This window comes from Cryptomeria japonica, chromosome 10, assembly GCF_030272615.1.
Source record: "Cryptomeria japonica chromosome 10, Sugi_1.0, whole genome shotgun sequence".
Taxonomy (NCBI): domain Eukaryota; kingdom Viridiplantae; phylum Streptophyta; class Pinopsida; order Cupressales; family Cupressaceae; genus Cryptomeria; species Cryptomeria japonica.
The window spans coordinates 330,557,714-330,701,892 of record NC_081414.1 but is presented as its reverse complement, the minus strand read 5'-3'; the positions used below and the strand labels follow the sequence as shown (position 1 = coordinate 330,701,892).

General features: G+C 37.4%; 1 protein-coding gene across 5 annotated transcripts; it reads right to left on the bottom strand.

Annotated features, from left to right (window-relative positions):
- Window positions 1-29,058: 29,058 nt before the first annotated feature.
- LOC131076127 (DNA topoisomerase 6 subunit A) lies at window positions 29,059-107,717 on the bottom strand. Of its 5 annotated transcripts, none has more exons than XM_059212108.1 (3): window positions 106,662-107,717; window positions 64,466-64,884; window positions 29,059-29,076 (listed from the first exon to the last, which is right to left on the bottom strand). In XM_059212108.1, the coding sequence occupies exons 1-2, from the start codon at window positions 107,528-107,530 to the stop codon at window positions 64,467-64,469; spliced, it is 1,287 nt and encodes a 428-aa protein (XP_059068091.1). In that variant the 5' UTR covers window positions 107,531-107,717; the 3' UTR covers window positions 29,059-29,076; window position 64,466. The 5 variants fall into 5 exon arrangements, with proteins under 5 accessions (XP_059068091.1, XP_057869168.1, XP_057869169.1 ...); XM_058013185.2 differs by lacking the exon at window positions 29,059-29,076 and adding an exon at window positions 36,013-36,822; XM_058013186.2 differs by lacking the exon at window positions 29,059-29,076 and adding an exon at window positions 36,013-36,662.
- Window positions 107,718-144,179: the final 36,462 nt, after the last annotated feature.

Here is a 144,179-nt window from a genome sequence, read left to right as displayed (position 1 = left end):
ATCCCAACATGTGGATGCAGGAAGATTAAGGGTGTTGCCTATTAGCAAATTATAGAACTAGATTTTATGGTTCTAAAACCATGCTTTTAAACTAAACACGTAAGTATTATAAGTATGAGTATTATTAAAATTAAACACATAATATTATAAGAAAGAATATCACTAAATTTATTTCTGTCTTTGGTCGTTTATTGAGCGAAAAAAAAAAGAATATCACTGAATTTAAAAGCATAAATTTGTCAATGGGCAACCACTTTTGCAATCTTCTCATTCTAAATCCAAGCATGTGGTTGCAAGGAAATTTATAATGACACCTATTGGCAAACCATTAGAACTGATGGTTCTAGTTTAGTTAATTGCACCTTTAAACCTTACAAACAAGCAACCGAGTCTCTGACTAAACATTATTATTTTCATACCCAAGTTTAATGTTTTGAATATTTAAAAGCCTTGCAATAGCTCTAAGAATATTTTCCAAAACAAATATACATCTAATTTTGATTAAGAAACATGTAATTTACATCAGGCAATGAGTAAGAAAAATATTATAGTGGTGCCCATAAATGATTTTGTAAATAGGAGATTTGGGGGGAAGAGGTAGGATTGCTAATGAGAAACCTATTTGGAACTTTTGTCCGCATGCTTTTTGGGCAGTTCACTTAATCATTTGTAATACCAAATGCCATTTCTGATCCATCATGACCTGATGATTTTCTCTTCATTTCAAGCACTAAAGTATGGAGTATATTTGCTAATAATTATGGGACCCATACTATCTGAAGCATGTGGTAACTTAGTTTAATATTAGTGTTGTCATCAAGAATAACCCTTGTTAGGACAAAATTACATCTTCAGATAATAGTTGAACTCGAGCAGTTACTCTAGACCAAAAGTCATTGTTGTGAAGATTTCTAGTAAATGACAAAGACATTAGGAAATTTTGAATTTGGTTTGGTGTATATATTAAGTGAAATTATATCATGATAGGAGGAGGATATAGAGAGAGAATGGGGTTGCAGGTCAGGGATAAATAGTGACGACATATAAAGTTAATGGATAGAGGATTTTTTAGAGTGAAAGGAGACATAGAAGGTAAATGACATGACAATGTATGTATGTATGTATGTATGTATGTAAACTTGGAATGCATGATAGTCCATTAAGCATACTTCAAAAGGAACACAAACAAATGAAGAACATTGTCAAATGAGAACAAAGGACAAATACAAAAGACAATTAAAACTTTACTATACTAGCGTAATATTATGAAAAAGATTGTGTTGTTATAGTTTTGTGATCGTTTGTCAATTAGCCTGTAAGCCTTATAAGGTGAAAACAAAGGACATACGCAATTCACAAAGGTAAACGAGTGTTCAAAACAATCTTGCCTTTCCCAATCTTATTGTAGAACACTTCACCAAGAAGGATGAAAATATACCAAAATCGCATCATTTTGAATGACAAGACCGTTTTTAATGATTCCCACAAAAGACATATGAAATCAAAACTGAAAGGAAAAAATAAGGATTGTATAGTCCTAAATAATTCCAATTGAAAATTGATAAACTTATAAGGCACTGAGAGGGGGGTGAATCAGTGCAAGCAAAAACAATATAAATCTGATTACCACTTTAACCAACTTGAAACTTAAGAAGCATGCAAGGAAAATAGCCACATAAACCAACACCCAATAAAGCATGCAACTCATAACACAAATTTTTCAAAGTGGAAACCCAAGTGGGAAAAACCACGGTGGGAATTAGTACCCACAAGATCAACTATCTGCAGAATAGGGATCTGACCGGTTAAGGTCTTACAATTGCTCTGTTAGGAGTACACCTGGTTAGGAGTGTCTTAGCCCAGTTAAGAGCTATTACAATAAGGCCTATTAGGACCCAACCCTATTAGGAGCTACCCAGCTATGGGATTTCAAATACAAGTTAATGTGTCACTGGTTAGAGGATTTAAACCTTCGGACCTATGAGGATCCTACCGCACCTTGTTAGGAGTGACCTTGTTAGAGGATTTTATCTTGTTGCAACTGTTAGGGAACAACAAGTGACTGATCTACATGTAGCACCTTTGTGCCTGATTAGATCCACTTTAGTTCTTCTTCTAACACCGACTAAACATCAATACAGAGCTTCACCTTTCACCGCACAATCAAATTCACACTACGGATTTGATATCTAATACATCATCACACAATATACTCCTTTTTATAAACAACTCTGCGAAGTCGACTAAACCCCTTGGAACAATTTCCTAGGTTCAATGTATCTAGTCAATCTTGCTCAACACGCTTTACTCATGTCGTCCACATAATTTACAACTCGAAAATAAAACATTGTCTACAAGTTTACTGATCTAAGTAATTTTTTCTCTATCGGTTTAACTGTTCTTCTTGATTGACTGCTCAGTACATCATAACTCGCTCCAAACTTTGAATATGTTGATACGATTCTAGCCATAGACTCATACCAATGTCAAGAACATACATACCAAACCACAACACTTAACTCTTCACCGATCTTTTGTATCAGTCGCTTGAACATAGCTTTGTCATTGTTTAACTGCTTCCTCTACCAGTTAGGCTTTATCGGTTGGACTAAATGACTTATATGACTGACAAAACATGGTTTCCATCAATGACAACACAATACAAGTCATCACTCAACCTATTACATCAATATCAGCATCATCAAGCCAACAATATCCCCATTTGGCATTGATGGCAGCACTTAGGAAATTTTTTTGTCTAAGTGTCACTTTAGAAAAATTATGACTCGTGTCTCAAATACATACAAAAATCCCCCTTAGCAATTGCATGCTATTACAAAATTTTAATTGACCAATACTACTCCCCCTTTGACGACAATGACAAAGGTAAGTAAATACATGAAAAGATAAATGCAATATATATCAAAATTTGCATTACCAAAATATATAGGAGTTCAAAATGTTTTACAATGTCATCTTATGAAATACATCTGCAAAACTAGACTTCAAAAGTGTCAAATCATTGTTCCAAGTCTCCAAAAGTGTCCCTGTTATCTCAGTATGTGTATGGATCTTAGATGCAAGCTCTTCCATGGCATCAAGTGTGCTCATCTCCAATGTAGCCAAAATTGCTTGAGTCTCCTTGTAGCCTCTCTGCAAAATCTTTATCTTAGGGACTAATAATGTTTGCAACTCCTGCAGTGAAGTTGTCATTTTCACCTGTTCAGCCTCATAAACCTTAAGCCATTGCTGTAATGCAATTACTGATCTACCAAAATTGATTTTTGAATTATTTAAGGGGTTAAATGATTCACTCAAAACTTTTAGCTCTCGTTGAGCTTCCTGCCTCTTCTTCTCAAGATCATCACAAAATAATGAAAAGTTTGCAACAGTGGAAAGAATTTTACCTTCAGTCTGTAAAGCTTCCTTTATTAGGTCCATGTTGACAGTAAGACATACCCTATCTCTGTCAATAGCCTTCATCAATTGTTCAATTCTTCTCTTCTCATATTCCTTTTCCACATTCTTAATTGCAACTTCCTCCAAGCTTTTCATTTGATCTCTTGTTGTTGTGACCAGTTGCTCCAGTTTGTCAATAGGATTAGGAAGACTGTCTATATCAGTCTTTGGTAATATACTGGATAGAATATCAACAAGACTTTGAATAGTTTGTCCTTCTTTTCTCTGAGCCTTCGTAATCTTCTTTTGTGCCTTAGATTGCATGGCAGATGCAATCTCCATCAGCTCAGTTGGACTCAACATGTCCATGTTAATCAGTCCTTGTATATATACAGTGTCATCCTCCTCATCATCATCAACAATTTTCTTTGATGTAAGTAACCAGGGAGTCACTTTTTGGTCTTTCTCTTCCTTCTGTTTTTCTTCCTCCTTTTGATTGTCTGCATCCTTCTCATGCTCATCTTCTTTATCTTCAACTTTCTCCTCTTCCTTCTTCTTGTCCTTCACCAGTGGTGCAGTAGTTTGTACATCTTCTGATTGTGTGATCCCTAGTGGCTCTGGTGCTTATGTCTTGTCTGGTTTCTCAGCAGGTTGTACATTTTTTGTTTGCTCATTCACCAGTTGCTTTGTCATTTCTTTATCTTGTTGTTGTGCCTTCTCTACATCTTCTTTACCTGTACCGGTTAGATTCACTTCCGGTAATATTGTCTCGTCATCAAGGATAATGATTGGATCTTGCTTAGTGCTTGTATCAACTGATGTGTCAGCAAAGACGATCTCATCTGGTATAATATCATCAATCTCCAAATCATCAAGGAGATCTTCTCCCTTTAATCTCTCTGGTTCCTCTTCTGCTTCAGGAATAAGGCCCAAAAACTTATTTAAAATTTGCTCAGTCTCAACATGTACCAACTGAGATTCACCAACTAATAATCTTGTCAACCTTTTCTTTGTAAGAAATAATGGCCTTGTCTTAGAAATAATTTCTTGAATGTCTTCCCTAGAGGTTTCCGGTTGCAAGTGCATCAATATAAATTCAATCAATTTGTTGTCCTTCTTTATAGCAGTCTTCCATCTTGCTTCCAATTTACAATACAAAGAATCAGGAATCAAACCTTGCAACTCAATCAATGCTTTACAATACTTGTTCATATACTGAACAATAGTATCTTCAATTTGCATTTGCTCATCTTCACTAAAATTGTTATAAAGTCTCTTTACATCAGTCAAAATACCATACTTTCTTATTTTCTCCAAAATCCTTTCAAGTAAAGTGAGTTTACTTACCGATGGTTTCACAGATTTCACAGTAGGAGATCCAAATACTTTGGATTTCTTCCCACTAGCTCTTAATTCTTTCTTCTCACCTTCAGAATCTGTATCTTCTTCCTCAACAGTTTCAAGTGTCCTTTGTGCTTGTTGTTTCTTCCTTTTCATGTACTTCTTTCACCTTATTTGATGCAGAGGAACAAAGACTTCTTCCCTATCTGCATATTCAAATATCAATATCCATTTAAACTCATTCTTTAGAGGCAAAATAACAACTTCTTTCAATCATCTCTTCATTTATATCAACTTAATGCAATAACCCATATTCATGGTTCACACTTCAATCTTTAAAGTTCCCAGTCATAGACCTGTATTCTGTCATTCATAACTTTTGACCCAGATATTATTTCAAAGATCCCTTTGGTGAAAATGTAGATAACTATACTTATTAAAACATATCCAAAACTTAGGAGAATCCAATGGTTAGATTAAAATTTATGTCCTTTGTAATGAGACCCAATACTGTTGTTCCCAAACAAAGCATGTGCATGCCCAGTCCGTCTAGGGCATCAAATATCTTTCACAAAAAATAACCAAAAGACACAAAACCAATTTAATATAAAATATATATGAATATAGATTCAGAATATGTAATCCATTAAATTTTCCAATGGTTAAATCCTGAGATAATATCAAACCATTGCCTGCAACTCCATTGAAGATAGTTTAAAACCAGTTTTCACCACAATATTCATAACTTCCATAAATCTAAATAAAAATGACTCAAACCAAATGGAAATGAGAGAGGATTCACATATCTATCCAATGAATCTATTTATAGGTCATAATAATTCCATATGAATCTGTACCATATGTTGCAACATGACTGTTCTCAGAAAACCTCAAATCTGCAATCAACAACTTTCACCAAAAATTTCATAACTTCTTCATTTCTAAACATAATCACTCCAAATAAACAGGAAAAGAAAGGTACTTCACATATCTAACCATCCATTATATATTTTACAAAGGTTCCTAGGCCATACATGGTCGTACAAGGCCTGGAACCAACATAAAAACTGGAAAGCCAATCAAAATAACAATAGTAGAATGCACCAAAATGTATCAAAATGTTCTCCTTTCTTTCCTTTCTTTTCTTTATGATTTTGAACGACCATAAAATGAATTTTTATAGACTCTTGGTCAGTTTTGACCTTACAACTACCTCTCATAACCAACTTTTAACCCCTTTTCAACTTTTGTTGCATTTTTGCAACTTTGCTTGACAACATTTTATTGTCAAGTTGACAACTTTTACACTTTTGAATAAATGACTTCATGGCTTTACAAAACACATCACATGACTCTTAAAATGACAACTAAATGACAATTTTACAATTTTGTTTGCCCTTAGGCATTACATTTGATTTTATTACATTGAATATCATATCCAAACATATGGATTAAAATATCTCTCAAGATCTCCTCCAATGTCTTGATGTCTAGGTGCTTCTGCACCATACTACCGACCTTGAAAACTTTCCAAGTCTCTTGGAAACATAGGGATAATAACCTGCAAGAAAATAAAATTTGTGCTTTGGATTAAAATTATCATCTTCATATTTGTCTTTGCCTCTTCATCTTATCACCATTATCATGCCTTTGCTGCAATCAACATCTCCAAAAGGACACAGGACTGTCCTTATATCTGCCTCCTCAATAACTCCTATTAATGGAGTATGTAATGGCTGCCATCCAAGTGCTTTTACCAACCATAAGTCCACCTCTCCATGCTGCATCACCTCACCAAAAAAAAACTCACCTTTGCCTCACATAGGAGTCCTCTCCTTGCCTCTCTCCCTAGTCTCTTGGCAACCAATGGACCATCCCTTTGGCCCTTGACAGACCTTCCTTGTCTACCCACACACAACACCAACTTCCTCTTGCAACTATATGGACAAGCACCTGCAACCAAAACTCATCAAATTGGTATCAGAGCTCAGCAAAAGATCTGGGCTGAGCAAGTTGTTTGTGTTTTTTTTTTTTTTTTTTTTTTTTTTTTAATCAAAATGTTCTCCTTTTTCTCTATTCTCTCCAATATGATTTGGTTCGACCAATACATCATATTTATACATATTTAGGTAGTTAGAAACCACTTAACCACCCTTATGACCTTTCATCTTCCTTTTGACAACTTTTAATGCCTTTTTGCATTGTTTCATGCTTTACAATTTTTATGCATTTTGACAACTTTTATGACACTTAATAAAAATGACTCCACACTTTGTAAAATCACCCTAGACATGTCCAAATAACCTATTTAAGACCTTTTACATGATTTTTATCCTTTATTAGACATTCTTTCATATTTTTGTCTTCTTGATCAAACTAGGACCTTAACATAACAATATTAACAATGTCATATAAATGGCTTCACATAGCCTTACATTTAGACTCAAATACATCACAAATGAATCAAATATATTTTAATACATGATATAAGGACTCTTAAACTCATTTATCTCTTGTACTTTAGGTGCCTCTGCACCATACTGCCAACCTTGAAAATTTTCCAAGTCTCTTGGAAAGGTGTGCCATAACCTGCAAAAAAAATTGTGACAAAAATCTTCATCTTTACCTTCATTTGCCTTTGCCTCTTCATGCCTTTATCACCATCATCTTCTCCCTTTAGGACACAGGACTGTCCTCAAAATTATCTTCTCAAATACTCCTATCAGTGGAGTATTAATGGCTGCAACTCCATGGTGCCTTATCAGTCAAAGATCCACCTTTTCAATTGCCGCTTCAAACTCACCACAAACAACTCTCCCAAATGCCTCACCTAGGAGTCCTTCTCTATGCCTCTCTCCCTAGTCTCTTGGCAATCAACTGGACAAGGTTCCAAAGACCTTGGTGAATCAAGTCAAGGAAATGAACAAGGGGAAGGCAGCTCTAGAGGATCTTTCAGAGGAAAGAGAGGAAGCTTTAGAGGAAGAGGTAGTGGAAGAGGCCTAGAAGGCATAAAATGCTATAGGTGTCATCAAATGGGGCATGTTGCATCCAAATGTCCAGAGAAGGCAAACAAACAAGGTGAAAGGAGAGCAAATTTGGTGAGAGATGAAGACACACATAGTGCTCACTCTCATGGATCCTTTGTGCAGCCTGAACAAGGAGAGATCATGATGATGAGGAGGACATTGATCAAAGCACCTAGTCCACTAGAGCCACCCCAAAGGAAGGCACTTTTTAGAACTACTTGTAGAAGTGGTGACAAAGTATGTAGTGTGATGATTGATTCAGGTTCTACTGATAATTTGCTGTCCATTGAGGCAGTAGAGAAACTAAAATTGAAGAGGATTAAGCATCCAAGACCCTACAAGGTCTCATGGCTTACAAAGGGGCAGCAAACCATCATTGAAGAACAAGCATGGGTGGAGTTTTCTATTGGCAAGTACAAGGACAAGGTACTTTGTGACATTGTACCCATGGATGCATGCCATTTGCTGCTTGGCAGGCCATGGCAATATGACATGAAGTCAAGGCATGATGGTGAGAAGAACACATACACCATTTGGTATAAAGGTGAGAAGGTAACTTTACTACCCCTACCTGATAATGGTGAAGAAGCAAAGGACTCTAAAATCATGTTTGTAGGTGAGAAAGAGTTTTTAGAATGCTTGAAAGAGGAGGATACTCCTTGTTATGCTTTGGTTGTGTTGCCAAAACAGGAAGAAAAGAAGGTGCACAAAAAGAAGGAAGAATCTAGGAGGATAGGACCAAAGGAGGTGGCTGATTTGCTTGAGACCTACAAAGACATTGTAACCAAGGAGTTACCTGATTCCTTACCTCCTATTAGAGAGATTAGCCATAACATTGATCTGATTCCAGGGGCTACACTTCCCAATAAGGCTGCCTATAAGTTAACACCCCAACAAAATGAGGAAATGGTAAGACAAATCCAGGAACTCTTAGATAAGGGTTTGATTTCTAAAAGTATGAGTCCATGTGTTGTTCCAGCTGTGCTAGCACCTAAGAAAGAAGGTACATGGAGGTTATGTATAGACTCAAGGGCCATTAACAGGATCACTATCAGGTATAGGTTCCCTATGCCTAGGATTGAGGACTTGTTGGATCATCTAGGGGGTGCAAGGTGGTATTCAAAGGTGGATTTGAAGAGTGGATACCATCAAATCAGAATAAGGGCTGGAGATGAATGGAAGACAGCATTCAAGACTAATGAAGGCCTCTATGAATGGAGGGTTATGCCCTTTGGTTTGTCCAATGCACCTAGTACATTCATGAGACTCATGAATGAGGTCTTGAAACCTTTTCTTGGTAAATTTGTCATTGTTTACTTGGATGATATTCTCATATTCAGTAAGAATAGAGATGAACATGTGCAGCATTTGAATTTGGTCCTTAAAAGATTGCAAGAGGCTAAGCTCCTAATCAATATAGACAAGTGTCTTTTCATGCAGGAAGAGTTGGTGTATCTTGGTTTCATTGTTTCAGGTGGAAGTGTCAAGATGGATCCTGAGAAGGTGGAGAGCATCTTGAATTGGCCTTCTCCAAGGTCAATGACTGAAGTTAGAAGCTTCCATGGCTTGGCTTCCTTTTACAGGAAGTTTATAAGAGGCTTTAGCCAAGTTTGTGCACCTATCCTAGATACAATCAAGGGAGGACAAAAGTGCAAGTTTGTATGGACCAAGGAGGCTGAGGAGGCTTTTCAAAGTCTCAAACAAAAGGTAGCAAAGCAGCCTATACTTGCTTTTCCAGATTTTCAAAAGGTTTTTACTATTGAATGTGATGCATCTAATGTTGCAATAGGGGCTGTTTTGAGTCAAGAGGGTAGGCCCATTGCATTCTTTAGTGAGAAAATTAATGAGGCAAAGAGAAAGTATTCCTCATATGATTTGGAAATGTATGCACTTGTACAAGCTTTGAAAAAGTGGAGGCATTACTTCCTTCCAAAAGAGTTTGTTGTTTTTTACAGACAATCAGGCACTTAGCTTCTTGAATAGCCAAGAGAAGTTGAGTCACAAGCATATGAAATGGGTAGAATCAATCCAAGCATATACCTTTACAATCAAACACAAAAAGGGAGTTGCAAACAAGGTGGCAGATGCCTTGAGTAGAAGATCCTTGACAGTGCAAGAGGTGAAGTTGCAAAGTGTGGGGATTGACTCCTTGAAAGGTATGTATGAAGGTGATGAAGACTTTCATGAAATTTATAAAGTTTGTTTTGATTTTTCTGAAGCATACCATGTTGAATATGCTGATTACTTGATCCAAGATGGTTTATTGTTCAAAGGACATCAACTATGCATTCCTAGGTGTTCAATGAGGGAGAACATTGTGAAAGAAAAACATTGTGGAAGCATGAGTGGACATTTTGGTTTGGATAAAACTCTTGAGCAGGTACGAAGACATTATTATTGGTCTAAAATGCAGGTTGATGTGAGAAGATTTGTAGAGACTTGCAGCATTTGTCAAAAGGCTAAGGGTACTTCCACCAATGCTGGTTTGTATCAACCATTACCCATACCTACAAGGCCTTGGGAAAGTTGTAGTATGGATTTTGTAATGGGGCTGCCTAGGACTCAAAAGGGATTTGATAGCATCTTTGTTGTTGTTGATAGGTTCAGTAAGATGGCACATTTCTTGCCATGTAAGAGCACAAGTGATGCAACCTATGTAGCAAATTTGTTTTTCAAAGAGATTGTGAGGATTCACGGACTTCCTCTAACAATTGTGTCTGACAGAGATGTGAAATTCATTGGCCACTTTTGGAGAACCTTATGGAAGAGGTTGGGAACAAACTTGAACTTTAGTTCAGCCTACCATCCACAAACAGATGGGAAAACTGAAGTTGTGAATAGGTCCTTGGAAAACCTATTAAGATGTTTGACAAAGCAATATGGAGAGAAGTGGGATGTTGTACTTCCACAAGCTGAATTTGCATTCAATGACTCTGTGAATAGGAGTACAGGAAGGAGTCCATTTCAGATTGTGTATGGGCAAAATCCAAGAGGCATCTTGGAGTTGAGAGACCTTCCACATGATGGGCAAATAAGTGCTCATGGAGAGCAATTTGCTGATAGCATGAAGGAGATCCATGATCAAGTACGGTTGGCACTTGAAAAGAGCTCTCAAAAGTACAAGGAGATTGCTGATAAGAAGAGGAGAGATGTACAATTTCAGATTGGTGATATGGTGTGGGTGTATTTGAGGAAGGAAAGATTACCAAAGGGGAAGCATACTAAGTTACTCATGAAGAAAGTGGGTCCTTGCAAAGTGTTGAAGAAGCATGGGTTGAATGCCTATGAGATTGCTCTTCCTCCTAATCTTGGTATTTCTCCTATTTTCAATGTATGTGATCTAACACCATATAAAGGTAATGTTGTTGCAGGTATGGACTTTCAGATTGAAGAAGTTCAAGAGGATATGGCTGCCATACCTCATCATACACCAAAGAAACTTGAGAAAATCATTGATGAGAAAGTCATCAAGAAGACCAGAAACAAAGAGTACAAACAATACCTTGTGAAATGGGTAGGAAAACCTATTGAAGAGGTTGTATGGATGGATGAGGCAGAGATTCTGAAGCATGGTACTTCATTGGACCAACTTATCTCATGTGGAAATGAGATCAGCCCACCCTGGGAGTATGGTGCAGGGGCACAAGACTAAAATTAATCATTTCTTCTTCAATGAATTTAATTTTTTGTTTCAAGGTGTTGTAAGGGACCTTAGAATCCCATTTTCATGTTTATTTTGGACAATAAAGTCCTCATAGTCCATTTTTGTAAGGCCTAGTGGCCTAGGGTGCTTTATAAACTCTATGGTCAACTATGGTCAAAAGGACTTAGGATGTGTGGATTTAGTGATTCAAGTGTATTTTGGTCCAATTAGGTCCAAAATAATATGTTTAGGCTCCTAGGTCTATGTTTGAAGATAGTTTGTTGGTAAAATACAAAATTGTCAAAAAATTGACAAATGTTGTCAATATTGGTGAACAACTTTTTGAAAAGTTGTTAAAATCAGTTCCTAACATTCACAACCACCTGATTTCGGTTGGAACATGTTGGGATAGCTATATTATGCCTCAACAAACCAATTTGGAGGTTGGTTGAAGAATAATGTGAAAGTTGATAATTTGAAGCAATAAAAATTCTGTATTTTCCTGCAAATTTGCTGCTATTTTGGTTGGTACGGGCTTGTACGATCTGAAAACTGAAAAATTATTCCATGATGAGTTAGAGGGGTGAAATACCTTTCATTTGAGTCCAACTAGAGCATTTGAAGTGGAGAAATAAGCGAGATATCGAAGTTTTAGTGAAGACAGCCCGTGAAAGGGCATAAACCTAGGGTTTCACATTTCTTTTCCCTTTTCTTCCATTTTAACCATGAAAAAAATCTAAAACTCGGTTGGATGGAAGATTTGGGACTGTATTTTAATATTTTCTTTGTTTCAAATCTGGAGGAAGTGTTTGGAAAGAGCAGAAATTAAAAGAAGCCAGACATCTCTATGTGGCTGGCAATGCAAAAGTAGTAAAAAGACACAAAAAAACCCCATAACTATTGGTGAATTGTAAACCAGTGTATAAAACCTTGGAATTGGCATTATTTTGGATTCCCATAAATTCTCAAAGTCATACTTTTCTGATATGGTGTGTAAAAATGGTACTTCCTTCATTAAGTGCTTGAATTAGTCCTCCTTGTCATCATTGAGGGTTTGGTAGAAATGTGGTTTGTTGAAGCCTTCAAGCCCTTTCCTTTTGGGAAAAGTGCTGCCCAGGGGAGTGTATTTGATGTGTGCACTAAAATCTAGGTGTCCTTTGGAGATTTTGTGTTGTAAGCCAAAAAGTTGTTTTTGGAGACTAGTGGGCCTAGAGAGCCAAATTGGGCTTGGATACCTTGGGGACTTGGAGGAGAAAACCAGAGGGTGGATTTGGATATTTTATGATCCATTAGACCTATCAAACCTGTACAAGGCTTTGGGAAACATATAAACCTTACTTGGAGGGGAGTGAGCCATTTGAGCACTTTTTGAGCATTTTGCCTGTGGGGTTGTTAATCCATTAATGGTGACTTTTGTGAAATGTCTCAATGGGGGGGTTATGGGGAAGGAAAAATATGTGTTGAGATGTTATATTTGTTCTTGTAAGGTGTGAGGTCTGGTTGGGAGAACCTCTTTTCCCAAAGGGGTAGTGTTGCCTATTGAGCAAGTGAGCAATTTGGGTTTTTCCAAGTTGTGTAGACCATACCTCTACATCAGGAGGGGGCTTCTCCTTCACCATAGTACTCCTTGTTTCTCTATAGGTGCTGGTACTAGTTGGAGCACTAGAGGATTCAGCTTTCCTTGCTTCAAACTTAGCTCTAGCCTATGCAATTGTCTCTTTAGTAAAACCTTGTTCAACTACAAATTGTTCCACTTCTTTTTTTACCTTCCTTGCAATGACTGGTTTTGCTAACTCGGAATGTACCTCAATATATTTCTCCTTATATGTTCCAAACCTTGTTGCATTTGGATCTACCGGTGTAGATAGAAGATAATTAGCATAAGCAATCAAAAGATCAGCTTCTACCTCATAACCCATGGGCATCACCCATGATGTCCTAGGTTCTACTACCTCCATCTGACAAGTGTCAGTATCAACCATGAAACAGATATAAATCTTCATACCTTTTAACAACATGTTCTGGTATCTTTTCTCTTTCATGCATCCTCTTTTGAAAAATCTTTAAAATATCCCCAAATTACCTTTGTAAACTCATTACCGATCATCTTCATGTTGTTCTTGATTTGTAACATTGTCGGTGTACCTTTTGACCATTGTATATCACTGATATCGGGAAAGGAGTTCTGAAAGTAGAAAAACAAGCCTATGATCGGTTGTCCAAACTTGAATTTTTGTCTCTTATCTTTCTTAATAGATTCCAAATTCAATATCAACTAGGTTCTCAGGGCTTCAGCAAGATCATAATCCGCATTTTCTTTTATCATATGGTAGGCAATGTGAATTGTAGCTCCAGGAATACTATTTGTTCTGCTTGAATGATAAACCCTATATCCAATGACCATAGATGCAAATTTCACCTCAGGGTCTTCAATCTCATTTATAGTCATTGCTCGACCATCCCATTTAGAATTTGTTAATCGGGCGACTTCATCCTTCGGGATTGATCTCAGCACAGGAACTTCACTGATGGCAGACAATCTGGTGATAGCATGAATCACCTCCTTAGTAATCTTTAGTGGTCTATCCAACCATATAAACTAGTCATGAACTCTGCTCAAAACATATCTAGCATGCTCCTCTTCAAAATCATCAAGAAAGTTCAAAGCATGATGAAAACCTTTATTGATAACCCTCATAAATTGATCTTCCAACAATCCTTGCTTATCACACAGTTTTTGGTATTGATCGTAAATAGAAAATGTCCCCAAATCCTCCAATTTATAGTGAATGTAAGATCTGATATCTTCAACATGCAAAACATCGTAGGGTACGCTGGATAGGGCTCCAGCAAGATCGGTTTTTGTTGAATTCTATGGATGCCTCTAAAACTCTGGTTGAGGCCTTACATATACATCAGCAATATGTGGTGTATCCATTGCGAAAAATCAAACACAGATTGGATCTTTAGATAAATACCTTTCAACTTCTTTGCAGCTAGGGTTTCCTGTCTGAACGCTCTTTCACTGATTCACTTATTTCCAAATGTTCACAATCAGCTACCAAATTTCACCAAGGCAATAGTCAAATGCTCTTCTCTGCCTTAGTCACTCTGCAAATGTGCTCTTGAGAATGCAAGGTGAGAAATGAAACTCTAAAAACACCTTTTATTTGCCTTTACAAACTGCATTAAATGCAATACCGGTTGAACTTACCCTAATCATTGTTCAACCCTAAAACTTGTTACCGGTTCATAACACATCCAACTTATTGGTTTCAACTCAAAATCATTACTCAACATCAAATTACATCTGAATATGCATATTTGAGTTACCGCGCACCACATAGGGGGTTCGGAAATGGATCTGACAATAAGCTCCCCCTACGCTTTCTAGCTAGCTTAGTTTATCAGTGAAGGGTTATCCACACTAGGTGAAGAATTAGGATCTTCTAAAGGTTTCTCCTCACTTTTCTTTCTCCAGATCTTGTTCATCTCTTCTCTGGTTTCCTCCACATCAACCTTATTCTTACCTTTCTGGTCAGCAGATTGATTAACCGATTGGTTCATTCTTGCTCTACAAAAATTTGCAAGGTGTCTCGGTTTGTGACAATGAAAACAAGCCATTCCCAATGCTCTCCAAGGTCCAACATTGCCTCCACCAGTTCTTCTCCGACAATTCATAGCAACATGTCCAAAGTTGTGACAAACTAAACAAGTCACATTCTGTCTATACTCCATCTCATAAGGACTAGACCGGTTCACATAAGGTCTCTGCCAATTAGGGTTTCTCCGGTTATTGAAAGATCTCTTTCATTCACCATTAGGTCTCTGATTCATGTAGGTCTCTGAATGTTTGCTCCAGACCTACACTCAACAGCTCTATGCCCATACTTGTTGCAAGTGTAACAATGGCCACCAAAAGTTCTAGGCTTATATCCTTCATAAGTATTAGACCTATAACCATCAAAAGAACTAGCTTCTACAAACATTAGCAGTATGACCTGGCTTATGACAGTTAAAGCATATTGGTTTTTAGGGTTTCTTACCGGTGTTCTCTTTGTCTTAGGTGCATATTTGCCTTCATGCATGATGCCTTTAGTATCGAAAGGCTCTCCTTTCTCAAAGGTAGTGTATCCCAAGCCATGTGTATCTCCATTCTGCCTTTGTGACTGAATCTACTCATCAAAAATAGTAGATTTTTTATTGTATTTAGCTAATATCTCATTAGCATTAGCCAACTCCTTAGTAAGATCTTTACTCTTTTTCATAAGACTCTCTCTAAGAGACATAGCCATGTCTAGATCAGCCTGTATTTCTTCTTTTCTTCTTTTTCCTCATGAAGATGTGCATGCACAGTAGCAATCTCCTGATTTAGTTTAGAGATCTCATGATCCTTCTCTCTGATCTTGTTTTCAACAACCCTCCTAGCTTCCAGCTCTTGACTCATCCTGATAGTTAGGGATTCCAACTCTCTCCTCGGATTTGACTTATCATCATTCAACTTTTCCACCTCATTAGCCAATGCATCAATGTTGGCTCCTTCAGATGAACTATTTTCACTAATTTCATACAACTGCTCAGCTAGCTCTCTCCTCTTACCCAATGAAGCTTTATACTTTATCCTTAACTCACCTAGGGCTTCTTCGGATTCTACAGGTTAGTTAGAAAGCTCTCTATAACTCATATCCCGCATGATAGTGTTAAGGATCCTTCCCAAGCGGTTAAGCCTTAAGGGAATTAGGCTCTGTTACCAATTGATAAACTTATAAGGCACTGAGAGGGGGGGTGAGTCAATGCAAGCAAAAACAATATAAATTTGATCACCACTTTAACCAACTTGAAACTTAACAAGCATGCAAGGAAAATAACCACATAAACCAACACCCAATAAAGTATGCAACTCATAACACAAAGTTTTCCACGTGGAAACCCAAATGGGAAAAACCATGGTGGGAATTAGTACCCACAAGATTAACTATCTACAAAATAGGGATCTGACTGGTTAAGGTCTTACAATTTCTCTATTAGGAGCACACCCAATTAGGAGTGTCTTAGCCTCGTGAAGAGCTATTACAATAAGGCCTATTAGGACCCAGCCTTGTTAGGAGCTACCCAGCTATGGGATTTCAAACACAATCTAATGTGTCACTTGGTTAGAGGATTTAAACCTTCGAACTTGTGAGGATCCTACCGCACCCTGTTAGGAGTGACCTTGTTAGAGGATTATCTTGTTGGAACTGTTAGGGAACAACAAGTGACTGATCTACATGTAGCACCTTTGTGCCTGATTAGATCTGCTTCATTTTTGCTTCTAACACCGACTAAACATCAATATAGATCTTCAACTTTCATCGCACAATCGAATTCGCACTGCGGATTTCATATCTAATAGATCATCACACAATATACTCTTTTTTATAAACAACTCTGCTAAGTCGTCTAAACCCCTTGGAACAATTTCCTAGGTTCAATGTATCTATTCAATCTTTCTCAACACGTTTTACTCATGTCGGCCACATAATTCATAACTCAAAAACAAAACATTAAGTCTACCGGTTTACTGATCTAAATAATTATGCTCTACTGGTTTAACTATTCTTCTTGATTGACTACTCAATACATCATAAATCGCTCCAAACTTTGAATATGTTGATGCGGTTCTAGTCATAGACTCATACCAATGTCATGAACATACATACCAAACCACAACACTTAACTCTTCATCGATCTTCCGTACCGGTCACTTGAACATAGCTCTATCACTGTTTACCGATTCACTGTTTAACTGCTTCCTCTACCGGTTAGGCTTTATCGGTTGGACTAAATGACTTGGATGACTGAAAAAACATAGTCGCCATCAATGACAACAAAATACAAGTCATCACTCAACCTATTACATCAATATCATCATCATCAAGCCAACATTTTTTTGTCATATGAAATAAATTCAGGAAAATTTATACGCTAATTATCAATAATCATGCATCATAACTCACACAGTTATAAAACACAACACAACAAATTTATCAAAACATTGAAGAAATAAATAAACTAGGGTAAAACCCCATTTCACAAAGATACTATTAGCTATCTCCTGTGTGTGGCTAACATAGCACCCCTTCTAATGCTTGTTGAAAGTAAATCAAACAAAGTATGGTTACATGCAAAAGTGGACAACACAAAACTAATTTCTACAAAGAAACATATTATTGGAAGTAGAGAAATAGTGTTCTAAATGGTTCAATGTGGAGAAGATTGTCTCTTACTTATATTACTCAAATTATATTTTAAGCACTTGAAAACCAACAATGTAAAGCACAAAAAAATGATAAATTGTCATACAAATTGGATTAGTGGAAAAAAAAACATGGAGTGAAAGCAGTTTAGATCAAACCTTTTTTTTCACTTAAATCTCTATCCAATGGTAGATTTCATTGTGTGATGGAAGCTCTAGCCTCTCCCATATTAAAACAACATATATCATCTCCTAAATTTCAACTTGCTAAAACTTTTTAAATTTTTTTTTAATAAGATACTCTCACAAAATTAAAAACAATTTTTTGTTTTTTGTTTCTGTAATTAGCATTCAAATTGAAACATTGGAGTAACCTTATCACCGTACGATGTAAAAGATTACGGTAGATGGACGATTTGGTTTTAATCTTGTTTTTATTGTTTGTTTTATTCTAAAGGTCAAGATTGTCATCGAACTATGTGGTTAACATAAAAAGTGGGATACTATTATCTCAAACATGGATACTCCACTGATAAATCTTTCATAATCACAACTAGTGGATGAAAAAAATGAGAAAAGTTTTGCAAGATACCTATAAACAAATATTTTTACATGTGGATAGTGTAAAATAATTTGTTTTGGCCTTATATCAATCTTCTAGTTAGCAGCATTCATTAGATGATGGGATAATCTTTAGTGACAAGGAAATTGGGTTCTATTAAAATTTGTGGATAGAATATTGAAGGTCAAAAAGTGTTTAATCATCTTGCATCAACTTTTAGAGGATGTGAATTGTTGATCGTCAAACTTAATTCATTCACTTCAAATAGGGTATGCCTTCGGCGTAAAAATATAATGGGTAAAAAATTATGGGGCCAAAAAAAATCCATAAAGGACCAAAAAAAGCTTTGAGGGATCCCACCCTTAAACCCCTAATGAGGGGTAGTTAGTATATAACAAATATCCAACAATAGACTAAACCTTCTTGAATAGAAAAGAGTGATCAATAATGATTTCCTCTAGTTTAAGATAAAAAGCATGTAGTGCCCCTCCATCGATTAGACTCCGAATAACTTAGTTTGACTATGCTTGATTTCTTGGAGGTATATGTGACTGGATGTTACTCTCTTATTGGATGGTTTTTATTATGTCGATAATGCATTTTATCTTGAACGATAGTTAGATGTTAGATTATATGTGTATTTATTGATCTTAGTCTAACACTTCTTCTATGTATGAAATATTTCTTGTGTTCATCTTCTTGTATGAGTATGAGTCTGCATGGGATGCGAGGGGATGATCTTTCGTCACCCACTTCGGATGGACACAGATTGTCACGAATCTCCTCCACCGGTGTGCATGTTCATGTTGGATATCTATATGTATGTTTCTCGGTGACGTAGGTTTGCAGGTACCGAGCATCAACTCCACCTGAATCTTTAGGTCTGAGCGTGCTCTACAACCCAATGGTAAAGTGGAAAAGGGAGATATCAGTCAAACCCCGTCGTACCATCGTTCCTATTGTCCAGTCATGTCAATCGTTAGCCTTGTTGGTCCTATTGATATTTTTAGTTGTCAGTCTCAGCCCCTACCCTTATGTTGGTGTAATATTTTGTTGGCGAAAAATAATAAAATTGATATAGAAAATTAAATATTAATGGTTAATTAATAAATATAGTTGAAATTTCATATTATTATATTCAGTTAATTACATTAGTAAATGAATTAATCTAATCTATTGTTTGGGAAACAATTTATTAAAGAGGAAAATTAAATATTAATTATGGAGTTTTGTTAGGTTGTTAATAGAAATTAATTTTAAAAGAAAAACTTACAATTAATTGTTTCAATTTTAAAAAGTGCATATGTGGGAGTTACAAAAAGATAATAAATAAATCATTAATGAAAGGATTCTTGCATGCATTTGGGAGTTAAAATTTTGTAAAAAGCTTATGTTTGGAAAATTCCTGGGGAAGGAGGATGCTTCTTTTTGCTTCCCATGAGTTTTCTCTACATTTTTCTTCTTTTTCCTGGTTATGGGGTTTTTGGGAGAAGAAATATTTGGGTGAAAATAATCTGGATTTGGAAGAAGAAGTTTGGGAAAAGAGGAATGTGGGCTTGGAATGCATTGGAAGGTTGAATTTTTCTGTATCTTGTGCATTATGTTTCATTTGTGGATTTCCTTGGGAGTTTCTGGTTTCATCTCTGTGTGATTTGAAAATAGCGAAAAGAGGTAGGGTTTTCAGATTTTTTTTTCTTTTTGTAAGTAAAATTTTCTTTCTATTTGATTGAAATCAATCTGGTTTCAGTTATGGAAAAGAGAATATGTAAAAGAATTGTCCTTTTGTATGAGGTTTTGGGATTTTATAGAGTTTTGTATTTAAAATTCAGGTTCAATATTGATATGAAAGATTTCTTCTGAAGTTGTATTTTGTAAATTTAAAATGGGTTTGGTTTGGGAATAATTGGGAGTAGACCATATTTGAAAGGGGAAATTTGTGCTTTTCGAATCTGGAATTTTTGTTTATGAGTAGCAATCTGTGATTTTCTATTGTTGATTTTGTTTTTGAGAATCTTTTTGTATTCATATTTTTTTGTTGTTGTTCTTGGCTTTTCATTGTGGGGAGGCTCTACCCACATGTCGTGTGGAGCCTCCACCCACAACAGTGAGGTGGCTCTGCCACGATTGTGGGGGAGTCATTGCCCACGAAGTGGGATAGCTCTCCCCATAGCCATGGGGGAGTCGGCTCCCACCATGGTGGGTGGCATGTATACTCCCCCCCCCAACTCCTCTCTGAGTCGCTGTAGTTTGGCTGTGGAGGATTTATGTGGTTTTGCGAAATTGTTAATGTTTTGGCTTTAGTTATCCTTATATATATATATATGCGAATTAACATTTGTGTATAGTTAAATATAGTTATATTTGGAAATTGTTCATATTTGTGAGAAGAGTAAATGAATCTAGATTTACCCATATGTTATCCCATTTAATTAATTAATCTGGTGGTTAAGTTCTATTTAGAATTAATTTTATCTTTCGAACTCAAAATCCCTTCTTGTGCTCGTTTTTTATTAAAACGGGATTGCATTTTGATTGTAATATGTTAGGCTTTCGTTATTGGATTGAATTGAAATGTTAGTATTATCATGCTATGTATAGCAATAGAATGAATTAAAATGATTAAATGGGTTATTGGGAAATAATGTAATTTGAATTAATGGTTGAATAGAAGTTTAAATGGTCTATTGGTACTATTTTAAGATTGAATTCTTTTACGCTTGGCATCATGAGATCTTGTTATTGCTTGATTCTTGTCTATTAGTATGGTTTCGTGGTCATGTTGTTTAATGCATTTAGCTTCCAAGGGCTAGGATAATGTTTTGTATTCTCACTTGTACATGATTCTCATTGTCCTTGAATGTTATGAGATTAGTGTCTTGCATGGCTTCCATGATAGCCAAGCTTTCATTGTTGATCATTGATGTAATTCTTCTCCTGATATTTTGGATCAATGGATTCTTTTTGTGCTAGATGGTCATTCCTAGCCTACTGTTGTTACTCCTTTTAGGGATCTTGTTCTAGCAAGTGAGATAAGCCTTGCTATGGTTGGAACCTTATCACCTTGTGTTTGGGTGTCATGGCCTTGTGTTTTATTTTGATTCCTAGGTGCAAGTTAAGGGGGAGTGTCTTTCATTGGGGGTCGGGACCCAAAGTGATCGTCAGGGTAACTCAATGAGATTTTTGTAATCAAGTGATAATATAAAAAAATGAACTTGGGTGGGAAGCTAGATAACAATAATAAAGATTAATCCTTGTTGTCTCTCTTACGCTCAGGTTCTTGTATAGGGCTGAGGTAAGTAGAGAAGGGCCTGGAATGGCTTCCACCAATCTTGTCCCTTCGAAAGGTTGGTGTGGTCCACTAGTGTTTGTATGGGGGCTGGGGGTCGGGAGAGGTTATCAGGGTAACCCAAGATTGGGGTCGGGACCTAATGAAGACCTACCAGGGTAACTCATGACAACCTAGTGATGACACTCTTCCCTATTGCTACCTAGTGGTAACTTGTGTCTTTTGATTCCTTTCGTGGATTGTTTTTGGGAACTCTGGAAAGGGTTGGTTAACTTATGTTGGTTTATCCTTATGTTGATTGCTTTGGGCCTCTCGAAGTTGGTTGTCTTACTCTTGTGTTTCCTGTTATGTTAATTCCTATGAGCCTCATATGTGTTCTATCTTGTTGATTCTCTTATGAGTCACTTGTGAGTTTTGTCTTGATGGTGCTCCTGTGAGTCATGTTTGGTACCCTTGTATGTTTGTTTTTGCCTTGTGGGTTTGGCTGATACCTCCTAGCATGGGGGGTGGACCATATGGTACCACATGGTTGGGTGGAGTGCTATTCGCACCCATTGGGTTTGGCTCCTTCAGCTTCTTGTTCGTGATGGCTCATGGATGATTGGATATTTTTTTATTGATGCAGATTTATGTACTATATATTTTAATGTACTCTTGGAGATGGAATCATTATGGATCCTTTGTAATGTATTTTGAAGTTCATATGTAAATTCTAAAGCTATGTAATATGTATCGTGTACCTATGTAATCAAACTATGTTGTAATTTGTAAAGCAGTTATTGTTAGGTTTATTGGATGATGTTCAACCAAGAGTTACATTGTTATGGGGCCTTGAGGACGGTTGCTAGTTGTTAATTTTGTATCACTTTTTATCTTGATGGATGTATCTCTCTTGCTTATGTAATGTAATCCTTTATTTTAAAAAAAATTATTCGTATTTTCATTGTTTTTGTTGTGTAAGTCCCCTTGGCCTCATAGCAGGGCATGACAAAGCATCTTACAAAAAAATATATGTGGAATGGGATTACACAATACAAAACAAACTTGCATGGCTCTATGTGCTAAAAAATGGCTATATAATGTCTAATAATCTCAGTGATGCTTGGAGAATAGATGTTATAGGGAAAATACTTCAATAATAAGAAGTTATATAGTTTTGCATCCTACCCTCCCTAATGGATTTGTAATACGGAATAACGTGTTCTTGCTCTCTCATTCAATAAGCCTTGTTTTAGGAATTGGGAACTGACAAAACAAAAATTGGGAGCATATTGACATAAAAACTCCTTGTTGATTCATCAATATACAATGGACAACTTGAAGTATGAAGCTATCTTAAAATTTGGGCCCAAGTTGAGTCATTATTTAGAGGAAATTGATGTAAACACTAGAAATTGCACCTTTAGGGGATGCAATAGATGAATTAATAGAGAATTTAAGCTCTTAAAATTGACAAATGTACTCATATAAATTGAGCATTCATGCCCAAGACAAGTGTGCAACATAACTACTTCTTATACAACTCAGATTATTAAATTTTGAAACTTTCTAACTATTGATTCCCTAACCTAAGGTTGCCCTATTATATTAGATCATTAGCCCAAGACATCATTATAAAACATATTATTCTTATTTGAATCTATCCTTGTGACATTGATGTTGTTGGATAGAAGTCCCATCACTACCAAAAACAAATGTGCATAGATTTAAGTATACACAAGAATAAAGGAAAAAAGAGTTAGAAATGAGTGATGGCGAGATGTTGGTGCACAAAAATGCTACTGAAGTTGCATGGAACTTTGTTAGGGAGGTGAACAAAGGTCAAAATCTCTAATCAAAGCTAGTGTCTCCATTACCATCAATCCCTAGTATCTTACAAATGAAAACAAATTAATAATAGAAAAACAATAAAATTACTTTAAAATTTGAAAATCGTGAAAATTAATTATTGTTGGCTCTAGTGGTTGACCCCTGTGTTGTTGACGCTCCTCTAACGGTTGCAAATCCTCCTTGGCATCATCTTGTTGCTAGTGCATAGCCTAGTGCTTCGATGCGGGGCCTCATATTTGTTGTTGTCAGTTGTTCTTCCCTTGGCTTCCATTTTACTGTTGATATTGGCTCTTGCTATCTCGGTTGGTGTTTTTCTGACTATTGGAGCTACAAAGTTTGCAATTATGAACTCAAGTTGTCAACAATCTTTTCAAAATATTTTGGATGTTAGGAATGTTGCTCATCCTTTGTAGGTTAAACTAAAAACCCTCCTCTATGCACAAATTAACCTGATGCTGGTTTGTAAACAAGATGTGCTTAAAATGAAATCTTTTATTTGTGCAGTTATTTAGTTTGCAAATTCAATATTTTTTTACATAAGGATTTGGTGCTTGATGATAAGTAATGGATGTGAAGAGAACTCTCTCTTCATCTAGCTTTGAATTGCCTCCTTCAACCCTCTCACTAAACCTTTCAATGTTAATCATTAGGGTTTGCCTTTTGACTTTTCTTCTCTAGTTTTTTAAAGAATCTTGCTATGAGACCATTACCAATGCTATTAGAGTAGGTCCCCATGTGGTTGTTTAGCTTATTTTGAAAAATAGTCGTTGCTCAACTTATTTAAAAATTATTTTTGGAGTTGATGGCCCTATAAATGCCTCAAACTAACAAGGTCACATAACAAGAAGCTTTAGTGAGGATCTCAAATTATTTGCCTCGAGTGGCATTCTATATTGGAAGTTGAAGGGGATTCAAAATAATTGCCTAAGGCATGAAGAAAGGTGGGTGATAAAAATAGAAATTAATTAACATGTATGTTGTAGAGGCACAACTTTTAACAAAATGTTTTAAGGGGTTAATATTTGTGCATTACTATCAAAAAGAAAATGAAGTGGTTGATTAGATTATGACCCTAGTTGTTTCTAATCCCTATGTTGATCTAATAGAAAACTAAATTCTAGAAAGAAGAGAAGATAATGTTAAAATATCTATATGTTGGACACAAAAAATAAATAATGTAAATAATATACTGTTAATCAATGTTCTAGGGCCATTGTTAGTGTGAATAAGATTAAGTAGCTAATTCTTTAGTGTGGACTTATTTACATGTTCAATTAACTTAGGTGCTTGGTGTCTTTCTAGAAGTCTTAGTTGTTAATGGAGTCATGTATCTCATTTACTTTGTATCCTAGCTCATTTAATTTTTGTTTGAGTTAGGTGTCTCGTGTCATAGGATTAAGACACATGTCAACGTCTTATTTATTCCTATTACTCACTTTGCCTATATAAGCCAAGCTAACATACGCTTTGTAACATATCTCATAGATTTTAATATCAAGCAAGCTCATATCGTGCATACTATGTAATGTCCCTAGTTTATCAATACCTAGGTTCTGCTCCAGATCACAATTTTTAGTTAAGAAAAGGGTCTAGAGAGTACCTTAAACTCGGGTAAAGTCCTGCAAGCAAGTTAGAGATTGTTCCATAGTTGTAAGTGGTCAAAATAGAAGATAATTTCATTTAGGAAATGACAACATATATACATATATAGAAAGCACGGCATAATGGAAACATAAATTTGGCTAGTGGGAAGCTAAGACAAGGTGAGTTGATAGGGTACCCTAGAGACCCTCTAACCCAAACCCAAGGGAAAACCTTGTCCCCCTTGGCCTCATGTGGCCCTTGCCAAGATGAGGTGGCATACTTGGTGAGGTATCCTATCATTGTTCCCCTTAATCGTGTCACCAATATCTTACTTCATAAGACTAGATATTAGACATTCGCCCTAATAGTGAGGGCAGTTTACCACAGGGTGTCCAGAAAGTCTACCCCTTCACATACCCAAGGGTAATATCCTTCATACCCCTTTGGCCTCATGGGCCCTTGCCAAATTAGGTGGCATATGTGGAAGGTAACCCCATCATTGTTCCCCTACTAGCAATCTTTCCTCCCCTATCATGGCTACAATACATTCATATTACAAGCAAGTATTCATATTAATTTTAGTCAACTACAAAATTCATAATCACATCATAATTTAGCATATATATAGACAATATTATCAACCACATATAATTCGAACAGTATTTGATATGAACAACATTATCAACACCATAAGATATACTAACAACAATATGTAATATAAACTATGTTCTCAGCATTATACAATATATTTTCAGCATCATATATTATGAACAGTGGTAATGACACCATACCAATGCAATGTGTAATAGCAAATTTGAAATGAGTGTTGTTATTTTCCTTTTTTCTTAGCCTTTTGTGCCCTCCTTGGATGTTTGCACATCCTTATTTATACCCATCCACGGGCTAGGAAAGGTGGCATCTTCCCACTAGGGATGTGACTGTTTGGACCAATGCACCCCTTGAACATTATATTACTTCCTTAATTATTTTAATTAGGATTAGTTATCCTTGATCGATGGGAGGGAGACTTAGAGAAATTCTTAAGAGATACTAAAGATTATATGTTATATGATGCACCGACCATAAAGAGGAAATCCACGATACACCTATGTGTTGCTTGTTGTGAAGGAAGTCCACGATTTTTATAGTGTGTGTATATGATGTGGGGGGGATATGACAATCCTCCCCTCCCGAATTTTCTTTCCCTCAAGCAACTTTAGATTTGGATGCTCAAATATTTCAACCCGCTCCCAAGTTGAATCTTTAGTGGGTAAGCCTTTTCCATTTGATAAGGTACTCCTCTATAGTCTTGTTCCTTAGCCTTTTCTCCCACATGTTAAGGATAGTCTCTAGTTCCAAGATTTGTTTGCCTTCATCATCTAATGGTAGCAACTCTGCACAAGGGGTAACATGTTGTCTCAATGCTTTCTTAAGCCAAGATATGTGAAACACGTCGTGAATTTTGCAAATGGTGGGGAGTTCCAACTCGTAGGCCACTTCTCCCACTTCCCTTAATATTTTATAAGGTCCATAGAGTCACCATAGAGTCACCATAGAGTCTAGGCTTTAACTTCTCTGCTCCACTAACTTTGAGTGATGTTTGTTTATAGGGTTGCAACCTTAGTAAGACCAAATCTCCAAACTTCAAATGTCCATGTTGTCCCCCTCCTATCTGCGTACATCTTTTATTGGTTTTGTGCTTGATGAAGGTTGTCCTTGAGTGAGTTCATAATATCCATATTCTATTGTATAAATTCCTTAGCTCCTAGCACCCAACTTTCTGAATGGATCGAATCCTCAAAGGATGTTGTTGTATACTCATATAATGCTTGAGAGGGGCTTATTCCTATAGACATATGGAGAGTGGTATTATAGCAATATTCCCCCAAATGAAGCCACTTAATCCATGCATTACGTAGTCTCGTGACAATGTTTCGTAGATATCCTTCCAACCATTTGTTAACAATTTCGGTTTGGTCATCGATTTGTGGATGGTAGCTAGTGTTGGGAGTCAACTTCGCTCCAACTAGCTTAAATATTTATTGCCAAAATAAGCTAAGGAACCAACTGTCTCGGTCACTCACAATGTTTTGAGGTAGTCCATGTAGTCTAAAAACTTATTTAAAGAAGACTTCGGGTATTTGTGGGGTTCTGAACTCAGAAGTGGGCATACTTGGTTAGGCAATCAACCACGACATAAATGCAATATTTCTCCTGTACCTTCGATAATTCTGTAATGAAATCCATAGATATGCTTTCCCACTTCTAATTGGGTATGGGCAAAGGTTGGAGTAGTCCTATTGGATATGTGTGTTCCTCTTTGTTCCTTTGGCAAACCATACATTCTCTAACCTGTTTTAACACATCTCCTTTAAGGCCCTTCCATGAGAACCTTTCTCTTATCTACCTATAAGTCTTGTAATACCCTCGATGCCCGATTGATGGATTGTCATGATAGTTTTTCAAAATCTAATTCTCAATCCTTGACCCTGACGTAATTTATACTCGATCTTTATAAAGAATGAGGTCATCCTTGACTTGATTACCTCTCATCTTGTATCTTCCCTTCTATTATATCATTTGAAAAGGAGTCTTTAGCATACTTTGTGAGTATAGACGTTTTCTAATATGTGGATATTGTTGTAATTAAACCCAGGTGGGGTCTTCGTGATAGGGCATCAACCACTACATTGTTTTTCCTTTCATGTATTCAATATCAAAGTCATATGCTTGCAACTTACTCACCCATTTTTGTTGTCTATCATTCAAATCTTTTTGGCTTAGAAAGAATCTTAGACTATTGTGGTTGGTCTTCACAATGAATCTCCCACAAATCAAGTATTGTTTGAACTTTGCAAGAGAATGCATAATTGCTAGCATCTCATTGTCATAGACTAAGCGTGTCCTCTCTATTTCCTTGAGTTTCTGACTCTGAAAAGCTATGGGATGTTTATTTTGCATTAGTACGGCCCAATTCCCTCCCCAGAAGCATCACAATACAACTCAAAAGGTGAGGTGAAGTCAGGTATTGCTAGTACAGGGTAGTAACTCATCACTTCCTTAAGTTTTTCAAAGGCTATTTGTGCTCCTTCATTCCAAGTGAATGCTCTTGTTTTAGTGAGATCAGTGAGTGGTGCACTTAGTTTTGAGAACCCTCTTACAAACCTTCGATAATAAATGCAGAACATGTTCAACCCAACAATAAGAATAATAACTCTAGTTGAAGTTTCAACCCGAAGTTTGGACATTCACTTTGTGAATTTACTATTTCCATAGCTAGTGTTCATTTGATTGTCAACCCAAGGACGTAATACTTGAAATGGGTATGCACTATATATGCACTAAGTTCCTACGATAGCTACCTTGCATTACTGCAGCAACTAACATATATGCAGAAAAGGTAATCAAGAATTGAAACTATTGAAAGGCTACAGGAAAAATTTTGCATTAACATAAATTCATTCAAGAAATACTGGGTAAGTTCAATGTTGCCAAACAGGAATTACTCTGTTTTGGTTTGGCTACAGGAACGGTCAATGGATCTGTTTCCAATGGCTGCAGGAACAATCAATGCAAGAACGTCTACTGTAGCTAAAGAAGAAAACTAATTTTAACAAAGGCACGGGAACACTCACCAAGTGGGCCCCCTTGGATGAGTGCTTTCAGGCTTCCAAAACAATTCTAAGTGCTCAGAATAACATATCTTTATTCAATGTTCCTCAAAAGCCATTACATGATTTAGAATCAAAAGAAACTCAAAACACTTGTAACTTTATTTCTAAAATCCTTTGCTCTGCTTCTTCTCTTTTCTTTTTCTAACCTACGAAAAGAGATAAAGACCTGTATTTAAAAGAAAACAACTACTTCCTACAGCACAAATCATGTTGATAAGAAGAGGCGGATAATTAATCAAGAAAGGAAACAGCCGGAGTTAAGTCACTGATAATGTGGATCTACACCGAAGCACAGTCATAACATATTGTGGCAGTATCTACAACACTAATGCCCACTTGAGTAAGACATCAGTAAGCATTGCACGATTACTTTTCCTTTGTCGTTCCTTACGTTCATCAACATTTCTGTTGATTCGATCTTTCAGTCACCTCCTTGAATATCTCTTTCTGCAATTGGCATGACAGGAGAACTTCCACCGCAGCATCAATTTATTCCCTGCAATTCAAAAGAAAGAACATACACATCTATTTTAATTAATCAAAACATCTATTAATTTCACACATGATATTGCCTAAGACAATCTGCATGGCAACAAGAATGAATAACATGGCTGCAAGAATAAATTGGTAAAGGCAAAACATGTTTTAATAGGTTCAGGCTAACATCTGAAATACATATAGTCAACTTTTGATACATCTTTAACATCATGTAAATCAAAATATGAGAAAAACTTAAGAGTTCTGGGGATAAAAATATGTTAATGTCTCAACTCATCAGAGCCCTAGAAATCCCCTAAGACATGTAGGGTCTTGGGTGTTGGCCAACTTTGAATGGCCTAGATCTTTTCTTCATCCACCTTAACTCCTTGAGCATTGATTTTGTGCCCAAGTACAAGATTTCTTCCATATCAAATTCACATTTGGAAAATAGTGAGTGTTGTTCTAGTATTGTTAGGACTTCGTCTACATGTTTTAGATGTTCTTCCCAAGTTTTGCTATAGATTAGGGTATCATCAAAAATAAAACCAATAAGAATTTTCTAAGTTGTCCCTATGAAGTATGTTTCATGCAAAATTGGAAAGTGGCAGTTGTGTTGGTTAGTCCAAATTGTAGGACAAGAAACTCAAAATGGCCATAGTGACATCTAAAAGTTGTTTTAGGTATGTCTTCCTCCCTTAACCTGATTTGGTGATAACATGACCTTAGGTCGATTTTGGAAAAATAGACAACACCATGGAGCTCGTCAATAAGCTCATTGACCTGAGGAATGAGATAACTATTATTTATCGTCTTCTTATTTAATGCTCTATAATCGATGCACATTCTCATTGTGTCATCTTTCTTCTTTGATAGGACAATAGATGGAGCAAAGGGGTTGTAACTTGGTTGGTTGTGCCCCATCTTGATCAATTCATTTATGGTTTTCTCAATTTCTCCCTTACACTTGTGAGGGTGGTGATAAGGGGTGGTGACAACAGGTTTTGACCCTTCTTCTGGTTCAATGGAGTGTTCAAAACCTCTCTTAGGAGGAAGGTCTGGTGGAATGTCATAAGAAACCCTCTTATGTCTTTTTAGTATGGGTTGTATGTTTGCATGGGTTGCTTTCCCTTTCGGAGAGGTTTCATCTAAAATCAAGCACTACTTGGCCATGCCTAAGGATTTTTTCCATCTTTTTGGCTGAAATTACTTTGGGAGAACCATTGGATAGACCGTGCAATAAAAATCTTTCCCCATTATGTTGAAAACATAACTCTAATTTTGAGAAGTTTAGATTAACATCTCCTAATGATTGTAGCCAAGGGATGCCCCAAAATTACATCAATGTCCCCTAGTTTTACAATATAGAATTTATCCTTGATTTGATACTTTCCCACAATAATGTTGAGTTGGGGAATCTTCTTTGTGCATGGTGCAGAGAATCCATTTGGTAGAGTCACCTTAAACCCTCTAAAGTTCTTTGTTTTTAGCTTCAGTCTTGCAGCTAAGTCCTCATCTATGAAATTGTGGGTAGCCCCACTATCTATGAGTGTTGTTACCTTTTTGCCTTAAACCATACCTCGAATCTTAAAGGGGTGATGCTTTGATGTCCTTGAGATGAAAGCCAAGGTCCCACCTTCCTCTTTGTCTTCAATGTGTCTAATTTTTTTGTTTGGGGCTTCCTCCTCTTCATTGGGTATAGTCTCAATGCAATGAGCTTGGCTTCTTTTGCCGCATATATGTCCTCTTTCCCATTCTTCCCCGCATTTGAAGCATAGGTTATCCTTCTTTCGATCTCTTTTCTTACATGTGTGACCTAGTTTCCATGTTTCCTTACACCTAAAGCATAACTTTTCCTCTTGGTTTTGTTCTTGCCCACATTCGTGTCCACATTCTCATTTCCTTTTACAATCAAAACATAGGCTTTCTTTCTTAATTCCTCTCGGCATTGTAGGAAAGGAATATTCTTTTGTGCCCATCCTTCTCATGGAAGTGTTTGCCCTTTGATGGTGTCTTCCTAGATTGATCTCTTCCCTTGGTTTGAGTAGCATCTAACATGGTGGCCTTAAGGATAGCTTCTTGGAGGGTGGGAGGATCTGAGGCACTTACCAATGCTTAGTTGGTGTCTGCCAACCCTTCTATGAATAAGTGAGTCTTTCTTCGGATATCCTGAGAATCATAATGGCTAATCTTTGGAATTCAATTATGTTTTCTTCAAGGGTCCGTATTTTCCTTATTTGTGTGAGTTCTTTGAAGTGTTTCTGAAGATGTGTTTGATCGAATCTTTCAATGAGCCTTTTCTTGAAGGTACTATAGGTTTTTATACTTTTGTGGTCCTGAGTAACTAGGATGTGATGCCACCATTCATGTGTCATTCCTTATGGATGTAATATGGTGAATGTAATGACATTCTTTTCAATCATAGGGTAGAGAGTGAGGTATGTTTCCTATTTTTGAATCCATGAATATGTTGTGATCTTTCCCGACCCATCAAATTTGGGGATTGTCATTTTCCTTGCTTTGTGTTGTATTTCTAGATTGGGTTGTGTTTTTCTTCCCCTATGACTTCTCCTTGTCTCAGCCTCACAAAATTCAGAAAAAGGGATGGTCCTTTTCATTTTAGGGTCTAACCTTGCATATTCTGCTGCAAGTTCTCTTGTACTAGGGGTATTAGTTTCTTCCCCTCCCCTTGGTGGTTCCTCCCTTAGAAGGAAAGTTGGTCCATATGTTATTTGGGTGGTCCTATAATCACTTTCTGATTGACTAGGGGTAATTTCCCTCTCATTTCTCGGATCTGCTCTAAGGTTACCAATAGTTGTTATATTTTCCAAGGCTTGTGCAATTTGTTCCATAAAGGCTTCAAATTCATATTCCATTTATTGGTTTGGGCTTCGATATTTTTCTTTCTTTCTCTTTCTATAGCCCTTAAAGCTCATTGACTTAATTGCATTAACTACTTCCTATAGGCTGGCAAGAACATGCTCTAATACCACTTGTAATATACCTAGTTTATCAATACCTAGGTTCTGCCCTAGATCACAAATTTTAGTTAAGAAAAGGATCTAGAGAGTACCTTAAATTCTGGTAAAATCCTGCAAGCAAGTTAGAGATTGTTCCATAACTGTAAGTGGTAAAAATATCAAATAATTTCATTTAAGAAATGACAACATATATACGTATATAGAAAGCACAACATAATGGAAACATAAATTTGGCCAGTTGATGCAAGATGAGGGGGGAATTGGTCTAATTATTGTTAAAACCCTAGTTACCCTAACTAACCGAGTAACCTTGAGAAAATTTGTTGTATCTTTCTCCTCTAATAGTTCAGAACTTCAAATCACCGGCAAACGGGAGATATTACATTACTCTATACCCACATGTGCTCACCCAAATAGCTTGAATCCATACAACAACATATAAGTACAGATAACAGAGTAATTTGCAAAAAATGGACTTCCAAAATGATGCCAATGATTTCCAAATTTTGAAAATTTGTTGTAGAATCAGATTTCAGAAATTCAAATTTTCAGAATTCACATCCAAAAATTTGTTTCCAACCGTTGGCTTATACAATTTATACCAAAATTTGCACTTTCTCGTGGTCACAACAGACCTTTGGGATGGATGACTGTTCGACTCCCAAATTTTGAAAAATCAAATTTAGACACTGACATCGGAATAACAATCTTGAACTGACAAATCAATGCTGGACACCGACGTCGGAAAAACAATCCCAAACTAACAAATCAATGTTGGACATCGACATCGGAATAACAATCCTGAACCGAGGTCTTGATCACCCATCAGAATAACTAATACAAGCGGAGTAACCATTTTATGCAATTCCAATAGAGTAAACTTACCTCGATGTCCCTATTTTGGTATAGCTATACCAAACAAGGCATTTGGATGTCTATCAGCATAGCCATCAAAAGTTGACTAAACAGTATTTTCCAATCCAGATAGAGTAAACTATCCCGATGACAACAATGACACTTTATCAGGTTAACTATTCTGATGACAACATTGACAACCCTAGAACAACTTTACAAACTTGAAAATTATGACTCCAAATTTGACATACCAAATAACATTACAAATGGTCTCAATAGACCTCTTATTGAATCAAAATGACATGACCCCTAACTCCAAGACTCAAATACCTGATTGACATGGTAACTAGACTCTAGGTGCTCCTGAACCACCAGTGTGAAGCTACGACAGGGTGAGTTCATAGGGTGCCCTAGAGACCCTCTAACCCAAGCCCAAGAGCAGACCTTGTGCCCCTTAGCCTCATGTGGCCCTTGCCAAGATGAGGTGGCATACTTGGTGAGGTATCCTATCACCATTCCCCTCAATCGTGTCACCAATGTCTTACTTCCTAAGACTGGATATCAGACGTTCACCCTGATAGTGAGGGTAGTTTACCACAAGGTAAACTAGAAAGTCTACCCCTTCACAAACCCAAGGGCAGTATCCTTCATACCCCTTTGGCCTCATGGGCCCTTGCCAAATTAGGTGGCATATCTGGAAGGTGATCCTATCATTGTTCCCCTACTGGCAGTCTTTCCTCCCCTATCAATACATTCATATTACAAGCAAGTATTCATATAACTTTCAATCAACTACAAAATTCATAATCAGATCTTAATTCGGCATATATGTAGATAAAATTATCAACCACATATAATTCAAACAACATTTGATATGAACAACATTATCAGCATCATAAGATATACTAACAACAATATGTAATATAAATTGTGTTATCAGCAACATATATTATGAACAATATTAACGACACCATACCAATGCAATGTGTAATCGCAGACCTGAAATGAATGTTGTTCTTTTCCTTTTGTGTCCTTGGATGTTCACACATCCTTCTTTATACCCATCGACAAGCTAAGAAGGGTGGCATCTTCCCACTAGGGTTGTGACTATTTGGACCAATGCACCCCTTCAACATTATATTACTTCCTTAATTATTTTAATTAGGATTAGTTATCCTTGATCGATGGGAGGAAGACTTAGAGAATTTCGTAAGAGATGCTAATGGTTACATATTATATGATGCGCTGACCATAAACAGGAAATCCACGATACACCTGTGTGCTATTTGTTGTGAAGGAAGTCCACGATTTTTATAATGTGTCTATTTGATGTGGAGGGGATATGACATACTCTCTAGTGGAAGGTTTCTTGTGTTTTTGTAGGAGATCCAAGGGTCTTGAGCTAATCTTCAACTCATACAACCACAATGTTGCTCTTGAATCTTTGCCACCCTTTTGAAACCCTAAGTTCCTCTAATTCTATGAAAGGCATGCATCTCCTCTTTGTTTAGACCATTGTTGACCTGAATTCAATTTGCAGTAAGATGCCATAAAGGAAATGCTTCAATAGATACATTGTCACCAAATAAAAGGGCCACTACTAATGCTTTGTCCCATGATTTTGTTCCCCCAACAAACTTCACCAAGACTTCTGCAAAGCGCTCACACAACTAATAGATGTGCAATAAGGCATCTCCACCTAACTCCTAGTGTCCAAATAGAGGCTCCAAATCCTAGATGAATGGGAGGTTAATCCTTTCTTGCTACAAACCAATGGAACGTGTCATTCTTCTAAAAAGATATAACTATTCATGATGGCACTAATAAAATTTAGTCTAATAAATCTTTAGTGAATATAATGAATCTAAGTGTTTTGGCTCCTAACAATAAGATAGATCTAACCAAAAAAAATTGCAAACATCCTTTAAGGAGGAAGGTTAGGCCCTTTAACTATCCCATTGTTCTAGAATTTGGTGAAGTGAGTGACAAGAGAGGAGGAATACTTTGTTGAACAAGGATTACTTAATTATTTCAATTCCTTACACAAATAGATTTATAAAATGGGTAAACCTCCATGGAAGATAAACTACAAATATATCCTTTTGCATGGAGGGGTTTCATCGCATTTTTTGATTCATTATAAATGAAATGCATCATTTGTGATCATTTTTTAATACAGGGGTGGCACTTGCTCATGCTGAAAACTTGGCACCACACTTTCAGTCCCACCATTGAATAAATCAATGTAATACCTATTTGGGTTCGACTACAATTTTTGAATGAATCAGCTTCAAAGCAATCAACAATTCTTTGGATTGCTTTTTTGGGGCATTCACCTTTGCTTTCACTCACTAGTTTTGCATGGATTCTAATTGATTTAAAACATTTCAGAGATTCCTATAGATATCATTTTCAAAGTAACTTATCACACTTGGAGTAACATATCTTTTTCAAAGTAATTCCTATAGGGTTTGCTATTTTGCTGCTACAATCATAATGAAACAAGTCACATAGTGTTAAATTGCCCAAAAGTTGATTATGAATTGGACAGCCAATCCTCATGATGAAAAGATGCTCTTCCCCATCATCTCACCATCAAAGTTGCATAGATGGTATCCAATTCATCGTCATCCTCTTTGGCTCCTCATGATGGGAACAATTGTGCAATTTTTACTTCTCTTGTAAAATAAGGAATAATTCAACCAAAAATTATTTGGAGCTACAATGTATGCTCCTCATGTTAAGATGGGTATATACAGATCAAGACTAATGTAGTCATTGTGCATAGCTTCTGGTTTTGATTGTGTAAGTTTTTTTGTTGATGTTCTGGATCAAATTATATGGTCCATCATCAGGAAGTAGAGAGCAAGAAATGAGAAAAACCTTAAGAGTCAAATCTCGAAACAAGTTGTGATAAATTTTGTGGCCATTCATAATTATAACCTTTTTTATTATATATGTATAAAAACGGAAAGAAAGGAAACATTTCAACAAATTAAAGACACAGATTCACCAAATTTGTAGAATGGATTTTATATTTTCCGTTTTCTCTAAAAATATTATTTTAACTTCATGTTTTTTATCATTCCCTATTTTATTTATAATTCAGTATTCCACTGTAAGACAAATCCGAAGTCCAATTATATGAGGATAGCAAAAATTAGGTCAACATCAAATTTTAAGGTGATGATTTCAACAAACAAATCTCGTCTACAAGACATGTCAAGTCATCATTCTCATCAATGCATCATCATCATCATAAACAGGAGAGGACTTCTAGATCTAATCAGTTCTTGCTGCCAGCAAGAGCCAAATTGGTTTCTCTTGCATAATCACTGATTATTAATAGACTCTAGTAATTATAATTTGTGATGTGTGCCTCCCATCTCTTTGCTAATGGAAATGGCAAATTTTGTTGGAAATGGCCTTTACATAATACGGAACCATCTCAATTATCCAGCAACTGCTTTGACATTGGAGTTCTATTCTTCACGTGTATTTCTTTGCTGGAGCAATAATTTCACGTCACATTCCACCCAGATCTGCCGGTGTGGGTAAAACAGAGCTTAACTTCAAATTTATAGCATCACCTTTACACAATACAAAGGTGTTGCATCATGTGTTGTCGCTAAAAGCTCAGTAATTGTTCTCCACCTTCGCCTTGCTTGAATCTACTTGCATAATGAATGGTATTCTTAGGGCATGTGCAGATTGTCACTATTTCTGCAGAAATTTCCTGTGTGATTGCAATGTAATTGTTCTTGTGATGCTGTAAAGGATAGACACATTTTATTGAGAAGAATGTTTGCCTATCGCACCAATGAAGCTCAAAATAAAAAATAGCCACATGGATTTTCCAAATGTTATTGTGAACTAAACCAGGCAACCAAATTCATAGAGATGCATTAAGCAGATGAGGAATAAACAAACTGTCAAATCAATAAGAAAAACGATGTCACAAACCATTCATAACATAAAGCTGCCGCTTTGAATAGCATAAAATTATTTTTTATCATATGATTTGTATTTAAGAAGTCCTGAAGAATATTCAATCTCAACATGGATACAGAAGAAGCAATAAATAAAAATTGGATAGCTTTGATTTGGAACTAGCTGATGGATAAGAATGTACCTATAACGTGCTAATTTCCCAGTTACAAATGAATAATATTTATAAAATGCAGTATTTATAAGGTTTATAAGCTATTTAGAGAATAATGTCTGATTAAACACATTGTTAAACATCTAATTTATGCAATTCAATATTCAAACATCAGAAATTTATATTAGTTATCATCAACTCTCAAATATTATATTTCAAATCAAATGTCCCAAGTAATGTTTATCAGAGTTCAACCACCAGAAAGGCCACTCTTACCCTAGGATTATCTTTCATTTTTCCCCCTAGTTATGACACATTCAAAAAAGAATCTGTGTAATCAAACACAGCATGCGCCCACAAACTAGAGCCCTAATCAGCACAGTCCAGCACGTACTGTACCCTGAATTTGCCCTTCTCCCATGCTCATAGCCCACCAGACCACCTTCTTTCTTTGAGTGATCTCCTACATAGCCTTCCCTCATGGGTTTATAAAATATCTCAAAGATGGCATCTGACCATCACACCATATCTTAAATATTCAATTACATTTTAACACACCCTTACAAAGAGTTCTATTAAATACATAGTTTTATAGTCTTTTCTCTATCTCTCCCTAATTAAAACAAACAAAATAATTATAATTTAAAGGTTTATTTCACCTTAACTCCTCATAAAAGGATTATGGACTTTTTTCATCTCCTTCTATTTACATTTTATTATTTTTCCAATTTTTTAAAATTATTTACAAGGGACTTCTTATAAATTAAACATAATCATATGAATGGGGAAAAAGTCCCGTAACAGTACCAAATTGAACCTGTTTGCTTTGGGAGCAACAAAGGCTGGCATGCAGAGGACATTGGGCAATTGGACTTAGCCTCAGAACAATTCAGAGCAATATGGCAGAAGAACCTGCCATATGAAGAGGCATGGAGCTGATGCAAAAGGAAGAATCAATGACTAGATTTGTAAGGGAGCACTTAGGTCCTCCTGATAATTGTGAGTGGTTTGCCTCCCCAATCGCTTGTTTCACTAGCAAGAGTGTTTAGCCAGCTAAAATGTCTCCTTGGCTTCTTCAACTATATTGTATTTCATGCATATTCTCAGAAAGATTGATAAAAGATGAAACTTCTTGTCAATTTCTGGAACATGATATCATTCTTAGTACAAATTAAAACAATGGCTAATATAGATGACAGCATAAGAAACAAACAGTAGGCTCCCTGCAATTTCACCTCATGATTGATTCGTTAAGTTCTCACTTGGCATCATTATACACAGCATATTGAATTCGTAAGAACAGATATCAATTTTCAACTGCCAGCCTCAATTCTGTATATGAATCTAGCAGGATTTACTTTTCACAAGTAAAAGCCTCTGATGTGCTCAGATGGAGGAAACTTTTAATGCCGTTTGAATAGCCCTCCATGAACCATATGAGCATTTCATTTACCTTATTGCTTAAACTGAGAACGTGACTAAAGTCATTTGAGCTATTGCTTAGACATGATGTTGGCGGATGAGAATCCTATATTATTGTAATCTCCTTGCTCTTTTATACAATCAACTTGAATTTATCCAAATAATAATAAAAGATGCAGCCAATGAATTGGAAGGACTAGAACAGGAAATTGAAAACCTTAAGTATGACCAAATTTAGCTGTCTCGAATTGCTGGGAACAAATTGGTTGGCCAGCAAACAGACATACAGAAGGCATTCCCAGAAAAACTCCACCATACCAAAGATTAAACTATATAACCTGTAGCAATAATATAAATTCATTTTGAACGACTAAAGATCCAACAAAGAAGAGTTTGAGGAGAATTAAGGTACAGCATCCGGTGACAACCCATGATTGGAAGTTCAACCCTTTCATACTTAATTCCGTTAGTAATGAGAAGACTCTTCCCCAAGTTCAATTCTGGCAGCCTGGTAGAAATTAACGCATGGCATACACAATCAGATTTTACTATTTTAGCTATTATCCTCCAGAACATGCTCAAAGGAAAATTAAGATATTAGGAATATTGAGTGGGCATTAGTTCAAATGAAAATTATTATAATTTAAACTTCGCGAGAAATTTTATTTTGAAATGTCATAGCAATTATAGAAGAATCCAAACACTCACGTTTGCAAAACCAGCACCAATTCGCATATCATTTTTGAAACTTGCATAGCAGGATGCTGGCATGTGTAGTGCAAACTCAACAGATCGATAGAAGACCTGTAATACTTAACCATCCTTATGACTACAATGTATAAAATTTTCTACAACATGTGTAATTGTCATGAGGTTTGTGTTCAATAGTAATCCATGGAGTCTAAATGAGAGTCTTTAAGGCATGTGAACAAACGGATTAATATTGTGTATCTGAAGCCATTTGACATTGCAAGCTAGGGAGTGTAAATTTGTGTTTTTTAGGTATACAATTAGATAGATTAATAACTCTGTCTAAAGCAATATGAAACCCGGCCAACCTACAAGATAATACTGAGATTAATCCTTTTTATTTATAAATGCTTTTATTGTTCTCTTCTAATCAAATTGCTTAAGAGATGAGCAGATTTGATCTGCGCACAAATCCAATGCTAACATTGTATTCCAATCAGAATAGTAGACAGGTCCTTTGTTAGCAAACATGGACAAAATGGAGAATTAAGACATCCAAGGGACATTCAAGATTCATAATGGGGCAAAGCCTTGCAAATGGAGTATCGTGGAGAGCTACGAAATTTTCAAATGCATGCATCTATTTAAAAGATTATACCAATCCTGCCAACAAAACTGCTACATTAAAGAAAGATAAATAACTAATATTTTACATCCTCCCGATGTCTGCTCCCACCACGGTTTCGGCTCCCGCCTCTATTGTGCGTGCTGCTTCCCCTGCAGCTACGCGTTCCCTCTTGGGTGCAGCCTGTGCGGTGGGTGGTGAGGGATCGGCTCGCCCTTCCTTGGATGCTCCTGTTTCGTCCTCGGCTGCGGCTGTGGCAGCTAGGGTTTCTGATTCTGGGGATGCAGCGGCAGCCTCAGGAGGCCTTTGTGCTGGTTTTAAGCAGGTGTTCAAGTGACGATCCGGTGATAGAGGTTTTATCCCTGTCTTGTGTACTCTCAGTGAAGGTGAATAAGGAGACTAAGTTGGATATAGAACATAATGTGTCTGTTTTTTCTGATCATGGTGTTATCTGTCAGTTCAGGGGTTTTTGGCCCAGCGTCCTGTTGTGACCTTTTCACACATCGCCCCATTGCTAACGGTGACCCCCTCTTTTCTTGCTTTCCGCGTGTTTAGGTTAGGGTTTTGGCAGCTTGGTGGGCAATTTTGTGTTTCCCACGCCCAAGTCTTGGAGTTTTGATCATGCCTAGTGTCGTTTAGAGTTTTTTGAAGTTATAGGATCAAGCACGTAAAGTTGAGATTTTGAATGATCCTAGCTTTGTCCAAGTGTAGACCTTTTGAGCGTTAACGTGTTTTCTGAACGTCCACGTCGGTGATTTTAAAGTGCTAAGGTATTTCAAGACCTTTTGGGGTTGTTTTCTCGCTCCTAGGAAGTTATTTAAATTGATTTCGCAATTTATCCTGATAGATTTCCTTGTGTTACACTCAAATGTTTGGTAAATTTGCCCAAGTCCAGTCGTGTTTTATTAAGTTTTGAAGTTTCCTAATGGTTTTGAGTGGAAAAATCATCATTTTCAGAATGAAAATCCATATTCTAAGGGTTAAAAGGTCAAAATTCCATACTAGAGGTGCTTTTCCCCTCATATTCCTAACTACCCATGATTTTCCCCCACTCAAAATCCAGACTGGACATGGATTTCCCCTGAAATCCGGACTTGCCTCATTTTTCCACCATTGTGAAGCCATGCTAGGGTCGATTTTCCCTTGGATGCTGTAATTTTGGCTTAGTGTTGGGATTTTATCATGACTGCCCTCGTTTTTCCATCGGAAGTATGGATGAGGTTTTAGATGACATTTGTGTTGATTCCACACCTGGATCGATTTTCCACCAGGCTTTTTGTGACAAGTTTTTTGAGGATTTTTGTGCAGATACTTGTTCCAAACTCGAGGCGATTTTCCACTGAGAGAGATTTTAAGTCCGGATATTCATCCAAACTAGGGTCGATTTTCCACCAAGGGGCATTTTTGTGTTTAAGGACGAAGTTTCAGGTGGAATTTTCATTCCAGACATAGATTGATTTTCCCCTAAACCCTATTTTTGTGCACGTTGATGATTTTCAATGGGATTTTTTATCCATACTGGAATCGATTTTCCCCTAAGGGGATATTTTGACGATTTTAAATGATTTAAATGGGATTTTTCAATCCCTACTTGGATCGATTTTCCCCAATTGGCCATTTTGATTTAAATTTTGAAATATTTTTTAAAATGAGCCTTTTTTTAATTGTTTTTAAACGAAAAGCAACGATTATTTAAAATAAAAGAAAAACAATTAATGATTTGCAATGAGCATTTAATGTTTTCAACCTTTTAGAAGCAAATCGGTTTTACCAGGCAAGTATAAGAACAAGTTTTTTATCCCACATTGCTATTAGAATATTAAAATAATGTTATTTTTAGTATTAATGCTCAATAGTGTATATTCTATTTTAGTTAGATTGTCTACGATCTTCTCAACAGTTTCTTATTAGAAACTTGCTATTCTTGTAAATATTCTTGTATTATTTATGAGCGTCTTGCTCATTCTGTTAATGTATCAATTCTTTGAAATCCATATGCTTCTGCATTTGTTTTATGGTATCAGAGCTATAGGAGAAATTTTTTCGAAAATTTTTTAATTCTAATCTCCAATTAGTGGAAATTTTCGAAATTATTTCTGGTTTTTAAAAATCCATCTAGGGTTTTTCAGTTTCCTAGCTCCTGTGACTACCTCACAGGTTTGTACAGTCGCGTTTTTTTGCGACCTGTGTTCGACGGCATTCGTGGTTGGTGCGCGACCTGCAGAGTCGTCGCGACCTGTGTTCGGCGGTGTTCGTGGTGGTGCGCGACCTGCAGAGTCGTCGTGACTGGTGCTCCGTATGTCCGCGACCTTCGTGTGTCTACGACCTCTGTGTGTTCGCGACCTGCACCCTCGGCGTCAAGACCTGCAACCCTCGGAGTCGCAACCTGCACCCTCGGCGACGCGACGTGACCTGCAAACGCGTCGCGACCTGCACCCTTGGCGACGCGACGCGATCTGCAAACGCAACGCAATCTGCACCTTCGGCGACGCAATTTTTTTCTGAGCAAATCATGGCTTCCACAACCCTCTGTTTTTTCGATTAAGGTGTTTACCTTCAAGTTTTTATCGAAAATAATTTTTTCTTGCAGATTCATGGTGGATTTTTCGAAACCTAATCTAGGTAGTTGCCCGATTTTTCTGGGTGCATCGTTTTTTGTGCCTCGATTTTCGAGCCAACGGATTTGAATTTGGTTTTCAGATTCCTTCTGGGTTTTCTCTCACCTTTCAGTACATTGGGAAATGTGCAAATGGCTTCTCTCACCAATCTGATGTTAGAAGGCAGTCAACGCTTTAATGGCCACAATTACAACATCTGGAAACAGCGTATGTTGACCATTTTTGAATATAGGCGTCTTGACCAACTTGTTTTGGGAAAAGAGCTCAGTCCTAGTACACCTAGTGCAGATCAAGATAAGTTTGATGAACGCAATCGGGAGGGCAGTTATGCTTCTCAAACTCTCAATGACTGATGATCAGTTACCGCAGATTCCTTCCGGCAAGACAGCTTCCGACATCTGGAAGCATCTGAAGGAATTGCATGAGACATCCGACAAGAGCCGAGCATTCTTTCTAAAGAATCAACTGTTCTCCATTATGATGGACGAACGTATGTCCTTACAGGAACACCTCACAAGGATTAAGGGCATTCGAGATCAGCTCGAAGCTATTGGTCGGACTATGGAGGAAGAAGACATGGTAGTAATCACTCTGAAAAGTCTTCCGAAATCGTATGAACACTTCATTGAGACCCTCAATATTACTTCCACCAATGTTGATCTAAAGTTTTCAGAATTGTGCACCAAACTTCTACAGCAGGATCGTTGGAAACAATAGTTTGGTAGTGGTACTACATCAGCCTCCTCGGAAAATGCTTTCACAGCCCAATCCTTTCACAAGGATAAAGGCAAATTTCAGTCCTCTCAGTCTTCTCAGCAGAAAGGCTCTTCTCAGACATAGGATGGAGCTAAGAAGAAGAATGTGCAGTGCAATTACTATCACAAGTACGGCCATATGAAGAAAGATTGCCGTTAGAGGCTCGCTTCTGAACAAAAGAAGCAGGGAGGGTCACACCAGAAGGCGCATGTTGCTGAACATTCCGAGCAGAAGGAGTCTGCCTTTTATGCCTTTATGGCTAAGAGGTCTTCAGATCATGCCAGGTCTTCTGCTTGGTACATCGACTCTGGTGCATCACGTCACTTTTCTCATCGGCGTGACTGGTTTACAGACTTCTCACCTTTCAGTGATTCCGTTGTATTTGGCGGAGGTGAGTATACAGTTGTTGGCAGAGGCATTGTTCAGATACAGTCTAGTGGCAGGACTCTCATTTTCCTGAATGTGTACTATGTTCCTGGAATGGAACTTAATCTGCTCTCTTTCAGTCAGATTATGAGGAATTCTCCTCAGCTAGATGTGGTGTTCAGTGCTGTTCCATCATTGATCGGGAGACTCGTCTTACTGTTGCTGTTGGTCTAGAGGATCATGGCCTATATAGGCTTCTTGACACTGGTGATTCTCCTGAAGTGGCTCTGGCAGCTCGTGTTTCTCCTTTCAGCACTTTGTGGCATCAGAGATATGGACATCTCAACATTCAGTATCTCTCTCAGCTATCTCGGGAGGGACTTGTTTCAGGGTTACCTGATATTCAGACTCAGCATCTTGGAGTATGTGGCGCCTGTCAAGCTGGCAAACAGCATCAGACTTCATTCACACATGGAAAGTCTTGGCGCGCATCTAAGGTACTTCAATTACTTCATGCTGATATTTGTGGTCCTATGAATACATCTTCTGTTACTAGTTGCAAATATTTTTTGCTTATTGTAGATGATTTTAGTAGAAATTTGTGGTCCTATGTTCCTGGAATGGAACTTAATCTGCTCTCTTTCAGTCAGATTATGAGGAATTCTCCTCAGCTAGATGTGGTGTTCAGTGCTGTTCCATCATTGATCGGGAGACTCGTCTTACTGTTGCTGTTGGTCTAGAGGATCATGGCCTATATAGGCTTCTTGACACTGGTGATTCTCCTGAAGTGGCTTTGGCAGCTCGTGTTTCTCCTTTCAGCACTTTGTGGCATCAGAGATATGGACATCTCAACATTCAGTATCTCTCTCAGCTATCTCGGGAGGGACTTGTTTCAGGGTTACCTGATATTCAGACTCAGCATCTTGGAGTATGTGGCGCCTGTCAAGCTGGCAAACAGCATCGGACTTCATTCACACATGGAAAGTCTTGGCGCGCATCTAAGGTACTTCAATTACTTCATGCTGATATTTGTGGTCCTATGAATACATCTTCTGTTACTAGTTGCAAATATTTTTTGCTTATTGTAGATGATTTTAGTAGAAAGATGTGGGTGTACTTTCTTAAACACAAATCAGATGTATTTAGTATCTTTCAAAAGTTTAAGTCCTTTGTTGAAAAAGAGTCTGGATGTAGCATCATTACTCTTAGGACAGATAACGGGGGGGAATTTTGTTCTTCTGCATTCTCCAACTTCTGTGATACCCATAGCATCAAACGCCAATTGACTACACCCTACACTCCTCAGCAAAACAGTGTTGTCGAGCGTCGCAATCGTACGGTTGTTGAGATGGCTCGCTCCATGTTACAACACAGGAGTGTTCCGAATAAGTATTGGGCTGAAGCAGTGTTTACTGCTGTCTACCTTCTTAATCGTTCCCCTACTCAGGCTGTTAAGGGGAAGACTCCAGAAGAGGTTTGGTCTGGTCGGAAGCCTAAGATCAGCCACCTGAAGGTTTTTGGCTCTGTTGCCTATGTTTGGATTCCAGATGCTAAGCGCTCCAAGTTGGATTCCAAAAGTCAGAAACTCATGATGATAGGATACAGTGATCACCATAAGGCCTATAGACTGATAGATATAGACACTGAACGTCTTATCTTCAGTCGTGATGTTGTATTTGACGAAGACAGAGGATTCTTTCAGTCCCCTTCTTCTAAGCAGAGTTCTGAGGATCAACCTCACAGTGTTATTATTCCATTAGGTTCGCCTGATGGGAGGGATGATGCAGAATCTATTTTTGATGATGCACTACCTGAGTTCCCTCCGGAGAATAATCCTCCTCCTGCTGCTCCTGTTCCTAATCCTGAGCCTCTTCCAGCTCCTCCAGATGTTAGCACTTCTACTCTCCGGCCTAAATGGTGGGCCAAGACCATTGGTGATCTCAAGGATACTGAGCTCATTGAGGGTAGAACCTCCCGTAATAAGAACAAACAGCAGCATATAGTCAATTTTGCTCTCATGGCTAACATACACAGTGTTTTTGAGCCTCAGACATACTCAGAGGCTAAAGGTATACCTGAGTGGGAACAGGCTATGGAAGCTGAGTTCCAGAGTCTTCAAAAGAATCACACTTGGGCCCTTTCTGATCTTCCTTCAGGGAAGAAGCCCATTAGCTGCAAATGGGTGTACAAAGTAAAATACAAAGCTGATGGAACCCTAGACAAGTATAAGGCTCGTCTTGTTGCTCGTGGGTTCTCACAGAAAGAAGGCATTGACTACGAGGAGACTTTTGCTCCTACAGCCAAAATGAGTACCATACGGCTCGTTCTTGCCTTGGCAGCCCAGTTCAGTTGGAAAGTCCATCAGATGGACGTCAAGAGTGCTTTTTTGAATGGTGACTTACAAGAAGAAGTCTACATGACGCAACCCCCAGGATTCAAGGTTGCTGGTCAAGAACAGAAGGTCTGTAGACTAGTCAAAGCACTCTACGGTCTGAAACAAGCTCCTCGGGCTTGGTACATGAAAATTGATAAGTACTTGACAGATCATGGTTTTCAGCAGAGTCCATCTGATGCAAACCTGTATATCAAGCATACTAGTAATGATATTCTGTTTGTGGTTGTCTATGTGGATGACTTAATCATTACTGGCAGTTCAGCACATTTGATCACTGGGATCAAACAGGATTTGTGCCGCACCTTTGATATGACAGATTTGGGACTTCTACATTACTGCTTAGGAGTTGAAGCCTGGCAGACTGAGAACAGTATCTTTCTCTCTCAGTCCAAGTATGCCAGAAGTCTTGTGGACAGGTTCAGAATGCAGGATTGCAAACCTGCCTCTACTCCTATGGAACCCGGGCTCAAACTTTCAGCTCAATCATCTTCACCAGTTATGGATGAATCTCTGTTCAGGCAACTAGTGGGCAGCCTCATCTATCTTACTGCCACTAGACCTGACATCAGTTTTGCAGTGATCTACATTTCACGCTTCATGACAGCTCCCAAGGCTGATCATTGGATAGCAGCGAAGCGTGTGCTGCGTTATGTGAGTGGCACTCCTGATTATGGACTTTTGTACACTCGGAGTTTTGATCCTATACTCAGTGGCTACACAGATTCTGACTAGGCAGGTTCGGTTGATGATCGTAAGTCTACAGCAGGGTATGTGTTTAGTTTGGGATCTGGTGCTGTCACATGGACTAGTAAGAAGCAGCAGGCAGTGGCTCTCTCCTCAACAAAAGCAGAGTATTGGGGAGCAGTTAAGGCATCTTGTGAGGCGGTTTGGCTTTGACGAATGCTTGTGGATATGCATGTCTCCCAGGCAGGTCCTACTCCCTTGTTCTGTGATAATCAGGGAGTGCTCAAACTCGCTAAGAATCCAATCTTCCATGAAAGAACCAAGCATGTGGAAACTCATTGTCACTATATTCGACAGCTGGTTGAAGACGGATCCATCCAGTTGCTGTATGTTCCTACCTCGGAGCAGCCAGCAGACATCTTCACCAAGCCCCTTGGTCCTGATAAATTTGTAAAATTCAGGGGGTCTATAGGTGTAGTTAATAGATTGAGCATTAAGGGAGGGTATTAAAATATTAAAATAATGTTATTTTTAGTATTAATGCTCAATAGTGTATATTCTATTTTAGTTAGATCGTCTACGATCTTCTCAGCAGTTTCTTATTAGAAACTTGCTATTCTTGTAAATATTCTTGTATTATTTATGAGCGTCTTGCTCATTCTGTTAATGTATCAATTCTTTGAAATCCATATGCTTCTGCATTTGTTTTAATTGCTTGTGTGGTGAAAGTTGATGGCGAAAGCAAAGTTCAAAGGGATTGTTTCCAGCCTTATTTTATTATTAAGTTTGCCAAGTGTATCCATGAAGGGGCGATTTCCTCTCCAGTTGGTGATTTTGGGAGAAGTGTCCAAGTGAAGTGATTGATTGAAGACTATTCTTGTTGCCATTTTTCCTCATTGCCATTTTTTCCAGCTTGGCAACTTTTTGGTAGCTGCCATTGATATCCAAGTGCCACGATTTTTTTTGATATAGCGCCATTTTTGGGTGAAGGGCGATTTTTGCTAAAGGGCGATTTTTGTGTTTGAGGTTTCCACCTCTAACTTTGGCGATTTTCCTTGATGCCGCCATTTTTACTTGCTGTTGTCAGACTTGAGTTGGCAGATTGGAGTGCATTTTGAAGACATTTTCAGACTTGTCTGAGGTGGCGCCATAGTTGGAGAAATACGATTTTGTTTTGCAAGTGTTTTGGTGCCATTTTTTGGTGGATTCCCTTCATGTTTGGTGGTCGCCATTATCCCTAACTGCTGTGATTACTTCAGATCTGAGTTTTAACGCCATTGTTACAGCTGATGCGACCTCCATTGTTGGCTGTTCATCCATTTTCAGGCTTAGATTTTCATCGCCCAGCGAACTCCAACTTTGGCGATTTGCATTTGGGATCATTTTCAGTCAATTTTCAGACCATTTGAGGGCTGCCACAGGTCTGCAACTTCATTTTGGCTGCTTGTCCTCAAAAAAATAAACTTTTGTTAGCCATACCTATGTTCCCGAATTTGATTGCTTTTGTCATCAAGATTGATTTTCATCAAAATTGTGCATATTTGGGTGATTGCAACATGTTTTGACAAGTAATTTGTATAGTTGAAGGTTGTCTTCAGATTCGCTGGCAGCCATTGTTGACTTTGGAAGGTGTCCTCAAACTTAGTTTTGTATGAAAACACAACTTTTCACACCTTTCCTTAGTCATTGTTGATCCGGTATACTCCTCTGCACTCTAACTTGAACAAAATTTCTAAGTATAAGGAGGTGTTGATTTTAATGAATTTCATGAGGGTTTCATACCCTAACTCTGTCACATTTCGTATTTAATTGTTGAAATCTATTGAGAGTGGATTATTTTCCTGATTTCCATATCTTAATTAGCCTAAATCATTAAGAAGTCAAAAATTTTGCCAGGAATATTTTTATTTTCCTAAGTTCTAACTTCAAGCTTCGTACAGGTGCGATGTCGAAGTCCGGACTCAAGGAAAGGAGAGAACAACATAAGATACTTGAGACTGGATTCTATCCTAAATCCAAGATGTCATCCCGATGGAAGGAGATTACAGACACGAACATGCATTTCCTGAACATGAACCAGATGCAACAGCGTATGTTTGGAATTGGAAGTCAGATTCCTTCCCCAACGTATGTGAACATTATGAAGAGTGGCATTTTCCAGGCCGTTGGATTTCCACAATCGATACAGTGCAGTGAGCTTATCCTAGAGTGTGCATGATGTTATGATTCTGGCTCCCGAATGAACAAGACTCCTAAGGGTGCCATCATTGCCTACCTTGCTGAGGATTCGATTGTTGAGGTGTTTGGAACTCCACGTGGAGCAAACATGAAGGATATAACTAAAGATGAATATGAAGACTGATATAAGAAGAAGATGGATGCGTGTAAGACCATGGTGAATAAGGAGTGGATGATCGAGCCTAGGCCTCATCATTCCAAGGCACCCAAGACACTCATGTGCACAGACTTCAAAGGGGAATAGTCATTTAGTATTCCTGCTTAACCGAGTGCTAGGGATGACGCAGGGTGCCATATACAATGGATGGATGTTCTATTTCATCCAGGATTGTCTAAGAAGAACATTAATAAATTGATCTCGAATAATAAGTGACAATCTGGACTTTCAGCTGAGGAATGTGGAGCGGTCCAAGACATTCGCCATGACTTCCTACTTGGTATACCTGCTTGCACGGGTTGTTACATACAAAGGATTGATATGCAGAGGTGAAGTCGGGAATGGACAAGGACAATTCAAGAGTTATGAGTGCTATCCAAAGCTGAGCATGTATAGAGTTGAAGATTACAAGAGAGTGAATGATGTATTCACAATGTACATCACACGGATGCTGCAGGGTGGAGTCCATAGGAAGTTGTCCAAAGAGGCAACGGAGCTGATAGAAAAATATGGATCGTGGTATATTCAGTTTCCCACTTTCACATACCTCAGGATTCATGATGGTGCAGGAGCACCTTGTCACCAGTTATGTCATGATTAATTTCAACAGGTTTTGAGTCTATGATTGTCTTTAAGGCCATTTGGATGTAATTCAAGGCATGATGAGTCATTTTGTAAGGCAATGCCACTCATTTGTAACAAGTTGCTCAAGTTGAATATTTGGGTCCTAATATGGTCAAGGAGGTAAATCTTGTGTAAAAGATCCATGGAAGGGTAAAGAGGATATAAAATTTTGTTTTGAGTCCATCTAAATGTATTTGAAGTGCAAAAGCAAAGATTAGGGGTCATATTTATCAAAATGTCAAAATTGTCAATTGTGTTCAAAATGTTGTCAAGCACAAATTGCATTATAAAGTTGCAAACCAAGGATGTAATTGGTCTTGGGCAGTTGTAACTGTCATATGGATGTGTGGAGGTTATAAAAACCATCATTTGGTTGAATCCAATGGGGGTGTGTATGATTGGAGGAAGGAAATGAATAACATTTGAAGTTTTTACACACTCCACATTGTTTTCTGGGTATTGTAGTCTGATCATTCACATTTTTCTTTATGACAAATCATTTGTCTCCATTGGAAATATATTGGATATTATAATGGCATGAGTTAACTTTTTTTTCCCTTTGGTTTCATTTAATTTCAATCACTTTGAAGCAAGTTATGCAAGTTTTGGTGAAAACTGTCAAAAAACCCTCCAAAGTGGGGTTTGTGGAGAGTTTCACTAAAATCTTTTGATTGCAAAATTGGAAATTGTTGTAACTTTGGTGTTTTCTAGAGGGTTGAATTATCTTTCAAATGAATTCAGTTTCAATGTGATTGGTTAAGTATTTTATGAGATATTTCATGCCCTAGCAGGCTAAATGTTGAATTTTTTGAGTTGTTTATGACAGTAAAAATAGGTCTCAATACGGGGGTCGTAACTCTTAACTGCACCGTTGGATTGTTCTAAATTTTGGATATGGTTTTATAAATCTAGTTTTCTACAGCATCACCGAAGCGATCTTCCAAATATACTTGGGTTTGAAAGTTATTAATAACAGAGTACGGGTCTATCAGACTATCATTAACTGGGACAGCATAATGCATTGTTTGGGTCTTGAATAATGTTTGAAGGGATAAATGATATGAAAGATTTGATATGGGATTGGTTGGTTGATAGTAATCTTGTTATATGCCTCAAACATATCAAAGTTGCAAATTGATGATTATTTTGGGTCATTGAGCACCCTAAGATTGGGACTCCATGGTTGATTTGGGGTTCATGGTTGGTTTTTCATGATGCTCTGCATCACATGGGTTTCAATTCAAACCCTACAGGCTTCCTAGGTATCCTTTTGACAGAATGATCTTGTTGGAAGTGGTGAGACAACTTCTAGAGAAGAGAAGCACAAGACAGGCATGACATTCCCTATTTCAGTTGGAAAAACATTGGAGGTTTGTCAGTCCGCCTTAGCAGCCAACACTACAAGTGAGGAGCTTGCATTCTATCGATTTGCAGCATATAAGAAAAGAGAAAGGTTTGATACAGATAAGAAAGTTGGAAGGATCAAGGGAGAGAAGTTCATCCACAAGGTAGACATAGAGGATAATTGGGCCAACCTAATGGACGAGCAGGTAGTAAAGAGACGTATATGGTCCAGCATGTCAGTGGATTTCATGAGGAAGTGTGGAATTTTTCTCCTTCCTGGCCAAGTGTTAGATGACAGGGATCATACGTATCCACAAAATGAAAATGAAATGAAGGCAGCGATTCTATTGCCTAGTTGGTCTGAATCAGAAGAAATAGATTTGAATGTATTGATGAGAGAGGTCTTGAGTTTCTCTAAAGCATGGGTGGATATTCAGATGAATAAGTTAGTTGATATGGGTGTCTCCTTCACTTATGAAAAGATGAAACCAGATGAATCTGCTTCCGAGGATGATCAGAGGACAATCAGTGATGTCAGGAATCATGCGAATGAGGAAACTCAAGCTCCCAAGAGAAGGAAGAACACACCAGGAGAAATCAAGGCTAGAGGGAAGAAGATTGAGGAGGTCAAGAAGAAGAAACAAAAGACTACCATTCCTTCACCTATCATTCCTTCACCACCTCTCAATGTCTCATCAATCAAGGAAGTTGAAATGCCAGAACAGAATAGGGAGACTGAGCAATGTTCCAACACAGTGATACTACCAGAGAATATCCAAGATTTACATGCCACAGCGACATCTGCTGCACCAAATGAGGATGATGATCAGTCGGGATCCCCAACTGTCCTTTTGGAGGTTAGTTTGGGAAAGGATGTATATGATTTGACCAGGAATAATCCTAATGATGATGATGATGATGATGTTATCTCAGTATTGAGAGAGCTTGATCGAGATATGTGTCTCGATGATGGTATGGAGATGGCCGCTATTCTTGATTGGCTGATGAAGAGTATGGAGAAATATAAGAAAACGATAGAAGTACAGCCTATTGATGACATTGATGACTACTTAGCTAGGAGCAATAAGGAGAAAGAGCCTAAGAGAGCTGAGATTTTGTCACAAATAGCTAGAAATGAGACAGGAATGCGGATTGCGCAGGTGGTTGTTCCTATTGAAGGTGTGACGACAGACATAGCTACTCCTATGGATTTCCAGATTACTTCAGTTGCCTTTGGCCGTACTACAAGAGAGCAAGAATTTCAAGAGGTTGGTGATAACATTAGGGCGATCAGTGCAAGATTGGATAGAGAAATTGAAGAGAAGGAGAAATACAAAGAAGAGAATATCAAACTTAGAGAGTACGTTGCAAGGATAAGGCATGAGAACCCCACCCTTATTTCCCCTATTGCAGTTGATCATGGACTACATTCACACTATGAAGCGGCGAGAGATACAATCTCGGAGGTGGAGAAATGGATTGAAAGTGCAAGAAAACAAGCAGATGATTTACTTACTCAGTTTGTCCAAGCATATGACACGACAACAAGGCTCACGTTCAAAATCCAGTATTTGGAGGGAGTTTGGGAAGAATTCAGACCTATCCAGGAGAAGACTATTCCACGCCTCAGAGCTTTGAAGAAGATTCCCAAATCCACATTGATCAGGGAGGACAGTGTGCACAATGGAGACAGATATGATTTCCATGGCTGGTATTGTTCATTAGCCATGAAGAAATCAACTTATGAGCGCCCAACTGAGTTGTACAGAGATGGAAGGATCAATTCATGATATTCAGTTGAAGATCCTTGCCTCAATTGAGGAGTTATTGGGCGTTGATGTTAGTGATGCTAGTGGTTTACACTTAGCCGAATTAAGAGACAAGATGAAACTTATGTATTTTTGTCAATTGGACTCTTTGAAGAAGAGTCAAATGGATGATTTGGTCTCTTTGTTGATTCATGTTCATAGTTCGCAGGAGCACATGCCAGATTGGGAGAACACTTTGGATGCTTTCTCGGATGTGTTGGATGTGATTGATTTACAGCAAGATACCTTACCTAACATTTCCATGGAGTTAGATTTTGTACTGGCTAGACTCTTGGAGTATGCTAGGAGAGAAAGAGAGATGCAGGGAGGGATCTTCTAGAAGATTCCCTATTTGATGACTAGGTATCTTTCTATTGGGCCATATGTTGGTGGCACCATTTTTTATGTAAACCCTAATTAGGGCTATTCTAGGGTTTTGTTAGCATGATCTTGGCCCTTGATTTAGTTTTAATCTTGGCCATCCATTTTGTATGAGACTCTATATATACTTCATTGTCTCTCATTTGTAAGGGAGAGTTTTTGTAGAATTGTTGGTATATGCTGCAGTTATTTGAATATAAATCATTGTTCGACTTGATTGTGATTTTGTCTTTCAAATGTTGTCTTGCATTCATGGTTCTCAATTCCTCCAAGTTAGATTAAAATTTTAGATTAGAATTTGTTTTCATGTTTATTAGATTGAGTGGAAGATTTGTTGAGTATATTTGTGTGGAATCCTTAATCCATACCACTAGCCTATTACCGTTGGTAAGTGTGCCTTGTGTGGTCAACTGGAAATTTATGCAAACTTAATTTCGATTATTACATATCCATTGTTATGCATCAACTTGGATGGTCTCAATGCTTGATGGTAATGGTTTAAAAATCTATGAAGTATACCTTAGATGACTGCACTAAGCTCATGTCAAAACCTGTTTGTGAGACCTTGCCTAGTTCGATTCCACTAAATTGTTCATCATTTCCTACATTCCTAGGCTTAGAATAGATTTCCTTTTGCCCATTTTTTAGTAAGTCTCAAGTCCAGAGCTACATTGCCATATCCTAAGTTATCAGCGCACCCATTCCCTATCCATGATCTATGAAGTTAATTCGAACGTTCGTGTAAGTCCCCAAGTGAAAACAGCAATTCACATCGACCATTGAGTTACCCACTCATCAAGACCTGACATGTATAAACCTTGGAATCATTTTAGTTGATCTTACCCTTAGCATCTGAGGTGATTTTGTTCAAGAGAGGGTAAAGTGCTTTGATATTTTATTCTAAATGTTATTTGCCTAAAACACACATCAACACCTCCTTGAGCTACATGATTGGATCTCCCATTATTGGGAGCCTCTTATTTCTGAAATTGTTCATATTTACCCTATGGCTAAAGGCTTTTTTATTGCAAAATTTGAGAATGCTGAGGATGGAAAGAAAATCTTGTTTGAAAATTATTTGTGTTGGAAGGACAGCTTCCCTTTAATGGTTAAACCATGGCACTCTGATTTCAATCCTTTTTTTGAAACGTTTAATAAGATTCAAGTTTGGGTTAGGCTTCCTTATCTCCCTCTTCATTTGTGAGTTGATTCTCTTTTTGAGGAAGTTGGTAATGCTCTTGGGGATTTTCTGTTGGTGGATGATGATTCGTCTGGCATTCTTCACTCCACCTTTGCCCGTATTTTGGTTGAGCTAGATATTTCAAAAGGACTGTCTGTTGAGATCGTTATCAATTCTTCTATGGGTAGTTGGGTTCAATCTTTGGACTATGAAGGGTTACCCTTTAGGTGTCGAAGATGTTTCAAAACGGGTCATGCGGCTGAGTGTTGTGGGTTTGAAAAGAAGACTTTGTCGACCTCATGGTGGAAGGGTGCTTCAAATCAGCATTACACGGTTGAGAAGAAGCCTGATATTCATAAGGGCTCTCAAATGGCAGCATAGGATTTTGTTGTTTCTTCTCAAACTGTTCTGGCTTCCCGTGGTGTGGCTGTTGAGGTTGGTCTGCAGTCTCATGTCCCTCATGTTGATTCCTCAGGTGGAATTGTGCCCCGAGTGTCTACGTCTGGTGATTGTGCTTTGGTTGTCAACTTTGGTAGTGTCCATGATGACGCTTTGCCTGGAGAGAGTATTTGTGCCTCTGAGAAGGGGGGTGTTGCTGGTGCTCCTAAGATTTTTGGTGGTTCAGTGTTGGGCTCATCGGATTGGTTTGATGCGGCTGCTAAGGTGGAAGAGGGTTGGATAACGATTAAGGAAAAGAAATCTAATACACCTACACCCTCTTTTGACATGACTCTCTGTTCCTAAAAGGGCAGTACTAAAGGTGAATCTTGAGGGTCCTTGGCTGTGGGTGATTGGGCTGGAGTTTTCTCTGGCCCTTTCTTTGGTTTTTCGCTGCTTGTTGGTTTTTTGTGCAGCTTTTGTTCAAGTTGTGGGTGCCTGTTGGTTAAACCCTCTTTGTGTCTGTAATGTCCACATTTTTCCAGTGATCATTCAAGAATCCTATATTTGCCTGTTAGTCATCTCCGCAGACAAATGATTGGGTGAGGAGACGTTTGGCTCACCTGGAGGAGCTATACTTAGTCAATTTTGGAGCCTAGTGAAGACTTATTCAATAAAGTTTATAATAAAAGCTTATAAAAGCTTATAAGAGGTTATAAGTTACTTTTTTCTATTAATATAAAATTTTAATAAAAGTAACTTTATGAAGTTATTGTTGGTGTAAATAATTATTCATCATGGATATTATTACACACACTTAAGTTTATTTAGGATAATGCATTTCATAGTAGTTTGGATATGAGACACTTGGGTGTTTGTGCCACATTGGGATAGTGTGTGTAGGAGAAATTCCACCTTTTAAGGTGTTGATCTTGTTATTACACTATCATATCCACTTATAGTGGAGTGATAATTCCACCTTCGGTGGGTGATCCACCTCATGTGGAATATTATATTATTTCTCCTACCTACCCACACCTATTTCCTACCTACCCTTGTTTCTTATTGAGCCACATGTCATGTTTGTGTGCTCATACATATCCCTAGCCTTGCCTATATAAGCAGGCCTCTATTCATTGTATGTAACTATTGAATCCAGCTATGTTATTGATCATTTCTATTGACGAGAATACAGTTTATTCTTGTCCCATATTATGTCTCTATTTTGTACATTTCATTGAGCTCTTGATCTTGGCAAAATCCAACATGGTATCAGAGCCATTGGGGCTTCATTGATTCGTCTTGAAGAGGCATTATTGCGACGTCAAGAGGCAGATCTGAGGAGCAGCATCTTTTGGAGGCGTCCTAGACCAGATCCGACCTTGCCATTGCATCCAAAAGGCCGTTTCCATGAATTTTGGTTATAAATTCGGCCTATTTTGGTGAGAAATTTTTTTCTTCCCAATTTTGCTATATTCGTACGGATTTTCGAAATATTATTATTTTTTTCAAAAAAAAAAAAAAAATTCTCAAAAATCGAAAAATCAAAAAAAATTCGAAAAAAAAATTGATTGAAAATCATCAAAAAAAAGAAAAAAAAAAAAATCAATTTGTTTTGGGGGTCCACAGACCCCCCGTGCTTTCCGTACCCTGCGTCGACTGTTTTTTGCAAGGTTGTACCCGCCGCGTACCTGTCTGTGCGCAGTGTCCCGTCCGGCGGTAGCACCCACCGCCATCCGCAGGTCCCGGCACCGTCCACCTACCGCCGCCGCCTGCGCCCGTACTCTACCCGCAGGTTTGCACGCGTCGTACTCCGCCGCCGACAGCTCCCCGCGCCGGCTCCTCCAGTCTCCGGCACACGCTGCACCTCGGCACCCACACCACCACCCGAGCGCCTCTGTCCCCCGCTCTCCGCCCGCAGTCCCTTCTGGCGGTCTCCTCCGACCACCGTCACCGGCTGCAGCAGCACCGCCACGCGGACACCAGACCACGAAGACCGGAGGACCGCGCCCGCCACGTGGCTGGCGGCCACTGGCCCACGGTACAAACCGTACTGCCTAGTCAACTTTTCCGTACGCCACATCGACAGTACGGCTTGCACAGTCAGCGCGCCACGCAGCTCGTCCGTACTTGCCCACGTCATCTGTCTGTACAATACGGACGCCCAGTCAGCATAGGGCGAAGTTTTGCGACGGTCATACGACCGTCAAATTTAATCGCGTGACTTGTTGACGTCAATGCCACATCAGCAGGGTTTGAAAATTTTGGACCCCCCTCTCATTGAGCTTTTTGATTTTGCAGTTCAACTTCAAATGGCCATAACTTGCTCATTTTTGCTCCTTTTTGGGTGCAATTTTTTTTGAAATGGGCTAGAATTTCGTGCTCTCCGCAGTGGTGAAGAAATTTTTTGATTTTGATGCACGGATTTTTCAAAAAATGCAGTTTTTGGTGACTGTACCTGAGTAATCCTAGTTTTTGCAACTTCAGAGGCTTCGTTTGGGGTCATCCGACCTTTTTAGGTGCCGTTTTTTATGAAAGTGCGTATTTTTTCCTCTACTTTCACATGATGCTATCAGATTGATGCCATAGTAAGTAGAATTTGTACTTTCAGATCTTGGCCATTTTTGGCTCTCTTGGTACTTGTATATTTGCTTGAATCCCAGTTAGATTCATTGCACTATTGATTGAAGTCTCTTGTATCTCATTTGAGAAGTTGTAAAATTTGCATCATAAGTCCACTTTGCCTTGTTTTGCAAGTGGCTCATTGTAATCGCACTAAGTATAAAGTGCCAAAATCATCACTTTAGGGGGGGTACATTGATTGAGTGAATTTGGGGGGGTGTCTCTTGTGCTTTTGTGCTCTTGTGTTCCTTCCTTTTTGCTGCTATGGGTTCTTCTAAGTTTCCTCTCTTAACTCCACATAACTATGCTACTTGGAAAACTGATGCATGGAGTAAACTTATGGAAAAAGGACTCACTCATTACATTGATGGAACTATTGTTGCTCCAGCTAATCCAAAGGCTGATCCAGTTGGTCACTTAGATTGGCTCACTAAAAATATCATGGCAATTGGTACCTTAAGAAAGTATGTATCAAAGGATCTCATTTTTCATATTGAGAAATGTACTCTAATCAAGGATGCTTGGCAAAAGTTTCAAGACTTGTATGGTCAAGTTGATGAGATTAGGGGATATCAAATTGATAGTGATCTCACCATGTTAGATCCCAAGAACTTTGATACTATACAAGATTATGTCACTAAGGCAAATGAGTTGAGGGCACAACTCAAAGATTGTGGCATTGATAAGAAGGATACTCAATTGATATTCAACTTGATAGGAAAGCTTCCACAAGAATATGCAGCATTTGTTTCTAGTTTCCAAACCCATAGGATGACAATGGGTTCAAGCTACACAATGCCTACATTTGATGCTTTCAATGAAATGTTGATGATGGAACAAACTAAGTTGATAAGCATGGGCATTCTTAAGGCTTCTAAGTCTCAAGCATTAGTGGCAAATCAAGGGAACAAAGGAAATCAAGGAAAGGACAACTCAAACAAGAAGAAATGGCAATCAAAGCCTAATGAAAAAGCACCATCTTCTCCACAACAAGGAGATTCATCCTCTTCCAAGAGAGATAATTCACCAAAGAGAGAGAGACCTACTTGTGCTTATTGTAAAAAGATTGGTCATGAGGAGCATCGTTGCTATTCTAAGAAGATTGATGAGCTTACACATATCATCAAAAAGCATAACATTGATTTGCCTAAAGTCTACAAGAAGGATGATTCATCAACTTCCACTTCCTCGCATTCAAAAGGAAAAGGGCAAGCATTCATGGCTTCTACAAGTGGAAAGACTCACTCTTTTGGAACAAGAAAAGGAAAAGCTCTATGTGCTACTATCAGTCATGATTCAGAGAGATGGCTTCTAGATTCAGGGGCTTCTCATCATATGGCATCTTCGCAGTCCATGTTCTCTACATTTGAGCCTTGCACCATGCCACAGATTTTGATGGGCAATCATACATACATGGATGTGATTGGGAAAGGATCTATTGACATTGGGGATAACTCCTTCAATGATGTGTTGTGTGTACCCCACTTGACAAACAATCTCCTTTCTATCTATCAAATCACACATGGCGCAACTAAGAGAGTTGTGGAGTTCACACCTGACTCAGTTTTCATTAGAGACATGGAGACTAGAGCTATTATTGCAACTGGGGTGGTTGATCATGCATCTCGGTTATACTCCTTTTCAGATTTTGTTGATGATGATGATTTCACATTTGATGATTCTACACATTATGATCACACTTCTTGTGATGGTTCAGATTTTGAGGAGAACTTTGGACACTTGAACATGGGGATTCTCACATGTGACCCCGTTCTTGAGTCTTGTATTTCATCTTCTCATATTGATATCACATCACCTATTGCACCTGATGATGCAGATAGTGCGACAGTTTTGCCTTCATGTGATTCAGTGCAGCAGGATATTCATTGTCTTCCAGCTTCAGATTCATGGGATGATTACTTGACAGATATTGCAGGTTTGTTTGTAGAATCCTACATTGCAGATTTGGGAGACATCATTGATGACATACATCTTCTCTTTGATGAAGGTGATCCTTCTTCGATTGTTGCGAGGGCACACTCTGACCCTCTTGTTCATTCTCTACATGATCATTCTTTCGAGGTTGACATGATTGTGGATACTTATGTACAGCAGTTGGAGGAGGTCTCTTTATTTTTTGAGGAGACATGTGAGTCTTTGGGACATGTTCTACATCCATCTCCACTAGATCTTGGAGTGCCTTTTTCAACAGTGTGGCGCAGTTTACACCTTTGGAGGGGGTATCTTTCAGCATCGACATGGGGACACTTGAGCAGTTTTCAAAGATTCCTTTCATCATGAGTTTTCTTCATACATCTTCCCTTCATGATTGGGGAGACTTCATGGATACACCTTTGGTTTTGTTTCTTCCTAAGGGGAGGAATGTTGTTCGACGTTCGTGGAGCAGTTTCTTCATACATCGAGCTTCTTCCATTGGTGCAGATTCTTCATTGAGGGAGGATCACAGTTTGACTTCTCTTCTTCTCTCATATGGGGGGGACTTTTTCCTCACATGGGGTTTTGTTCTTCACATTCTTCTATGAGAGTTCTCTTGTATAGCTTTCATCTCTCTTTTGGGGGAGGGTTTTTTCCCATTGGGTTTTTCTCTCTTTCCCCACTTTATGAGAGATTTCATTGCATTGGTTTGCATGCATTTGCATTTGTACATGGGTACCTAACATGGCCTCGTAGCCGGGACCCATCTTGCATTGGTTAGTTGCATTGTAGACTTAAGTGCATTCCCCTAAGTTGCACTTAAGGGGGGGTGTTGGTGTAAATAATTATTCATCATGGATATTATTACACTTACTTAAGTTTACTTAGGATAATGCATTTCATAGTAGTTTGGATATGAGACACTTGGGTGTTTGTGTCACATTGGGATAGTGTGTGTAGGAGAAATTCCACCTTTTAAAGTGTTGATCTTGTTATTACACTATCATATCCACTTATAGTGGAGTGATTATTCCACCTTCGGTGGGTGATCCACCTCATGTGGAATATTATATTATTTCTCCTACCTACCCACACCTATTTCCTACCTACCCTTGTTTCTTATTGAGCCACATGTCATGTTTGTGTGCTCATACATATCCCTAGCCTTGCCTATATAAGCAGGCCTCTATTCATTGTATGTAACTATTGAATCCAGCTATGTTATTGATCATTTCTATTGATGAGAATACAGTTTATTCTTGTCCCATATTATGTCTCTATTTTGTACATTTCATTGAGCTCTTGATCTTGGCAAAATCCAACAGTTATAACTTTATTTTACAAAAGTAACTTTATAAGTTACTATATGATTGAATAAGTAACTTTATATCAAAAGTTACCTTGTACGTCCCTAGGAGTATAAAACATTTTTAAAAGGTGGACAAATGTTAATGATGCAATAACCCTCCGGCTGGGCATGGCTTTTGAGAGAAGATTCCTTGGAATCTTAAAAATGATACCCTTGGAAGTTCGATGTAGGGTTTAGAGGCATAAAGGAAAGGAGGCGATTCATTTTGGAGGCATCTTGATTCATTATTTTGCTTCTATTTGATGATTTGAGGCCTGCAACAGCACGTGCTAGCTATGACAGCCATGGGAGGACGAAATCCTTCCAAATTTGACTGTGTGGATGAAATCCCACACTTCCAGCAACACCACGACAGCACTGTATGAACAGTATCTGACCATTAAGGGTCATAATTTACAAAAATCCACCTTCCTCAGCTCTGGCCAGTCCGATCCAGCAATTCTGGGCAGTTTGTAAGCAGTTTGCAGCAGGTTTAGCAGTCTGATTTGCAGATAGTACCACTCCAGGCAGGGCCGTACCATCATCTCTTGCTTGGGGACCATCAAAAACAAATCCAAGGGTTTAGGTTCAGTTTTATAGCTCAGAATTTATTGTCAGCAGTCAATAAGAAGAAGTCAAGGGTTTGTTTGGAGACATTGCATTATACTAGAGCTACATCAGCGAATTAGTGGGGGAAATAATTTGGTGATCTGGCAAGATTTCAGAATAAGCTTCAGAATTCCTAGCTATCCATTCAATTGTTTTTGATAATTATTGTTTTGAAGAATAAAACCCTTTGGAGCTATTGGAACACCTTGGAAGCTCCTGTAGTAGCATTTCTCTTCAATAAAGTCAATAAAGAAACCCTCCAGGCAAGGCGTTGGACCCCTGGAAGGCCAATTTGGCATGTTAGTGTTGAAATTCAATTATTCTTTGCATTTGTTAATTGTTGTTAATAAATCAGACATTCTGAAATTTAATTTCAGTAGTTGTCATTTGTTATTGCTTGCATTTCCTCACTGCATTATACATTCTATCATCTAAAAACCAAAAAAAAAAAATGCATTACACTCAAACTTCCTCAAGGAAACTCCAATTCACTGGTCAAAGATTGATTTTGAAACAATACAAATCAAAATTGTGTCATTCCTAGTTGGCATCTCCCTTTTTGAGGCCGGTTTTGTCTCTACCTCATTGATGTTTTACTGAATATGTTTCTATGGGGCCCTTTTTTTGTAGTGATCTGTTTTGGCTTAATATCTTGTTAAGTCCAAACTGATCTTTTTTGTAAAGGGTTTCGGGTCCCTTCAAAACCTGCTTTTGTTCTAATCCAAAACAAAACTGCCATATTAAAGAAAGAAATATCTAACTATAAACTTACATTCTTTTGCATAAGACGACACAACAATGGGAAAGTGAGGACAACTTAGGCTGGGAAAGTAAGTTTCGACCCATGTTTTAGCAAGTCTTTTGCTTGTATCAGCATGCTTGATGCGCTGATGAATGCACACCTCATGTGTCGTTATGTGATGTCATTGTACCTCTGTGCATGTAAAAGTGTGCATTGTAGCATGTTGATGTCACATTTGCAACATGAAAAAATTTGTTCATCCATTTTTGTCCGTTAATGTCTTGGGTGAAAGCTTAGGGCATCACATCACTAACAAATGACATGATTCATGCTTGAGTGCTTGCACTATTCATGTCACTGCAAGGAATTGTGGCTAAGTGTTAACATTGCTACTAACTATATTTTTTGTAACCCCACAAATGCAGACTAAAAAAAAAAATCTTACATAAATGTACATGTTATTTGTTTATTAAAGGAAGAAAAAATAATCGGGCTCACATTTTGGAGGATGTTTCATTTTTATTTTAAAAAAAACTGCACAAAAATCATTAGAACATATTCTAGACCTGAACATTCAGCGTCAATGTACTTTGTTCTATCTTATGGTTATGATAAACGACTGTCAAACTTCTTCAATTCTTGTGTAAGGTAGTTTCTAAAGTGTTTTTGTACCTGGATACAGTTTCTCTACAGATACACTTTTAACAAAAACGATGGTGATTTTCTAACGTTAAATTTTCCTTGGGACTGATGACCTTAGAGTTGAGAATATTCATATCTACTTGTTCTTCCTTTCAACTTTTCCCCCTGTAGGCAAGCAACTAAAATGTGATTTTGAAATATAATCCATATTTAGATCATGTGACAAATTCATTTTTCATGTCAATTTCCTGATTTGACTTGGAAATGCTTTTACAAAATCTGACACATAGCCATTGATTAGTATGCACTTGCACAAGACCTTTTAACATGAACCCAAATATTAATTTCTGTAGCCATATTTCAACTGCTTTGTTCCATATATTTGATCAAAGTAAATAAAGAAGCTTGATAAGATTTCCAAGTTGAAATGTGTAATATTTTCTTGAGAATTGATGTGGAAATGAAGACAATGGTAGGACTTCTAATATTCATCCTTCTGTTTGTCTAGAAAATAGTGTTCTGGTGGAAAAACTTAGTCACTTAAAACTCTGTTAAACATTGCTGTTACATATAAATACTTAATGCATTGGAGAGTGACCTTAGAAGTTTTTCTCCAGTGAAAAATCATATCTGCCGAGATCTCATGTCCATATAGGTAGGGGATATGATGTCTCTGCGAGTTCAAACCCCCACCTAGCATATCGGCAGAGTAAGCACTATCCTATTAACTGAACTGAGCCCATGCTCATCAAAGACCACACATTCATAAGAAGCTCTTTTCATTAAATAAATCAAGATTAACAGAGGGGTACACAAAAGGTCAACCAAAAATAAAATACAGAAGGCTGGCCCAAATGCGTAGTTAATGGATTATGTCATCCAGAAAATGAATGCTTCTATTTGATATAATAATGTGCCATTGCACAAAAGAGGCACCATGCGTGAAGAATGACATTTGCAATTTATCCAAACACATGTTTCTGTTAGTATTTGAGAACCAATGAAGTAAATGATTGTCTTTCATAAGTTACTTGTCAATTCTAATATTGTATAGTTCTGTTTGTACTAACTGTTGCCATAAACATGTTCACCACGAGTCAAACAGCTAATATTATTCATTATGGCTAATAGCTAAATGGTTTGTCAAATATACTTACTATGTCATTTGTTAATACTTACTATGGTATATTTGACTTTTATCATCTTTGGTGTATTTCAATTTTAGTTTAAAGACAAGAAATTCCTATCTCACGTGTCATGTGAATTTGTGTACTGCAAATCCAACTCAGAAGTACTTGCATGCTCAAGTATTTTGTTTTTGTTTTTATACCCTCGCATTAAATCTGCAGCATACACCTTGTGTGAAAGACTAACATAAACATGGTTCAAAACCCCTTGCATACAAAATATCCCATTTGCTGATTTTAGTTCACAAATGAGGACAGAAATTACTGTTTTCCACTGCATAGAGTATACATGTGATTCTAATTTGAAACTGACCTATCAAGGCCAGACAGATACAAAGGGAATCAAAATTTAAATTGAACTATCTTGGCTACAGAGATACAAAATTGACAAACTACAATAAGATTCACACAACATAGTGCAGATATATTCACATCTAAAACTGAAATAGACAACATTTGCTAATTCCAATGTTCATTAACTTTGCATCAGCGGAAAAATGCAGAGGGTCAGGAACAGAGTAAGTATTTAAAATGCATTGAGAAAAATATAGAGGATCCAAGATGGATATTGCACTACATTTTCAAGCTTTGGAAAAAACATTGCCCCAAATCTCTGATATCATACTTACAGGCCTTCAGATCTTGATTCCAACACAAAATCTGGGAGATAAAGCGGTAAAGGTTCAGAGATTAGGGTTGAAAGCTTAGACACTACCAACCTCAAATCCAATCCCTCTGCTGAATCTTCAAGGGAAGATAGACCTCAGATAAATACTGAAAACCAAAGGAGCTCAATGCCTGAATTTCAGCCTTTTGTTTAGTCTTAACCATAATATTCAACTCATCAACCCACCCAGGGTTCTTCTTCACAAACTCCTCCTCAAGCAAGTCCTTTCCAGTCTTAATATCCTGCTCTGTCATGGGTAACCGACACTGATCAGGAATGTGGTACTTGTCTAGGTCTGAGGGTCGAATCCCCAGCCACTTAATATCTGGAGTCGTAAGATTTGAACTGTCATATGACATGTTCTTGGACCCACACATGTAAACAGACAGAATCTTGAGACCATAAGGGTCACTGTCCACCAGGGCCAAAACTGGCAATTTCAGTTCTGTTTTCATCTTCTTCAAAAATAACCTGATTGTAGTTATAATATTAGCTGTAGTTATCATTCTTAACTTTTTTTCAAATAAAAATTGACATTCAAAAATTAATATTACATTCAAATTCAAAAGAAATGATATCTTATTATGTGAAAAATAGGCAAATTTTCTAAAATCTATCTAATATTAAGAAAATTATATAAAGATGAGCTTAATACTACCAAATTTAAGAAACTAAGAGTTCCAAATGGAAATATTATAGACTGTTTTTTACTTTTAAGGCCATGCTGTGAATCAACAAAACCATGGTATGTTTAAATTTTAAATGCTTCTATAAAACTTATAAGAAAATGGACTCTGCTTTTTATGTACGGTTCTAAACCTGCAGATAACAGAGTATAGGATGCATAAAAAGAACAGTATCTTCTTGAAATATTTTATAGTTTGACAATATCATGGATAGTACTGCACGGAAGTTATACAGGTTTTGGTGAAACAAGCTAATGCATTTACTTGTGGATGGAATGTGGGAAATTATTTAATCTGCAGAGCCACAATGCAATTATAATTATACATGGAAATGCTCAGCTGGAAAGTGCTATTGAACAATTTTGCAAGGAATCCTATGTTTGTAGTATTTCTGCAGAAATTTTGTACAATAAATTATACATTCAACCTTTTATAACAGAATGTATACCAAACAAAAGAATTAAAGTAGAGCTACACCCTTATAGTTTATAGGAGCATTTTTAATTGTAACTGGATTAATTTTAGAATTTGATAGTTTGGAAATAGGCAAAATATGGATGATCTATTTGATCAAACTAAGCCCAGTTTCAGTATGGTTCCTTTAAGGACCATTTGGTGACATGATCTTCACAAGACTTAATTGTGACTTGTGATGTCCTCTACTTGGTAACTGTCATGTTATCAACAATTGCCATACATCATTAAATGCATTACCAAATGTTAGTATGCTTATTACTACTATTCCTTCATATTATAAATCATAACCCTCTATATTATGGTCTAACCTGTTTACTACCTAACCCTAACGGAGGAAGGGGTAATTATGGTGCTAGGGCACCAAGAAACCAAACTACAAATGGTCCCCCTCGAGGTTTCCGGATGCAGGCCCTTACCCCATCTTGAGACTATTCCCTCGAGGTTTCCGGATCACTGATCCTTACCCCATCTTGGGACCACCTGATTGGTGTGGAATTAGACTGCCTTTCCCTTTGCACAAATCATTCCCATCCTCCATAGGCATTAGCAGAAGACTAAGGACTACACAATGAGTATACTAACTTCTCATGTATTATGAATGCATATGAATTATGTATGACTGTCATACATATCGCAATCTATATTAATATTACTATTAAATTCTGCATAACTGTTACCTATTTTTGACTTTCAGGCCAAAAAAAGCATTCTAATGAGTCATAGGTCTTATTCTAAAGTTTTAGGGGTATTTCGAATGATTAAGAATATCAAGTATTAATCAAATATCTTGGGTTTAGTAAAAACAGGTTGAGCTTTTAGTTTCCTCCCCACGTTAAAGAAAAGCCAAGAGGTCAACTTTTAATATTTAAGAGGGAAGTGATGTTTCAAAAAGCGAGGATTCGCGTGGCATTCAGTTAAAAAAGTAACGAAAATCTGCCACACATACTAAGGTTTGCATGAATCAGCATTCCACGTTACATTTCAAGAAAAGGTAGCGAGCTTTGAGCCTCAGCATGAGATTAGGGTATGTTTCAGCTTTTGCAAGTTATAGTTTTACCTTTGGAGGACAGTTTCAAGTTAACCTTGACAGCTAGGGCTGCTTTAAGCCTTGACAGAGCTTTTGAAGGAAGATCCCGCAGTTCTCATTGCTTCAACTGTTGTCTTCTGATGAAAAGAGAGCTATCTTCGATATATGCCTCAGTTTCAAGGAGTTAAGAAGCCATTTTAGGGTTTCTTATGTGAACGAACTTCAACAAAGGGATAGAAGTGCATAGAGATCAACAAGATCAGATCAATGAAGCACATGCATTATATGTCCCACAGGTCTGTTCATCTCGTTTGAACTCTTTTGTTGTCATTTGTAAGGAAATAGAATCATCTACATGCATGAGCCTTTCTTTTCCCCTTTTCTAGAAGCATGTTCTTAACAAGAGGAGATCATATGAAACATCAAAAGCCTACAAGCCTTTTAGGATAGTCCTAGGAGCAAAGATATCCATAAAATGACAATTAGTAAAGGGCATGTGAGCAGAAAACAGAATATTTTGCAGCATTCATGTCAGAAGAACAGTTGTTTAGAACACTGATTAGCCTGAATAAAGATAGCAGATTAGCGTTTCTGTTGAAAGGCAATGTCTTTGTGAAGCACACATGGCAGTGAGCAGATTAGTTGCAGAAGGTCTTGGGACAGCGAGAAAGCTACAGTATCCTTGATACATTCGTCCAACCAAAGAGTCTTAACAGTAACAAAGATTGGTGAAAGTATTGGACAAGGGTTTCATAGTCCAAGAAAAAACATTGAAAGATAGAGAACAATAAAACAATAACAGTCCCTGTGAAGAGTAACATCCAAAGACAGGTAGAGAATACCATCAAGAACAATCCAATGATGGCAGATGGGTCAGATTGATTAGGATGATAACAAGTAGTATTCATAAAGACATTGCTCCTTTGACAGCTAAGAGAAGAAGACAGCCCTAGAAATATTGAGGACAAAGCATCTCAGAGCAGCATCTAAGACAGGGAATGGCGTAAGCCCAAAGAGCAGTGATCAGCCAATACATTCAACACTCAAACAATAGTGTGAACAAAAATTCATTCACTGTCTTATTGCTGTAACAGGAAAGATAAAGTCCACGCGACAAGAAAAGATCAAGGGACTGTTATAACAGTGATTAAAAAGGAAACAATAATGAGATACCACAGTGCAATTGTTAAAACAGGGCACCATACAAAATGACAGATGAGATCAAAGACCAATGCATGAGGATCTATAGAAACAAAGCACAATAAGCAATCATCTCAAAGATGATTTGACAAGGGATTGAAAGGCATTGACAAGTCATAGACCTGAGGGTTAAATAGTAAAGGTGAGCCATTCACTCTTATCTCTAGCAGTCTGAGATATAAAAGAGTCATGGTTGTTAGGCCCTGTGAACAGTGAAATGAGGAAAGAGAGCAGTAAGCATAAAAGGAGAAGACATCTATGGGACTTGTGATGTTTTCACACATCTCCCCATTGCAAATGGGGACCCCCATTTTTCGCTTTTTAGGGTAGTCGTTTGCTTAGCTTGGCAGTAGTTTCTTTAGTCGTTAACCTTTGCTAGTGAGGAAGAGGTGTGTAGGTTGAGCAAGAAAGTTGTCATCTTGCAAAATTGTAAAAAAGTCTCAAATGTCAAATGTTGTTATGTTGCCAAGGTTGTTGTAAATGTAGATAGACTGTTATTACCTTCTGAGCAATCAGAATTCTGAGACAACTAGTTTAGAAGTTTTAGCATTGGATATAAGGAATGTAAAACTGATTTTACTAGTCTTATCGATTTGCCTCTGCAGGTGAAAACAAACGATTATACTTACTGCCAATCACTGTATTGTTTTTCTTTTTTTATCGAATATCTTATGAACAGAGAGGGTAGTATATATATCTTTTGTTTCATTGATCGTGCCTCCACAGGGGGTCACAATCCTATGTGGAACCACGTGGTTCCACATAGGGTCGTGACCCCTGTGTGGAGCCACGATCCTTCTTACACCGGCGATTACTTCCTTACATAAACGAAACGATACCTAAACTAATCATAGCATAGTAAATTAAATTTAGTTAATACTAACTAAATTTAATCACAATTAAATCGCAAATGACAGGTTTCTGTGCGCTGATAAAATAAGGAGACAGACGACTGAGACTATAATTAACACTACCTCTTAGTCTTAGGAGTATAGGCCTAAAACTTAATTGAGCTTACCACTAATCTCATGAGAATTACATCACCTAGATGTGAAGTATCATCGCGTGATACTCAAGATATACTCACTTTGATATCCAGTTTTAAGTATCAGCCTATGATACTACGGATATACTCACTTTGATATCCAATTTTAAGTATCAGCCTGTGATACTAAGGATATACTCACTTTGATATCCCTGTTATAGTATGTGCACTGACATTAATTCGCTTACATAATGTCTACTATAACTTATCATATTACTGATATTCAAATTGTTTGATGATCTTTCAAAACATTTATAAGATCGTCACCTTACAATGTTAAAATACAAGTGTCCATTACTAAAGAATCGTCATCCTTTAGGAGTGAACACAGGGAAAGGTTACATACTTCATATACTCAAATATATGACCAAGAAGTTTACATAAATTTTAGACATCAATTACATTTTAACCATACCAAGATATCTCCTTAAGTGATCAATTTTCACTCTTGCTAGGGGTTTGGTGAGAATGTCAGCTGTCTGATCTCCTGTATTGACATATTCCAGTCTTATTACCTTTCTCTCTGTCATGTCTCTTACATAGTGATATGGGATCTCAATGTGCTTGGATCTATCATGAAAAACTGGATTCACTGAAAGTTTAATGCAGCTTTGATTGTCACAATGAATGATAGTAGGCTTCAGACTTTCACCAAACAGTCCTACTATCAATTTCCTCAACCATACGGCTTCCTTAGCTGCCATGGATGCAGCTATATATTCAGCCTCTATGGAGCTCTGAGCTACGGAACATTGTTTTCTGCAGATCCAAGATACCATAGCTGACCTTAAGCTGAAACAGCATCCTGAAGTGCTCTTCCTGTCTATCACGCTTCCAGCTCAGTCTGAATCAGAGTATCCATGTAGGTTCAATGCAATGTGTTCATAATGCAATCCATAGTCCAAGGTACCTTGTAGATATCTCAATATATGCTTTACTGCAACCAAATGTATTTCTTTGGGCTCAACCATGTGTTGGCTGAGTGCATTTACTGCATAACATATATCAGGTCTGGTATTGACTAGGTACATTAATGATCCAATAATCTGTCTATATAAATTTGGAATCTGCTATAGCTTCTTTTAGTTTATGTAGGTTTGTTTCCATAGGAGATGACATTGGCTTACAATTCATCATTCCAAATCTCTTCAGAATGTCAATGGTGTATTTACCTTGATTTAGATAAATACCATCTGGTTTTTGCCATACTTCTAATCCAAGGAAATAATGGAGTAGACCTAAATCCTTCATCTCAAACTCTGAAGCTAGTTCCTGTTTGCATTTTGCAATGAGCTGATCTTCACCTATAATTAATAGGTCATCTACATATAATATGAGTATCAACATTTCACCTTTGATTATTTTGAAATATAGATTTGGATCAGCAATGTTTTTAGAGAAACCTATCTCTAATAAGTAACTGTCAATTCTTTTGTACCATGCTCTGGGAGCTTGTTTTAATCCATACAGTGCTTTCTCTAACTTGCATACATGTGTTTTAGCATTATTTACCTCAAATCCCTCAGGTTGCTCTAGATATACTTCTTCTTCAATTGTTCCATTCAAAAATGCAGTTTTTACATCCATTTGATGAACTTTCCATCCTTTAGATGCTGCTATAGCCAGGATTGTCCTGACAGAAGTGTATCGTGCAACAGGTGCAAATGTTTCTTCATATTCAATTCCTTCCTTCTAAGAGAAGCCTTGAGCAACAAATCTTGCCTTATGTTTTTCTATACTGCCATCAGCAGCATGCTTAATTTTAAAGAGCCATTTAGAAGATACAACTGATTTTCCTTTATGTCTAGGCACAATTTTCCACACAGATTTTCCTTTATGTCTAGGCACAATTTTCCAAACATCATTCTTTAAGATAGATTGATATTCCTCTATCATGGCATCTTTCCATACTTGTTGTTTAAGAGCCTCTCCGGCACTTGAAGGTTCAGCATTTATGAGATCTGTCATTAGAGTAACATAGCTAGAAAACTTTGAAGGTCTTTTGCTTTCTCTAACTGTTCCTATAGGTGTTGCAAAGGATTTTGCTTCCTGTACTGTTTTAGTGGCCCATAGTGGTCTCTTCTTGGGATTCTCTGTTGTAGTGTTCTCAAGTTCCAAGGTGTTATCCTCAGGATGCTCCCTCTGAGTTTCAGAAAGAGAATCTTCTTCCAAATTAATGGAATTGGTTGGGATTTCAGGTGTGATGGAACTCCTTGTTTTGTTAATAGCTATATCTTCCTCAAATATGACATCTCAGCTTAATTCTATTTGTCTTTGACCAGGGATGAATATTCGGTAGGCTTTAGATGTTTCACTATATCCTACAAAAATCCCTTTCTGTCTAGTAGGTTCTAATTTAGTTCTTTTCTCCTTAGGTACATGAATATAAACAGGACATCCAAATATTTTGAGATGGCTAATATCAGGTTTAATTCCAGTAAAGACTTCTTCAGGAGTTTTGTCACCAATATGAGAGTGAGGACATTTGTTTTGAATGTATACAACGGTATTAGTGGCTTCTCCCCAAAGTGCAGTTTCTAGGTTTTGATCTAACAACATAGCTCTTGCCGCTTCTACTATTGTTCAATTTTTTCTTTCAGCAACCCCATTTTGTTGAGGATTGTAGGGTACAGTGAACTCCCTCTTAATCCCAGCATCTTTACAAAACTCTTTAAACACTTCTGATGTGTATTCCCTACCATTGTCAGTCCTAAGAGTTTTGATTTTCCTACCAGAGTGATTTTCTATAATAGATTTGAACTCTTTAAATTTCCTAAGAATATCTTCAGATTCTTTACTTTTAAGGAAATAAATCCAAGTTTTCCTAGAAAAATCGTCTACAAAGATTACATAGTATAATGTGTTTCCTAGTGATGGTTCAGACATAGGCCCACATAAATCAGAGTGAACTAGTTCTAGTACTCCTTTAGTTTTCCTAGAACTGCAGAGAAAAGAGCTTTTAGTGTTTTTCCCTGGTGTACATCCTTTACAAACATCTGAATGAATTGGCTTTAGTTTAGGTAGTCCCGTGACTAATTTCTCCATAGAGGGTAGAGCACGAAAATGTAAGTGCCCTAGTCTTCTATGCCAAATTTCTGCTTGATCTATGACTTCATGAAGTAAGGTTTGATTTGGCTCATTACACAATTCATATAGGTGCCCTTGTCTGTAACCAATCACTTGTGCTCTTTTGAAGGTGGCTGTTTTTGGCCATGCCATTACCTTTCCTTCTATGAATGAGACTCTATATCCGTCGTCCTCAAGTGCAAAAATAGAGACTAAGTTCCTCTTGATGCCTAGTACAAATAGTACCCCAGTGAGTTGGATTGAGATTCCAGACTTCAGTCTGATTGTACATGTCCCGACACCTTTTACAGGATGTGCAGAGTCATCCCCTATTGTTACCTCTTCATTTGATCCCTTTTCCATTGAGTCTAGTAATTCTCTGAATCCAGTGACATGTCTTGACGATCCACTGTCTATCACCCAAGTGTTAGACTTGTTTGAAGCTTGACTTGATAGTGCTGAATATAATACAAACTTTTCAGATTCAAATTTTGTGTTCCTCTCTACTTTGGCGAATGATGCCTGTTTTACTTTGTCAGAACAATTAAATGACATATGTCCGTACTGATCACATCTATGACATTGGATTTTTGACATGTCTTTCTTATGAAAGCTTTTCCCATGATGGAATTTTCTCTTTTTGAAGGTTCTCTTCTTGCCTTTCTTACGGGAGTCGGTATTCAGAATGTGGAGGTCCTCATCTTTAGTTTTGTGATTTCCCCCTTTCATTTGCCTTGATTCTTCAAGGAGATAGTCATCCCTTAGTCGATCAAATTCTGTGAATTTGTCCCTTGCATTTATGCCTTGTTTGAATGATTCCCAGGATTCTGGTAATCCGTCTAGGGTAATCATTGATAGTTCTTGCTTCTCGACATGATATTCAAGTTTTTGCAGTTGATCTCTGAGTGAACCTATCCTCATGAAGTATGAGTTTATTGTTTCACCTTTATTTATACTTATGTGGTTCAACTGTCTTTTTAGAGCTAAGGTTTTGCTCGGATTGTTTATTTCATACGTCCTTTCAAGGGTTTTGAACATTTCATATGCATTGTCATATTTTAATATAAGTGGTATTATGTGATCCCTTACTGCATCTATCATGATTTTTACAGCTTTATCATTTCCCTCATTCCATACAGTTTTCTCAGGTTCGTCTATAGGTTCGGGTTTGTCTTCTTTTATGAATTTGATTACTTTGTTCTCTTTTAACACTATCATAATTCTGACTTTCCAAGCCAAAAAATTTGCTGCTCCTTCGAGTCTGTCCTCGAATCTGATTGTGTTCGCCATTTTAGAACTCTTCAATTTTGTAAACTTCGCTTTCAGTCTATTCGGATCTTTAAGTAGTTAGGCTCTGATACCATGTAAATGTAAATAGACTGTTATTACCTTCTAAGCAATCAGAATTCTGAGACAACTAGTTTAGAAGTTTTAGCGTTGGATATAAGGAATGTAAAACCGATTTTACTAGTCTTATCGATTTGCCTCTGCAAGTGAAAACAAACGATTATACTTACTGCCAATCACTGTATTGTTTTTCTTTTTTTATCGAATATCTTATGAACAGAGAGGATAGTATATATATCTTTTGTTTCATTGGATCGTGCCTCCACAGGGGGTCACGATCCTATGTGGAACCACGTGGTTCCACATAGGGTCGTGACCCCTGTGTGGAGCCACAATCCTTCTTACACCGGCGATTACTTCCTTACATAAACTCAACGATACCTAAACTAATCATAGCATAGTAAATTAAATTTAGTTAATACTAACTAAATTTAATCACAATTAAATCGCAAATGACAGGTTTCTGTGCGCTGATAAAATAAGGAGACAGACGACTGAGACTATAATTAACAGTTGTTAAGAAAAAAATGTCAAGGTGAGAAAATTTTGGAAATTTCCTTCTAGGGTTTGATTTTTCACCCTTAGAGAATAAATGGTGAGTGAGAGAGAAATTTGAGATTTCCTTGTGGAATCGATTCTCCATTCTTGAGGAAAATTTATAGGGTCAATTTTGAAGGAAATAAGAATCTTCCCTATAAATTGAGGAAATAAAAATCTCCCTTGTGCATTTCAATTTTCACCCTTAAGAAAGAGCGAAGTTTTAAGGCAATGGAATTAGACGAACTTCCCCAAAAAACAAGGAAATTTACACATGCCTTGAACGAATTTGAAAATCTTCCTTATAATTTAAGGAAATTCCAACCTTCCCTATCTTGTGCGCTTGTGTTCTTAGTAATTTGAGGAATGATTTTGAAGGGTTAAATTTGGGGTGAAAATAGGCCTTCCTTATATAACAAGGAAATTGGAAAAAACTTCCTTGTAAATCGAGGAACATTAGAGCTCCCTTGTCAAGCGCCTTCCTTAAAAAACAAGGAAGATTAAAATTCCCTCTCATGAGCGACTAAGTGTTCAGTAAAGCTTCCTCAAAAAACAAGGAAGATTTTAAACATGGACAATAAAAAAAAGAGACTTCCTCAAAAAACAAGGAATTTACCTTGCAAATCTACCTCCAAAAATGTGTAAGTGAAAATCTACCTCCAAAAACGTGGAAGTGAAAAAACGAGGAACTTTAAGTTGCCTTAACCAATCTTCCTCGAAAAATCAAGGAAGTGGAAATCACAGAGGCTAGAATACACAGAATTCTTATTTGAGCGCACCACATTCCACAATAACTTGATTACAAATCACATGATGAAGGTGTTACCCGAATTTTGAACCTGGCAAATTTTAAACTTCCAGATCCTATCTTTGTCCTACGAATGATAATACTCTCAATCCTCACCTGCATCCTTAATACTCTTGGAAAGAACTTGGCCAAATCTCACAAATTCATCCGTAAGTTTCATGTGTTTCATAAAGGAAGTGAAAAATGTGTATTTGCAACTGTCAGTAGCCTTGATCAAAGAATGTAAAAAAAGGGCATGTGCAATATGTCTCGATGAAACCAGGCCATAGTCATGAATTATTTACTGCGGGGTGTTTCCAGATTTTCCACTTTCTATAACAGGGGGTTTCCTTATTTTGCGGTCGGGACCTTTATATAATTCATAAACTACATAGCCTTATGACTCAATTCAGAATTTCCAAAATGAAGCGCAGACCCAATCAATAAGTAAGATGTATTTTTGTGAATCTTGGAATCCGCTTTAGAAATCGGATAGTCGGGGCCTTTTGGAACTGGCGAACTCAAGTAAGCATGGTTCAGAAGTTCCTTTTCTGAGCGATTTGCCGATAATAAGGATATCCAGTAGGATATCGGGCAATAAGCGTGGTTCTTGAACTCTCAAAACCTCCGCCCAGTTGTAAAGTTCCAAAATCTGGCAGCTCTGCGTCTTGGTCCAGCGGCATCAACATGGGAACAAGATGGAAGCTGAGAATCTTGTTTGATGTTTTCGAAGGACGATGAAATAAGCCCGATAACAAAGGAAACGCCATGTTTCTAAACCTTCTAGAACAAATGGAAACAGAGAAACGGGTCTGCCGAAAGTATAATGTCTCATAGACCAAGATAAAGTTCCCATCTCTCCAAGTCCCGATGACGTTTATCTCCAATTGTGCACTCACATCTCCCTTCGACAGTGCCGTCAAACAAAACAATGGATTGATTCAAAAGATAAAGGAAGGAAACAAACCAATATCAAAATTCAGTTGGAAACGGTAGTAGCCATAATACACAAGCCTGCATCTGGTAGTTTCACCAATAGTTGGTTTGTCAAGCAATGGTGCCGAAGCATATGTTTGGTTATGTCATTTTGTTTGATGACTGGTTATTCAAATTTGGATGGAACTCTGAGAGATCTGTTTGAGAATTCTTCACTTCTCAAATCGTACGAGAGATATGGACCCTATTACTTGATCAAGCTCTTACAAGAGGAAGTGTTGCAGAGGTTTGTTCGGTTGTGAAGAGTGTTGGTTCTGAATTATATCCAGGAGATGGTGTTAGCTTACCTTTAGACACATGTGTCTACATCTTGAAAAGGCAACAAGTGAAGATACCCTCTTTAATAATTGATACCCTCTTTTTGCCACATGTTCTTTGGGATGTCTCAGGATGTTTAACTCATTACAGTGAGTTAAAGCATTATGTCCAAGAAAAGAAGAAAAGAATATATCTCTCATCTTTATTTTGAAATCAAAGATTCGGTTATAAAAACTGAACAGCCACTGAAACTAAAAAGACTTTATAGAGGGGGGTAGAAAATCATTTTGGAGGGAGGAGGGTAAAGGGGAATGTATTGTTTACTGTTTTCAGTCATGGTCTTTATACAGAAAGAAAGAATCTTTGAATTCCTTGGTTTTCCTCAAGAAATAATGGAATTTATCTGAAACTTTGTGTTCATATATGCCTCTGTTTGATAGTGGTTTTTCTTATGTCAAATTGCAATCCTTCTTGAGTGATCTCATTTTGCTGTATGAGAACATGGATGTGTTTATTTCATGATCTTTGAGTCAGTAATATTCACAGAGTCTGAAGAGAGTTTCTATATGTTCCTAATTCATTGTTGTGGGTGTTAGCGAGGTGAACTTTATGTCATTCTTCTATTTCACTCTCATTGGTTTGTGAATCTGTTATTCACGTCTGCAGCATACCTATGCTCAGGTGTTAGATTACCTTTTCTGCTTTCTGGTTAAAAGTATACCCCAAAAATCAAATTACATCTTAAGAGGGAGCTGTACCTCTAAAATTCAGAGGAGGATTATCTGCTCAACAGAGATCCCTCCAACTGTTGGTTGTTCTTTTGTTCTTAATCTGGGCATAAGGAGTCATTCTTAAAGAACTATTTTGAAAGGAAAAAATCTGCAACTAACAGAAGGAAAGAAGTGCAAACTTTAATTAATTGCAAACAAAAAACATTTAAGGCAAGGTCGGCTAAGAGATGTCAAGGAAAGTCCACCATACATAACACCCATTCTAGTGCACTCAAGGAAGTTAAAGATAGCATCAGGTCAGCTAAGGTGAGAAGGCAATGAATAAAATGTTTTGTTATATAAGCAGGTTGGCTTACCTTCCAAGGGGTGCGACCTTACCTTAGATGCTCGTATTAAGGGGAGCTTCACTATCTTTTGAACAACAATTCAAATTGCAAGCAGATAAGGCAGAGCGAACTCAGACTTTGGGAGCAGATCTGAGCAAACAACCAGGCAGACCTGAGTGTATTTTAAGGACAAAATTTAGGCAGAGATCAGACATCAAGGCAAATTAGGAGACATTTCCATCAGATTTGAAGTAAATCACAGCAGTCCTTGGTTCGAATTTTGGTGGACCTCATTCAATGTTGTAAGGAAGACCTAGAAAGAGTCGTAATTTCCAGCTCTTGCTTATATGAATCAGACCTGATTCCAGCCATAACAAGGAGTGAATCTACCTGATTAGTGTGAAATTGGTCCAGCTTCATCAACTTGTGCACAGTTTGATCAGATTTCAAGTCAGAGAACTTAATTCCAGCCTAGAAAAGTTTTTTTGAAGTATAAATTTTGTGAAATATTATTTCTGGTGTTTTGATTCCTATTATGTTTCCTTTTTAGGTTTGATGCAAGGTGACATGATAAATCAACCATAAGTAGTAGCTCAACGACGAGGTTCAAGTCATACAAGAAGCTGGCAAGGATGGATTATTACACAAGGATCGCTCTACAAGAATCAAGGTCTTCAACATGAGGAGATGCACTTCATTTCATAAAGATTTACAAATTCAAGGATGCAACATCGAAGTGATCAACTTCAAGACAAGGACTCAGGCATCATGGAAATAATTCTTCACAAAGCAAGAGGTCAAAATCGATATAATGAAGAAAACTTTGCAGCAATCATGAATTTCCTTGAAATATCCAAGACTAAGTGCCAATACAATGAGGATGAGAAACATTGCAATGAGGAGTTATCCTACATTGTGGCAAAGACTTAAGTCAAGGAACTCAAGCCAAAGCATGAAATACTTCAAGGGAGATCAAGGTCAAGTACATCATACAAAGAAGGATCAAGCATGGACATCATAAGGTCTACATTAAAACTTCATTAAGGTAGAAATGCAACAAAAGGGGGAAAATCAAGCAACAACAAGGTATTCAAGGCTAGTACAACATGCATGTATCCCCATGTCAAGCACATGTTCCCTAGGATTACTAGGATTACTAGGATCAAGCATCATCAGGATGAAGTGCAACCCAAGGTCAAAATCCCAAGTAAGAAGACAGAAATGCGAATGTGATCAAGGAAAGATAGTTTCAGAAGAGTTAAGAAAAGTTAGAAGGTCGACTTGATCACCAAGATGGTGCAATTTGGGAATATTATCTATTTACATCACATCAAGCAACCGGATAATGTTGAGTATCAAGAGTGAAAAATGCTAACGCAAAAATAAACAGAATTTTCTCATACACAACTAAAATACTTTGCAAAAATAAAATCATTCCAATAGATTCAAACACGCAGCTCTCCAATAACTGATGCTGAGAATTTCAGATTGCAAAATAAGGCTTCAGAAAATGATTACAATGCTTTTTCCTTTTCAGATAATGCGCTATCAATTGAGACCGAAAATATATATTAATATATATTATGTCCCTTCATTCAAACCATGGAGTCTCCTAAACTGGAACAAACTTACAATAAGGTTGTGCCTTGACCCGACCTGCCAGATGTAATGTGAATCGACTAGGCGATGGTTGGCATTCGAAGTCGCCAACCTAAGACGGAGATAATCAGGATGATACCTAATAGAAAAAACAAAGACTTCTTCCAACCAGTTCCTCAATGGATTTCAATCAACCCTTCACCTTTGATCCTTATACCTGCCTTGGGTTTTATATACTGGAACCATTCCTTAGCTTTGCCCTGTCGAAGACAAAGACAAAGGCAATCTAATCGTCCTTCAGGCAGTCAAATCCAAAACAACGACTGTTAGACTTCTTCTGACTCACAACGACTTCAAATCGATTGTTCCCTATTAGACGTCAATACAACATTATTAGAAGTGGCTATGCAATGTATTAATGCAATGCTCAACTCAGATTTCTCCAGGTCGGGTTTGTCATCCTACCTGGTTAGGCCATGGGGTTTGCGTCCCAGTCACCAGTGTTGCACAAAGGCGAAGTTAATCCCAAATTGAGCATGTCAACCTTCACGCCTAGCATGCCTTATAAAGGCTTGTGCGCTATGTTATGGAGAGCTGACATCAAGTCGGCTAAAAAGAACATTACAAAAAAGACAAAGGAGAAATATTTATTTACTATAATCTTTAATAAATTCTCCCAACCTATAATTTATTTAATAATCCCAAAACAGAAATAAAATAATCGGGTGTTATAGAACATCGCACGGAAGGCCACTAGGTCCTTGAAATCGGGATCATGACAATCCTCCAGTCCTCTAATTGCTTGACCTCAAGCAATTGCAGACTAGGATGGTCGAATATCTCAATGCCTTCCCATGTGGCGTCTTCTAGCGGAAGGCCCTTCCACTTTACTAAGTATTCCGGAATCAGCTTGTTCCTAAGCCTCTTTTCTTGTACATTTAGTATTGTTTCAGGTTCCAGTATTAATTTGCTTTCATAATCAAGTGGTGGCAATTCCTTCAAAGGCACAACCTAGCCTTCGTGAGGCAAGAGACATGAAATGTATTGTGAATTATGTTGTTGGGTGGTAGCTCCAACTCGTAGGCGACTTGTCCCACCTTCCTTGTTACTGGATAAGGACCATAGAAACGTGGTTTCAACTTTTCTGCTCCACTTCCCTTAATGGATGACTGTTTGTAGGGTTGCAATCTTAAAAAGACCAAGTCTCCAACCTCAAATGATCTTTTTCGTCCAGCACCGATCGGCATATATCTTTTGTTGATTTTGAGCACGTTGTGAGTTCTCCTCGAGAGTTACCAAAATATCCTTACTTTGTTGCACCACGTCTCTAGCACTAGGTACTTTGTTATCCGAAAAAATCAAATCCACAAAAGAAGTAGCATCGTAAACATAGAGGGCTTTGAAAGGGGACATTCCAAAGGATAAATGATGAGTGGTATTGTAACAATACTCCCCCAAATGTAACCATTTAGCCCATGTTGTTTGTTGCCCTCTAACATAATTCCTCAAGTAGCCCTCAATCCATTTATTCACTATTTCAATTTGGCCATCCGTGTAGCTCATACTAGGTGTTAATTATGTCCCAGGTCAAACAAAAAAGTTCTTGCCAAAACAAACTGAGAAATTTGTTGTCCCTATCACTCACAATTGTCTTGGGCAAACCATGAAGTCTGAAGATCTCCTTAAAAAATAAATCTGCCACCTAGGGAGCTTTAAATTCCGAAGATATAGCATGAAAGTGAGCAAATTTAGTGAGACTGTCAACCACCACATATAGACAGTCTTTACCATGAACCTTTGGCAAACCTGTGATAAAATCCATTGATATACTTTCCCACTTCTGATTGGGAATGGGTAAAGATTGTGATAGTCTTGCTAGAAAAACATGCTCTGTTTTGTTTTGTTGGCATTCCTTACATTCCCTCACATGTTGCATTACACCTTTTTTCAGTCCCTTCCAAGAAAAACGTTCTCTTACTTGTTTATATGTTTTGTAGAATCCTGGGTGACCAGCGAGGGGAGTATCATGGCAGGCCTTAAGGATTTTTTCCTTCATTTTGGATTCAGGTGTGATGTATACACGCCCTTTGTAAAGAATCAGCTCATTCGCCTCCTTGAACCTGTCATCTTGCACCTTCCCTTCCAAAAGATCAGTAGCAAATGGATCCTTCACATAATAAACTGTAATTAATGTCTTCCAATCAACAGATATATCAGTAACAGAGTGTAAGTGAGGTTTCCTAGATAAGGCATCTGCTGCAATATTGCTACTACCTTTCACATGCTCAATATCTAAGTCATAGGCTTGAATTTTACTCACCCACTTCTGTTGCCTATCATTCAAATCTCGTTGATTGAGGAAGTATTTCAGACTATTATGGTTAGTCTTTGTTAATTTTGTAACGTCGGTCGTACTATTTCATGTATATATATATATATATTTGATTACATATACTAATATGTTAACGTTAACTAATGATAAATAAAACCAAAGTTAACTTATTGCGTTTGACCAACGGTTACACCATTCATGGTATCGGGTGGTAAAGCGATTCTCAAACAAGTCGCACTACTTCCGATCGGGTAAGTAAACGGTGACTAGTTTATATACTATGGTGAGAGGTACGTAGGAAAGAGATGTGTCTTCCCACATGGGAAGACATATCTCTTCACTACGTAACCCCTCATCCACTTATATAGCATGCTTACATTGAGGAGGATGCACACACCGAAATTGATAAGTGTGGTGCATCTTTAAAACACGCTATAGCAGATAAAATACAACTTTCAGATCATATCTCCATCTCTTCTATTTTGATCACAAAATTTTGAAAGAACTTAACATGGTATCAGAGCGAAGTTAAGGAAGATCATATTAAAATTCTGTAACGATCTCATAAACTTTCACCAAGCTCTTACTAAGATCACATTCCCATAATCCTAATGGCAACCGGAGTTAGGTTTGAAGATAGATTAGATGGAGCATCAAATTTTGTATCTTGGAAATTCGGGATCATGCTTGTTTTGAAAGAAAATAAAATTGACTCCCATGTCAAAAGTGAAATTCCTGAACCCTCTGATGATACAGAGAAAATTCAGTGGAGCAAGGACAGTGAGAAGACCTTTAAGATAATTGTGGATTCAGTAAGAGACCACATTGTACCAGTCATTTCTAAATATGAGACGACCTTTTAGATGTTCAAAGCACTAGCTGACATTTATGAAATCAACAACACTAGCAGGGCTCTCACCCTAAAGAATCAACTACACCATATAAAGATAAATAAAGGAGAAACGGTTACATCCTATTTCTTGAGGATCACTGAGCTTAGGGATCAACTATCCACTATTGGACATCTAGTAGACAACAAAGAACTTGCTATGATGGCCCTAAATGGACTTCCTAACTCATGGGAATCGTTCATTCAAGGAATCAGTGCTCGTTCTAAATTTCCTAAGTTTGATAGATTGAATCTCGGCTTGTCACAAGAGGAATAAAACAAAACAATGGTAATGAAGACATTCAAGTTCTAAACTCTAATTCCCACAAGAAAGGAAAGAAGAAGAACTTTAAGAGAAAGAGGGACAAGAAGTCGAATGGGAAGAGGTCTTCAAAGAAGAAGAGAGACATTTCTGAAGTACAATGTTTCAGATGTGACCAATGTGGGCACTATGCAATGAAGTGTCCAGACAAGATCAAACAACAAGCTTCAATGGCAGAAATTAAGAAAGGGAGTAATTCTGAGAAGCTAGTCTTCTACTCAGCCCTCTCTAGTCAAGTCACCTCCAGTTTCAACACATGGGTGATTGACAGCGGAGCATCTCGACACATCACTAGATTTCATGAGCACCTAGATACACTTGTGGAAAGTTCAAATGAAGAAGTGACAATTGGTGATGACTCAAATTATCTAGTTATGGGAATAGGAACCTGCAATATCAACCTAAAGTCAAGCATATCCCTACAGCTGACTAGAGTTCTATTTGTACCTAGTATAAAGAGAAACCTTGTCTCAGTTTCTGCACTTGAAGATAAGGGTTATAGATTAACCTTTATGGAAGGAAAGGTACTTGCTTGGCCAAAGAACTCCACCATCAAGAAAGCCCACACCATTGGAGTAAGACAAGGGAGCCTCTACAGACTTTGCACCACTCCACCTCTAGCCTTGATTCATGAGACTCTAGATTCGAATGAACTTTGGCACAAAAGATTAGGGCACCTTCATTTCCATGCCCTACCTAAGATAGAGAAGATGGTGATCGGCTTACCCAAGCTAAGTCAAAAATCTGAAGGAGCTTGCAAAGGGTGTGCCTTGGGAAAGAATACTAAAGGGTCTTTTAATTCTAGCAACAGTAAATCCAAAAATATATTAGAATTAGTTCATTCTGATTTATGTGGACCCATGTCTGTACCCTCAATAGGGGGATTTTTATATTATGTAATATTTGTAGATGATTGTTCTAGGAAGACCTGGATATATTTTCTGAGGTACAAAAGGTCTGAAGAAATCCTTTCTAAATTTAAGGGATTCAAAGCTCTTGCAGAAAATATGACAGGTAAGAAAATCATAACCTTAAGAACAGACAATGGGGGCTAATACACTTCTGATATGTTTAAAGATTATTGTATAAATGTTGGGATTAAGAGGGAGTTAACTGTACCTTATAACCCACAACAAAATGGGGTAGCTGAAAGAAATAATAGGACTATAGTAGAAGCTGCTAGGGCTATGTTGTTTGACCAAAATATAGAAACCTCATTTTGGGCTGAAGCATCTAGGACAGTTGTGTACATTCAAAATAGATGTCCTCATTCTCTTCTTGACAATAAAACCCCTAAAGAAGCCTTTACTGGCAACAAACCTGACAAAAGTCATTTCCGGATCTTTGGGTGTGCAGTCTATATTCATGTCCCCAAAGAAAAGAGGTCAAAGTTAGAACCTTCTGGAAAGAAAGGAGTATTTGTTGGGTACAGTGAAACCTCTAAAGCCTATAGAATATACATACTTGGTCAAAGACAAATTGAACTAAGCAGAGATGTCATCTTTGAGGAAGACATAGCATTCAGGAGGTCCAAAAGCTCTAATGAATTAGAACACCAAGATCCTCCTACAAGCTTGGATGAGGATTCCACCCCTGAGATACAGAGGGAGACCCCTGAAGATGTTGAGCATGAAGTTCAAGGCTTACCTTTAGAAGAAAATTATCCAGAAACTAGGAAGACACCACTTTGGGCTAAAAAGATGCTTCAAGAAGCTGAAAATTATGCTACTCCAAAGGGGACCTTCAGAGAAAGTAAGAGACCTAACCTATTTTCCAGTTATACTGCCTTGATGAGTGAGATCATTGATGCAGAAACTTCATGTGTTGGAGATGCGCTCAAGCATCAAGTTTGGAAAGATGCTATGTCAGAAGAGTATCAGTCAATTTTGAAAAATGATGTCTGGGATATTGTGCCTAGGCCTAAAGGCAAATCTGTGGTATCTTATAAATGGCTCTTCAAAATCAAACATGCAGCAGATAGCAGCATTGAGAAGCACAAAGCAAGGTTTGTTGCCAGAGGTTTCTCACAGAAAGAAGGTATTGACTATGAAGAGACATTTGCTAATGTTGCCAGATACACTTCTGTTCGAGCAGTTTTGGCTATTGCAGCATCTAAAGGATGGAAAGTCCATCAAATGGATGTCAAGAATGCTTTTTTGAATGGTAAGATTGAAGAAGAAGTTTATTTGGAGCAACCTGAAGGTTTTGTGATTCATAAGGGTGAATCACATGTCTGCAGATTAAAGAAAGCTCTTTATGGACTGAAACAGGCCCCCAAAGCATGGTATGAAATAATTGATCACTATCTCTTGGAATTAGGGTTTTTCAAGAATGAAGCAGATCCAAATCTCTACTACAAGGTAATCAATGGTGAATTATTAATTCTTATTCTTTATGTTGATGATCTACTAATCACAGGAGAGGATAATTGTATTTCTCGATGTAAGAAAGAATTAGCCTCTAAGTTTGATATGAAAGATTTAGGAATTCTTCACTACTTCCTTGGATTGGAAGTTTGGCAGCAAACAGATGGTATAATACTTAATCAAGAAAAATACACCATTGATATACTCAAGAGATTTAGAATGTTGGATTGTAGATCCATGACCACACCTATGGAGACAAATCTGCACAAGCTAAAGGAAACAGCTACAGAATCAGAGTTTGCAAATCCTACACTCTACAGACGGATTATTGGATCTCTGATGTATTTGGTAAACACAAGACCTGATATATGTTATGTTGTAAATGCACTAAGTCAATTCATGTGTGAACCCAAGGAAATGCATCTTGTTGCTGCAAAGCATATTCTGAGATATCTTCAAGGAACTATTGGTTTTGGTTTGAAATATAAACATGTAGAACTTGACCTACATGGATTCACTGATTCTGATTGCACTAGAAGCATAGTTGACAGGAAAAGCACGTCAGGATGTTGCTTCAGTTTAGGATCAGGAATGATCTCATGGATATGTAGAAAACAGTCTTCAGTTGCTCAAAGTTCTACAGAAGCTGAATACATTGCAGCCTCCATGGGAGCAACAGAAGTTGTATGGCTCCGGAAATTGCTTGTAGGACTGTTTGGTCAACCCTTAAATCCTACTGTCATCTACTGTGACAATCAGAGTTGCATCAAGCTTACCCTTAAATCCTACTGTCATCTACTGTGACAATCAGAGTTGCATCAAGCTTTCAATGAATCCACTATTTCATGACAAGTCTAAACAGATTGAGATTCCTTATCACTATGTTCGAGATATGGTGGAAAGGAATGTGATCCGACTGAATTATGTTAGTACAGGTGATCAAATTGCAGACATTCTTACCAAGCCTCTCTCCAGGATCAAGATTGAACACTTTAGAGATAAACTTGGTATGGTTGAAAATGTTATTTAATTTTGAGAGATAGTCTCATTTATTCTGATATACTAATATATTTAAAGATGTTTAGTGTGTAAACTCTTTTATTTGTCATGTGTGTGACTCCATGACTGCATGGGCCTTCTATGAACATTATTGAAGGGTGACGACTTTTCAATAATGAACGCTTGTTTCAAATTGATATTGTAAGGTGACGATTTTACAATTATCAATTTAACTATCTTGATGGATATCATGTGACTTGATATCTGTGGACATGTCATGATAGTATATATATCTCTGAGACATTATGGTAGATATCTGTTGGTTGATATCATTAAATAAACCATAATTATGATAGAGATCTTCATGGTGAATATTATGAACATAATATTCGTGGACATGCCATGAAATCATTATCAGTATGGTAGGCATCATGTGACTTGATGCCAGTGCACATACCTTACTTGATAACTATGAGTTATGGTGAGTATCATGAGACTTGATATTCATTGTTGAACCATATCTCTAAATATCACTATGGTGTGATATCAACTCTCTTCACAATCAATGGATGAATTGTGATGTTTTCTCTAACATGAAATGTGTCCTCTCTAGTTAAGAGGGAGTGTTAATTTTGTAACGTTGGTCGAACTATTTCATGCTTCCGAGATATATATATATATATATATATATATATATATATATATATATATATATATATATATATATATATATATATATATATATATATTTGAATACATATACTAATATGTTAACGTTAACTAATGATAAATAAAACCAAAGTTAACTTATTGCGTTTGACCAACGGTTACACCGTTCATGGTATCGGATGGTAAAGCGATTCTCAAACAAGTCGCACTCCTTCCGATCGGGTAAGTAAACGGTGACTAGTTTATATACTGTGGTGAGAGGTACATAGGAAAGAGGTGTCTTCCCATGTGGGAAGACATATCTCTTCACTACATAACCCCTCATCCACTTATATAGCATGCTTACATCAAGGAGGATGCACACACCGAAATTGATAAGTGTGGTGCATCTTTAAAACACGCTATAGCAGATAAAATACAACTTTCAGATCATATCTCCATCTCTTCTATTTTGATCACAGAATTTTGAAAGAACTTAACAGTCTTAACCAAAAACTTGTTATAAACCAGATATTGCCCAAACTAAGTCAAAACATGTATCATAGCCAACATTTCTTTGTCATAAATTGACAACTTATGCTCAACTTCATTGAGCTTTCTACTCTCATAGGCGATAGGGTGTTTATTCTGCATTAGAACAGCTCCTATCCCTTCACCGAAAGCATCACATTCTAAAACAAAAGAAAGGGAAAAATCTGGAATAGCTAAAACTAGGCATGAACTCATTACCTTTTTGAGTTTATCAAAGGCTTGTTGGGCTGATGGAGTCCAAACAAATGCCCATTTTTTGGTCAAATTGGTTAAAGGAGCAGCTAGCTGTGAAAACCCACGTACGAATCTTCTATAGTAACTGCATAATCCCACAATTCCTCTCAGCTGCGTTAGATTGCTTGGTCTAGGCCAATCTTGAATAGCTTAGATCTTCTCTTCATCTACCCTCACTCCATGCTCACTGATTTTAAAACCCAAATTCAAAATTTCTTGCAACCCAAATTCACATTTGGATGCTTCGGCATAAAAGGACTATTGCTCCAAGATACTCAAAACCTCCTCCAAATGTTTTAAATGATCTTCTAAGGTTTTACTATAAACTAAGATGTCATCAAAGAAAACCAAAACAAATTTGCTCAATTGATGAATGAAAACTTGATTCATACAAGATTGGAAGGTTGCTGGAGCATTTGTTATAGCCCGAAAAGCATTACCAAAAATTCATAATGTCCATAATGTCATCTAAATGCTGTCTTGTGTACATCCTCATCCCTAACCTTGATTTGATGGTATCCCGAACACAAATCAATCTTAGAAAAGTAACTCGCTCCATGAAGCTCATCAATCAATTCATCAATCCGTGGTATTGGATAACGATTCTTAATAGTCTTCTTATTGAGGGCTCGATAGTCGATACACATCCTCATGGTCCCATCCATCTTCTTAACCAGCACTACGGACGATGCAAAGGGACTAGAACTAGACCTAATATGCCCCATATCCAACAACCTTGATTGCCTTTTCAATCTCCTCCTTGTAAACTTTTGGAAGTCGGTAGGGAGTGATCATCACTGGTTTTGCTCCTTCCTCAAGTTCGATGATATGCTGGAAACCTCTGCTAGGGGGTAGACCTGGGGTGTGTCTTTGAACACGTTACCATGCTTCTCCAAAATGGATTTAATCTGCACGTTAGTCGAACCTTCCTTCCTTGCAGCCTTTGAGTTGGTGATGATACTCAGCTGCCCATGCTACTTGTCCTTTACAAAAAAACCTTTCCATTCTTTTAGCTGATATCTCCATTGGCCCTTTGCTGGACAGTCCACGTAATACTACCCTTTTCCCATTGTGTTGGAAAGAAATTTCCATTTTTCGATGGTTGGTCTCATATTTGTCTATTGTATGCAGCCATTGACACCCCAAGACTACTTCCATTTCCATGAAAATCACATAAAAATCATCCTGCAACTTGTAATCTCCCATGGCCAGCTCCATTCTGGGTACTTTCTGAGTGCAAGATAAGACACCTTGTGGCGCCACTATCAATAAGGACGATTAACCTTCTATCCTTTCAAGACACCTTTAAGGCAGAAAGCATTATATCGTGGTTCTCCTGTGAGTGCAGCAAGAGTGCCGCTTACAGATTCTTCAACATTCTTTGCCTCATTTTCAAAATCAGTCTCCTCTCCTTCCACTTCTTCGTCAGAGATCACCTCAATGTAATGAATCTGCCCTTCTCCTAAGCAACGATGCCCTGGCTGCCAAGGTTCCCTACATTGGAAACACAACTTCTTCCTCCTCAGCTTGTTCTTGGAAGCATCAGGGGTTTTAGGCTTATCCGGTAGTATTGTGGTTGACACTGTTTTCTTCTGAAAGGTTTTTTTGGGCAGTGCAAAGGGTGTTGTTCTTCTAATATTGGCGTTGTGCCAAACCACTGATTCCTCCATATTGAGGACCCTTGTAGTAGCCTCTTGAAGAGTGCCTGGACTAAAAGCTCTAATCAGCCCCTTAAGGGGTTTGGCTAGTCCTTCCACAAAGAGCACAACCAGCCTCTTATCTGATACATCAGGCACCATCACAGAAAGTTGTTGAAACTCCATCACATAATCCTCCACCTTGCCTTCCTGTTTCAATTGTTCTAATTCCCTAAAATAGATTTCAGGATCTTTCCTATCAAACCTTTTTGTTAATCGCTGACCAAACTCTTCCATGGTCATTATGCAATCATGCCCTTGAGTTATTATACCATGGTACCACCATTTGTGTGCTATACCTTCCAAATGTAGAGTAGCGAACTTGAGAGCTTCTTCCTCAAGTATGGGGTTCAGCGAGAAATAAGTGTCAAGTTTTTGCAACCATGACCTCACTGATGTTTCATTTGTTCCATCAAAATTACGGATAGTAATCTTCCCTAAGCAGTACTGGATACCCTTCCTATCCTCGTACCCCTTCCTCTTGGGGCCACCTCTCGATTTGAGGCCACAATATTCTGTGAATGTCATATCAATCCTAATGGCTTCACTCAGAGAATGATATTCCACATGGAGACTGTCTATTTCACTGATTTGATCCAACTGATCTGCATTAGTATCCTCATTTGTCAGGAACTTAGCTCTAAAAGATTTAGTGTGGGTTGGGGTTTTCCCACCATTTGAAGCCATCTTTTCTCCCACAGAACAGCTACTTTCTCCCTTATCATTAACTGATTTGTTATTAGTCAGTATTGCTTAAGATCTTTTTATAACTGAGCTACTTCCTTCAGTGTCTCAGTTACACTGGCCTACATTTCTTCAGACCTCTTGAAGAAAGCTCTGGCTTCTTCATCAGTATCCCCCATTGCCAATTCTTTTCTCTTCTCTCTCCGCAGATACCTCTGCGCTCGATCGCTCATTCAACAATCAACAATTTCCAAAGGCTTGTAGGATTCAAAGCTCTGATACCACTGAAAAATGCTAACTCAAAAATAAACAGAATTTTCTCATAAACAGCTAAAATACTTTGCAAAAATAAAATCATTCCAATAGATTCAAACACACAGCTCTCCAATAACTGATGCTAAGAATTTCAGATTGCAAAATAAGGCTTCAGAAAATGATTACAATGCCTTTTCCTTTTCAGATAATGCACTATCAACTGAGACTGAAAATATATATCAATATATATTATGTCCCTTCAAACCAAGGAGACTCCTAAACTGGAACAAACTTACAATAAGGCTGTGCCTTGCGCCCGACCTGCCAGATGTAATGTGAATCGACTAGGCGATGGTTGGCATTTGGAGTCGCCAACCTAAGATGGAGATAATCAGGATGATACCTGATAGAAAAAACAAAGACTTCTTCCAGCCAGTTCCTCAATGGATTTCAATCGACCCTTCACCTTTGAGCTTTATACCTACCTTGTGTTTTAGATACTGAAACCGTTCCTTAGCTTTGCCCTGTCGAAGACAAAGGCAAAGGCGATCTAATCGTCCTTCAGGCAGTCAAATCCAGAACAGCGACTGTTAGACTTCTTCTTCTGACTCACAGCAACTTCAAATTGAGTGTTCCCTGTTAGATGTCAATACAACATTATTAGAAGTGGCTATGTGATGTATTAATGCAATGCTCAACTCAGATTTCTCCAGGTCGGGGTTGTCATCCTACCTGGTTTGGCCATGGGGTTTACATCCCAGTCACTAGTGTTGCACAAAGGCAAAATTAATCCCAAATTAAGCATGTCAACCTTCACACCTAGCATGCCTTATAAAGGCTTATGCGCTGAGTTATGGAGAGCCGACATCAAGTCGGCTAAAAAGAACATTACAAAAAAGACAAAGGAGAAATATTTATTTACTATAATATTTTAAAAATTCTCCCAACCTATAATTTATTTAATAATACCAAAACAGAAATAAAATAATCGGGTGTTATAGAACACCGCATGGAAGGCCACTAGGCCCTTGAAATTGGGATCATGACAAAGAGATATTGCTCAACCACAAGCACTTTGTGATGATCTACACGGTATAAGCTAAGGTGGCACCAAGTCATCATCCAACCACTCAAATTCTTCCAAGTCAGCACATCCAAGTTCGTTGAACCTGATTCATCCAAGAGAGGAGCGAGTGACAAATGGTACTACATTAAATATTGTTTCACACATAGTTGAACTCATAGTTTTAAAACTCGTGGGACTCGCCAAGACTCGCGAGTCCACTGGAGGGCCGAGTCGACTCGCTAAGGACTCGCGAGCCGAGTCCTGGCGAGTGCTTCCTTCCCAAGGACTCGCGAGTTTTTTGAATGGACTCGTGCGAGTCTTTCACTTGGACTCACACCATTCACTGAACACGCCCAGCCACGATTTTAAGTGTTTTTTCTTTTACTTTTTTCACTCATTTGGCATTGTTGCTTGCTGAAAACAAGTTTGTAGGGTTTGAAGGAGGAGAGGAAACAAGATTAAAACAGCCTCATTCTCTTCATCAGAATATATTTCATGTATATATTGGTAGGATGTTTGAGAGTGGTTTCCAATCTCTAGGAGTTATAATGCAAATTCTAGGTTTTAGAAGATCTATTAAATTTTCAGACTTAGTCAAATTTCAGTAATCAGTAGGCTCCTATTAGCATTCTCTTGCTCTCTCTATCTCACTCACTTTATTTGTGTGAGATTTTGCCAAGATCAAGAGGCAATGGAAAGCACAAATAAGAGAGAACAAAATAGATGATAGAAATAAACTATATTCTATCAAGATGAAAAATATGATCAACTGGATCATTAAGCATTCGTTACATACAATGAATACGAGTCTCCTTATATAGGCAAGGCTATATGGATATGTGAGCACACAAACATAACATGTGGCTCAATAAGAAACAAGGGTAGGTAGGAAATAGGTGTGGGAAGGTAGGAGAAACAATGTAATAGTTCACATGAGGTGGATCACCCACTGAATGTGGAGTGTAACAACAAGATCACACCATAAAAGGTGGAAATTCTCCTACACACACTATCCCAATGTGGCACAAACACCCAAGTGTCTCATACCCAAACTATTATGAAATTCATTTCCTAAGTAAACTTAAGTAAGTGTAATAATATCCAAGATGAATAACTATTTACACCAACACCCCCTCTTAAGTGCAACTTAGGGGAATGCACTTAAGTCTACAATGCAACTAAGCAATGCAAGATGGGTCTCGGCTACTAGGCCATGTTAGGTACCTATGTACAAATGAAAACCAATGCAATGAAATCTCTCACAAAGTGGGGAAAGAGAGAAAAACCCAATGGGAAAAAACCCTCCCCCAAAAGAGAGATGAAAACATACAAGAGAACTCTCATAGAAGAATGTGAGGAACAAGACCCCATGTGAGGAAAAAGTCCCCCCCATCTGAGAGAAGAAGAGAAGCTAGGAAGCCTCCCCTCAATGTGGAATCTGCACCAATGATAGAAGCTCGATGTATGAAGAAATTGCTCCAAGAACGTCGAACAACATTCCTCCCCTTAGAAAGAAACAAAACCAAAGGTGTATCCATGAAGTTTCCCCAATCATGAAGGGAAGATGTATAAAAAAAACTCATGATGAAAGGAATCTCTGAAAACTGCTCAAGTGTCCCCATGTCGATGTTGAAAGATACCCCCTCCAAAGGTGGTAAACTGTGCCACACTGCTGAAAAAGGCACTCCAAGATCTAGTGGAGATGGATGTAGAACATGTCTCAAAGACTCACATGTCTCCTCAAAAGATAAAGAGACCTCCTCCAACTGTTGTACATAAGTATCCACAATCATGTCAACCTCGAAAGAATGATCATGTAGAGAATGAACAAGAGGGTCAGAGTGTTCCCTCGCAACAATTGAAGAAGGATCATCTTCATCAAAGAGAAGATGAATGTCATCAATGATGTCTCCCAAATCTGCAATGTACGATTCCATAAATAAACCTGCAATGTCTGTCAAGTAATCATCCCATGAATCTGAAGCTGGAAGACAATGAATATCCTGTTGCACTGAATCACATGAAGGCCAAACTGTCGCACTATCCGCATCATCAGGTGCAATAGGTGATGTGATATCAATATGAGGAGATGGAATACAAGGCTCAAGAATGGGGTCACATGTGAGAATCCCCATGTTCAAGTGTCCAAAGTTCTCCTCAAAAACTAAACCATCACAAGAAGTGTGATCATCATGTGTAGAATCATCAAATGTGAAATCATCATCATCAACAAAATCTGAAAAGGACTATAACCGAGATGCATGATCAACCACCCCAGTCGCAATGATAGCTCTAGTCTCTAAGTCTCTAATGAAAACTGACTCAGGTGTGACTCCACAACTCTCTTAGTTGCGCCATGTGTGATTTGATAGATAGAAAGGAGATTGTTTGTCAAGTGGGGTACACACAACACATCATTGAAGGAGTTATCCCCAATGTCAATAGATCCTTTCCCAATCACATCCATGTATGTATCATTGCCCATCAAAATCTGTGGCATGGTGCAAGACTCAAATGTAGAGAACATAGACTGCGAAGATGCCATATGATGAGAAGCCCTTGAATCTAGGAGCCATCTTTCTAAATCATGACTAATAGTAGCACATAGAGATTTTCCTTTTCTTGTCCCAAAAGAGTGAGTCTTCCCCACTTGTAGAAGCCATGAATTCTTTCCCTTTTCCTTTTGAATGTGAGGAAGTGGAAGTTGATGAATCATCCTTCTTGTAGACATTAGGCAAATCAATGTTATGCTTTCTGATGATATGTGTGAGCTCATCAATCTTCTTAGAATGGCAACGACGCTCCTCATGACCAAACTTTTTACAATAGGCACAAGTAGGTCTCTCCCTCTTTGGTGAGTTATCCCTCTTGGAAGAGGATGAATCTCCTTGTTGTGGAGAAGATGGTGCTTTGTCCTTAGGCTTTGATTGCCATTTCTTCTTGTTTAAGTTGTCCTTTCCTTGATTTCCTTTGTTCCCTTGATTTGCCACTAATGCTTGAGACTTAGAAGTCTTAAGAATGCCCATGCTTATCAACTTAGTTTGTTCCATCACCAACATTTCATTGAAAGCATCAAATGTAGGCATTGTGTAGCTTGAACCTATTGTCATCCTCTGGGTTTGGAAACTAGAAACAAATGTTGCATATTCTTGTGGAAGTTTGCCTATCAAGTTGAATATCAATTGAGTATCCTTCTTATCAATGTCACAATCTTTGAGTTGTGCCCTCAACTCATTTGCCTTAGTGACATAATCTTGTATAGTATCAAAGTTCTTGGGATCTAACATGGTGAAATCACTATCAATTTGATATCCCCTAATCTCATCAACTTGACCATACAAGTCTTGAAACTTTTGCCAAGCATCCTTGATTAAAGTACACTTCTCAATATGAAAAATGAGATCCTTTGATACATACTTTCTTAAGGTACCAATTGCCATGATATTTTTAGTGAGCCAATCCAAGTGACCAACTGGATCAACCTTAGAATCAGCGGGAGCTACAATAGTTCCATCAATGTAATGAGTTAGTCCTTTTTCCATAAGTTTACTCCATGCATCAATTTTCCAAGTAGCATAATTATGAGGAGTTAAGAGAGGAAACTTAGAAGAACCCAAAGTAGCAAAAACGAAGGAACATGAGCACAAAAGCACAAGGGACACCCCCCCAAATTCACTCAATCAAAGTACCCCCCCAAAAAATGATGATTTTGGCACTTTATATGTAGTGCGTGTACAATAGGCCACTTGTAAACAATGGCAAAGTGGACTTCTGATTTCAATTTACAACTTCTCAAAATGAGATCTAAGAGACTTCAACAAATACTGCTAGTGATCTAAACTGAGATCCAAGCAAAATGCAAGTACCAAATATGCCAAAAATGGCCAAATATTGAAAGTACAATTTCTACTTAAAATCATTGCAAACAGATGGTAGATTATGAAAGTAGATGAAAAAATATGCACTTTCAAAAAAAACGGCACCTGAAAAGGAGTCCATATGAGCCCAAATGAAGCCTTCAAAGTTGTAAAAATCGGGATTTCGCGATTTCCGAAAAATCTGCATCCGAAAATCAGAAAAATCCTGCACCACTGTACAGATCGTGAAATTCTACCCCAAAACAAAAAAAATTGCTCGAAAAAACGAGTTCGGATGAGTGAGATATCGCTATTTGAAAATCGCCTGCAAAATTATAATTTCTGGAAAATTTCCGTCGCAGCTTAAAACTTCAAATGCCTCTAGATTTGGCCTCCTAAGTCCAATTTGGATGAAACAAAAGGCAAAACTGACTTTCTTGGACCTCCTCAATCCAATGGTAACCTCAAATTTGACCCATCAAGCTTCAATAAAAACCTGCAATAGAAATATCCAAAATGCAAACCCCAAATAGCATCAAATTTCTCTCAATTAGCAAACCAATGACACTTTAATGGCTCTGATACCATGTGAGATTTTGCCAAGATCAAGAGGCAATGGAAAGCACAAATAAGAGAGAATAAAATAGATGATAGAAATAAACTGTATTCTATCAAGATGAAAAATATGATCAACTGGATCATTAAGCATTCGTTACATACAATGAATATGAGTCTCCTTATATAGGCAAGGCTATATGGATATGTGAGCACACAAACATGACATGTGGCTCAATAAGAAACAAGGGTAGGTAAGAAATAGGTGTGGGAAGGTAGGAGAAACAATATAATAGTTCACATGAGGTGGATCACCCACTGAATGTGGAGTGTAACAACAAGATCACACCATAAAAGGTGGAAATTCTCCTACACACACTATCCCAATGTGACACAAACACTCAAGTGTCTCATACCCAAACTATTATGAAATTCATTTCCTAAGTAAACTTAAGTAAGTGTAATAATATCCAAGATGAATAATTATTTACACCAACAATCTGCCCCGAATTTTAGACCTATCTATCTCCCTATCACTCTTCCTTTATCCCCTCTCTCTACCACTCTCTATCTTACTCTCTCCTCTCTCCCCCAAGATCTAGACCTATCTCTCTACCCCTCTCTCTCTCACCCTCAGACCCCAGTAAGTGGTGCTACCCACAACCTAATTTTGGCGAGCTGGAGAACCCACATCGGACTCCTAGAACTAGACCCTCTAGTTCTATCTCTCCCTTGGTTTTTCACTAGAGCTGGAAAGAGGAAGATGTAGTCTTCTCTCTAATTTGTTCATTGTTTTTTTTTCACATTTGGACATATCATTATATGTAATTTTGTAAACATTTATAATCTTATGCTGCTATTATACATTTTAAAGTTTGAAACTAGGAGTATGAATGATGAAATTTCAAATATTGAGTGTTTGTAGATCATATGACGTGTAATGTTTCAATTATGGCTCTTATGTTCTCTAAATGCATTAATTTCTTTATGTTTTTTTGTAAAACTACGGTTTCTTTTTTTTTGCCGAGTCATTCACGAGTCCGAGTCAAAGTCCAATTTTTTGGTTTGCCGAGTCCATGGCGAGTCTGAGTTTTAAAACTTTGGTTGAACTACTTAGCAAAACCAAAAACTCGCCAAGGCCCGAAAAAAAAGCTCGGCAAAAACTAGGTGAAAACTCAGGAACTTAAAAACTTGCTTAAATTCAATTAGAAAAATGAGGAGATGCATCCAATGAGTCAATAATGAGAAGACAAAAGAAACAAGCCAAGTCTAGATATATTTAATTGATTTAAATGCAATGTGGGTACAAAATCACATCCTCATGAGGAATATTGATGGTTGGAAACAAAATAGTAAATAGCTTTTGTAAAACTAAAAGTAAATACATCAATACAATTACATCTTCCTCTTCCCAGCTCTAGTAAAAACTAGGGGAGAGGTAGAACTAGAGGTCTAGTCCTAGAAGTCAACTGTGGTTGTGCCTCCTCACTCAGTATGACTGGCTCAGGCTGTGGCTTGACCTCCATCCTGGTTGTAGCTTTGCCTCTAGCTTTGTATATAATTAATAATATAAATCTTCTAAGAAAGTTAATTAAGCATAAATTATCTATACTTAGGGTTAGGAACATTAACTTAACCATAGTTTTTGTCCAATTCCTTATTGGAACTCAACCATAAGAAAGGGGGAGCAAGAAGGAACAATAAGGTGTCCAAGAGACCCTCTACCCTAGGCCCAAGAGCGAAGTGAGAGACAAAGCCCCCTTGGCCTCATGGGGCCATGGATCAACTACCATGAGGTGGTCTACCTAGTGAGGTATCCTATCACCGTTCTCATTCATCACTTCCATCCTTATCCTTCTCTTCTGGTTAGAATTCCCTTAATTCAATAATCAACCATGATAGAGTTTGGAAAGATACAATAGGGTGTCTTGAACATCCTTCCCCTCTAAGTCCAAGAGCAGTGGACTCTATCTACACCCACTTGGCCTCATGGGACCATCAATCAATTACCATGAGGTAGCATACCTAGAGGAGGACCTCATCACCGTTCTCCCTCCTTGTACTCCCTTATATTACTATCATGGCAATTTGCTCAATATATATAATTGTCCATCATTGATTGTACCTTATTTCAGACTTAGTATGAATTACGGATACCATTCATAGTTATGTAATTATAAATAAATTCTTATTGTATTGTTTATTACCAAGAATGATTCGCCCAATATAATTGACCACAAGGTATCTGTTGTGACCTTTTCACACATCGCCCCATTGCTAACGGGGACCCCCATCTTTTCTTGCTTCTCGCGTTGGTTAGTTTAGGGTTTTGGCAGCTTAGTGGGCAATTTTGAGTTTCTCGTGCCCAAGCCTCAGAGTTTTGATCATGCCTAGTGTTGTTTAGGGTTTTTTTGAAGTTATAGGATCAAGAACGTAAAATTGAGATTTTTTAATGATCCTAGTTTTGTCTAAGTATAGACCTTTTTGAGCGATGACGCGTTTTTTGAACGTCCACGTCAATGATTTTTAAGTGCTAAGGTGTTTCCAGACCTTTTGGAGTTGTTTTCTCGCTCCTAGGAAGTTATTCAAGTTGATTTCGCACTTTATCCCGATAAGTCTCCTTTTGTTACGCTCAAAATTTTGGCAAATTTGCCTAAGTCCATATGAGTTTTATTGAGTTTTGAAGTTTCCTAGTGATTTTGAGTGGAAAAATCATCATTTTCCAGATGAAAATCCATATTCTAAGGGCTAAAAGGTCAAAATTCCACACTAGAGGTGCTTTTCCCCTCATATTCCTGACTACCCATGATTTTCACCCACTCAAAATCCAGACTTGCCTCATTTTTCCACCACTGTGAATCCATATTAGGGTCAATTTTCCCCTGGATGCATTGAATTTTGGCTTAGTGTTGAGATTTTATCCTAACTACCCTCATTTTTCCACCAGGAGTATGGATGGGATTGCGGATGACGATTGTGATGATTCCACACTTGGGTCGATTTTCCACCAGGACTTTTGTGACAAGATTTTGAGGATTTTTGTGCGGATACTCATTCCTAACTCAAGGCGATTTTCCACTGAGAGAGATTTTGATGTTTTTGAGTCTGGATATTCATCCAGACTAGGGTCAATTTTCCCCTATGGGGATATTTTGATGATTTCAAGTGATTTTTGTTAGGATTTTTAATACTTACTTAGATCGATTTTCCCAATTGGCCATTTTTGGATTTAAATTGGAATATTTTAATAAATGAACCTCTTTTTAATTGTTTTTTTAATGAAAAGCAACGATTATTTAAAATAAAAGAAAAACAATTAATGATTTGCAATAAGCATTTAATGTTTTCAACCTTCTAGAAGCAAATCGGTTTTTTGTCAGGCAAGTATAAGAACAAGTTTTTTTATCCCACATTGCTTGTGTGGTGAAAGTTGATGGTGAAAGCAAGTTCAAAAGGAGATACCCCAGCATTATCTTATTACTAAGTTTGCCAAGTGTATCCATGTAAGGGTGATTTCCTCTCCAGTTGGCGATTTTTGGTAGAATGTCCAAGTGAAGCGATTGATTGAAGACTATCCTCATTGCCATTCTTCTCCATTTTTCCAGCTTAGTGACATGTTTGGTGGCTGCCATTGATACCATAGTGCCATGATTTTTGGAGGTAGCGCCATTTTGGGTGAAGTTGGCGATTTTTGCTAAAGGGCGATTTTGGTGTTTGAGGTTTCCACCTCTAACTTCAGGGATTTTTCCTTGATGCCGCCATTTTAACTTGCTGTTATCAGATTTGAATTCGCAGATTGAAGTGCATGTTGAAGACGTTTTCAGATTTATGTGAGGTGGTGCCATAGTTGGAGAAATACAATTTTGTTTTGCAAGTGTTTTTGTGCCATTGTTGAGTGGATTTCCTTCATGTTTGGTGGCCGCCATTATCCCTACTTGCTGTGATTACTTCGGATCTGAGTTTTAATGCCATTGTTACAGCTTGTGTGACCCCCATTGTTGGCTGTTCATCCATTTTCAGACTTAGATTTTCACTGCCTAGCCAACTCCAACTTAGGCGATTTGCATTTGGGGGCATTTTGGGGGCATTTTCAGTCAATTCTCAGACCATTCAGGGACTGTCACAGGTCTGCTACTTCATTATTGGCTGCTTGTCCTCAGAAAATTAAACTTTTACCAGCCATTCCCGAATTTGATTGGTTCCGTCATCAAGATTGATTTTCATCAAAATTGTGCATATTTGGGTGACTGCAACATGTTTTCAGAGATTAATTTGTATAGTTGCAGGTTGTCTTGAAATTCGCTGGCAGCCATTGTTGACTTCGGAAATTGTCCTTGGACTTAGTTTTGTGTGAAAACACAACCTTTCAAACCTTTTCCTTAGTCATTGTTGATCCGGTATACTCCTTTGCGTTCTAATTTGAACATAATTTCTAAGTATAAGGAGGTATTTTCAGACCTTGGTCTGAAAATTATTGATTTTAATGAACTTAATGAGGTTTTTATACCCTAACCTTGCCAGATTTTGTATTCAATTGTCGAAAACTATCAAGAGTGTGGATTATTTTCCTGATTTCCATACCCAAAATTAGTCTAAATTATTAAGAAGTTAGGAATTTTGTCTAGAATATTATTTACTTTCCTAAGTTCTAACTTCAAGCTTCGTACAGGTGCGATGTCGAAGTCCGGACTCAAGGAAAGGAGAGAACAACAGAAGATACTTGAGATGGGAAAACGTTGGAGGTTTGTCAGTCCACCTTAGCAACCAGCACTGCGAGTGAGGAGCTTGCATTCTATCGATTTGCAACATATAAGAAAAAAGAAAGGTTTGATCCAGATAAGAAAGTTGGAAGGATCAAGGGAGAGAAGTTCATCCACAAAGTAGACATAGAGGATTATTGGGCCAACATGATGGACAAGCATGCAATGAAGAAACGAATGTGGTCTTGAATGTCAATGGATTTCGTGAGGAAGTGTGGACTTTTTCTCATTCCTGACCAAGTGTTAGATGACAAGGATCATACACATCCATAGTATGAAAATGAAATGAAGAGGGCGATCTTATTGCCTAATTGGTTAAAGTCAAAAGAAATAGATTTGAATGTATTGATGAGAGAGGTCTTGAGTTTCTCCCGTGCATGGGTGGATATTCAGATGAATAAGTCAGTTGATATGGGTGTCTCCTTCACTTATGATAAGATGAAACAGGAGGAATCTGCTTCCGAGGATGATCAGAGAACTATCAATGATGTTAGGATTCATGCGGATAAGGAGAGTCAAGCTCCCAAGAGAAGGAAGAACACACCAAGAGAAGTCAAGGCTAGAGGGAAGAAGATTGAAGAGGTCAAGAAGAAGAAACAAAAGACTACTATTTCTTCGCCTATCATTCCTTCACCACCTCTCAGTGTCTCATCAATCAAGGAAGTTGAAATGCCAAAACAGAATAGGGAGTTCGAGCAATGTTCCAACACAATGATACTACCAGACAGCCACAGCGACATCTGCTCCACCTAATGAGGATGATGATCAGCCGAGATCCCCAACTGTCCTTTTGGAGGTTAGTTTGGGGAAGAATGTATATGATTTGACCAGGAATAATCCTGATGATGATGACGATGTTATTTCGGCATTGAGAGAGCTTGATTGAGATATGAGTCTCGATGATGGTATGGAGATGGCCGCTATTCCTGATTGGCTGATGAAGAGTATGGAGAAAAGTAAGAAAATGATAGAGGTACAGCCTATTGAAGACATTGATGACTACTTAGCTAGGAGCAATAAGGAGAAAGAGCCTAAGAGAGCTGAGATTTTGTCACACATAGCTAGAGATGAAACAGGACTGCGGATTGCACAGGTGGTTGTTCTTATTGGAGGTGTGACAGCAGACATTGCTACTCCCATGGATTTCCAGATTACTTCAGTTGCCCTTGGCCGTACTACAAGAGGGCAGGAATTTCAAGGGGTTGGTGATAACCTTAGGGCAATCAGTGCGAGATTGGATAGTGAGATTGAAGAAAAGGAGAAGTACAAAGAAGAGAATATCAGACTTAGAGAGTACATTGCAAGGATAAAGCGTGAGAATCCCACACTTATTTCCCCTATTGCAATTGATCGTGAACTACATTCACACTATGAGGCAGCGAGAGATACACTCTCGAAGGTGGAGAAATGGATTGAAAGTGCAAGAAAACAGGCGGATGATTTCCTTACTCAGTTTGTCCAGGCATATGATAGGACAACAGGGCTTGTGTTTAGAATCCAGTATTTGGAGAGAGTTTGGGAAGAATTCAAACCTATCCAGGAGAAAACTATTCTACGCCTCAGAGCTTTGAAGAAGATTCCCAAGTCCACATTGATTAGAGAGAATATTGTGCACAGTAGAGATAGATATGATTTCCATGGCTGGTATTGTTCATTAGCCATGAAGGAATCAACTTATTATAATGCCCAACTGAGTTGTAGAGAGATGGAAGGATCAATTCATGATATTCCGTTGAGGATCCTTGCCTCAATTGAGGAGTTATTGGGTGTTGATGTTAGTGATGCTAGTGGTTTGCACTTAGCCGAATTAAGAGACAAGATGAAACTTATGTATTTTTGTCAGTCGGACTCTTTGAAGAAAAGTCAGATAGATGATTTGGTCTCTTTGTTGATTCATGTACATAGTTCGCAAAAGCTCATGCCAGATTGGAATAACACTTTGGATGCTTGCTCGAATGCATTGGACGTGATTGATTTACAGCAGTATACCTTACCCAGCATTTCCATGGAGTTAGATTTTGTATTGGCTAGATTCTTGGAGTATGCTAGGAGAGAGAGATGCAGGGAGGAATCTTCTAGAAGATTCCCAAAAGATTCCCTATTCAATGACTAGGTATCTTTCTATTGGGCCATATGTTGGTGGCACCATTTTTTATGTAAACCCTAATTAGGGCAATTCTAGGGTTTTGTTGGCATGATCTTGGCCCTTGATTTAGTTTTAATCTTGGCCATCCATTTTGTATGAAACTCTATATATACCTCATTGTCTCTCATTTGTAAGAGAGAGTTTATGTAGAATTGTTGGTATATGCTGCAGCTATTTGAATATAAATCATTGTTCGACTTGATGGTGATTTTGTCTTTCAAGTGTTGTTTCACATTCATGGTTCTCAATTCCTCCAAGTTAGATTAGAATTTGTTTTCATGTTTATTAAATTGAGTGGAAGATTTGTTGAGTATATTTGTGTGGAATCCTTAATCCATACCACTAGCCTCTTGTCGTTGGTAAATGTGCCTTGTGTGGTCAACTGGAAATTTATGCAAGCTTAACTTCAATTATTGTGCATCCCTTGATATGCATCAACTTGGATGGTGTCAATGTTTGATGGTAATAATCTAAAAAATCAATAAATATACCTTAGGTGATTGCACTAAGCTCGTGTCGAAACCTGTTTGTGAGACCTTGCCTAGTTCGATTCCACTAAATTTGTTTATCATTTCCTACATTCCTAGGCTTAGAATAGATTTCCTAAACCCTATTCCTTTTGCCCATTTTTTTAGTAAGTCTTAAGTCCAGAACTACATTGCCATATCCTAAGTTATCAGCACACCCATCCCCTATCCATGATCTATGAAGTTAATTCGAACATTTGTGTAAGCCCCCAAGTGAAAAAAGCAATTCACATCGACCATTGAGTAACCCACTCGTCAAGACTTGACATGTATAAACCTTGGAATCATTTTAGTTGATCTTACCCTTAGCATCTAAGGTGATTTTGTTCAAGAAAGGGTAAAGTGCTTTGGTATTTTATTCTGAATGTTATGTGCCTAAAACACACATCAACAGTATCGAATAATATTTTTTTGTTTTTGGCATTGTATAATATTAATAGACATTCGATCTGCAATTATATTCTATTATGCTATAACATCATGAATAGGGAAGACTATACCAGATCTGCATTAACTGATAATATGGTTGTAAATGTTGGCTGGTCCTTTATATTTCCAATTTCTCACAGTTTGCCTAATGTAGCAGTCTGTTATATATATATATATATGTCTTGGTGGTCTGCTGTTCTTGATCTCTTCAGTTCCCTGATTACTGAAGAAGCTTCTCCTTTCTCTAAAGGTTGTTATTTATGCTTCTCTTGTGATTCAATAATCTCAGCTGTGTATGCTTCTTCTTTTCCTTTCCTTTATATCTTTCCATGTGAGGAAGAGATCACACCTCTTCATCATGTATGCCCTTTGGCAAGAGACACATCCTTTCTACCATTAGAATCCTTTGAAATAGTGCTACTCTTCATTGTATTTGTCCTTTGAAAGGGACACAACCTTTCATGATCAGATCTGCACTTCTTATTTAAACCAGATCTGCACTTCTTATTCCCAAAATTATCCCACTCTCAAATGAGGTTCTCTTCTCCCTTTTATATCTCATCTTTGAGGGAGTCAACTTTTCATTTTACATCTTTTGACCATTCATTAACTTAATTAAATTTTAATTATATTTAAATATGTACTTTTATATTTTATTCTTTTGTATTTTAATTTTATTAATACTATTTATTATTAAATTCTATTTCAAAGTGGGGACATTACATGGGGGCAAAAAAAAGAAATTTTTTTTATTTTTAAATGTGCTGGGAAAAGGGGGATGGCCGTCCCTAGGACATTTAAGGGACATCACAGGTGTCCCCAATCGTCCAGGGGATTGGGGGGGGCGCCCCCTATGAGAATCACTGCCGTCCCCAAGGTTCTGGGACGTTTCCCACAAATTTTGCAATTTTGGGGACAACAGGGGGACGTCCCCTAGCCATCCCTCCCCAAGTCTCCGAAACGTACCCAGTACGGGGACGGGGGATTTTAGCCCGGGGACGCATCCCTGGGTAATGTAGCTTCTAACTGATCTTATAGAGGAAGTGCCACTTCCATGTTTGGTACCAATGAAATTTGAGAATAACTCTTGGTCAGCAATTGATGGGACACAACTGTTTCTCATTTCCTATTCACTATTGACATGAGACATCAGAAAAATTCTTGATATCTATTTTACCCAAGTAAAGCCTTGTCTAGACATTCACTGTTTTGACCAAGGTTTTGGGGCACATTATGGTCATGTGTTTCGTATTTCACAATCCATGAAAGCTTTTATCATTGTGATAAGAGGACAGCCTCCCATGGACTGGCTATCAAAAACTTAAGTGACTGTCATTTAAAGAATTGCCAACTTCCCAGGGCTACGACTGTTATTAAACACTGCCTTCTCTGCAATAGGCATGCATAGTAGTGTACCCCAACATTTTCCTTTCTAAGGTTCACCATACTGTGTCCTCTTATTCCCTACCATGACAGTCCTAATCTACTCATCCTTGACATCCCTGGTAAACACAGATACCAATGCTTATCTTCTCACCGCTAACTATCTGTTGACAAAGCAAATTAGAAGTGTCTCCATGACTAAGATAGTACAGATGGCCCCAAGCATTTTTGTCAATAGTGAGAACTCTAGATGAATGTCTTTGCCATTAGATAAGCCTCTAAAATATGGCGACATCTCTGCACAAGACCCACCAAATGCAATATACCACTGTGTTCTCAGTTGTGTCTGTAGATAGATTTAGACCTATATAATTTTCTTTTCAAAGATCAACAAGCAAAGAGTTTAAGTTTCCTCTCAGATAGATAGAGCAGGAGGTCCATCATCAACATGTGCTGGATATGACTGTAAAAATGCAACTTCCATCCACAGATCTAGTGTTATGTGCTAATCCATGGAGCTAGATTTGTTGTAGAGGCAGGAGTCTCATCATTTCTTACTAAGAAAACCATTATAATGTTTAGAGACTTCCTCCTCTGCTATCTTTTATTCACGGGAGTTCATTCAAGGCTCATATAAGGTTTGGAAAGCATACAGTTTAACAGGGGTTTAACCTCTTCTCACTGTTTGAAGACGGTCACATATTTTGTACATGTGCCGCCAATCAGACTTGCATTTGTACTGGATGATTTCCCAATAATTCAAATGATGCTACAATAAACTGGGCCTCCTCTTCCATTTTTGCTTCACATTCAGGACCTTTGGTGACATTTGATGCTTGATTGCCAATCTTACACATTTCACTCATACAGAACTAAGTATTTAAAGACACCAAATAACTGAATGCATTAAAGAATACAAACACGTAGCTTCCTCTTTGAGATACATGACAATAACACTGCTCAACACATTAAAGGTCCATAACAGATCAGTGCTAGGTGTCAACACTTGCTGATGCAACCATGTCAGACCTCCATTATCAAGATGGTTGAATGCTAATGACAGATGTAAATGCCCCTAGCTTCTCCCTCTCCTTTCAATGTGCCATATGCATAATCAGACCTCCATTATCAAGATGGTTGAAAGCTTATGACAGATGTAAATACCCCTATCTTCTCCCTCTCCTTTCAATGTGCCATGCCACCTGAGTTTCCTCTGCAACATGCCCTGCACGGCGGCAGCAAGGCAATCTCTATGCCTTGAAAGGAGATAGACTTGTTCAACAAAACCCTAAGAGCTCCTATGAACTTTGACTCTTTTCAAAGTATGACTTCCCTCCGATGGTCATGTGTGGGTCTTGTCAAGATAATAAGGCTTTCTTTTTGGACATCTTAACAACAATAATAAACTTGAAAACATTTTAAACACTAAAGCCTTCCTAAAGCTCACAAACACCATCCATTGACTCACAAAAAGGTCAAAGAAAACTTATTAAGTTTTACCTTGAAGAGGTCCTCGGAGTTTGAGATCAGGACTCACTGAAGAATTTATAGTGACTATTCAAGCCTAGAGGCATAAATAGGCTAACAATTAGCTTTCGAAACAATGCTTCGTTCAGTAAAACTTACGTTGACATTAAAAGCTTAATAAGTCCCAGGTGAATTTGAAGAAATTTACTGAAATCTTGGAACAAGATTTTGAAAAAAGAGTGCAAACTCCAGGTGTCAAAATTTTGAGTAAATTAGAACAAATTTTGCCAACGGATAAGGCTGAAAGAAACTAACATAGATTTTGACAACATCAAAACCAGTTGAAATTCCTGAATGAATTTGATGGGAGACAAGCACCTTTGGTCCTGGCATTCAAGCCAAAGGTTACCCCTACGTAAATTAGAAAAAAGATACTACCAGCAAATAGGACTGGATGTAAGTACTGACAGAAGAGAATATCTCTGAGCTAAAGGATGCCAACAACAAAAGAGGGAGTTTTAACAAATCCGAGAAAGGTAAAAAATGAAAAAGATTTCTAAAGTTGAATGCACTTAGAAATCCAGTGAGAGGGTCGATTATCAACAAGGTCTGCGGTTATGAACTAATATTTCTTTTTTAAGTTAAATATAAATTTAGACTATGCTATTTGTCAGTTGGCTATTTTTTTCAACTCTTAAAAAGCATTTTCACTTCGCAGATGATTTTTATTCGCAATTTCTCTAAAAGCAAGATTTTCCATTTATAGTTCCCGTTTTTGTCAATCTGCGTAACCCTCTCCCAGAACTGAAGAATAACATCCCATTTTTTCCCTTTACAAGTTTGTTCGCTTTTGAAATAAAATGTGTAAAAATTTCGAAGTGACCAGAAAACAACAAACGATACAGGATTGATGAACTTTACTATATCTTTGTAAAAAAACTTTGTTGGTTTATTTTGCATCAACGTTTTGGATCAAGCTTGCTTAAAATCATGGATACCTGGTCGCCACATCGGGTTGGCCTTTGGCCGTGACAATGACACAGGGAAAGCGATTGTAAAAGCGATCCTCAGCAAGTCTCATAAATGCAGCATCCTTCTCCACCAGCAGGATGAAGAGTGCGTCACTCTCCATGTCCCCTACCCGGTCAATATTGGGGGGAATAGCCTTACCGCCCACTCCCATCTTTGTACAGTCAATCCGATCGCCATTATCACTAAAAATCAACCTCCCTACAACAACCCCTTTCTCCGATGCCACAACGTTGAGACTGGACCTGGTACACCCCAGCAAACAGGACACGTCATCAAGAACTGCGTCAGACTGCCCCTGGTCCTGGAAGAGCTTAACGTCGGTGTAGAACAGATCTCGCTTGGTGACATGGATTTGTTTCATGCAGAGCTGATGTACGAGCTGGAGAATTTTGGTGGTAATGGCGGTTTTGCGGACGGACGAGACATTGGCAAACTGTCGGAAGGATGTTTTGTCTTTGAGAACAATGCGGTCAAGCTCAGGGATGTAGAGTTGATTTGTGTTGCTTCTGGAAGGGACGTTGTAGCCAAAGCCGTGACCAGCGAGGATTGAACGCGTGATTTGGAGAACCGTCCTTTCGATCTCCCGCTCTACGGCCTCCCCGCCGAGGTCGATGACCTCGCGGCAGGCGTGGGGGAGGTTCAGGTCAGAGAGGGTTCGAGTCTCTGGGGTTTCTTGCTTGGCTGCGTTGGAGAATTCTTTGATGGAAGCCAGGATGGTGCTGTCGGGCTTCAGACGCTTCTTAAAGGCCAGGGCGGCTTTCGATTGGTTGTCGCGGACAGCGATTGAGTCATCTTCGTCCGCTGCATCTGCGCGGCGCTTCTTCCGGTCCGCCATGGTCTGGATTATTTATTCTGTCCGATGTTTCAAACCCTAGCTCGCAGGGCTTTGGTGAGGTTTTTGAAGCGCTATGAAGCAGTCGGGGAATAGAATTTGACACCACGTAGCAGGCCGTTGTATAAGTAAATGAAAGGATTCGAGATCCCTCTTCCATTCAGAATTTTAAAATGTGAATTTTTCAAAGAATAGATTAGCTAGGATATTTGGTTATTTTTGTTTTGTGAAAAGCTATTCTTTCTGATTTTGTTAGGTTTATAGATTAGAGGCATGTAAGGGATATGCACATATAAAATTACATTATTTAATGTTTAAATAATTTTATAATATAATTTTGAGATATATATAATATTTTTTGAAACATTTGAAAAAACTGTGTTATAGTTTTGTTTATAATTAATTGAAGGAAAGGTTTGTAATATTTTTTACATGCCCCATAAAAAATTATATTATTTATTGTTTAAATAATTTTATAATACAATTTTGAGATATATATAATGTTTTTTGAAACATTTGAAAAAAATGTGTGTTACAGTTTTGCTTATAATTAATTGAAGGAAAGGTTTGTAATATTTTTTATTTCCAATATTTTACAGTTGATGATTTTCTTTGCTTATAGTTAATTTAAGGAAAGATTTGTAACATTTACAATTTTGAATATTTTGAAGCTAATGCTTTCCTTTGTTTGTATAGAATGAACTTAGAAAGAGGTTTTGATTGTTCTTTTTTTGCCCTCCCTACACATTGAAACAAGAAGTTAGTGGAATAATATCACGAGTGCATAATTGTTGTTATGTTAAAATTAAATTGAATAGAAAAAGTGAAAGTGTGCGCTAAGAAAAGGAATTACACATGAGAAAGTATATTCTTGGTAACATAGAAAAACTTGTCAATGTTGTAATATACAAATGTGAAGCCTACACCTATAAACCATAAAGTTATGAATATATGAGGTTAGCTTTGCTTTTTGTAAAGCACATAGTATGAAGATGAAAATTAAAAAGTTTATTAAAAGTATATGTCCAAAAAGGTCAATTGAAAATGTATACTTGAACTTATTATAATGAGAGTAATCATAGTCAAGAATTCTTTTTACCTAATAATTGTGTAAGGATTGTTTTTCATTCTTGAATAGCGATAGAAGGAAAATGGTGGTTCCAGTCATAGTTCATTGATTGATTTAAGTCTAGAAATAGTCGTAAAAGTTAATCATTGTCTTTTTGTTTTGCCAATATCAAGTGTTAGTTTGTTCAATGTTAGTCCTTAGGATTTATGTATGGTAATTGCCCAAGAGATGGATAGTGATGCATGTCTACAATTACCTAGAGATGTGAGTATTATAGGTATGGTTTTTGGGTAAAATTGGTTCCATGGTGGGCCTATGTAATTATCCAATCACACGACTATGTACAAAGGTAAATTGGGTGTTTTAGAGATAATTGTGTGTACAATATCTACTATCTCTCCAAGAGACCCATTTACAAGTCCTACGTGTCCACAAGTTTATTGTCAACATGATGTGTTGGCATCTACAAAGGAGTAGTTCTTGGAAAGTTGGTTAGAATCATTATCAATGTTTGATTTAAGGTGTGATGTTACTACAACACTAAGTGCAATAGGAAGATTAAGTAGTTTCAGCATTTTTTGTTGGGTACTCGCATTAAATCATTTGTCGAAAATGTGTGCATTAACTAGTTGAATTTTTTTTGTTCACCATTTGATAGTAATCTATTTGTGTGGTTCATTAGTAATTCCCAATCTTGTTCAACAGGTTCTGCATTACGCATATTTTGTAATGTGCAACACAAGTCAATTTGAGTATGAGCGTCAACATGTTGACAAAAAAATGTTTGTAATTGTAACAATCGTAGTGAATTGTTCCCATAGGAATATGGCATTTGAGTGTTATGCATAGATATGTTTATCCATAATAGGTGGTAATTGCATGAGATCACCCACAAGAATGATGGATGTGTCATTAAAGAAAATGTGTTGTTGGTGGGGGAAATCTTCACACAATCTACTATCTATTTTTTATAGTAACTTTGGTCCTATGAAGCTCATCTCAAAGACAAAGAGATATTTCACATGCTCCATTTCTTCTTGAAATAGTGTTAGTGACACATCAATGATTACCCCTTTAATGGTTGTATTTCTTTTATTGGAATCTTAAGGGTTCAATGCATAGTTGAGGCATGTATGTTGAATGTAGCAAATCCTGTAGGAGCAACAATAAGGACTGGGTTAATTTTGTGGGACACTAAACTCCGAAGTGCATGCATGATGTAGTGAATTAAATAGGATTTTCCTATACCTATCATTCCTTGCATGATAATATGCAAGGGTTGGTTAAAGGAATAATCAGTATAGTGTTATTTAATAAAGGTAAGAGCTAGTTCTTATTTAGAAGAAAGTGGATCATATGGTGGATTATTCAACTCTAACGTGGATTGGTCATGTTGTTGGGACATCTTTTTTGTGTTTGTGAAATGTTGTGTAGTGTCATGTAAATGTGGAGGTATAGTACATTTGTCTCATGTGTTGATATTGTCAAAATCCCTGCTAATCATTTCAAAGTCATTTACATTTGTACCATTAGCAAGGCCCATTTGTATTAGGAACTCCCATTCATTCATTTATATTGTATTTGTTGTATCTATCTCATCATCAATGTCATCTTCGTCTTCATGGACAGCCTCTATATCAATTTCGTGGTCAACATACCACACATAGTATTTATTTATATTCATTTCCTTCCAATTTACAACTTTAACAAGACCCATGTATATGGCAATGGCACAAAAATGCTTATATAGGAGTAGCTCACTTCAACAAAATATTTCAATTTTTTTTTGAATCCTCAATTGGGATAGTATAGATCTAAGGAAAGATATTGATAATTGTCTTTTGTTTCATATCTTTCCACTCTCGTGCCCTTTGTGAGAAGAAGAAAATGAGAATGATTTTGTTTATTTAATCAATGCTATTGCTTCCATCTCAATAGGGTGTTGCAATTATGCATGTGGATAGGTCAATTATAATGTACTTTCATCTATGTTTATTTTGGTTCATTGGAGTACTTTTACCCCAACATTTAATTATGTCATGAATGAGTAATTGCAAATAACAAGTGTCAATTTTTGTAGCATATGGCATGTCTCTCATGCATCTATGTCACAGTTTGCAACAATCTTTATTATAAATTTTTTATATGTTGTAAGAGAACGATCTTCTAGTGTTTGATTTGTACATATTCATGTTAGCATATGAATACAACTCTCAAATTTTCTTTCTACCTTAGATGCATATATGTCAATGTATTTAAGAACAAACATTTTTTAAATGAAATTTCACATGACAATCCATATTGGCTTTTGATATTGAAATTATCTATGGATTGTGTATATTTAGCTTATCATCATTCCATGCAAGTGCATATGTTTTCTTTTCGGATTCATCATAGGACAAGGAAGAGGTAACACATTTCCTTCAAGTAGCTTTGTATCGACATTATTGGACTCCTCCCTTCCTACATAGGCATGTTCCTTTTGTACATTTAGTGTGCTTTGTACACAATTTATTAATTGTTCTTAATTGTATTTGGTAAGCAAGGATCATCTTGCAAAAAGCAATATCATATGATATTTATATCAACTGGACTATGTGAATTTCATCTGTTGACATATATGTCAAAGATTGATTTTGTTTTTTCTACATCTGCATGGTTTCCCTAATCAAGGTTGTCCATGTTTAGTACATTGTCAAGCTAGAGGAATCCATGTATATGTGCAGGCCCTTGATGTTACTATTCATATACTATATGAATGATCTATTGCACAAAGGAGCTTTTCTATTATTTCTTCATGAAAGATTGTGAAATATTGATGGAAATATAGGGATGTTGTGTGTGGGTTATTAATTATGCTATCCATACAGTCTTTATTTGGTTGTGGTCTAGATGTTATGCCATTTAAAAATATTTTTGTAAATATAGTCATTTAGTATCTACAACACTTAATGTGAAGGAGAGAGTGAGTGATCCTATTTGGTTGATAATATTTGAAAGCTCACAACGACACTATATGATTGTGTCCCTCTTAGGGGAGAGCCAAAACACAATAGTTGTTCAACTAGTTGAGTATCAGGCAATTGTTGTATATGGAGACAAAGCAACTAAGTGTCAAGCAATTGTTGTATATTGAGACAAAGACAATCGTTGGTGGTTGGTATATAGTCCCATGCATTTTTTCTTGACAAACAATAAAAAGGTCCTTGACTAAGATGGTGCATAATAAGGTTCAATACAAAATATCAAAATCTTGGACGGGATCCATATCTATTATCATTAAACCTCATTAAATGTATAATGTGGTTGTAATTGTAGTGCAACACTAGTTGGAAAGAGTGTGGGAAATCCCATATCTAAGAGACCCTTAGTATTATATTTATTGACTGGAAAGAATTCAATTGATGGCCAATGGATACATTTGGCATGCCCATCTCTAATTTATAAGGTTTCTTTGATGATTTCTAGCCTATTTTGTCTATTCAGTAATCTATATATAAAGGATCGCGTGTTGCCTATCTCATGTTTAGAATGATCGTCAATACCGATGTATTCAATTTCGTCTACCACCATATGTTCTCTTTCGACATTATGTCACGAACCATATTTATCTATAATTATTTATTAGGAAAATAATGCTTATGTTTCCTTTATGAAATTGAAATGAAATGGAAATGGATTTTTTAGTGAAATAGATGATAATGAAATAAGAGTTCAAATGCAATGAAATGATTTACATGTAATTGAATGATTAGTATTGTTTTTATTACGAAATTGGGATTGTCATTACTAATGAGTAATTGAGTACAAATGAATGTAGGAACAGGTGAACACGAATGAAGGCGAGAACATGGTTCAGGTAGAGTTGTTTTAGCTCTTAGACTTCGTTAGAATGGATGGGAATCTCACACACCACTATTAGAACATATAAATGTATATATGATGGTGTATGATTTGATCTTGTGATTGATTTAAAATTCAAATTTGTATGAGTGCTTGCAATTGATATGCTTTATTTTAAAGAAAGATTTGTTGTTAAAGGAAGATTAAATATGAATATTGATTGTAAATTTTTTAAGTTCTTTTGTGCAGATATGTGTGATTTGGTGAAACTATATATATTATTTTGTTTACAAGTTATATATATAATTATACGTATTATATATGTATATGAGTTCGAATAATAATGACTCAATCATATACATATATATATAATTATATTGGTTTACTCATAAATTTGATTACTTTACTTTTTGAAATTATGTACATATTTACATATACATAATCTTTATGTTCATATTTTTCATATACTTAATCTTTTAACTAAATCTACATATAAATATAAAGGTGGCCGACTTTTTGAACAACATGTTGTTAGTAATACCTAATCATATTGCATGATATAAGGAAGTTGATATAGTGAAGTCAACTTGGTATGATATAAATACCACTAAGACTAGCTAAGGAAACAGTATTAATTACGACTCATAGAAAAATATGAGTTAAGGGGGGGAAGTCGATAATGATATCGGCTCATGCAGCAAACACTTCAAATTTGATTTGATCACTGAGTTCTCTATGAATATAACAAGCAGAGTTTGAGTTAAAATTTTAACGATGCATGTTTAATACTATGCATCGTTGGCATCAAATGATGAATGTAAAGCACAGTCGTTAGACTAATATAACCGAACTATAGTCAATATATTATGTGGTGTGAAGGGAAACGTAAAGCCAAAAACAATGATATCAACAATTGTTAACAATGAGTTAAGAGGGACGTAAAGCCAAAACAATGACATCGACTGTTGTTAACAGTTACCCCTGCCCTAATCAATTTCTAATCTCGATTTAATCTTGGTTAGTTTATCATAATATAATGATTATAGTTAGATGTTTTGATTTAGTGCATACCTATTAATGAGGGTTTTGCGCCAGTTTGTATGCAAGTTGATTAGTTTTCTTATTTCGTGTTATCATCTCGGGCTAACGCTTTCATTAAGTTTATATATGTATGCATGTATGACTCTTGGTTGCAGGAGATTTCAGGTACAGTACGGCATGGGTGCGAGGTTCATCTCCACCTAGAATTTGCAGGTTTGAGTGTACCTCTTTAATCCTTAGAGTTGGATTAGGTGGTCGTGATAACCTCGTGGGACCATAGTCGTGCTCGAGAGAGCATTGTCAGTTGTCGTCGGTATTCCCTTTGGTTGGGTTTGTGGGTCGTCTATTTGTTTGGCATTCTTGGTTTGCGTGTTTGGTGTGTGTGGTTAAATTGAGTAATTGATCCTTAATTTGATTAAATATGTGTTTGCGCATTAAAGATTAAGAGATTATATTGAGCAAAGTTCCTTTATGCGATTAATTGTTATTTGAATTGCTTGATTCAGTTTAGGAGCAAGTTCAATTAAATGGATAATTTTAATGTTAAATTTAATATGCTTATGCTATTAGAAAAGGAAAGTTTTGAATTCAATTGCTATGGAATTAATTGTATTTTGTTGGCTTTTTATATTAGAAAGGTTAATTTCAGTTAATTGAAAAAAAAAATCAATTTTAAATTGAAATGCAAGTTTAATTTATTGATATAGTTGGAAAACAATGATTTTGTGATTTATTTTAAATAAAAATTTTAATTCCAAAATAAATTTTTTGGGTCAAACCTTCCCATTTAACCTAGACTTTTGGAAATATTGGGGATTGAATTTTTGGAAAAAAAAGATATTTTTGGAAAAAATATTTTTGGATGAAAGATTTGGGGATTTTGGAAGGAGAAGGATTTCTTGCACTGTAGGTTGGGGCTCTTCATCATATCCTTTCCAGGAATGCTTATTGAGGTAGGAATTCTTGTTATCAATTAGTTATTGTTTAAATTTTTTTTTTTAAAAAAAGGGCTTGGATGTTCTTCATGCTGTTTGGTTTTAATTTCTCCATTGATCTTCCCAAGAATAAGTTTCATAGTGAAAATTAGTTAAAGATTGGCTTATTGTTAGATCTTTGTGTGAGAAATGAATTTCCTCATGCCCAAATAGATTGGTTATTTTGGATGGTTATATCCCAATTTCTTCCATATTTTTGTAAACCTCTACCATGCTGGAATTTATACTTTAAGTCTCATTATGAGAGTGTTCTTTAAAATGGAGGTTTTGCTGTTAGAATGAAATTTTTTTAAAAACCCATATCTATAATTAAAAGAAAATCGATTTTTTAATGTTAAAATCAAAATTATGAAAATAAAACCGATTTTATTTTGGTTATTTCGAAATTTAAATCGAAATTTTTAATTATTTTGGTTGGGGGTTTGGAGGGCGGGGAGCGGAGCTCTACCCGCCTCCTCCCCCTGTGCGGGCCGCAGTCGGCGGCGGCCTACGACCACCACGGTGGCCGCAGGGAGTGGCAACTCCCACAGTGGTCGCAGGGTCCCCGCGTCCACTGTGTGGGCGCTACGGGACCTGCGACCCCCGCAGTGGCGTCGCCCCACGGCTAGGGTTTGGCCGCCCAACCCAGCGTAAGGGAGGTGGGTCCGGCCCTAGCCCCGCCCCCCCTTTTTGTTTTATTATTTAAAAGTATTTTTTTTATATAAAGTTTTTAATTAATTATTAATTAATATTAATATATATTTATTAATGGAAATAGATATATATATATATATATGTTAATTAATATTTAATGTGGAAGTTGTACATTATTAAATTATTAATAATTTGTATTTTATTAATGAATTTTTTTTTTAAATAAATAATAAAATATATATATATATATATATATATTAATTAATATTTAATTGGATTATTATGCATTGTTAATTATTAATTGTGTATATTTTATTAACCGTGAGTTAATAAATATATATGAATTAATATTTAATCCTTTTGGACCTGTAATATTAGAGAAGCATCTTTTTGGAAAAAGAAAGAGTATTATTTAAATTGGATAAATTTTCAAGATAAAGTATATATTATTTGAAGATTTGAATGTTATTGGCCATCTGGAAATGTTAGAAATGAATATTTTATCATTGGACATTATGAATTTAAACGATATGCTTTTGGAAATTTAATTAAGTATCATTTGGGAAAATTGTTAAGTATATTCTCATTTAGTAAAATGAATGGTTTAATTATATTTTTCCTTTGTTTGAGAAATAGACAATGGTACTATTGCAAATTGTGGTATTGTATTCACCTTGCAATGATGTTTTCATGTTAGTGTATTTTGGAAAACTTAGATCATGTAGAAAACTTGATTGACCTTTATTGATTAAATCAATGGGAAAGAAAATTGTCCTTCCTAGTTATTGCCTATGCGAGTTTAGTTTCTGTATTCGTTTTTGTTTAAGTAATGGCAAGCCTTACTTTGTTTGATTGGACCCTATCGTATGGTTGATTTGGGTACCTGTTTCTGTCCTCGGTCTCGAGTCGACTGTTATTTTTGTTGCGGTGTTGTATTGGTCATATCCTTTATGTGGGTGTCGAATGATGACTTGTAGTTGACCATAGTTGGTCAGGACTCTAGTTAGAGTACCGTCTATCAATGCACCTCATATGATGTCATGTTTGACCAAATGGTTGTTTTCTCCATTTCGAACTTCGTTCGCTTAACCATGTGTATTCCTTGGGTTTTGAGTTCGTCTGAGTATAGTCTAGTGTCGTATGGGAAAGTGGCTTTCGATTGGGGGTCACGCCCAAAGTGGCTGCTGGGTAACCCATCGAAGGTGAGTCTAATAAGTGATAACCTAACAATAGATTAGAATGTAATCTCTAAGTAAGATAATTGTGCCTCACACATGGGACGAATGCTAACACAGACTTGACATGCTGTGAGAAGGCCTGAAATGGCAAACCATCATCCTTGTCTTCACGAAAGGATGTGTGGGTCCACATGAGGCTTGGATGGGCCAGAGGTTCGGATTAGGTTGCCAGGGTAACCTAGTGTATGGGGTCGGAACCTATGAAGACCTGCCATGGTAACCGTACCAGGTTGTGCGATGACACTTGTCCCCTACGTTCACTAGTGTGTTGTTGTATTGTCCTGATAAGAGCACTTTTGTGGAGTCGTCTTGTTGCTTATGCCCTTGTGAGAACATGTTTTCATGTTAGACCTTGGGCTGTGATGACTTAGTTTTGTGGATGCTCTAATGGACCTTTGTATTAGCTTTGATTATGTTCAGCTAGATCCTTTCCTTTTCAAGGATTGTTTATGTATTAATTGACCGATGTGGTTGTTTGTATATTGATTATGTTTCGCCTTGATGGCCAGATTGTAAATTATGAGTACCTTATGTATTCGTAACTTTATTATTTATCAGAGGGGTCTTGCAGTTGAGCAAACTCAGAGATGTAGCCCTTTAGGGGTGAACTCCGAGATCATCTTGGTGTTATGCGATGCTTTTGTTTCTTATATTTCATGTTTAGTGTTAGCATGTATGAATGCCATTTTGATCGAATGAATAAGTGGTTTAGATGAGATTTATCGTAGATGCATGTATGCAATCGTCTTTTAAAATGCAGTAAATTGGATTGTGAAAGAATGTAACTTGGAGTAATGGAATATATTCAGTTGTTGTTAAGGAAATGAAGTATGCATGGAAAGATCTCATATGTTTATGATGAAATTGTAGTGTGTTAGAATATTAGATGCATGGCTTATATTTTAATGAAAAGCTTGAATGTAGATTATGAATAGATCTTAATGGATGAATCTTGTCTTGTGATTTATATTTTCATCTTCTGAAAGAAATTATCCTTGTTTAAGAATTATCTCATTATAAGATAATTAGCTTAATGGATTTATTAGTGTGAGTTAAGTTAAATGTGTAATTAAGTAATCACATTGGGAAACTTTGTAGGTGTTAGTTGATGTCTTCCGCTATGTAATCTGAATCTTTGATATCTCGTTGTATCTTAATGTTGTGTTTAATTTTAAAAAAAAAATTATTGCACTCTATTCTTGTGTTATGGCTTAATCCCTTCGGGGTTTCCTGGCGGGGCATTACAGAGTTAAGCCATTGGGTTGAATATGGACTATTATACGTGGTGCATTCAATTTTCCACATGCTATGGTAACTTGGATGTGTTGTGTAGTTGGCACAAGAAACGGTCAATGAAGGTTAAGATGAGCCCTAAACTAGGAGGAATTATAATTCGAAAATAGCATAAATAAGACTGTTACTACACATAAAAAAAACAAAGAATAGGAGGGAGAGAAGATGGTATTGTGCAAAAGAGAGAAATTTGTAGAGTATAGAAAAGATAATAACTAAGAATAAAGAATGGAAATATAGAGTAGTAAGTAGAGAAGAGAGAACTCATGAGATAGAATGGCATAGAGGGGAAAAGCATTAGAATCTAGACGTATTGTAGACAATTTTGGGAGAAGTTATCAGTGATCATAATAGACTTGGATAGTATTTTAGAGGTAGGCTCTATTCTAGCAAGTTTTGTTGTAGAGATATAAAGATAAAATAATGTTCTATTTTGTTCAGATTGATACAATAATCAAATGAAAGAATTAGAATCATGATATTCGATTTTCTGATATGAAAACATTTTAAATTGTTTTAAAATACGTTCATGTAAATAAAGATGCAATAATGAAATATTTTCTTAAAGTTTGTTGATAAACATAGTGAAACTCATAGAAATTAGATCACCGAACCCTCTAGAAACAGAGTAAGAGGATAGAGAGAGTTTGTGCATTATAAACTTTGAATCTGAACCACAAAGAAGATGAAACACTAGGATAATGAATTATTAAATATTGAAGCTTATTTTGATTTCGTGAAGAAAAGAGTTACACTCTCGAATTTGATAGTTGTAATAGAAGTTATGGAGATTATATGGTATTTTGTTTGAAAAGCTATATAGGTATGCGCATTATGAATTTTCATTTTATTAAATGCTACTATGGAGAATTACTAAGATCAGTTAGTTGAATTCATAAATCATGAAAAACCACATATTAGTATCAAACTAAATATGTTATTCGAGAAAAGAGGTAGACAAACCAAAAGACATGGAAAGATAGAGAACTTAGGCGATATAAATGTGGAAATTCAAAACCATAAGAAATAGAATGCAAGTTAATGATTGCACTATTTAAATGTTATGATAAATGAATAAAAGAATGCGTACTCATTTTTTTTTCAATTTTAATGTAAAGATACATGCATGTGTTACACCTTTGTATTTTTAATTCTTGATTTACAAGAAAAGATAGAAGCAAAAGATTGTTTTCTTATTAGATGTAATTGGTTATGGACAAAAGATTGTTTCTTATATATCTATTTAACGAAAGATTTTTTTCTTTAAATATTATAATTTTATCATGTGAAGAATAGGAAGCTAGATTTGAGAAAAGAAAGATTGTCTTCCACGTGCTTTGTTCTAATTTAATATGAATATAAAAAAGATAGATATGCTTGTGTGTTGGGAAGATTACCTTCCGGGACGAGTGCCGAATGTGGAAACATAGAGAGAATAGTTTGCTTTTCCAAACTATCTTTTATTGCTATGCATAGAATTTTACTTGAGTAACTTATTGACCATTGAAATAGATGGATTTATTTATGCTCTCTACCATATCCTTTATTGATCGTGCTTGTTTCTTAATGGAATTAGAAAAACGAAAATGCATGTATCATTCTAGGCATGCACCAAATTCCATCTTGTCTATCGAATTCTTTTTGCTAAGCAATTCGTGCAGGGTCGGATATTCTTGATTGACCAAGAATTTCCGGGGAAGTGTTAGCTTCAAGGTTGGGTGGAAAAAGCACCTGAATCTTGTTCTCGTCTTCATTCTAAAGATTGCATTGAGGATAGCTTGGATTGCAGATAAAAGGACGCATCTCATCCTTTACTTTATATTTTCTTGTTATTTGAACTTAAGGCATTTGAAAGGCCTAAGTATTGTATGTAGATATGATTGAGATACTACTTACATATTCTTATTGAATAGATAATCTTTATCTCTTTTTAGAAATCTCATGTTTATAATTACATCATTGGAAATGATCATTTTGAGCTAAGAACGAAATAGTGGAATTTAATAGACTTATTAAGGGAATTGTGAGTTTATTTAAGAATAAAGGGTATTTCATTTTATTATGGAATATAGAACGTTTTACGTCTTTACACATTAATGGTATGGATCATTTTGAAATGCATGTACTTATATAAGGGAGTTGTGAAAGTGATGCAATATCTATCTCAACATCTATGTAGCATGGGACATATGCAATATTATATTGTAATGTAGGCCATGCACAACTCCTACTTACATAACAATCATAATTTTCACCTTGTGTATGAAATCTTTAAACTATTAAAACATTTGGTCTACAATTTTATATGGAATATATTTTGCTACCATTTTGATATCTTGTGGGAAATTAATTGTGTGACCACTATATTTGTATTTCCCTCCATGAACATGAGGGACTTGCACTATTGGATTTACTTGTGTTATGAGAATCTCTTCCACTTGTGTCAGGTTTTTCAACTTATTTGGTTATTTTTATAAGTTAATATGTTATTGGATGTTGAGAATTGATGTCTTCCTTTCTCATGAAAGCATCTAGCACAAATAGAACTAATGTTTGTTGAATTAGTGTGCATGCAAGGGTACCATCTACTATGCACTATGCATGTTTAAATGTTTGAAAGTGCATCTATTCTATTATGAAATCTTGTAGAAGGTACTATGAAGTCATTGTTCAACTTTGGTAAGGTTGTGGTTTGGTTGTGAAGTTGTTGCATTATTTATTGTGAGCTCATCAATGCACATTGAACACAAAGGTATTTAGGTTGGGATGTTGTAGATTTATGTGTTATAAGTTTGTGATGCTTTGGATGGAAGATGGTAGGCTCAATAAGGATTTTTAGATCCATGGCTTGGGACTTTTTGTTTTTCTATGCATTGAATATGACAACAAATACTTATTTCTTCATTATGGTGAATGTAGTAGAGTTTACTTCTTTTACGACATTGTTGATTTTGAAATTTAGTTTCAGAGGATCTAATTTGAGGATTTTTAGGGGTGGAACTTGTCATCTATAAAGAAAATAATAGGTCTTATTATTGATTATGTAAATAAAAAGATTGGATAGATATAGACAAGGTTAATATAAATGTTGAAGAGGGGAAAACATGCAAGGTTAGATTCAATGGTAAATATCAAAATAAACATTCAAAACGCAAATAAAACCATTAATACCTTCTCCTTCGGATTGGGTTTGATGAAGTGGAAGATGCACCCTTGTGCTCCACTTGTTTGGATTTTCCCTTCTTGATTGATGTGGATTGCTCTCCAAGATTGCACAACAAAGAGGGATAGAATGAATGATGAATGCTCAAAGGATGGATATGGATGCCATGGATGCTAAGTGGATGTTTGACTATAGTGGTGATGCTCTTGATGAATTACTAAAGCTATGTGGACAACATAAGATTGCACAAATTGGAGATGAAAAATGAAGGGGAGGAGACCCCAATTTATAGATTTGAAGGGGGATGAATGGACGATCAAGATTGAAGATGAATCAAGGGTGGAGATTGAAGGAGAGGAAGCACATGGATTGATGGGACATGCGAGGACAATGTGTGGAGACCAAGAAATTTGTCATAAAGGTATTTCTTGTCTCCACACTCCACAATGTACATAGGGAAGATATCCCAAGTACATTGGGAAGACAAGAAAGAATTTAAAATTCCTTGGGGGATGAACAAGAGAATTAAAAAATTCTCAAATAATGAAGTGCATGGGGAAAGGAAATGAGAAAAGGAATTTAAAATTCCTTGGGAAGATGAGAGTGCATGGGAGAATGGAAATTTTTGAAATCCTTGAAATGACCCAATTAGGTGCATTTAAGGTTGGAAGGTGAGGAGGAGACAAGTGGACTTAGCCATTTATCCAACTATTGGTTGACTTGGTGGCTAATCATAGGGATTAGCCTCTAGAAAATGATTAAGGAGGTGATTAGGTGGGTTAATGAGAGATTAGGAGACAAGTGGGATTTGTAGGAGGATTTGACAAGAGGAGAGAGAATGAGTGGAGGAATAAAAAATTAGGAAATAATGTTAAGTAGGCTTCTAGAAGAATTAATTAGGCCAATGAAGATTTAGGGAAAGTGATTTGTAGGAATCACATGACTAAGTTATTTAATTGCCATTAATTAACTAAAAGGGGGTTTGGAAGAATTAATTAATTTTGAGGACTTTAGAAGAAATAGGGAATAATCAATTTATTTAATAAATCAATTATTGGATTGTAGTGACAGGATTAATTAAATTAAATTAAATTAATTATGAGGAGAATAAAGGTAACATAATTAAATCAATTGATTACGTAGAAAGGATAAAATCAATTAAACATTTAATTTAATTAATTTTTAGACGTCTACATTTTGTCCCTTTTATGCAGTGGCAAAATTGGCAATGGGTAAAAGACGGAAAAAGGATGCCCCAGCATGAAGACGCGGGTGGCATATGCCCCCTTGAGAATTTAACTGTGAATTTTGAAAAAAAATGAGAAAATTCTCGAAAATAAGAAAATGACAAAAGGAATGAAGAAAAATGGGAGATGAGAGGAGAAAAATAATGATGGGAGAAGAAAATGAGTGAATTGACAGAACGATGAAAAAACGGGGCTATGGGGGGCCCTATATAAGCCATGCGGGGCCCAAGGAGGGGTCATTATCACATACTCCTTTAGGAGATTGGATAAAACAGAGCCCTTGGAGAGAGATGGATCGCATTCCCATTCACGAGCATCGCATAAAGAGAGTCTGGTGACATAAGAGGCCAGAGCACTATGGCCCACCGGTAGGTACCATGACCCCACTTCATGTTTTAGTAGGTTAGAGCATTTATAGGGGTAAAAAATAGGTTAGAAGGTTAGCAGGGTGGAGGCGTTGATCATAGTATCAACGTCTCCGCAGGCAAATAATGCCTATGCGGGCATTGAAAGGGCTAAGGAAGGGGGTTCGATGCTAGCGGTTGCGGTCTAACGCAAGTGCAAGCGCTGATTGGATTGGAAGGGGATAAAAGGGCGTAGAGATTGTGGTTCAATGCCTTCGGCTATAGCACAACCTATGTGTCGCGGTTTCGACGCCTTCGTTGGAGGGGAAACAACATCTCCGACAAGGAAGCAAATGGGAGAAAAATGAAGGGCAGGAAGAGCGGGAAAAGGGTTCGAGGGGCACAAACATGCCCCAGGGAAAGGCATAGAATAGGAAATAGGTTATAATAGGGTAGGATAAGGTAGGGTAGAATAGAATTATGAAGGTTAATGAAGTGAATTGGCTGGATGCAGGCAAACGACGAGTCACTTACGTTGCAAGAGTACTGGCCTCCAACTATGAGGATATACATATAGCTTCGAGCAGATGAGAGGGAGATTCTGAGTGTGGTGGGCTTAGGGTTCGTCAAGAGATGGCCCAGGATTAGGTCTTATACTGCTATGATGACTGCACTGGTGGAGTTGTGGGATAGTAGGACCCGCACCTTTCATCTTCCTACTAGAGAGGCTACTATCACACTGCTCGATGTATGGAGGATCTTGAAGATCTCCATCTAAGGCGGCATCCCTGAGTATGATGCGTTATCGATGGAGGGGACGTAGATGCACTTGGGTTGGGCTATGCAGATTCGAGACATCCCACAACTAGTGTTGTTCATTTGCGGTTTGATTAGTGGGAGCTTATGATGTGTTGTCGATGGAGGCGATGCAGACACACTTGGGCCAAGCTATGCAGATTCGACACATCCCACAATTAGTGTTGTTAATTTGTGGTTTGATCAGTAAGCGGGATGTAGCCCGTCAACTATTGGAGCCTACAGGGTTTGCGCAGGTTTATGCGGATCTCATGAGCCAGTAGCGGAGAGTAGAGAGTTTGGGTTGGGAGGTGCCCTATTATAGGGGATTGTACCATGGGGTAGTTTCGACAAGTATTTGAGTATGATGTGTTGTCGATGGAGGGGACGCAAATGCACTTGGGTTGGGCTATGCAGATTCAACACATCCTACAGCTAGTGTTGTTCATTTGCAATTTGATGAGTCGGATGTAGGCCGTCAGCTACTAGAGCCTATAGGTTTTGCATAGGTTTATGCAGATCTCACAAGCTAGTAGTAGAAAGTAAAGAGTTTGGGTTGGGAGGTGGCCTACTACAGGGGATTGTACCATGGGGTAGTGATTGCAGATCAATGAGTTGCATCCTATACTGAGAGCACTCAGTCCCATAGGACACATATCCACCAGTCAGGCGCTTCCATGGGTATGAGGGCACCACAACCACCAAGTGGGCCCTCCAGTGCAGTAGTAGGAGGAGATCAAGAGAGAACGGGATAGTGCTTGTATGTGACATTTGATTATTTTGACCCTTCGGGGAGGACATTGTATTGTACTATGATTAACATATTCATTCATTTTTGATATATATGAGATGCGATTTTTGCAGCGTATATGCATGTATGGACTTTATTATGGACTTTGATGGACTTTGATTATCGTTTTATGATGTGATGGCTGATGATATTATGGTTTTATGTTATGGTGATGCACGTGATGGATATTTTTTGACTTATTTGTGATGCAAGATGGATGATTATGTATGCATGTACTATATGTGATGTTGTTAACAAGTTTATGGATGCAGGATGCATGTGGATGATATGCATGTTTTGGATTTTGTATGTGATGATAATGTTTCTTCTTATGATATGTGATGCAAATGAATGTCCTATATGCATGCTATATGATGCGATAAATGTGATGCACCTAAATGAATGATAACTAAATGTGTTGAGTGATGCAATGAAAACCCTTATTTAGCCACTAATAAATATAAGAAACCAAAATGTGACTAATTAGCATGATTAGTGATGCATGGACTACTTGATGACTTACCATTCGTGTGAGATATTAATGTTTGAATAAAAATTTAATGGACCTAAAATGACCTAAAGATGCAATGCAATGAGATTACTTTCAAATGTTTTATATTGAATAGTGTGATTATTAATGATTGCAGTGCTACATGTGATACTAATGTTTGAATGAGATTTAATTAAACTTACATCAGTATTTATTATGAACCTAAAATGTGTAATTGTGAACATGCATGACAGATACATTTCGATAGATAGTCAAGATTGTATGTACCAGGTTGCATGTCTCAAATGCAATTAATGAACAGTGTTATGCATCTAAATGATAGTGCACCTAATGATTATGCAATTGAATGAATAAAATGATTATGCAACTGAATAATGCACCTAATGATTATGAATAATGTACCTAATGATGAGACTAAATGGTAAATTGATTTTGTTTGGAATATGTCAACCATAGTACAATAACATAAGACTAGAAGAAAGTAGGAAAGTGAATAAGTTAGGGTCTTCAAAATGCATAGTGGTAGGATGAAATGCAAATGATGAGATTGAGATGGAGGGATTTGTTGTGCAAAATGTGGAGAGAAAACCAAGTTTTGATATTGCCAAGGATAGTCTACACCACTGATTATAGGAACCAGGATGTTATGAAAAACTCAAGGCGTGGATTTACTCTCAGACAATAGGTATTTGTTGCACACAACCGTTAAACACCATATAGATGTAGATACAAGGTTGTAGGTTCATGCAAGAGAAACCATCAAACACGCCATACCACAAATACATGCCCCAGTATACACTTATCCAAAACATACTAGTATATAAAATGATCCTAGCAGCCATAGGTAGGAGTAGTTGTAGGACAAAATGATGCAAATCAAATCAAACAAACAAAATCATGCAAACAAAATGCACAAGGCCAACTGGCATCTCTTTCCAAGAGTAGGACTTAGGATTGTGGATAAACTATCAGATAGGGGAAGGATGCATCCCTGATGGGCAAGAGCAACTGATGAGACTAAATAAGCAATAGAGCAGGTGGTATGGACACATGAATGCGGATGTGGTGCTTGACTGCAAAGACTTGATTAAGCTCAAGTGGATGAATGTTTGGATGATGCACAAGTCAAGAAGAGGCTCAAGCTTAGAAACCAGGATTAAACTCATTATATTGGGATGAAAGCTTAGTGTGATGGGTGAAAAGTGATGGGTGAAAAGCTCGGGATAGTGGAATGAAAGCTCAATGTGCTGGGGGGAATCCTTATTCATAGCTGTGACAAAGACTCATCATATCAGGGGCAATGGAGCAATGAAGATACAAATAACCTTGATATGTAAATGGTGACATGTTGGGAGGTTTACATAGTGACGTGAATTATGGTCTAGGGGGAGGGTGTCACCATTATGCATATTCATTAAGAGATTAGGTGTTCTAGGAGTGGGAGGGGAAGGCTTATGCGATGACATGGATTGAAGAAATAACAGGGTTAGTCGAGTGAGGGGGATGGAGGGGCAAAATATTGCCACTTTTGTAGAATGAAGGATACAATCGATTGCAAGCGAAGCAAGGGGAATGATGGTAAATCAAGACAAGAGTCATCCTGCATAGATGGCCTTATAAATAGGCTTGTACAATCATCCTCATCGATAGGATGCTGGAATGACGTTATAATATTTGACTTTTATTATGGGATATGAAAATCGGGTGGGTGGACGAGGAAGATGGAAGGTTAGTGGAGGACCATAAGATGACTCGTGTCATGTCAACGAATTTGACCCTTTGAGTCATGCCAATTAATTTCACACATTTCAATTGATCGTCTCCACGGGTGAGGGGTGTGTGAACTGCATGTCAGATTATTTGATTTATGGAGTATGAATGTCGGGCGGTTGGGCAGAGGAAGGATATGCCATGAAGCGAAATTTGGTCGCAAACACTATCGAAATTGCGAAACCACTTGGCGGTGGGGGGGGATTTGAGTCTGTCCAAATAGATGATGGATCTAGATTATTTATCTTGACGCCTAAAACCAGGTTTTCACCAAGGTACTTGCCCATAGCGCCACAAAGTGGTTTTCACTGATGGATGAATTGATTTTTCTTTACTTTTTCCCTTTTTTTTTTTTTTGTTTGAAAAACTTGGTTAATCTCTGAGAACTAGGCATAAAAACTCTTCAGGTGCATGATGTTCATAGGCTCATCCAAGGGTTCACCTTTGGGAGTAGCCAACTAATAAGCACCCGATCCATATTTTACAGTGATCACATAGGGTCCGATCCAATTAGGCTCAAAATTGCCTTTCTTTTCACAGTCCTGTAGATTTCTCTGATTTTCCATGAGCACAAGATCACTAATGTCAAACTCCCAGGTTCAGACCTTCTTGTTGTAGCTTAACCGCAGGCGATTCTGATATACCCGATGAAGAGGGGAAAATGGAATGAAAGTTCAAATGATCAAAACACAATTAAATGAGCAAGAAAACACCAAAACATCAAAAGATCATTTATACCTTGCTATTTTACCTCTCCCTTTGGTGAAGTTGAATAGCGCCTCTTTTCAACTTGATTGGATGGGCTCCTTCTTGATGGATGTGGAATGCTCTCCAAATGCTCAACAAGGTAAGTGGATTATTGGATTGGATTTGGATGATGGATAGAAGGATTTGATAATAGAGGATTACGAGGACATGATAGATGGATGATTAGAAGAGGATGAGAGGAGAAAAGAGCAGCATAAGAATGTCATAGAAGATGATGATTATTTGTGAGGAGAAGAGGCTCCAATTTATAGATGGGAGGAGGCCAATGGAGGGCCAAGATTGATTTTATCATGAAGGGTTGAGATTGATTTGAGATAGAAGGCATGGATCAAGGGTGCCTTGGGAATATAAACAAGAATATAAAATTCCTTGGGTAAAGGGGGGAGAAATTTTAATTTCAAATATGAGGAATTAAAAATTCCAAAATAAGGATGCATTGAAGGATTCAAAGAAATTTGAATTTCTTTGAGAGGCTCAATGTTGATGTGACATGAGTGGGAATTAAAAATTGAGGGATAATGATAAGCATGATTATGAGAGATTCTAGAAGGATTAATTAGGCTAATGGGATTAGGAAAAGTGATTTGTAGGAATCAAGTGACTAGGTTAATTAATTAGAATTAATTAACTGAGTGGGTTTAGAGGAAATAATTATTGGAGGGGACTTTAGAATAATAGGGGAATAATTAATTTATTTGATAAATTAATTATTGGACAATACCGACATGATTAATTAAATTAGATTTAATTGATTATGAGAGGAATGAGGATAACACAATTAAATTAATTAATTATGTTGACAGGCTTAAATTAATTAAATATTAATTTTAGGTGTCTACATTTTGCCCATCTTTGATATAGCATAGTGGAAGAAAAGGATAAGGATTAGTAGCATGATGCCCCAATCATGAGATGAGGAAGAATGATGAGGAGGAAGGATGACAAGGAAGCAGTGGTATGCCCCCTCGAGAGGACATGCGAGTTTGAAGAACACGGGTGTGATCTCGAAATGGATTTGAAGACTACGTTAAGAGAGGAGGAGGATGAAGATGGATGGATAAATTGGAGTCTTTGAATGTAATGAGATGGATGAATGAAATGAAATGAGTGGATAGGATTTATTGTTGAGAAGATAATGGAGAGCAAACCTAGATTTGATATTACCATGGATAGTCTACACCACTGATTATAAGAACCAGGATGATATGAAGATCTGAGGCGTGGGTTGATGCTCAGTCAAACAGGAATGACTTGTACACAATCATGCAAGTATTGATAAACACTTATGCAGGGTTGCCAGTTCAAACAAGGAAGACCTTCAAACACACCATGCCATGAAAACCATGCCCCATTATACACCAACCAAGACATACCAAGATATAGGATGATCGAGGCAGTCCTGAACAAGTATAGTCTTGAGACACGAGATGAAAACAAAGCAAAAAGCTCAAGCATGCAAACAACATGCACATGACCAACTGACATCTCTTGCCAAGAGTAGGACATGGATTTGGATAAACTGTCGGACTAGGGAAGGAGACATCCCAATGGGCAGGTGATGGATTTGGATGAACTGCCAGACATGGGAAGGATTCATCCCGATGGGTAGGGTGATGGATTGATTGATGGATGACAAAATACAAGTTGGATGTGCAAGATCTGCATATGAGAGGATTGTTTTTTGGATTTGATTAGCAAAGTATGGATGGGTGCTTGGATTAGGCACAAGTCAGTGCGAGCTCAAGTAGATGGGAAAAGCTTAGTTTGATGGATTGGATAAGATTGGAAGAAGGATACATGATTGTATAGGATGAAAAAGGGGGATAGATGATTGAGTAGGATCAGATCAAGGATGGGATTAATGATTGAATTGGAAGAGATGGACAATGTGATTGGATGAGATAGGATTGGATTAGAAATTGGAGAGGATGGGGTGGATTGGTGAATAGGATTTGATTGAATGGAACCAATGACAAGGGAGAACCAAGGATTGGTAAAAGGATGGATGGATGAATGGACAAAGATATTGTTTGGATAGATGAATCAAGTGGATGGATATGTATAGGAAATGGAGGAATAAAGGATGGAGGGTAGGATGATGGAGACACAAGGACTATGTTACAAAGGAGTGAAAATGCCCCACACTAGAGGTAGTGGAATTAAGAATGCAAGGATTGTGGATAAAGATGTATGAGTTTGAAGGATAATATGTAATGGATATGGATGGTAGAGGATTAAGGCTTGAATGCTCCAAAGCATGCATGCATATACCTTATTTTACCTTTATATGATCAACACGAAAGATAGGAATGGAGGATTCAATTTGATAGGATGAGGGATATGAGATGGAGGATATGGATAGGATAGTCAAGATCAAGGATAGGAAAGGAGAATGGACTTATATATGATGCAGATGGATGGGAGGATTGCATGGTTGAAGCTTCCCCCAAGTGTAGAGTGCAAGGGGATGAGGGGATTACACATGACGCTTGTCTGCCAAGTTTGCATCATGGTACTTACCCAAGGTGCCACAAGAAGTGGTTTTCACCATTGGATGAAATGATTTTTCTTTCCTTTTTTCAGATTTTTTTTTGTATTTTTCTTGATTTTATTTTTTAAAATTTTAGAATAGTTTGGATGGATAAGGATAAGGATGAGTGGACATGGAAGATAGTGAATGCGTGAAGGAGGAAGGGATGACTCAAGCATCTAGTTCTATAGATGGTATCCATTAGTATTTCTTTGAACTGGAGGTATGCTCATAGATGTTGGTAACAATAATTGGGGAGATGAAATGGATAGGGGATGAAAGATAAGGATTTGGAAAGGATTGGACTAACCGAATAGGATTGTGAAAAGTGGATGGTGGATAATGGACGGGGTTTTGAAGAATTTGTGGAAGATCAACATTGACACACACCTTGAAGGGTGGTGGAGTAGTGGAGGAGAGTGTTTTGAATTAGATGGGGGATAAAGTGTGGATTTTGGGAAATGTGGACCCAAAATAGAAGAAGGGGATGATGGAGTTGGGATGGTGGATTTTGGGACATAAGGACCCAAAATGGATTTTAAAGATGGAGGAGCATTAGATGGAGAATTGGAGGACTTATGAATGGATGGAGCTTTTGGATTAGAAAGTTTGGATGCCAATTTTGATTTTACTTTGGGAATCCACATAGTTTTTGATATTTTCTTTTGGGGCCTTTGAGGCCTTTTTTATTTTTCTTTCTTTCGGATCATATTTTTGTTTTGAGCATGTCGTTTTGAGGGGACATGTTGATCCTTTGATTTTTGTGGATTTTGAGCTTTATGCTTTTTAGATTGGGCATCCAAATTGCTTCCAATAGCAATGGGATGGGTGCATGAGGATGAATGACTTAAGGATTTTATGTATGGTGGGATGATGGAAGGAGCGTGTTGGGAGGAATTCAATGATGTGTGCCTTTGTTGATCTTGCTTTAGGATTATTTGAGGTGATAGGGTGGCAGATGGAGGGATGTAAGGACCCAAAATGGATGGAAGGAATGGAGAATTTAGCTTTGGAATATAGGGTCCTAAAATGGATGTGGACGATGGGGGATAACGAGATTTTGATTTGTATGAAGGAAATTTGGATTAAGAGGAATAGAGGATGTACCAACACCTTGAGCATTAGCTTGAGGACCCTTATTATTTCAGAAACGAGATGCAAATCCATTTCGAGGGGGATGAGATGTGGAAGGAAGATTAGGATCTTTAGATGGATTGGTATCGTGACATGGAGATGAAGGGATACTTTGATCTTGACTAGGAGGGGTATCATGAGATGGAGTGGGAGGGGTTATTGGATCATGAGATGGAAGAGGATCATGTGATGGAGGGAGAGGGTTGGATAGAGGAATCATATGATCATGAGAGGAAGTGGAGGGAATGCCATCATTAGATGGAGTAGAGGGAGATTCATCATGAGATGGAGAGTATTCTATGTTAGCATGCTTTGGAAAAAGCTTTTGGCATGTTTGGAGTTGTGGGGACTGTGTGATGGAGGAAGATATGGAAGCTTTGATGTGAGTAGATGGGGAAATGGGGGTATCATGAAGTGTGGGGGATTGGGATTTATTTTGAGGTGGAGGTGATTGGGGTGGATGGAGGACTTGAGGAGACTTGGCCACTTTGCTTTGAAGTGGGGATTTTGTCTCTTTTGCTAGCATGTCTTGGATATGATTATGGATGATGGATTTGGAGGATGTGGACAATATGGATTTTGGAGGATTATGATTAGATGGAGAATTGGGATTAGATGGGGGATTGGGATTGGGATTGGATGGAGGATTAGGATAATGGATTGGGGAATTAGGATTAATGCTTGGAGGAATATAAAGTAAAGGATTTGGATGGGGAGTAGAGGTAATGAAAGAATTGTAGAAGGATGGGGATTGGGATGTAGATGAGGGTGGAGATGAAGGTATATATGTGGATGAGGAATAATATGGAGATACAGATGGGGAACAAGATGGATTTCCCTTGTCGACGGTAGAGGAAGGATAAGAGATATGGTATAGATTGGGATTAGGTGCAATGTGTTGAGGCGAGATGGATGAAGGTATGATAGGTGGATGAGAGATTATGGGATTGACTTGGTCGACAAGTTCGTGAACTTCCATGAGCATCTTCTCATACCAAGCCTTGAAATTCTAGGTAGTCATGTTGAGAGTGAAGGATTAAATTGGAATTGGATGAATATGTTTTGGAGGAGAAAGATTATGAAGATGATGTTAAACGAAGATGAGGATTAGGATTATGACTTGGCTTGGAATGATGATGGATTAGATTTGATTGGATTTGGATTGGATTTGGATTGGATTTTGATTTGATTTGATTTGGATTGGAATTGATTTGATTTGATTGGATTTGGATTGGAATTGATTTGATTGGATTGGTCCTTGGATTAGGACTTGATTGGATTGGGTTGGATTGAATTAGATGATTGATTGATGAGGGATTGGATTGAATTGAATTGGATGATTGATTGATGAGGGATTGGATAACCGGATTAGAAATATGGATTGATTTGATTGATTGGAATTTTGGAGATTTTATTAGATTAGAGGGAGAATGATTATGGAAGAACAGATAGATAATAGGAAGAATTAGGGAGAGGCTACCCAAAGTCAAATGAGTGATTTGGACAAAAATATTGGTTGAGGGAGGATGATTATTTGAGTGGATGAAAGTGGATTGGGGATTGGAGAATTTCGTGGATAGATAGAAATGGTTTAAAGATTTGATGATCACAAGGTGGAATTTGGAAAGAGGGAGGAGTGATTGGTTGTGGGGGATGGACCTAGCAAGAGATGCCAAGTAAAGAAAACATAATGGTCAAAAGAAGTTAGACTCAAAAGATACTCATGCTCCTTCACAACATATCCTATGGCGATAAAAGACAGTAGTCAATGGATCCCAATTGGTTTCCCATCTACGCTTACCCAGAGCAGACACTTAGATGCTTGACCCCACTGGCTCCCCTCCATGACACTCACTTCTCTGGGGTAGCCAAGCATCAATTCCCACGAAAACTCCTCATGGTGAACTTTGTGTCTCTACTAAGGGCCGTAAAAATATGGGTGGATTTGGAGGTCCGACCTCCTACACCAATGACTAGAAGGTTTTTGGCCACTATGCACAAGGTGTTTAGTATGGCTTCCTGCTAGGAGCTACCCTTTGCAGTTGCACAAGAACAATTGAGGCCTATATCCCAACGAAGCACTAATAACTTAGTAGTCACACAAGTGTGATTAAGATCTCTGGGATCCTACTAAGCACCCAATGTGAGAGTGAACTCTCAAATAGCCCCAACCATTGAGTCTTTCGATCTCAATGGCCTATTTATTATAGTGAGTTGGGAACCCCAGGTCTGGGTGCACTCACTTGGGTCATTACCCTCTCATCGTTTCTAAGAGCAACTCGGGAGGGCAGGCCCGTTAAGGGTAAACATGCAATAAACCTAGAAAAGACCAAAGGGGTCTAGATTTCTGATTGCCTAGATAGGCAAGAGCATACTCTCCTACCCTTTGACTCTTCAAGACAAGGAAAATACAAGATTATCTACCCCTAATTAGATATAGGTGCCTAATAAAAGAAACACAATGTTTGCTTGAACCTCCCAGGCAACCTACAAAACCACTTGATTAGTAGTTTGAAAATGAAGTCTTTGACAAGCGTCCTACAAAAGACAAAAAAATGACAAAAAATATATATTTTAAAAAAAAATTCGGAATGAGTAGAAAAACAAGAATAAAAACTTTTCTACTAAAGAAAAATGTGGATTTGGGGGAAAATTTGATGGGTAATTGGGGTTTGACTAGGTTTTTGACACTTTCTAAGGGATAGGAAAGCATAAAATGGGGATTTTAGAAGCGAGGTGAAGGAATGGAAAAATTTGTCCAAGGGGGACAAAGGAGAAAAAATTGGAGATAAACAATATGGCAAAATTTGGAGGTGATTAGATAAAATTGGAAGAAGTTATGGCAAACCCTAAAAATAGGGAAATGTGGGATTTTGGGCTTCAATAAGTAGATTTTGGAATAAGACCCTCAAGGAAGGAAATGTATAAAATGAAATTGCGGGGGTTCTAGTGAAGTTTGGAGGGAAAAATAGTGAAGACAGGGAAGATATGGTCAACATCGGAGAGACTCACAACATCGGAGAGATGTTTAAGTTTGACCATGTGTGTGTGTATACCTTTAGATTTCTAGTGGGTCTAATCGTTTATGGCTTTTGTGAGTACCTGATATTCATGTTAGACCATGGGATGCTTATGATGGATTGTGAGGAATTAGTGTCGCTGGTGCTCCAGTTGTTCTCTTGTATTTACTCTATATCATGTTTTAGATGGATCCTCTTTCTTCTTCTTGGATCATTCATGTACCCCTTGGACCCTATGTGGTCATAAGTATCATTTGTTTGGCAGGATGTAATTGATGTGAACCTTGTGTATTTTTCATCTTTAATTTATAGAATGGTCTTACACTTGAAGCAGACTCGGAGATGTAGCCTATTAGGGGTGAACTCTAATATCAATTGGTGTTGCATGGTGTATGTGTTCATCTGGTTCCTTTTAATTTTAGATGTATAAATGGCATTATGGTTAAATGTATAATGTAATTTAGGTGATATTAATCTTAATTGTATGTATGAGGTTATTAATTAAATGCAGTAATATGGATTATGATGGATGCAACTTAGTGATGCAATGTAGCTAATGTCAGATGTATGTATTCAATCATGCTAGTTAAATCTCTTATGGAATTTAATTTCTATGTCCTTGTGGTGATCATTTTATCATGAGTAGGTTTAATCATTCTCATTGTTAATTGGATTAATAAACCTTAATGTTCATTGGATTAATCAAGTAATATTTGTTGGAAACCCTTTAGGTGTTTAAGTTAAGTCTTCTGCTTGTGCACATGTTATTGCAATATTTAATTTAATGCATCTTTAAGTTCATTAAAAAAAATAAAAATTATTCGCACTCTTTTCGAGAGTTTTAGTTGAATCCTTTAGGGTTTCTTGGTAGGGCATTACAGGATGGATCGGATGGGGGAAGTGGAGCAGGCCTATTGAGGGGGCAATGATAGGGGTGTTTCCCTTCAAGCAGTTTGCAATATTCAAAGGGTTTGGGGTCTGCACAAATGGTAATCTCTCTACCATTGAATGGAAATTTAAAGCATTGATTGTAGGTGGAGGGAACTGCTTGAATGGAATGGATCCATGGTTGGCCAAGGAGGATTTTATAGTGAAGGTCAAGGTCCAAAACTTGGCAAGTTGTTTCCACAACAACTAGGCCCACTTGAAAAGGCAGTGTGATAGTGCCTTTGGAAACTCTTTCTGCATCATCATATGCTTTTATAATGATCTTTCCTGATGGGTCAACCAGGTCCTCAGAGATTCCCAATTGCTTGATTAACTTGTATGTACATAGGTTCAAACCAGATTCACCATCTATAAGAACTTTCTTGACTTTGTGTTTCTGTACAAGGGCTTCAATATGAAGGGGTTTGGTATGATTAGGTTCATTATGTGGGGTGTCCTGAGAAGTAAAAACCAGGTGATGCTAGGTAGCAAGGTTACCAATAAGGGCCTGAAATTGGGCTGCATTGATGTTAGTAGGGATACGAGACTCAAGGAGGGCTTGTTCTAGGATCTCTTTATGTATAGGCAAGGTCTTGAGGAGCTCAAGGATGGAGATATGTGTAGGAGTTTTCTTGAGGTGATCAAGGAGATCATATCAATGGGTGGATGACATGGGAGGTTAGGGAGGGGGAGGAGGGGCTCCTAGAACAGTTACTCTTCCTCTGCGAGTGGTGACATTGCAGTCATTCTGATAGTTGAGAGGTGCAATGCCTTGAATTACTATATTTGCTTGGGAAGGGCGACTTGACGACTGAGGGGGAGGGGCCCCTTGGATGGTGATTATGGGTCTAGTGGCGGGTGAGGGTTATTCTCCTTTGATGGTAATGGTGTTGACAAAGGTATCAACAGGCTCTATGCGACCCACCAAGGAGTTGAAGTTGGATATGTAGTTGGTATAATTATAGTTGACCGCATGAGATGATGAGGCTTTGTCTTTGCCATGCTTAGGGAATGGATCCTAATACATTTTAAGCTTGTCATTGGAGTTGCCAGATTTGGTAACATCAACCTCAATATCCCCTTTATCGATAAGGTCTTGGATGTAATTCTTGAGTTTCATACGGATAAAAGCACAAAATTGTGCCACGTTTCAGGCTAACTTATCAGCACAAGTGAATTTAAATAATTCTAACTAAAAGTTAATTTTAGTCAAACATGTGGTCTATATAGACTAATTATAGCTAAGTTATATATGGACCACAACTTTTCCAATTGGAAGTGTCTACTAAATGTATATTTTATGCCACTTTGGGTCTAATTGCCCCAAAAAAATTAAAAATAATAAAACTCGATGTTTCAACAACTCCTACTCTTATAAATAATATTTTTTTTGAAATCTAAAAATACCCTTTAATAGATATATAAGTGAATTTTCTAAAATATATATCTTTTAATATTTTAATTAGTTTTTATATATTATATTTTATATTTATTGAAAGTAGGTCATCAACACTAAAATATAAGGTTGATTATCTTATCAAGGAAAAATACTTAAATTTATTTAAATATTTTGAAAACAATATGATGCAGCAGAGAAAGGAATCTATGTCAAGGTGATATAATTCTTTTCTAATTTTGATAAATAATTAAGAAAAAAGCTGGTGGGAATTGGAAAGAGTTATATTTCAGCACATGCAAATTTTCAAATTTATTGAAAAATATATATTTATAAAAAATAGTAAAAAATATATCCATGCACTAAAGTTTCAAGTTATCAATATACACCAAAAAATTGATGAAAATAAAATAAAATTTACTAAATAAAGTGTGGTGGCTTGTGTAAATTCAATTTCAACATTTTATCAACAACTAAATTATAGTGTTTACTTTATAAAAAACTACATTCAAATAATTTTTTAAAATTTTCTTAAAATTACAAACAAAATAGACAAAAGAATATAAATTTTATTAGTTTACATCATTTAAAAATTAAAAACATATATTTCAATTTCTATTGATTTACTTCAAAAATTTGAATCAGCATCGACCATTTCCTTTATAAAAGTGTGACACAACTTTGTACTTTTACCCATACACTTGTGTGTATTGTGACCATTGATATGATGGTAATCACAATATTCATTCTCATTGTACCATCGGGGTTTGGGTTGGTTAGGATAAGAAGGGGGCGTCATTGGGAAGACAACAACACTAGCCTTGACAAGCTTCTGGAAGATGACCTTAATGGTTTCACCTACCGGGGTGTACTCACATTGACTATTGGACCGAGTGGGGAGACTTTGGATGGAGGTGGAATTGCAAGGTTGATCTTGAGAATTTGACTGATTGTGAGGATTGGATCAGATGTTGAAGAAATTATTGGGGGTGGGTTTGGATGGCATGGCGATGGTTTGGATACATTTAGCATCAATGAATCCATCATTGGTGACATTTTTATTTCTGGACCAGAATTTTGGCTTATCATTATGAGAGGAGGAATTTTGCATTGATTTTTTGTAGTGTTTGATAGTTCCACCCTCTAAGAGCGTACGCTCTAAAGCTATACCCTTTTTAGAAATTTCCACAAAGGAGGTCAAGCATTGATGAGTCAAGGGTTTGGACAATTCTGGTATCAGATTGTGTTGAAATAATTCGACCTGGTTTTGCTCTGGTATCATCCAAGGGAATATTTTAATGAGATGCTGCCATCTTTGAAGAAAGTTAGTGAAAGTTTCCCTAGGCCTTTGCTTTGTGTTACACAGGTCTATTATGGAAGCATCATTCTCAATGTTGTAAGCATAATGATCCACAAATTTTTTAACTATGTCAGGCAATGATGTGACGGAGCCCTGTGGTAGAGAGGAGAACCAAATGAGGGCCTCTTCCGTGAGACTTTTTGGAAAAAATATTCTAAGATATATGCCATTGTAAGAGACTTCTTGGCATGAAACAAAGAATTCTCGGACATGATGTCTAGGATCACCCTCACCTTTGTATTTTTTAAACTTAGGCATCTCAAATCTAGGTGGATATGGAGCGGCTGAGATGGTCGGGTCATAGGAGTATGGACATATTTCTTGAAAGGAATAAGTTCTCTTGTTAGTACCCTCTTTGAGATTGTTGATGAGGTTCTTCATGTCCTGGATTTCCTTGATGAGATCGGGTTGTTGATTAGAGACATTAGGAACATGGTGACCCATATTTAATGTTGGGATTTGATATGACAAGGATGAGGGACACCACCAATGTATTGATATGCATAATGTGGGGAGCTTGTGATCCTCAAATCGTGCTAATGGAAGGCAAGCTCATGTTGATATAATGAGTCCTATTTTGAAGAGGGATAGATGATCTGGGCAGATTAGAAGTATGAGGAGGAATAGAAGTTGTGGGTGCAAATGTAGTAGGTTGAGGATGAAGAAGAGGATCAATAATGGAATGGTTTGTGAGGTCGCCTTCTAGAGGTCGATCAAGAATGAATCCATCAAAATCAGGAGGTAAGTGGCCCCCTTGGGCAATGAGTTCAAACACAAGCCTATTAGCATCATGTTTGAAAAATTTCTCCATCATGTCTTGATTATAAGGGTCATTGATGAATGAATGGACACGTGGAGAGAGGACGGGTTGTTCAACAAGTGCTTCCTATTCGGGTGGAGGATCTTGGGTGAAGGGATCATTAAATTCAAGCACATTATCATTATTGCCTTGGGAAACCATTTTTGCCTTTTGCGATCGAGTCAAGACCATGCACGAGTGCTTTCAAAAGTGAGTAAAAATGGACAAGAATTAATGATTGATTTAGATGAGAGGGAGTTATGAATGAACTTAGCAAATTTCGATGTTGATTAGGATTGGAAATGATTTGGATCAAGTCCTTTGATTAGGATACATTTGATTGAATTAGGATGGCACCCAAGCAAGATGACAACTAGGTTAGGTAAAATTTAGACCTTGAGATTATGATCAATTGGTTGGTCCTTTTCTTATGTGGGAAAAACTTGTGTTCCCAAGAAAAATAGGGAAAAGGATTTAGGGTTTTGATCAACCCAAAAGTGATTGAGCAAAGCTACTTGGGGTAGATTCTTCCCCAAGAACAAAAGCAAAATGATTGATTGATTAAGGATAAGATCTAAATTAAACTTCACAAAGAAGTGAACCTTTGGATGAGGTTGATTGATTGTTTGATTTTGGATGGTTGGATTGGGTGTTGGATTTAGGATTGATTGATGTCTTGATTGTTTGATTTGGTTGCTAAGTCCTTGGAGATGAATAACTAAAAAGATTGAAGAAGGAAACGATGATGTCAAGATTACTCTAGATGGAGAGATGACTCAATATGTGATTGGTTCGACAGGAAAATTGTAAGAAGGAATACGACCACCCCGTTTTGACAGTAGTTGGTGCAGAAAGACAAACCTGATCCTTGATGGAGGGCATGGGTTCTCAACTCATCGCTAGCATCAAACTCATTGCTATAACCATGGGTATAATCATGGTAACGGTGTAGGAAGGTCCTATGTTTTAGCAAGAGTTTTGGTTGATATATAAGAATTTAGCATGTTTGAGGGATGTCTTATAGATATGCCTCTTCTTCTTGACTTGGTGACAGATAGACTTTTTGGGATGTTTGATGGACTTGGGTTTATGGAACATGAAGGAAAGTGATTGAATATGGGTTGGACTTGGTTTGACCTTATGAAAATTTGATTTGGAAAATATTTGTGAAATGTTTGGGAAGGGTGTATTGTCAACTACTCTTGGCAAGAAAACATCAAGCAAAGTATACACATTGGCCAAGTGTAACACTCAACAATGAGTGTGAAAGTGATGGGGGGCCTAGATTAGCCCAAATAGATTTCAATGGTACAACACAAAATGAAGACACATCAAACATACGACTTAGGTTGGAAAGTGGAAACCACTTGATAGGCCTCTCGCATAAGAAATACCTCACTCAGGTGGATAGATAGAGATTCCTGTAGCACTGGCTCCACTCCATGACACGCACTTCTCGGGCATACCAGATTCTCTTACCCCAAAGATCCAAGAATCTGTTATATGGGGGGATTCCTGTCTCATTCTGAGCGGATACATGAGGAGTAACTTTTGGGTATGATCCACATCCCTTGCACTATCAAATGCAGGATTTTGGCTACTAAAACTAGTGTCTAGTGTAATTTCTGAGGGATCACCAATTCAACGACGGATTCTCGAAGCAAGCCACGTAAGGCTCTAACTGCTCTTATCGGAGCAAGGAGAGCCCCCACATACATCGAATTCACTCAGCACCTCAATTGTCTGACCAACTTATTTATATAGCGGCTCAGAAAACCCACTCAAGATCGCGTCGAGAGAATTAATATCCTGACGTGTCCCAATTAGAGATACTCTTGTGGGGTGATGAAATCCTCAATTAGAAATACCCCTCAACTATGACAAACAAAAGACGGGTGTTGTTGATCACTCTTTCTCTTACACCCAAGGTCCACAAAGGCGAGGGGAGAGGATACTTGAGTGCAACGGTGGGCCCACCCTATACTAAGTGTGAAAGCACACCAAAAACATAAGGCACTTGTTCATTTTAATCCCACATGTATATGATTTTCTATCTAAAAATGCAAAAAACACTCTAAACTAGTAGAAAAGAGGTATCTTGGACAAGCGTGTTGCAATGAAATAGTTAGTAGTTTTGAAATACCGTCTTGGACAAACGAAATAGACCTGCAAAAACTCAAAATTTAATTAGTAACCAAAAAACCCTATGGATTCAATGCAGATGCTGATCCACAGGCGTAGACACTGCAACGTCTATGCAAACATTGAAGCGTTTGCGCAAACGTTGAAGTAACTGTGCCTAGCTACTAGACATATAGGTGGGGAAAATAGATTTTTAAATTCTCAAAAAAAAATAAATCTAAATTTACCTACTTTGTAGGTGTTGATTCTTGGTGTAGGCATTGATGCGTATGCGTAGGCATCAAAATACATAATTAATTAATGACAGAGTTAGTTGCAAATTTAAAATTTGAATTTCAAAATTTACAATTCGGGCGGGATGTTTGGCTCAGTGGAGGCACTAAACTAGAGCACAAACGTTGTTGAATCTATGTAGGCATTGATTTGCCTGAAAACCTAAAAAATTTAACTAAATGCCTAATTTGTTGAAAAAACAAAAAAGACAACTATCTTAAGTTTGTTGTTTTGTTCTTTTTAGCACTTTTTTAAAAAGATGTTTTTGTGATTTTTCAATTTAAAAAAAAAACAAATTAACACTAATATTAAAGCTCTAAGATGAAGTGTCAAAAGACACTACAGAGACACTGAATGATAGTGGAGACGTCGAATGACAGAACCTGCAAAAAAGGTAGGTTAGAATTTTAAATTCAAAACGCAGATGTTGTTCCCTAGTGGAAACGTCGAAGCAGCCAAGTGGAAACGTTGAAGGGCAGGCGGAAATGTGGAAGCATCAACTTGTGAGATAACATCACAAAAACTCAAGTAAATGCTTAGTTTCAAGGGACATGGGTCGCACCGAACGTGCCAAAATGAAGAGGGGAAAATATGCAAGGTTAGATTCAATGGTAAATATAAAAATAAACATTCAAAATGCAAAGAAAACCATTTATACCTTGCTATTTATACCTTCTCCTTCGGATTGGGCTTGATGAAGTGGAAGATGCACCCTTGTGCTCCACTTGTTTGGATTTTCCCTTCTTGATTGATGTGGATTGCTCTCCAAGATTGCACAACAAAGAGTGATGAAGTAAATGATGAATGCTCAAAGGATGGATATGGATGCCATGGATGCTAAGTGGATGTTTGACTATAGTGGTGATGCTCTTGATGGATTTCTAGAGCTATGTGGACAACATAAGATTGCACAAATTGGAGATGAAAAATGAAGGGGAGGAGATACCAATTTATAGATTTGAAGGGGGATGAATGGACAGTCAAGATTGAAGATGAATCAAGGGTGGAGATTGAAGGAGAGGAAGCACATGGATTGAGGGTACATCAGAGGAAAAGGTGTGGAGAATAAGAAATTTGCCATAAAGGCATTTCTTGTCTCCACACTCCACAATGTATATAGGGAAGATATCCCAAGTACATTGGGAAGACAAGAAGGAATTAAAAATTCCTTGGGGGATGAACAAGAGAATTAAAAAATTCTCAAATAATGAAGTGCATGGGGAAAGGAAATGAGAAAAGGAATTTAAAATTCCTTGGGAAGATGAGAGTGCATGGGAGAATGGGAATTTTTGAAATCCTTGAAATGATCCAATTAGGTGCATTTAAGGTTGGAAGGTGAGGAGGGGACAAGTGGACTTAGCCATTTATCCAGCTATTGGTTGACTTGGTGGCTAATCATAGATATTAGCCACTAGCAAATGATTAAAGAGGTGATTAGGTGGGTTAATGAGAGATTAGGAGACAAGTGGGATTTGTAGGAAGATTTGACAAGAGGAGAGAGAATGAGTGGAAGAATTAAAAATTAGGAAATAATGTTAAATAGGCTTCTAGAAGAATTAATTAGGCTAATGAAGATTTAGGGAAAGTGATTTGTAGGAATCACATGACTAAGTTAATTAATTGCCATTAATTAACTAAAAGGGGGTTTAGCTCGGAATTAATTAATTTTGAGGACTTTAGAAGAAATAGGGAATAATCAATTTATTTAATAAATCAATTATTGGACTATAGTAACTTGATTAATTAAATTAAATTTAATTAATTATGAGGAGAATAAAGGTAACATAATTAAATCAATTAATTACATAGAAGGATACAATTATTAAATATTTAATTTAATTAATTTTTAGATGTCTACAAATGTTACAAAAACAAACATCAACATGTTTTCTATGAAATATACATACATGTCACCATGAACTCACATAGATTTAAAATATATATATAATTAAATATATACAAGCTTATAGACATGTGTTTGCGTATGATGGGCAATGGAGCTCGATTTAGCTACCACTTATCACTAAGTCCATCCAATAAGAAGGTGTTTTTTGCAACATAGTCTAGCAAGTAAACTTTGGTGATTGTTGTTTTTATCCATCCTTTGACGTCACTTGAATCACATGCAAATGAGAGGGTGAAAAGAAATTGTTTGAAAAAAAATGATTACAATTCCAACTTCAATTTTTGCTTCTTGGTTGAATTGTAGCATATATAATTCCTTTGTAGACATGCAAAGAAGGGTGGTGCTAGTTTCTTCAAAGGCAACAATGCATAATGTTTGTGTATGATCTATTAGCTTTAGTTGGAGTACATATATGTAAAAACAATTTGCAAATATAATTTTACACTTTGGAAAATACCATGTGTCATCATAATTTTGCATAGCTGTTTTCTTACATTTTTTTTCATCAAACTCAAGGGGACAAGATGGATAGCAAAATGAATTTGATTTTATGAATTGTATTATTATTTTTATAATGCATTAGATATATTGATTCATGTGTGGAGAATGTTATTCAATTTTAGCAATTATCTTTCTTGTAATTAGTAGAGGCAAATCCACAAGTTGTGTAGAGAATGAGACACCATCACTTGCATTATGTTCAAACCAAGTTTTTAGTTGTGTTTCTTTTATGTTTGGGTCTATAAATGGGTGATGTAATGCCTTGCCAAAGAATCCCTAAGGATATGAGCTAAATGCACATAAAAATACATAGTATTTTTTTTTTTTTAAACATTAAAGTTCAACATATGCATCTCATCAAAGAACAATAGCCCAAACCTAAAACTTCAAACAACTTGTCGACATGTGACAAACCGCAAGTGGAAGAATTAGACCACAAAACGTCTACCAAGCATAGGGAAAGTTATAATAACACTTAAGAAAAGTTACACAAGATTATTATACTCACATGAGACCCTCCCAAAAGTTACAAGGGTCATCTCAACAAACAAGACCTTCTAGGTCCTAGGTGTCATAGACGGGATCCGACAAGCATTGACTTGTACATGAATGCCATCAACACCAGTCAAAATTATAATAAACATATTCAAGACAAATCAAAGGTTCCCTTGACACTATGATCTATGAAATACACCTTCGATAAGGTCAAGATGACCCATCAAACACCAAGAAACACTACAGGACAAGCAAGTTGAACCAAGGTGCTAATGAAGGATCCAAGCATCCTGCCAGGACACTAGCATTCCTAGAGGACACTAGTATGATCCACCCTATTCCTCCACTCACACAAGTGTCCTCTCCTCATGTAAATTTCCAATTTATGGGATGGTGTCCTCCAAGGACAGGTAACCATGTTGTTGTCCTCTAACCTGTGTATCTATCAAAGGTAGTGAGCATGTCGGTTGGATAGTATTGTCTCCTAGACACCCCAGACATGATGAAGTCAATATATATTGATGAAACATGAAAAAAGAGATAACAAAAAAAAGGTTTGGAGACAAAGCATATATAAAAGCATCCCCGGGTCACTAGGTGACACCTACAAGCATAGGCAACAATCCAGTGGACCATAAACATATCCAATCAACCCTGAACTTCTCAAAT

Bases quoted from the DNA above. Each gene is read 5' to 3' on its own strand.
- LOC131076127 (XM_059212108.1), bottom strand. From the start codon at position 107,530: ATGGCGGACCGGAAGAAGCGCCGCGCAGATGCAGCGGACGAAGATGAC. The intron at 64,885-106,661 runs GTATCCATGATT...AACTACAATCAG, and splicing joins CAACCCGATGTGGCGACCAG to GTTATTTTTGAAGAAGATGA.